This window comes from Melospiza georgiana, chromosome 20 (assembly GCF_028018845.1).
Source record: "Melospiza georgiana isolate bMelGeo1 chromosome 20, bMelGeo1.pri, whole genome shotgun sequence".
NCBI classification, from domain to species: Eukaryota; Metazoa; Chordata; class Aves; order Passeriformes; family Passerellidae; genus Melospiza; species Melospiza georgiana.
Window position 1 is genome coordinate 11440536 of NC_080449.1, and position 126357 is coordinate 11566892.

At 46.2% G+C, this 126357-nt stretch overlaps 7 protein-coding genes and 1 non-coding gene across 12 annotated transcripts; 3 read left to right on the forward strand and 5 right to left on the reverse strand.

Moving 5' to 3' along the window:
• The first annotated feature begins 9200 nt into the window (after positions 1-9200).
• PTGS1 (prostaglandin-endoperoxide synthase 1) lies at positions 9201-13920 on the forward strand. The gene is made up of 10 exons (XM_058038516.1): positions 9201-9357; positions 9479-9619; positions 10324-10467; positions 10822-11003; positions 11082-11165; positions 11479-11725; positions 11989-12275; positions 12906-13053; positions 13394-13767; positions 13845-13920. The coding sequence occupies exons 1-9, from the start codon at positions 9201-9203 to the stop codon at positions 13747-13749; spliced, it is 1746 nt and encodes a 581-aa protein (XP_057894499.1). The 3' UTR covers positions 13750-13767; positions 13845-13920.
• A 3408-nt stretch (positions 13921-17328) lies between these two features.
• Positions 17329-21613, reverse strand: PDCL (phosducin like). Of its 2 annotated transcripts, none has more exons than XM_058038118.1 (5): positions 21577-21613; positions 21037-21080; positions 20543-20717; positions 19854-20035; positions 17329-18979 (listed from the first exon to the last, which is right to left on the reverse strand). In XM_058038118.1, exons 3-5 carry the CDS (start codon positions 20709-20711, stop codon positions 18428-18430), a joined length of 903 nt encoding a protein of 300 aa, XP_057894101.1. In that variant the 5' UTR covers positions 20712-20717; positions 21037-21080; positions 21577-21613; the 3' UTR covers positions 17329-18427. The 2 variants fall into 2 exon arrangements, with proteins under 2 accessions (XP_057894101.1, XP_057894102.1); XM_058038119.1 differs by lacking the exon at positions 21577-21613 and adding an exon at positions 21341-21368.
• A 333-nt stretch (positions 21614-21946) lies between these two features.
• Positions 21947-47689, reverse strand: RC3H2 (ring finger and CCCH-type domains 2). Of its 2 annotated transcripts, none has more exons than XM_058038011.1 (21): positions 47617-47689; positions 40308-40604; positions 38829-38946; positions 38146-38379; positions 37135-37310; positions 36839-37039; positions 36327-36459; positions 35969-36087; positions 35479-35591; positions 34594-34902; positions 33643-33857; positions 32275-32702; positions 31697-31867; positions 30712-30867; positions 30228-30441; positions 29978-30062; positions 29379-29460; positions 29097-29231; positions 28457-28564; positions 27898-28046; positions 21947-27288 (listed from the first exon to the last, which is right to left on the reverse strand). In XM_058038011.1, the coding sequence occupies exons 2-21, from the start codon at positions 40536-40538 to the stop codon at positions 27090-27092; spliced, it is 3576 nt and encodes a 1191-aa protein (XP_057893994.1). In that variant the 5' UTR covers positions 40539-40604; positions 47617-47689; the 3' UTR covers positions 21947-27089. The 2 variants fall into 2 exon arrangements, with proteins under 2 accessions (XP_057893994.1, XP_057893995.1); XM_058038012.1 differs by having other exon boundaries at positions 27181-27288; positions 27917-28046.
• Positions 36547-36660, reverse strand: LOC131092057 (small nucleolar RNA SNORD90). The gene has a single exon (XR_009115459.1). It is a non-coding gene; the product is annotated as a small nucleolar RNA SNORD90 (small nucleolar RNA).
• A 665-nt stretch (positions 47690-48354) lies between the features above and the next one.
• On the reverse strand, positions 48355-51710 carry ZBTB6 (zinc finger and BTB domain containing 6). Its single transcript, XM_058038153.1, has one exon. It carries the CDS (start codon positions 51627-51629, stop codon positions 50328-50330), a length of 1302 nt encoding a protein of 433 aa, XP_057894136.1. The 5' UTR covers positions 51630-51710; the 3' UTR covers positions 48355-50327.
• Positions 51711-51886: 176 nt separating this feature from the next.
• ZBTB26 (zinc finger and BTB domain containing 26) lies at positions 51887-59253 on the reverse strand. Its single transcript, XM_058038152.1, has 2 exons — positions 59204-59253; positions 51887-57349 (listed from the first exon to the last, which is right to left on the reverse strand). The coding sequence occupies exon 2, from the start codon at positions 57337-57339 to the stop codon at positions 56023-56025; it is 1317 nt and encodes a 438-aa protein (XP_057894135.1). The 5' UTR covers positions 57340-57349; positions 59204-59253; the 3' UTR covers positions 51887-56022.
• Positions 59254-59587: 334 nt separating this feature from the next.
• Positions 59588-120278, forward strand: RABGAP1 (RAB GTPase activating protein 1). 3 transcript variants are annotated; one of them, XM_058038150.1, is made up of 26 exons: positions 59588-59644; positions 65917-66115; positions 70422-70653; positions 71099-71303; positions 71829-72003; positions 72270-72427; positions 72652-72762; positions 73380-73446; positions 74391-74493; positions 75683-75852; positions 78428-78602; positions 79217-79310; positions 82057-82207; positions 103178-103291; positions 103997-104071; positions 106059-106184; positions 106790-106933; positions 108483-108524; positions 108850-108978; positions 111555-111647; positions 112779-112889; positions 115560-115664; positions 116111-116194; positions 117004-117075; positions 117529-117726; positions 118534-120278. In XM_058038150.1, exons 2-26 carry the CDS (start codon positions 65966-65968, stop codon positions 118654-118656), a joined length of 3207 nt encoding a protein of 1068 aa, XP_057894133.1. In that variant the 5' UTR covers positions 59588-59644; positions 65917-65965; the 3' UTR covers positions 118657-120278. The 3 variants fall into 3 exon arrangements, with proteins under 3 accessions (XP_057894133.1, XP_057894132.1, XP_057894134.1); XM_058038149.1 differs by having other exon boundaries at positions 59589-59644; positions 65914-66115; XM_058038151.1 differs by lacking the exon at positions 65917-66115 and having other exon boundaries at positions 59603-59644.
• GPR21 (G protein-coupled receptor 21) lies at positions 88519-92788 on the forward strand. The gene is made up of 2 exons (XM_058038154.1): positions 88519-88607; positions 88965-92788. The coding sequence occupies exon 2, from the start codon at positions 89333-89335 to the stop codon at positions 90377-90379; it is 1047 nt and encodes a 348-aa protein (XP_057894137.1). The 5' UTR covers positions 88519-88607; positions 88965-89332; the 3' UTR covers positions 90380-92788.
• Positions 120279-126357: the final 6079 nt, after the last annotated feature.

Consider the following 126357-nt stretch of genomic DNA (forward strand, 5'->3'; position numbering starts at 1 on the left):
TGAAATCTATTGGTGTAATTGCCTGGTGGATTAGTCCCATTAACCACACAAATTACCTGTCTCCAGGCCGCCAGCCCCACCGGGGAGCTCCCTGTGCTGGACACACTGAGCAGCCCCATTCTGAAGCAATTTTGATAAAATAAACTCTCTAATCAGGTAAATAATTCCATAAGGGAAATTGCTGCCTTCCCGCAGCCCCCCTCCAGCGGGACCTGGCTACTTTCAGGGGAATGCAGCACGCCTCCAATTACAGACAAACCTCCCGCTCCGAGCCCGTTTGGGAGAAGCCCCCGGCACACGGGACCCCCTCGAGCCGCAGCGGCTCAGGAATTGGGGCATTTAAGCTGTCAGCTGGAATCGGGCCCGGCCCCTGATTACCTGGGGGGACGTGCGGCGTGTTTAGGTTCGTGTCCATTGTAATTTCCTGACCCCCAGCGTTGATCCCGAGTGACTCCCGGCCGTGTCAGGTTCCTGCCCGCAGCCCCTCCGACACGTGGCCCCGGGCCCGAGGACACCGACCTTTGGGCAATTAAGGACATCCAGGCCAGCCTGAGCCTGGGCATGTGGGAACCCTTGTGCAGCCGTCCCCAGAGCCACCTGTGCCCGATTCCCCACCGAGCCTGGCGAGGCTGCGTGGCTGGGCTGGCTGCCATCGCCCCTCGGGATGGGCACCTGGACCCTCCCCAGCCCTGTCCGGGGCTTTCCGTGCCCCATTGTGATTTTGGACCTGAATCTGACAAGAGTCCCACAGCTGTCCTTGGCTCGGGGCCCGAGGTGGGTATGAGCTGCCCCAGGGATGCCGTGGGACCCACACCCAGCAGGCACAGAGCGGTCAGGGCACCCACATGGCCATGCACAGCCCCAGCACGCTTCCCCTGCTCGGTGAGGGCTGCCCAGTGCTTGGGGCTCGGCCAGGATGGCTCCAAACCTGCTGTACCAGCCAGGGCCCTGCCAGGAGCAGGGAGGAGGGTCCCTGTGTCTGTGGGGACAGCCTGAGAGGGAGTGGCAGCAGTGACAGCTGGTGGGGACAGCCGCATGCTGAGGTGGCCTTCGGCCGTGCCCTGAAGTGCTGGGGTGATCAGTCTCTGTGCCGGCCCCGATCCGGGATGGAGGAGCCCAAAGCCCGTGGGCACGGGGCCGTTCTCCCCCTGGGGCACAAGGCTGGAGCTGTCCCCTCGGTGTCCCCATCGCTGCTGGCACCGGAGCGGGGGTGACCCCTGGGGCCGCCCCGCTCGGGAGGTGCCGGTGCCGGTGCCGGGCAGGGCCGGGCGGGAGGGCCGGGGCACAGGGGCTGCCCGGGAACTCTACACCGCGGGTAATTGGCATCAGATGCTCCCTGACCTGCCGCATCCACCGGGAAGCTGGAAGCATTTATTTGTCTGAGCCGGCGGCTCTATCTGCGTGCGGGAGGCATTGGCGGTGGCGGGGCTGGGCTCCGGAGCCTAATGAGCCCGAGCTGAAGATGATGAATATGATTGCTGAAAGCGCTTTCCTGAGTCCTCCTTTCCTGGGGCTCAGGTTACGAGTTCCCAGACAGCCTGTCCAGCCCCGGCTTTTCAATTCTGATTTGTAGCCCCCCAAACTGTCTGTCAGCTCCCCGTGTCGGAGGAAACGCTGGGTCCTCTCCTCTGCTGTGCCCGGCGGAGCTGGGGCAGGGGCCGCCAGCCCTGTGCAGCCATCGGGGAGGGTTTGTCCTCCTGAGCTGCCCCACCTGGCCCTGTGCCCACACAGCCCCCTGAGCGCTGTCCCCTGAGGGATCTCCGGCCACCAGCATCTGCTGTGCCCTTGCTTCTGTGGCTATTGGGGACCTTCCCCACGGGGCCTTGCCACTGGTCACCTCTTCACCTCACAGCAGAAAGATGTGGGGTTCAGCTCCTGTGTTCTCTGCCCATGCCCTGCAGCCCATGGCCGATGTTTCCCCACATCCCACAGAGAAGCTGCTCAGGGATGGACAAGGATGGGTCATCCCGGGGATGTTCCTCGGCCATGCAGATCAGAGGGACACGGTCCTGACAGGCCGGGGGTGGGGGAGCTGTGGGGTGCCCCTGCCTGGCTGCCCCCAGCTCTGCTCCCTGCCTGGGGCTCAGGGTGGGTGCTGTCCCTGAGCTGCTCCTCTGCCCCTTGTCTCACGGGGCACAGCACCAGGTGTCCCCATGGCTCGGGTGTCCCCATGGCTCCAGCATCCTCGGGCAGACGGGGGGAAGGATTTTATGAGGGGAAGGATGTTGGGTGCTGACCCGCCACAGGTTCTTGTGTCCCGCTCTCCTGTTCCAGTCACGTTTCGGACTCCGGGGGCAGAAACATCCCAAACACGGGAATGAGGGGCTCCGGGTACCGGAGGGGAGATGCGGGGCGGCCCAAGGCACAGCAGCAAAGGAGCGGGGATGCTTGGAGCCTCCCAGCACCTCCCAGCGGCTCCCAGCGGCTCGCAGCCCTCCCGCCGCCGCCGCCGCGCTGCCATCGGCGGAGTTCTGCTGCCTCCCTACGGAGGACGCGCCCGCAGCACCGGGGCCCCGTCGGGACAGACGCGCGGGGCCGTGACCGGGGCGGGGACCGGTGCCTCGGGCGGGGCTCTGGTGCATCCCAGCACGGCTCCGAACCTGCCTCCCTCCTGCCCTGCACCGCAGCCCAAGGGTCATTCCCGCACCAGCCCGGGGCTCTGGGGCCGGCACATCCCCGGGCAGCACCGGCACATCCCCGGGGCAGCAGCAGCACATCCCCGGGGCTCTGGGGCCGGCACATCCCCGGGCAGCACCGGCACATCCCCGGGGCAGCACCGGCAGCCCCGGAGCAGCCCCGGAGCAGCCGGGGCCCCAGTGGGGTCTGTTTGTCTCCTGCTGTCCCCCAGGACACGGCAGTGAGGCACACGTGGCATTTGGCAGCACCGCACTGGAGATCCCCTCTCTACTCCGGAGAGGTCTCAGGATATTTGCCAGATCCAGCGCCCATTTCGCCTGTGGCAAATCCCCAGATGTGCCCTCAGTGCCTCAGGTGGGCCTGGCCTTGCCCCAAGGCTGTGAGACCACACTCTCACACAGCCCCCGAGCACACCACCCTCCTCTGCCCCGGCTGGGCACAGGAACGGCTCTGGGCACCCAGGACTGGCTGCCACCCTGGCATTTGGGGTCAGACACCGCGGGCTGCAGCTCAGACAGAGCCGCGGGAGTTCTGGGGGTGGCACCAGGGAGTTCAGCGGCTGCAGCTTTAGAGCTGAGCACTGCAGCGAGGGGTCCGGCTGCTCGGGAGACACCGGGAGCGGCGGGGGCCTGCAGGGCACCCTGAGCCGGCAGCAGAGCCCCCTCCGTGCCCGGCCGAGCCGGGACAGCCCCTCCAGGGCAGCCCCGGCCAGACAGCGGCCCGGGCTGCGCGGCCGTTTCCGGCATTGTGCAATAGAGCGGTTATTATTGAAACCCGGTGACAGGGAAAGGAGGGGCGTGAGAGCGGAGCGGGACATCCCCAGGGCTGGGGGAGCGGGTCAGGCCGGGCCGGGTCACTCGTGCTGCGGTCACCAGGGTCGGCATCGGGTGCGGGACAGGAGGGGAACCCCCCGGAGCTGGGGCTGGTGGTGCTGCAAGAGGGAATGAAGGGGAAATACACAGAGCCACAGAGTGAACCGTGCCTTCCTTGGGGCTGTGACACCCTGGGGAGGCTGGCAGAGAGCAGGAGCAGCCGTGACTGCCCCGACGGCACACACACAGCAAAACCCGCCCCAATCCCCGGTGCGAGCTCGTCAGGGGAGCAGAGGCAGTGTCCCCACCCTGCGTGAGCGCATGCAGAGCCTGCTGAGCTCATGTTTATGTCATGGCCGGTGCATTTGCCTGCTGAAGTCGGATCTGAGGCCCTTGTGCATTTCTGGGCACCTGTGAAAGCCGCTTGCCCTGTGAGGACACTCCCTCCCTGCTGCTGAAACCCGCGCAGAGGAATCGAGCGGGGTCCAGGCAGGAACTGCGCTCCCCCAGCCTGCGGGGGCTTCCTGCAGCTCAGCAAACCCGCGATAATCCTCTCACCCAGCCGGGCCTGCGCTGCGGTCTCTGCCGCTGAGAGGCCCAGCAGGCTCCGAGCTCTGGGTTCCACCAGTCCGGGACATCCCAGCCAGGTGTGCAGCTCACCGTGCCCTCGCCTACCCCAGAGCCCTGCAGAGCCTCTCCCAGCCCCGCTCGATTCCTGTGCGGTGGCTGCTGCCTGCCCGGGCCGGGCTGGCCGAGTCCTGTCCGGTTCCAGCGGCTGGTGCTGGAACAAAGCATCCGGGAGGAAACACCCAGCGATGGTTGAACCGATAAACTCAGCTTTTCTGGCCGCTGGCGGCTGCGGGCAGCCGGGCTCCGGGCACAGCCGGGCAGCACTGCCCGGGCAGCCTCTTGCGGCCACTCGGAGGAGCTGAGCCAGGCCAAGGAGTTCGGGGGGCACATGGAGTCCTGGGGGACCTGGGATGTGGAATTGGGATGCAGGGGGACGTGGGAACAAGGGCGTGGGCGTGGGGGTGCAGCGGGACGTGGGAACCAGGAGCTGGGTACGGAGATGTTCGGGTAGTGGGGACGGGGAGGGAAACGGGGAACCCGGAGTTCTGGGAGAGACACGGACCGGGCACGGCTGGGGATGCAGGGGTGCCCAAGCGGGCCCGGGGAGGGGAGCGCAGCCGGGGCAGTCCCGGGCTGTCGGAGGCGGCCCCGTCCCGTCCCGTCCCGTCCCGTCGGGGGCGGGCGGCAGCGCGGCGGGGGCGGGGGCGGCGGGGCCGCGCCGGGCGCGACGCGGGACGCGGCGGAGCTGCCTCTCGCCATGGGCGGTGGGTGCCGGGCCCGGGCCCCGCCGGCCGCGGGGCTTCGGCTGCTGCTCGCCCACGCCGTGCTGCTCTGCGCCGCCGGGAGCGCCGCCGGCACCGGCTCCGGTACGCGGGGCGGGACCGCACCGGGAGGGAGGGAGGGAGGCGCGGGGGAGTCGGTACCGGTGCAGCGGCGACATCCCGAACAGGGGACATGCGGCACCGGGGGGGCGAGGGGACCTGGTCCCGCTGCGTCCGGTACCGGGAGGCCCGGGGAGCGCTGCGGGACCGGGCCGCGGTCCGGCGGGTCCCGGCGGGATCGCACTCGCCGCCCCCGGCTCGTCCTCGCCCGCCGGTGCCCCCCGTGTCCGGGGCGGAGGGCAGGCAGGGTGGGCAGGGGCGGCTGGAGGAGCCCCACGACCACCGCCCGGGTCAGGGGGCCCGCGGGTTGGGCCCGTCACGGCCGGCTGGCAGCAGAAGCGCCCGGGTGGAACAAACTTCCCCCGTCCGCCTCCCGCAGCGACCACACGCAGGGCCCGGGGGGACACCGCTGGCCCGAGGCGGCCGGGGACGCACGGCAGCGCTGGAGCCCCGCCAAGACCGCGGCACCCCGGGCCGGCCTCGCTGGGGGCCGAGGGGCAGTGCCAGCCCCTTCCTGCAGCCTCCCGAACGGGACGGGGCTCCCCCGAGGAGAGGGGACATTGCCCGTGCGTGCTGGCAGCCAGGGCCCTGCCGCTGTCCCCAAACACACACCCGGTGACGCTGCAGCTGGGAGCCAGGATGGAGGGCTGGGGGCAGCAGGAGATGGTGAGGAATAGTGCTGGCTGTGGCAGGCACCCGTGGAGCCTGTGGTTAAATGAAACCCTTTCTCAAACCCATGGCCAGCTCTGCAGGGGACTCCAGGAGCTGGGGTGTGACCCAGCCGGATGCGACAGCTCCAGCCACCAGAAACAGTGGGGCTGGGTGACCCCAATGCTGAGTGACACCAGTGTGGCTGGGGAGGTGGCAGGCACCCCACTGCAGGGCACATCAGCCCCATCTGCTGAAAGGAGAGCCCCCAGGGGATGCACCTGGCTGTCACTGGCTGGGCTGGACCACAGGTGGTGGGGACAGGCAAGGGACAGCCTCTGCTCTGCTCCTTCTCCAGCTTGGCCATCTCTTTACATGTGTTTTATCTTCCTGAGAAGTTCCTCTGGAGCTGAGGACAGCTGGGCCAGCATCTGTGTGTCCTGCTGACCACAGGACAGGGCCTGGGGACGTGCTGGGGACCCACGTGCCTGAAGCAGCTGGGACAGATACAGCCCTGGAATGGAGCAGCCCTGGAGCTGGCTGCTGCACAGCACGATCAAAGCACATTTCATTATGTGGGGAAAAATAAATACCTGCAATACATGATGTACAGGAAAAGACGGCTTTTTTCCAAGCCTTAATTAGGGAGGGAGATATCTGATTGAGAAATTAGGGAAACTGTGCTGTGCCCCGGGGTGCTGTCAGCAGAGTGTCTGGGCTCTGCTCCTCCCCAGCGTTTCACCAGGAGGACCACAGCCCTAATCTAGTCCTCGGATCTGCTCTTGAAGACCAAATAACAGGATGTTGGGCTGAGGCTGGGATCTCCCGCTCACTTGATATTTGCTGCTCAGAGCACTCTACTTGACTCCTCACTGGCTGCACCTTGGCTCTGAGCCATGGTGTTTGTTCTCTGTAGACTTTTCCTCTGGCTGTGAGCAGAGCCAGGCTGGTCCCAAGGTGTTTCTCAGTTTTCCCTGCAGATATTGCCTTTGGCTGCTAACTTGCCTTCAGGGGTGTAGTTTTGTTCAAGCGTTCTTGCAAAGTAAACCTGACTGTCCTCTGAGCAGCCATTGCACAACTCAGGCTGCCAGACAGGAGCAGTGGCAGCACCCCAACACTGCCGTGTGCCCGAGCCCCAGCCACGGGGCAGGTGGGGCACAGGCCCTGCTGTGTGGAGGCAGGGGGGCACCTCTGGCAGAGCTGCTTTGCATTCATGGCTGTTTCCATTGCCTGTGGTCTGTGCCTCCTCCCAGCACATCCCCTCTGCAGTGGGGCTCACAGAGAGCCTGCCCGGGCTGCAGAGTGAAGCCAGAGAGCCCTGGGGCTGTGTCACCCCTCCAGCCCACCCCGGGCAGGCTGCCTGCCTCAGGTGCAGGGGGAGGCTCACTGAGCCCACGTGGAGCACAGCTGTGGGCCTGGCACGCTGCTCCCGCTCATGGTGCTGCCAGAAGTGGTTGCAGATGATAATCTGGCTGTGGTGTGTGTGCTGTGAATAGTTCGTGGGCCCGAGAATCCTTCCAGGATCAGACAAACAAGTGCGTAAGCGCTCCATGGTCTCCAAAGCCTGCGGCGGCGGTGCCGTGTCCCATGGAGCGAGCCCGGCTCCGTCCTGGCCATGATTCACCCCAGGTTGCTTTGGCTGCGGTCTGTGGAACGGATGTCGTCCCCAAATGTGGCATTTTTCAGCGGTGATGGAGCGAGAGCACCGGCCCTGCCGGCACGGAGGGGCTGCAGCGCCTTTCCCGCACCTGGAGCCGTCCTGGCACGGCCAGCGCAGGATTCCTGGCCGGGGTGTGGAGAGCGCGGAGCTGCAGCGCAGGGAGGCTCCTCAGGATGTGATGGGGCTGGTGTCGCGGGCCAGGACACGCTCCAGCCCCTTCCCACCCTTTTGGCTGGAACACGCTGCTCCCACCCCGCCTCGGGGACCCGGCCCTGACACTGCAGTGAACCGTGGGAGGCACGGCCCGGCACGGCACGGCACGGCACGGCACGGCTCGCTGCCAAACCCGCCTCGGAGGAGGGCCCCGGCCGAGCGAACTTCTCCTGACTCCCCATATCAGCTGGAGACACGGGGCAGGACCCGACCGGCTGCGCTGGAGCATCCTCCCAGCCCACAAGAGCTTCCCCCGGGCTGCAGCGGGCACGGCACGGGGCTGCTCGTCGGGGCTCTCACCGGGCCTGCAGCAGAGCCAAGTGTGGAGCTACCGGCGTGGGAATAGCCCAGAGGATGCTCCAGCTGCGCTGCAACACCTCCCCCTTTCCAAAAATTCCCATCTTGCAAAAATCTGAACGGGTGGTCTGACCTTAATTTGTCTGAGATAAATAAGATCCTGCCTGCTGCCTCCCGTCTGGAGACATGAAAAGATCCAAGATGAAAGGGAGCCTAATGGAAGTGCTGGGAGCTGAGCACGTCTTTGCAAGTCGAGCCCTGTGCTGGGAGGGATTTGGGACCACAGGGCTGAGCACAGCCCGGCAGAGCTGCAGGCAGAGCCCCAGGCTCCCTGCCCTGCCCCGAGCATGTGCCTGCTGGGACACTGAGCAACCTCACAAAATTACCTTTATTTTCCTAAGATGTTAATTTTTAGCTGCAATTTCCTATGGAAAAAATGTGGTTTCTGTTCTGCATGCCCATCCCACCACCCCAGCAATGTTCCCAAATTCCAGAAGAACCTGAAGCAGGCCTGGCAGGGATCTGGTGAGCTCACGAGCCACATGGAGCAGCTGATGGGCTCAGGAGAGCTTGCTCCATCAGCTGTGGCACTGGGAACTCTGGCAGTGGCTGTCAGTCTCTGCAGCACTCGGGGTGTGCTGCCTGTCCCCCGTTCCTGCAGCCAGCAGCTCCAGAGCTGGGCACTGTGTTGGGTTGGTGGCACCTTGTCCATGAGTGCTGTGTGCCCTGGTGGGGCTGGTGGCCTCAGCACACAAAGCCAGGTGTGCAGCCAGCTCTGGGCTTTAGGCACTTCCCTCCTGGCACAAAGGCTCTGTGCAGACCTGGCTTGGTGAGTTGAGAATGTCGCTGGTGAGATTTCAGGAGGCAGCAGTGACAGAGAGCATCCCAATTTCCAGAGCACTCCTTTGGCTGATGGAGGGCAGAGGAGTCTCTGGGCACCCTGGACTGTGTTTCTCTATCCCCTGAGGTTTGCTGCTCTTGGAGGGGCTGAGGATGATGGAGTTACAAGGATCTTCCTGCTCCAGGACAGCCTGGAGAGGCTTGGAGGGGATGGAGCTGCTCAGTGTGGGAGCTGCTCTGTGCCAGGGGGTCTCCCTGTCCCACGTCACCCCACAGCCTGGGAAGGGCTGCAAGGGGCCTTATCTCGTCCCTGCAGGCTGGGCACGAAGGTGGCGGAGGAAGGGGCCGGGCGGGAGCCGGAGTGAGCCGTGAGGGGCCCTTTCCATCCGCTGGGGCGGCGGGGCCGAGGGGCCCTGCCAAAGCAAACGGCCCTGACAATGGCTGCTGTTATCAGCACGGCGGCTGTTGGCACGGCTTCAGCCCGGGCTGGGGCTCCGGGGGCACAGCAGCCCCCCAGGCACGGGGAGACACCCCAGCACAGGGCAGGGCTTGGCTCCTGCAGCTCCGCAGCTCCTCTCCTGAGCTGGGCTGGCTCCGAGGCACTGTCCCCCCTGCAGGAGCGGGCAGCCCGTGGATGCAGGGATGTGCTGGCTGGATGCTGATCTCTCTCTCTCTTCTGCAGTGAATCCCTGTTGCTATTTCCCCTGCCAGAACCAAGGGGTGTGTGTCAGGGTCGGCCTGGGAGGATACGAGTGCGACTGCACCCGCACCGGGTACTACGGGCTCAACTGCACCTCCCGTGAGTCCCTGTCCCAGCATCTGCCACCCGTGTGTGCCAGGGCAGCCCTGTGCCCACAGCACCCACTGCTCCGGGCGGGCTGGCTCCTCAGCAGGGAGAGTGACTGCTCTGTTTCCCCCAGCTGAGTTCTGGACACGTCTCCACAACCTGCTGAAGCCCAGTCCTGCCTTCTACCACTTCATCCTGACCCATTTCAAGTGGTTTTGGGACATTATCAACAGCACCTTCATCAGGGACACGCTCATGAGGCTCGTGCTGACAGGTGAGGGCTTGGAGAGGGTTTGGGGTTCAGCAGGAGCCCCTGGCATGCACAGATGTGTGGGTTGGGATAGCAGGGCTGCAGCGATGCTGAGCAGCTCCTGTGAGCAGGGTGGGCATTGTCAGAAGGTTGTCACCCTGTCCTTGCATCACCCTGTCACACTGTCACTATGCCCAGGGGAGCTGCCAGCCAGGCTGCAGTGGGGTGTAGGGGGTCCCCAGCACGGTGCCAAGCTGCCAGCTGGCTGGAAAACACGAGCAGTTCTTGGCATGCTGCACTCCCCAGGCCAAGGAGCTGTTTCACAGCTGCACAGAAAGCAGCCCATGGAAATATGGCCCTTGTTACTCATGTCCCCATATTCATCACTTTGCATAAATATTTAGGTTCCAGCTCTTGGAGCTGTAGCGACACGCTTGCGAGGCTCCGGCTGTTGGCTTCACCATTTCTGAGGGTTTGTCATCTCATCCATCATCCAAGACTCCACTTAGCACATTAGCACAAGCCCTCCTTTCCTGCAGGGAATTGCAGCCTTTAAAAGGCTCGGAGCAAAGCCCAGGACACCCACATGCCTCCGTTGCTGGTACCTTTCTGGTTTTTGGGGTGCCAGGAGCTGCTGGCTGCACAGAGCAGGTGGGCAGGGACCAGGGGCAGAGCCTGTGTGTTGCTGCCTCCATCCCCACACTGGCGATTCCCCTCTCTCCTTTCAGTTCGTGCCAATCTCATCCCCAGCCCCCCCACTTTCAACTCTGACTATGGCTACATCAGCTGGGAGGCCTATGCCAACGTCAGCTACTACACCCGCGTGCTGCCGCCCGTGCCGGACGACTGCCCCACGCCCATGGGCACCAAAGGTACGTGGCTGCTCCAGGACACCCATACCCTGAGCGTTTCCCACCCAGCCATGGCCGGGCTTTGGCTGCCATGGACACATCTGCAAAGCACCACTGGCAGTGCCACGTGCTGTCCCTGTCCTGCCCAGACTGGCTCTGCTGCAGGAGGAGATTGATGGCATCTGGATTGCTGCTGGGACAGCTCAGGCTGAGCTGCTGGGACATGTCACAGCCTGTGTGAGAGGGCTGCAAGGTCTCTGTGCAGAGGAGCCTGGGCCTGATGCTGCAGCAGACACCACCAGCAGCCCTGCACACAGCACCAGTACCCGGCGGGGTGGGCACTGGGCATCTTCCCTCAGCCTCCATCCTTTGCAGGGAAGCTGCAGCTCCCTGACCCCCAGCTCCTGGCAGAGAGGTTCCTGCTGCGACACAAGTTTGAGGCTGATCCCCGAGGCACCAACATGATGTTTGCCTTCTTCGCCCAGCATTTCACCCACCAGTTCTTCAAGACATCTGGGAAGATGGGACGTGGCTTCACCAAGGCTCTGGGACATGGGGTGAGGGTGTGAGGAGTGAGGGGGTGCTGGGGTCCCTGTGCCTCTCAGAGCAGCCTCGATGCCCTGCTCTCTCCACAGGTGGACCTGGGGCATTTGTACGGGGACAACCTGCAGCGGCAGCACCAGCTGCGTCTCTTCCGAGATGGGAAGCTGAAATTCCAGGTACCACCCAGCACAACTGAAACACATCCCAGCCCAGTGAGCCAGGGCTGTTTGAAGCCCATGTTCCTCTGGCAGCTCTTGGCAGACCCCAGCCCTGACGCCCTGCGTGGCTGCTGGCCGGGGGACAATCTTTGGGGTGCAGCTGCTCTGATGGCAGCAGGCATTTGGGGCTGTATGAGGGAGGTGTTTCCATTCACTCACCTCTTGCAGGAGAGCAATGTGGTGCTCTGAGGGAGGCAGCTCGTGGCTGGGCAGGTTTTACTGGGATGTTTTGTCCCCTCTGCCCTTTCTGCCCTGTCGCTGCTGTCCGCAGGTGGTGGATGGCGAGGTGTACCCGCCCGCGGTCAGCGAGGCCCCGGTGCACATGGTGTACCCGTCGGGCGTGCCCCAGGAGCGGCAGCTGGCCGTGGGGCAGGAGGTGTTCGGGCTGCTGCCGGGGCTCTGCGTCTACGCCACGCTCTGGCTGCGAGAGCACAACCGCGTCTGCGACCTGCTCAAGCGGGAACACCCCACCTGGGGCGACGAGCAGCTCTTCCAGACAGCACGGCTCATCCTCATCGGTGAGGAACTGCCCTGTCCCACCCCCTGGGACTCCCACGCTGGCCAGCCTCTTTTGGGGGCAATGGCCAAACTGCTTTTGAGGCAGCTCCTCTGGCATCCTTCTGAGAATCTCTTGGTTTGGTCCATATAGCAAAAAAATTGGCTTTGGTCCATCCAGAATGGTCAGGAGGAGGTGGATGGCTGCTGTGGTAGATGTGGGTGACATCTCAGGTGCAGAGCTGGTGGCTCCTGCTGCTGCCAGCTGCTTTTTTCTGCTGCCCAGGGGAGACCATTAAGATCGTCGTTGAGGACTACGTGCAGCACCTCAGTGGGTACTACCTGAGCCTCAAGTTCGACCCCGAGCTGTTGTTTGGGTCCCAGTTCCAGTACCGGAACCGCATCGCCGTGGAGTTCAACCAGCTCTACCACTGGCATGGGCTGATGCCCGACTCCTTCGTCATCCAGGGACAAGAGTACAGCTACAAGCAGTTCCTCTACAACACCTCCATGCTCATGGACTACGGCGTGGAGGCGCTGGTGGAGTCCTTTTCCAAGCAGGTAGCAGGAAGGGTAAGGTCCTGCTCTGCCCTCCCAGAAGGGACACGCGTGCAGTGGTGCCCGTGTCACACCGAGTCTGCCCAGGGCAGCCTCCATGGGCACATCAGGAGCCCTCCCCGCCCGCACCGAGGCGAGGCTGGCCCTGGCAGCCCAGCTGCTGGCTCTGGCTGCTCTGCAGTAAACATTCCGGTGGTGCCAGAGCCTGTGGAGGCCGGGATGTCCCCGCCCGGCTGAGCCGCGGGGCTGGAGCAGCGCCTGGCACTGTTCTCTGCTGCCATCGCATGGATGTTTTCTTCCAAGCGATTGCAGCTCCTTTCCTCACCCTCCTTGTGCCAAGCAGCCCAGCTGAGGCTGAGCCTGAGGCCCTTTGGGCATTTGGGTTCTCCCAGCGAGCCTGAAATCTCTCCCATCCTCCTCACTGGGTCACTGCCCATTGAGGACTTCTCCTGCCCTGTGCCCTGCCCTGGGAGCAGGGCTGGCCTGACCAAGCTGCTCCACAGCTGCTTTTTGCACTGCCCATCCTCCTCTTGCTGCTGCAGTGACGTGCTGGTGTCACAACACAAGCCCAGGGTGCTTTAGTGTGGTGGCCCTCTGGAGCTGGTGCTGCCCTGATGTGTGCCCCTCCTTGTCTGTGCCCTGCAGATCGGGGGGGGACAGACCATCAATGCCAATGTCCTGCACGTGGCTGTCGGGGTCATCAGGGAGTCCCGGCAGCTGAGGCTGCAGCCCTTCAACGAGTACCGGAAAAGGTTTGGCATGAAGCCCTACAAGTCCTTCCAGGAGCTGACAGGTAGGGCTGCACTGCTGCTCCTGGGGCTCTCCTGGGCCAGGGCAGGGGCTCGGTGCCCGTGGGTGAGTACCAGGCCATGAGCTGCCCCTCTGACACTGGGCTTGGAGCAGCTGCTCCTGCCCATGCCAGCCCGGCCTGCTATGGCCCCACAGTGGGGCAGACTGGGCTCATACAGGGGTGTCAGGGGATGCAGGGGTGTCAGGGGTCCTTCCTCCTGGGGTCCCTGGCCTGGAAGTCAGGCTTGCCTGCAAGGGAGCCAGTCTGCCTTTGCCCACTGCCAGGCCAGTCCTTGCCAGGTGTGATTCTCTTGCTAAAGCATTCTGATGTTCACTTGGTGCAGGAGAGGAAGAGAAGGCAGCAGAGCTGGAAGAGCTGTATGGAGACATTGATGCTCTGGAGTTTTACCCAGGCTTGCTGCTGGAGAAACCCCAACCCAATGGCATTTTTGGGGAAAGCATGGTGGAGATCGGAGCTCCATTTTCCCTGAAGGGGCTTTTTGGAAACCCCATCTGCTCCCCAGAGTACTGGAAACCCAGTACATTTGGTGGAGCAACCGGCTTTGAGATCGTGAAGACGGCGTCCCTGGAGAAGCTCGTGTGCCTCAACGTGAAGAAGTGCCCGTACGTGGCGTTCCACGTGCCTGACACTGCAGAGCACGGCAGTGCCCGGGCTGCTGGATCCTCTACAGAGCTCTAGCAGGGCTGACCTGCCCAGGTAGGGACTGTCCTTGCCCTGCTGCAGGCTGAGCTGAGCTCCCAGCCCAGTGCTGAGGATGCTGTTCCTTCCTACAGCGAATGGTGGGGATGCAGGAACTGCTGCCCCTGTGCCTGCCCAGCACTCGTGCACAGCTGGGACAAGGAACCAAAGCAGTCTCTCCTGGAGGAGGCCAGAGAGAAGCATGAGGTCAGATCTCCAGACCTCCTGTGTCGTGCTGGCTTGGACCCTGGCACGTGCCACTGGCTGCCACCCCGGGGCTGCTCAGAGCGAGATGCTACCTCTGTGCACACAAAGGGATGGAGTCTCTTCCATCCCAGAATCATCGCCCCGCTCTGCCCTAACAGCTCAGCAAACACATCCTCACAGCACACACAGCCTGCTTCTGTCCTCCTCCCCAAACAGAGCTCAGCCCTTGCCCAGCACAGCCATGTGGCAGCTGGCAGCCACTGTCACTGGCCTTGATCCCCATCAGATCTTGGTTAAGCTCCAGGAAAAAGGACATTTAAAATAATAAATGATTTTAAAAACTCCTCTATTTGTGGCTGTGCCCACCAGCGCTGTGCTGGGCCATTGCTGACTGCACCTGAAGCAATAAATGGAGCAACTTCTCCCTTAGGAGCTTCCATGGGGGTCTCTGAGTGTCCTGAGGCAGTTTGAACTTTGCTCCCCTCTGGCCATCCCCCAGCTGCTCAAATGCCACAATTCAGTGTTTGGCCACTGCTCTCAGGCACAGGGTGGGATTGTTGGGGTTGTCCTGGGCAGGGCCAGGGGTTGGACTGTGATGTTTGTGGGTCCCTTCCAGTTCAGGATATTCTGTAATCCCATGGTGACACTGCTTAGACCAACATTGTGTATTTCTCTCACATAAAACTATCCACACACAAATCTGGCCGCCTGGGTGTTTTGTAGACATGAAATAGCCACAGTCTGTAAGAGAGCATGCAGCTGCAGCTCCTTCCTCTGCTGTCCTGGAGGAGGGGAGCACTCCTGAGCCTCTGCTCCATCCCAGCAGCATTCCCAGGGAGGTGTTACAGGAATTCTAAACTAGGGAGGTTTAAAGGGCTGGTGCCTTGGCAGGGATGTGGTAGGAAAATGTCATAGCAAGGAGAGACTCCCAAGGCATGAGCCTTATCACTCACTCTCTCTAACCCTTCAGAAATGGGACAGCATTACCAGGACAGCATCTGGATTTCAGTTTCCATGGGGATGTGGGGAGGCAGAGAGGCCAGCCAGACCCCGAAGGCACAGCAGGCAGCTTCACCTGCTCTGTGCTGCCCTGGGCTGGCCCTGAGCAGTGCTGGCACACGGACAGCCCAGCGCTCCCAGTCGCGCCGTGCAGGAGTGCTGAGCAGCACTGCCAGAGGAGGACACGGTCGGTCCTTCCCTGGGCCAGCCGAGCACTTCCAGCTGTGCTTCCAGCTGTGCTCGTGACCGCCCTCCCCGGCTGGGAGCTGCTCCAGCCCCCAGCATCCTTCCCTGACATCTGGCGACAGGCACAAGCTCGGCTCGCTTCAGTTAAACCACAAACATCCTGCGTTTGCTCGGGGCTATCGGGGCTGCCAGCGGGGCTTTGGGACAGCTGATAACGGCACGAGAGCCGACAATGGCCTGGCTGCTCTGTGCCACCCAGCAGGAATGTTCCCCATGGCACACCGAGAGTGGCCTGGCTGCTCTGTGCCACCCAGCAGGAATGTTCCCCATGGCACACCGAGAGTGGCCTGGCTGCTCTATGCCAAGGAGGAATGTTCCACTGGGATAGCTCGGCTGAGGCACCGCTGGCAAGCCTGGCACCTCTTCCAGCCAGCCCAGGACAGCAAAGCATCTCCCTCCTGCTGGCAGGAAAAGCTTTGAAATTGTTTCTTTGAAGGACCAGCATGTACCAGCCCCAGGCACAGCACCCAACACGCTACTGAAATCTCCCCCAGGAGCCCAGGCACCCACGGCCCTGCACACAGAGCTCCCCCAGCCCAGCACTGCTGAGCTCTTCTGTTTTCTGTGCTGGTTTTCCAGCCATGGCAGTTGCAGAAATCGCTCCCAGTCACCAAGGTACAGCCACATCAAGGCAGTGTTTGCACCCACACATGGTGGTGTCTGGTGTGGCCACGAGCATCACCCACCATGGCAGGGGCTCCCTGCCATGCTCTGGAGAGGAGAGTGCTGCCAGAAGTGCCCTCTGTTTGAGCTCTTGGTAAACATAGCCCGTGGAGATGCTCTGTGTTTTCAAACATGCCTCTGGGGAGCCCAGCTGTGGCTTGCCTGCGGTGGGGATGGACAGGGACAGGAGATGGGGCTGCCTGGGCTCCTGCAGCAACAATGAAAACATGCATCTGGGGTTGTGTGGCCTCAGAGCAATGATTCATTGGGCAGGAGGAGAAAAGCAATCCCTCCTTGGAGGGAGTCTCCAGATTCTCTCAGCTCTCCCCAGCAGGCCCCCCTGCCACAGGATCAGGCCAGTGACTGCACAGGAAACCTTGTTTAGATTTTCAGCAAAGGCCTATTTTGAACATTTTACAAAGAAGAGGCAGATGGGAGGCCAGAAAAACTCAGTGTAATTTTTTCTTAGCTAAATTTTGTCCTGCATTGCCTGGCAGCCATGATGGCCCCACAATTAAATGTCCATGTTGAGCTCATCCCGGGATTTCATTCCTGCCCTTGCCAAGCAACCATCCACGCTTCCTTGTGCCCTCACATTCCGTGCCCAGGCTCTGCTGTTTGTGTCGAACACCATTAACTGTGAGCAAAGCCAGGTGAGGGCTGTAACACCCACCATTCCTGGCTGCCTCCCTGCACTGCACCGCTCCTTCCAAAACAGAACATTTCCCAGAGGCTGCACACCTACATGACAAGTGCTTTTTCAACTCCTATTTATAGAACTCCTTGAAAATTCAGCTTCAAGAAAGGGCAAAAGCAGCAGCAGCTTTTTCCCAGCTCAGCCTGTTGTCCCTGCTCACAGCTGTGCATGAGGTCTGTGCATGGAGGAGCAGCAGGGTTAGGGCACAGCTTCTCTCCCCTCACTCTCTTGTGCTTGTTGTATTCTTCCAGATCAATGATTAATTGGATTCACATCTTTTCTCTTCTCCCTTTTGCTACTGGCACTGCAAACCACCTCTCCCCTACCTGAGCACAGGAGGTTCCTCACCAGGAGTCACCTTGCTCCAGGCCACTGGACACAGAGCAGCAGGGGAGGGTTTGATCCTGTTACAGTTTTGCTGCCACAGGGGGCAAAAAAAAAAGCACTTTATAAAAATAAAAACTTCAAAGCAACTCAAGCAGACAGCTCTGCCTTGATCCCCTCTCCAAGACAGGTTTTGTGATGATGCTAAAATGCACCTTGTCTGCACAACAGACTTCACTGAAGCTCATCCTGGATATGAGTTACAGTTGCTTTGATATTTTCCTTAAATGTGCTGATATCCACACTCAATGATTTAATTCCATATAACTTACATAGGGGGTTTTTTCTGCAATTCTCAGATGCAAAGAAATAATCTCTCACCACATTTGAAAACCTGGATTTCTGCCAGTTTCCTTAAAAAGCTACAGTCTGTGCCAACTCAGTCATTTTAAACTACAGATTATTTATTTTTCTGCTCATACTACTTTTTAAAAGACAGTTCAAATAGATACAGTTAGAAATTCTTTTTTTTCTAGCCCAAGATCCATTCTTATCAAGATCCTATTAGGATCCACAGACACATTTGCAATTCTCCCTGGTGTTCCAAAGTGCTTTACATAAAAATTTCAATTAAAATTAATCATTAAACATGGCATTACATTGGGTCATGTATTTAGGTAATGATAGTCTACTTCTACTACTGAAGGCAGACAGAAAAGAACTTTACCACTGATTTAGTAATTTTAGCATAGGATGAAATTCTGAGGTTATTTAAGTCCCAATTCTGCATTTTGCCAACAAGATTCTCCTTGCTGCTGTTCAGCACATGCACTGGAGCTCTTTGTAGCAGGCAGTCTCTCTGAAGAGGCAGAGCTCATTTTCTGATCAAGTGACTACTATGAACTCCAAGGATGGGTTTTAGAACCCAAGAATGTATTAAGAGCTGTAATTGCATTTATGTCTCAGGGAAGGTTAAGGGAAGAAGAACTCTCTCCAGCTGAAAAGCAATTTTCAGGATGAAGCCAGGGGTTGTTGTTACTTGTAACTGAGAAAGGAACAAAAATTTAAGGCCATTGTTAGAACAAGATACTCCCAGGAAGGAGACTGCAAACTGTGGAATGGAACACGGGACCTCACACTTTTAAATGGTGCAGTTCAGCACCAGATTAGTAAGTCCTGAATGTTAAAATCTCTTTTATTTGCAGTCTCAGTTCTTGCCTTAGGGAGTTGGTGGCCACATCTCAATTGAAACATGCAAGGACGCTGAGACATTGCAACAGACAATTTCCTAAACTGACTGAATCATGTTAGAACTTTGTGTTGAGTAAAACACATTTGAATTGCACAGAAATGAGACTGTTTTAGTTGTAGCTATGGAATTAATTTAAGAAAATGTTAGGAATTTGTTGTTATTTTTAATGAGCAAAAGTCAAAGTGCATGAAGGGGAGGAATACATACCCACATGAAGGAGGAGAGAGAACAATCCCTAGCAAGAACATCCCACAGCACAGCTACACCTACGGGCCCTTGGCATAAAGGGCTCAGTCTATTTCCAGATCACTGTCTTCACTGTAACATGCAGATGGATTATGTATAGAAGTCAGCAGCAGTAGGTCTTTTTCTGGCAGCAAACCACACTCCTGCAGAAAAGCCTCCAGGTCTACAGCAAAAAAATCTTCTCCCAGCTGGTCGGTGATGCGCACGAAGTTGCCAATGAGCTCCCCTGCCTTGTAGACCAGCAGGGCTGGCAGGGCATTGTTAGTGAAGCGAGTGCTGGCACCAATGAGTGAACTCTTCACTCTGCAGAATTTCACTGTTGGGTACTCAGCAGCCAGGCAGATCATGCAGCCATTCAGGGACTCAGTGCCAGGGATATCATCTTCATAAATATGGATCATGATCAGTGTGCTCTTATGCTCTTTGTCCACGGTGTCCAGAAATGCTTCCCCACTGGTGATCTCAAACACCTGCTTGAATTGCTGCCCACTGTACAACTGCTGCCTCATCTCCTCCATCCGCTGCTTCCTGTAGCGCTGCAGGAACTCCTCATCGTCCTCATCATTGTGGATCATGCTGTATTCCTGTAAAGTCATCTGAAAACAGAGATTCCTGAAAAACATCTGCACCACTATACGGGTCACTTACATAATGAGAACATAAATCAAGAGGATTAATGTGGGTCACTCATCTTTAATAACAGCAAAGTGCAGCCCATGAAGGCTCAAGCACCCTGTGTATTACACTCCATTCTGATCTAATTAGAAACCATGTCCAGGGGGAACAGCGATTTCAGCCCTGGGTATTCCAGTTTCCACAAGCTGCACTAATAACACAAGTGGCTGCTCCATGCTCCCACTTTAATCCAGGTTAATGGTGGCCATGTGCTTTCACTGAGCCGGGAGCGCTGATTTGGAAACGGTGCCTGACCTCAGATGAGCTTCTTTCTCATCAGCTTTTCGTTTAGTTTTTCAGTTAAAATTTGTGGCACCACTGTCCTGTAGAATTGAAATTAACAGCATTTTATGTATTTTATACCTGTTCACTTGCCTGCATCACTCAAGATACAGGAGAGCACACACAACTTTCATCACCTGAAGGCACAGACATGTCTGCAAATTAGCAACTTCTCTGACTACAACCCAGGGCTAGTTAACAGCTCAGCTGATTATAACCATTCACTACATCCAATATCTGCAATTTCAGGAGCTCAGAGTTGAATTCTCAACACCCACTTACTAAATACTAAATTAATAAAGATTCCTAGTTTTGGGCAGGGGAGGCAGCATTCAGTTTTGCTGTACAACTCTTCATATTAATCCCCTGAAGTTCACTTGATCAACAGATGAGAAATCTGGAAAAAGCTTTTGGACCTCCTTGGTATTGCAGCTAAATCGCTTATTTGTTATCACAGGTAAGCAAAACTGCTAAATACTTAAGTGACATTTTAATTCCTTTGTGCCACCCTACCTTTCCATTGATTTTTTCCTGAAGCTCTTTCTGCTTCTGCTGCTCAGCCTCCTCATCCAGGTGAGACCTGCAGGTCATGGAGAGCTTCTTGATGAGCCTCTCCATCTCCCTGCGCTGCTCCTGCCGCTGCTCCGTCTCCAGCTGCTTAAACCTCCGCCAGTCATTGATCACTCCCTTGGGACCTGCAATCAGGTGTGGAGACATTTCGTGTAAAAAAGACAATACCATTTTACCTACCAGTTACAATCAAGGAATAATTTGTAAATCAGTAAAATGGTGACCCGGTCATAAATGTTTTTGTAACTATGCAAAACATCGATATAAGTAATTTGCCATTTGCATGTCCTTGAGTTTCTATCTACTTTTTTAACAAGAAGGATAAAATTTACTTAACTAGGCTGCTCTTGTAATTGTCCCAAAGATTAATATCTGTGCTCTTAAAATAGAACCACCAGCCCACAAGAGTTCCCCTATTGTTAGCATGGCTTTCATCAGAACAAAAATGATATATTATCATCCAAGTTGTACAAATCAGCCTTGTCTCAGCTTTCTATCCAAAACCTGATCACCCACTGACTCAAACATGCCTAAACCCAGGAATTTAATTTCAAAAAAAGAGTTTCAGAAGAATATACAAAATTTCCAATCAACAAGGGATATACAAAAGAAGTATATTGATATGATGATACCTGTGTTGATAGCGCTGCCATCGCTGCTGAGCTCCACCTCGCCCACACTTTCAGGAATGCTGCTCTCCCCTTCTTTATCCTCCTTCTCACTGTCTTCATCCTCACCCTCACTGCTGCTGTAATAATACTGCAGCTTCTCGCCAAGCAGTTTATCATCCGCAGTAGTCATTATGCTCTAAAAATAAGGTTACAAAAGAGAGGATGCATTTCTGATCAAACACACATCACGATGGTCCTTCATTTCCTCAGGGCAGTTTTTAACCCTGGGAGAACACAGCCCACTCTCAAACAGCCCTCGATGCAGTCAGTCACAATTTAAAACTCAGTTTAAAGCCTCAGAGCCGCACTGGACAGCTCCATCAGACCGATTCCCAGCTACTGAGTATCACTTGCATTATTTAACAACAATTTATTAGAGCTGAAAAACTATTTAACAACAATTTATTAGAGCTGAAAAACTATCAATGTAATTAAGCAAATTAAAGCGTTCTGACCTGTATTCCTTTCCAGTCTTTCAGAGACAAGCTTCTACCAAGACCTGGAAGAAGAAATTTTAATCACATCAGTTGCTGTGGGCTCACGCTCGATGGTGCAGTGGTCTCCCAGGCAGCCCAGGCCGTGTGTGCGTGCACAGCCCGGCTCCCGGTTCTCCTGCTCACGGACTCAGCCCGGCTCCCGGTTTTCCTGCCGGACGCCGTGGGCTCTGCAGGAGCTAACCCCGGATTCAGCCGATTACAGCGCCAGATGGCCCGGGATTACCGGGCCCGCCCCGCAGCGGGGCCGGGCCTGGGGCGGCACCTGGGGTTGGCTGGGGCCGGTGATCCCCGCGGGCCCGGAGCGAACCGGCTCTGCTCCCCGTGCCGGCCGAGCCCCCGCCCCGCGCCCTCACGGATCCCTCGGGCCGCGCCGCCGCCCCTCGCCCGCCCGGGATTCTGCGGGGCCCGGGAGCACCGGCCCGAGCCGTGCTGCCGGAACGGAGCGAAGCGAAGCGGCCCCGCCGCCCCGGCCCGGCCCCACCGCCGCCGCCGCCTCACCGCTCCCGCCGCCTTCCGGGGCCGCTGCGCGGGGCACGGCGGGAAGGAGGCGGCCGGGGGAGGAGCCGGGCCCGGCCCCGCTGCCCCCGCCCCGCGACGGGAACGGGAACGGCACCGGTACGGCGGAAGCGCCGGCCCAGGGAACGGCACCGGCACCGGTACGGCGGGACCGCCCGCCCAGGGAACGGCACCGGCACCGGCACGGCGGGACCGCCCGCCCAGGGAACGGCGCCGGCACCGGTACGGCGGGACCGCCCGCCCAGGGAACGGCGCCAGCCGGGCCCCCGGCCCCGCTCCCACAGCCCGGAGTGGCCCCGCTCCCTCCGCCCCTCCCGGAGCTCCCCAGCCCCCGCTGACGACACACAGCCCGTTAAGGTGGACAAATAATTTTTATTCGTGCATGCAAATACATGTCAATACTGCAAACTTCTTCCATCGAGTCTCTCAAACACCGAACCGGGATGCTCTATCCGTGCCCAGCCAAAGCTACAACCTCTGCACGTCAGTGCTACAGCGACACACAGGCCCCGCCGGGACCCCCCTACTCTAACACGAAGGGAAACATTACCATTGGGAATCAAAACCGAAATAAACGGAATAGAATTTACTCCCCCATATATCCCCATTTCATTTTACAGATTTTTTTTTTCTTTAAATTATAGTTTTAAATAGAAGCTGAGAATGCGCCATAAAAATGAGCATTAAATCCATCGTAGCGATGGTGCCTGCTTTATACATGATGGGTGTACACCATCTTTTATTTCATTTACATTTCAATCGAACAATAGATTTGCAAAGAAAATGTCTAATACAGACGTAAAAATATTCACACTAGAGCTTCACAATCGGTTGTACAATTGACAAACAGGCCTCTTTTCCCAAACTTTCCAGCTAAGCAAATTTATAAAATGTAATCAATGCAACAAGAAAAAAAAATTTTCTTTAAAACTTCCAGGGAAAAGAATACGCAGTAAACAGTATCAATGCGACAGCAGATGCTGCAAGCTAACCACAATACTTCGGAGTGGCTGTACAGTGGGTATGTGCAGTACAAATCAAAGCCACGTGTGTTGTATCACAACTACTGTATAATGTACTTGTTTGCCCAGCTAAGAAAATGCATGCATTCCCATGCCTTGGGTAACGGAGATCTACTCTGGAGAAATCCATGGGCTATGTGCAAATGACCTTGGCTTTTGGCAGTAAGAAACGCAGCCAGGCTCTGCTTTATTTCAGCTTTTACAGCAGAATCTTGAGTGATTAAAAGCTTCCATAAGTATCCTTAAATAAATGGGGTGTGGAATTATGTTTGGGCATTGGGCACTTAGATTATTCAGATTTGTTTCATTTCATCAGTGACAGTTTTGGGGTTTTTTCCCACCCTTGTCCTGCTCCCTTGCCAGCAAAGAGATGCAGGGGGGTGACTACTGCCAAAGTCAGCTGTTCATTTATACTGGGAAATTGGGTCATTTAAAAAAGCACATTTATTGTGTTCTGCTTGCAGAAGAGGTCCCTCAATGAGAGGGAACTTCCTAACAAAGGGATTAAACTACAACATAAAAATGGACTTTTACATCCTATAGATCATCTGATCATTTCTCATTTTGTTACACTCTCAAATTCAACACCTTCCTTTAATACCAGTCTAATAATGAAAAGTCTGTTCACAAATATGATCAAGGAGCTGCTGGCATACAGTGTTTATGTACAGCAACAGGTACAACTTGACAACTTGTGCTTTAAAAAAGCAAACAAAACCAATGTTTGGAACTATTCTGAGTTTAGATTGAGTTATTTTAAGCGTTCTTTCCTCAGCTGTTTCTGACCACTGTGCATTATTTTGTACCTCATCCAGCCTAGTACACTATTATACAAGAACAGCATTCAGCTCTTGAGTACAGGAGAAATTAAAATTTCAATTGAGTTATCAAAACACTAAAACCTTCCAAATTAGACTTCTACAAAGAGCTTAATTAAGAGGTTATTTAACATAATCAGCTGTGTGCAACTGTTTTCTTTTTCCTAAATCAAATGCCAAACTTTAGTGTCCCTGTACTAGACTACCAAGAACCAACGCCAGTTTGCTTTGCAAAGAGTCTAACCTTGCCTTTGAAGGGTCCAGTATACATTCTACAATGCAAAATCTGCATAAACACTGAGATTCATTTCTTGTCACCTGTTTACAGGAACAAAATATCAGTAGCAGGGCAATCACTCTGCTCTAAGTATATGTTAAGAATGTACAGATAGTTACTTTCTCACACAAGCATTCTCCCAGCACAAGCATTAGTCTGTTTAAGACCTATGTGGGAAATGAGGCAAACCAAGGAATGAATCCAGGTAGTGAGGCAACACAATTAACTTAGATACTAATAATTCCTGTCTCTCTTGCATGTGAAATCCCTGCTGTACCCCTAATGGGGAAAAAAAAAAATTAACCAAACCAAACCAACCAAAATGCTTGTCCAAGCAAAGCAAAAGAGCCAATCTCTCCCCGATCTGCTCCGGGCCTTCTTTTCTGACAGCACAGTAAATTAGGCCAAAACCTAAATGGGCATCACTGCTATTGACACACAAAGGTAAGTCACTCTCTCAGTGTCAGAAAATAAGCCCTTCCATAGCCCAAAGGCACCTGATTTACAATTAACAAATGAATACATACTTGTTTGTAAAGGGTCATGGGCTGAAATTTCAACAAAGAAGGAAGCCAGAGCCAGGTGCTCCCACCTGCAGCTTCTTCTCCCTGTCAGGGCACTGGAGGGCATCAGTTTGGTGGCAAAAACCACACAGTCAGTGTTAAAACCCTAAGAAAAGCTGACATGCTGTTAAACCCTCAAATAATTATTTTGCCTGTCATTATAGGTTAAAAATTCAACTAGAAAACTCTAGCCTCAGCTGAAAGCCAACTTTCCACATGAAGTGTATGGCCATCCTAGAAAACTGCTCTATCACGGGACCCCCTGCTGCGGACAAGAGTCTAGAGATACACTTGTTCTTAAATATGCCAAGACATTGGCAGGAATATGTCAGGCTTATTTCACTGGACAAACAGGCAAATGTGTGTAAGCAGCTTATCCCAACCCCCTCCAGCAGAGCACAACCAAGTTTTTAAAATTGCCATTTTAAAATTAAAAAGTTAAGGTAAATACACAATCAATTTATGTAGTATATATTCACCCTCAGATCATGCTGAAGATGTTCTGTGGAGTTCTGGTGCACAGAGGGCTCTTTCCCTGAGGGCAAATAAGGACTTCTCAAACCTTTATATTTTCTCTATTTTTGTAACAAAATAGCAATTTAAAATTTAAAAATCTTTTAAAAAAATTACATCACCTTCAACATGGAAGATCTCACTGTTTAAATATCCATGAAAGAGACATACTTGTTTGCATATCTGTTTTGGAATTACATTGTACAGCAAATAATAGTATCTCAGAAGCATTTCAAAAGTAATATAAATTCATATTTACAGAATGGTCTTGGTATAAAATATACAACAATCATATTTATGTCTAACATTCTAAGTTAAAGTTAACGTCAATAGGAAATAAGTTAAGGTGACAAAGGTGGTCTGGTTCTTGTATCCATTCACTTCACGTAGCGAGTGAAAGAAGCGTCAGTCTAACCCTAGAGTGAGGTGGCACTGGCTGGAGAAGGTACAGCAACAGCCAAAGGAAACTAAGAAAAGACTACTTGACTGCTCTTCTACATACATTCCTTGACATTGGAGTATTAAATAGATGTGTAAGATCTTCCATACTGACACCAGAATATCAAAACTAACCCTTGGATTTGCAGGTATATTTACAACATAATTATTTCATGGACAGGTTCGTTAGGAGAGATATCAAACACCAATATTTACTTAGTCTAATCAGTAACCCTCAGGGAAATGCCAACCCCCACCCCCCAGAAGCGTGCACAAAACAGTTATCAAAATCTTACCCGACCACATAGCTGTGATTTTGTAAAATAACAACTCAGACGACCAGTAACATGATCCTCTTTAAGCATTTTGCTAGCAGGAAAAGCCCTTACATGCAGTACACCTGGTGAAAGATCAGCTTGGCTTAAAATATTCCAGTACAATTTTCAGAGTAAACAACTTCACAGAAGTTAATAAAAACATAAAAAAATGTAAAACTTGTCACAAAGAAAAGTAAGAGGACAAACAAGAAGATAGTAATCATCAGGAAGGAGAGTCCTGCTTTCTTAAAAGGAAAAAAAAGTGGATTTTTAAGCTTTTTAAAAAAAATATGCCCAGGGCTCTAGTTCATGTGTATTTATGAAAACCAATTTTCAGTTGACATGTCTAACATGATTCTCAGTCACCTCTTAACAGGGCATAAATTCATACAGTTTTCAGCACTCTGAAGGTCAGACAATGCTATCTCATTGTGTTTTCAAGGTCTTTGAAAATAAGTTGCCACTGAATAAACAAAAATTAAACCTGAATACAAGATTATGATTAACAACATTTAACAAAGGTAATTACAACCACCTTAAATTCCCAATATTTAGTTTAAATTAAAACAAAACAGTACAAAAAACAGCAATACCATCTTGTTAGTCAGTGCAAACACTAGATACAGGGTTTTCAAAGGAAAGCCAAGAGCACCTGAAACTTTTTGCCAAGTCATCTGGATCCTATAATCTCCAAGTTGAGAACTATTAATGAAAAAAAGAAAAATAAGAAAAAAACCCAAAATTGCTGTTACATTAGTGCATAACCTCTCAAAATCATTGAAAATCGTTTAATGTGTAGCTTGGGGAAACCAATACCTAGTACATTAGCTGGAGGACTTAGGCACTTGATTTACTTCTGATAACTTTACTTGGACAAGTAGCCTGTGTATGTGTATCTACAGTACTAAAGCATAAACTGGGGGAATGGAAACCAAAAGCTGCAGCAAAGCACTGCCCCACAGACCTGCAAATAACACAGCAGTGCAAAGCTAATGGTGTGTTAACCCTGTAAAAGCCTCAAGTCCAAATCTCCACCTCTCAGTCTTCCAACAGGAAACAAGACTCCATGCAAAGTTCCACAACTAAAGAAAAAGCAGCTGCAACAAGACAAAAGTTCTTCTCTTGTGAAACAAAATAGAGACAAATAAGTTAGTCTTCCTTTCACTAGATGTATCATTGTAGGATCCTGCTAGTTTAAATAACTGAGTTGTTAGTTTTCTACAGAAGCCATTTTCAACAAGAATGGCTCAGATACCGCACCGGATTGCTACAAACTCATAAAAAGCTGCTTTAAGCTTAAGTAAAACAATGTCCAAATTCCATTCATTTGTGGAAAGTGAACGCCTTACCCTACTAAAGTAAGTTTTTTTTTCTTCAGAATGCTAATGCGAGAGGGGCTTGAAGTATCAAAGAGTCCACAGGAAATGCATGACCCCAATATTATTTTTTTTAAAAAAAATATACATTATATAATATATATTATATATATAAAAAGCTAGTGTAAATGCTTCCATGGTGTGGTCACAAGCTGGAAAGATGAATGCCTTTCAGCTGTTAACCATCCTGCCATTTGCAACAGGCTTTAAAAAGTCATTTTTATCCTCAGACATAATGTGAGCAGTTTTCAAAATGAGGCTGCCAACACTGACTGATGTGCTGATGGGCAGGCAGCTTGCATTGCTAACAGATGTTGTGATCGGCTGACTGAAGCAAGAAGTTACGGGCAGGATTGTTTTCTGCTCCTCCCTGAGGAGAAAAATAAGTTACACAAATATTAAACAAGGACATGCACAAGTATCCGGAACTGAATTGTGTGCATTAAATAAATACTGACAAATTCCTTTTTAGCAACAGGCTAAACATCTTCCTCTGGAATGGTACGCTCGAGATGTTAAAGTAGTCTGCCTCATTTTCAAAGGCTGCTTTACTCCTTAAAGACTACAGAACATAGAAACCTAAAATAGTGTATTTCAAAATCTACCTCTCCGTGGAGATTTGTGCAAACAGTCCGCCATTTAACCTTTTGAAGTTTTTCTTAATTTCTGTTAACTATAAAAATATTCTGCATTTTTTGCTTACTGACTGTGAAAGGTATTTTGAACAGCTGTGACACGGTTCAGTGTGTACGATTACAACGATGCATACGAACAATGGTACCAGCCTGGGACATTCAGCTTTGTGGCCTAATTCTATTTCTTAACAGGTTCTTCTCACTCCACCATGTACAAACAATGCAGATGTCTAATCCAAGTCTGAGCAGGTACGTGGTTCATCCTTACACAACCATGCTTCCACTATTCTGATGCTTCTGTTTGTCTAACACTGGCAGACACTGCTGTTTTGTCTAACACTCACAGAATCACAAGGTCTTCACCTAAACTTTGTCTCTTCTGTTCCATAGATTCTTTCTGGTGCTGCTTTAGCAGATGCCCATTCTCTACAGTTGTTCCATTGAGCAGCTGATCCTCTTGGGAGCTAATCCCTAGCTGTATGTCCAGAATCTCCTACAAGAGAGAAGGAGAAATGCCCATCAACCCTGTCCCTACCAGCTTTACATTTTCCTATTAAGTTCCACTACATTATGCTAATAGAAACAGGAGTCTGGTCCTAAAACTCCTTCATTTCATGTCATGCTATTAGAATGTCTACCACATTTCACTAAAGGAAAAGCCAGTTGTTCAAAGATGGCTGTGAATGACAAGAGCAGTATAAACTGTGAGCTGTTTTTAACTTCACTAAGATTAACTGCCAGGTACGTGAGTGATAAGTACAAGACCCCAAGTGCTAAATAAGGGAAATGCTGGATGTCATTATTAGGACTGAAACCAAAAGGCTTTGCTATCAACATACTAATCTATAAGGCCTAATGAAAAGACCCAGTGATCTCTTTAGGCACACAGATTTTTGTACTCACTTCTATCTGTTCCCCTTGCCCATCAGGTTCATCTGTATCAAGGGCTGACAGCTCCAATTCAATGTCTCGGTCTGGCTTTGTGTCTGCACAGTCTTCAGGATAATCAGTCTAAAAAAGAATGAATATGTTCTCTAAATACCAGGTTGGCTTTTCACTGGCTTCACACAACACTGGAGAACTAAAGTGAAAATAGAAGATGCGTTTCTAGCACACAACATTTCTACAGTACAAGAGAGCTAGTCAGACAAAAATGAACTTCAGGCATGGACAATATAGGATACAAGGCTAAATCAAATCACAATAAAGTACTGAAACAGATAAAATGAATACTAAAGAAATTTGAGTCCATTGACAAAATGTTTAGATTTATAACATGTACAAATAGACAAAAACTAATGATTGCATGAAAATGATTGTCACATTCTTCCCACTTTGTAAATGCATGTTTGGAACAGCAGCATAGCAGGTGCACCTGCCTAATCTCAGGGAAATAACTGAGTGCAACAGCGACTTAGCTTGCAAACAATGTGCTATAAACATTTCAAGTTTCAACTCTTAGTTAAAATTAATGCAATTCTATACATATATATATATAAACACCCTCCAAGATTTGTTTCATCCCAATTACCCCATTCTTTACCTCACCATTCCTCAAATCAATTTCCTTGCTTAAAAGGTTTAAGGTAAGACGACTGCCTTCATCTAGAGAATTCCACTTCTGCTGCATGGCAAGTGCATTTGCCTCTCTCTGAAGAAGTAAGGAGTTGCTTTTGGCCTATGGAAAGAAACAGCTCCGTTACCAAACACTACACCTAAACCATGTGCAGTCAGACAGCTACACTAAGAAAAATGTATTTAAAACACTTTACTAAACAATTTCTTTTAAATTAAAAAACCCTCATGGTATAATAAGTGGTCTTACCTGCTGTAATTCAATACTCAGTAGATCTCCAGTGCTGGAATGCTTTCTGTGACCAGACAAATCTGTAACTATGAACCTGTCCCTTTAAAAGAAAAAAGGCAAAACTAGGACTTAAAAGAAGTTCTCTAAATCAAACACCCCATAACTTCATTAGTCTATCAATGTTAGATTTTTGGACAGAAACTAGATGTGATTTAGATAATGTGTTCTTCATCTTCACTGTGGCTCATAATACTTCAAGGCATTGTATGAAGCATATATCCTTATTTTACACAGCTAAGATGTGGCAAGAAAACCTGAAACTACTCAAGATTTTGACATGACAACTTGGCAGTACCTGACTCCAGTTCTTTGACAGATCTCTCAAGGGATACATTGCTAGTAATTGTGCACTATTAACTGCATTAAGTATTAAAAACTACACAAGCTTTAACCTACTTTTTTCCAAGGCTTTATGCTGGATAGGTAAAAAAGTCTTTTACTTTAAAATTAAGAATGTCTATTAATAGACATTCCAGATTCCCCACACACACAGAGGGCTCTGAAGAACTGCAAGCTAGAGGAAAAGCTGTGAACAGAGCTCGGGAAGGAGTCCGTACCGTTCCGCATAACGTGCTGAGGAGGCAGAATCCGAGCCATAGGCACTCCATCTCGAGTCTACAGCATTGACATAAGGGACATAATCTGCAAAAGAATTAAGACAGCATTCACTATCTTCTCTGCTCTTCAGTGGGACATACAGGTTCTTCAGCTCTTTGCATTTCATAGCTGCAGCAAGCACAGAGAGGATGAAATGCTCATGGTGTGCATAAATGATGAATTCTTGTCCCACAAAGCCTGAAGCTGTACCTGACACACTGATGGGCTTAGTAGCACTTCCTTGGGAAGCAGTGGCCTGGATTGGATCTGTTGTGTGATAGCCTGTGCGGGATGACCTGGAGATTGCACCCCACTTGGAGATGATGGGTCCATCGCTGAACGGGATTATAGGATCTTCCTCCTTTGCCCTTCTCTGTGTTTCAAATAAATGCACTCTCCTTTTAACGTCCCCACTGTCCAAATCCTACATATTCAGGAGACAGGAGACACATGGACTCATTTGAGGTTATGCACACTCTTCAGGTGGCCAGTAACTTCTCATTATAGTTACCTATTTACAAAACTGGGAAAGGATATTCCAAACAACTTCAAATGAGCAGAACTACTTCAAAATACTACTAATGGAAGCTATGACCTTTTTTTTTTTTTTTTAAAGGCTGGTTTAACCAAAGAGAAGACACTTCAGCATGTAAGGATCATCACACTAATGAGAGAACATGCAGAAAACCCCTACCATTAACACGGCATTGGAATTGGCAATCACATCCTTGGGCTCTGAGTCGATAGCATTTATACAAGAGCCAATAGTGCCACAAGACCACGGTGAATAGTGAGAGAGATGGTCTTCCTCAAATTTAGTTCCACTCAAATCACTGACACTCTCTGAGAACTACAGAAAAGGGAATAAATAAGCAGTGAATAATAAAAACAGGGAATTCAGTTTTAAAATGAGAAGATAATTTAATTAAATAGCAGTAAATGTATCTCAAAAGTCAATCAAGGAGTTCCAGCCATATTCAAGACTTGACTTGGGGACAACATAAGCTGTTTTGTCGAATTTTAAAACAGTGCCCCTGGCAGCTGTCAGAGGGCAAACTCTGCCATACAAATAACTGCCTGGCCCACCAAATGAGAGACTGGAATCTGTGTTAGTGTCAGGTTTGTTTAGGCAAATATCTACAGTAACTTAACTGAGAGGAAGCCGTGCATTTTCCTTAATGTATTAGCCAGTGCTAATGTGAGTTCCCCTTCTTTTTTATAGGACTTATCACAGAAGTACACGATGTCCTGCCAGTGCTTTTTGCCACTTTTAAGGGAATCCATTCTTTGGGACTTGATAAGGACTTGAAGTTTGATTCAGGCTAGTCATCAAGTCAAGTCATTTGGGCTATCAAAGGCAATGTACTTTTTAACGGAAAACATAACTGCTGTTCCCTACACAAAAACCTGGAGGTTCACAGAGTTCAATAAAATTATATTTCATTTAGTGAAGCTGAATTGCATCACTTCACTTCTTGACCCTTTTTTCTGCACTCATGTTACACATCACCTTAATACCAAATTGAATTGCATCATTATTGGATATCACTTTCCTTTTGCTAGAAAATTAACTTAATTTTATGAACAATAAATGGCAGGTAGAAAACATTTCCCAGAAATATTAAATGGCATCTTACAGAAACAGGGAGGGAAAATAAAGAGGTTCTTTGGCTTCCCACCTCTGTGCTGAAATCTACACTGAAGAGAGGAGAAGGTGGTGTTGGAGATGGTGTTGCCATAGGAAGGGTTGATGATACCAGAGGAGTTTTCTGTGTGTGGTACTGTGCCCATTGCTCTGGCTTCCGTCTCAGCTGCTCATCATAACCAGTCTTCAAATGACCACAAGGCTCCTAGAAAGAATAAATACAGGACTGGATATCCCGTCATACTCTAATCAGAAGGCAAATACTTGCATGGGACACACTTGGGTCCCCAAATTTCCTTGGGTCTGTAACCCTCCGCTGATAACACTTGAAGAATTTCACAAGAATTTGTAGGCCTGTGTATGGCAAGTCAAATCTTAGATATGCAATTAATTCAAGCAACAAAGAGGCAAAGGGGCTCTGGTCCTGATGCAGATGACAGTGGTCTGTTTTGCAAGTCCATTTTAAGGTTAAAAACAAAACAAGAACTTTGTCCAAGTCACATGTCTCGATCACTGTAATAAACAGGTCTATGCTAATTATTTACCAATTTTCCAGTAATGACCTTCAGAACCAAGTCTGCATAGAGCCCTCCCTTCCTGGCCCTCACTTACCCTTGGTAAAGGCACAGTCCTCTGCTCGCTGGGAGGCTGACAAGCCACAGAGTAATACCCATCCAGAGAGTTGTACCTCTCCCTCAGAGATGTCTGATAGACAGATGAGTGCATCACATCCATGGGAGGTAAGGAATTGCTCCTGATGATGTCATCTCGGGGGTACATCTGCGGGCGCCAGATGCGCCGGCTGTCGTAGACCGGAGCGTACATTCCAGAGGGGACGGGAGGGACGGGGCCGTAGGGCTGCGGAGGAGGAGGCTGGTACGGAGAATTGAGGCGGTCTCGAGGGGGAAATGTGCTGTAATGGTCGGCATATGGCACGGAAGCAGGTGGGAGGGAGGACTCTGGAACGTTATTGGACCTCACAAAGCGAGGAACGCAGGGAGCCACACCAGCTGGTACTGTTGGAGGTGCTGGATAATACCCTTAAAAATTGGAAAAAGGCATTTTTAATGCAACCACAAATGACCCAAAATTTTACACCTTCTAAAACCATAAATAGCACTGGTAAGTACCTTTAGAGAATGAGGAGTCACACTTTACAAACCTCTTACTGACCCTACCATGTTTCTGTTAAATATCATTTCATGTAAGACAACCATTTGCAGTTGCAGTGCTGGCCCTTCACCAACTGGACCCAGTTTGGAAAACATTGCTCCTATGTACTGTGGTGTAACTAAGTAACTGAAAACACAGCATCTTCAGCAAGTCTTTATATAGGAAGCTAAAATGGTTCCCTCTAAAATAAAAATCGATATTACTAAAAAATAAAAAGTCTATAAATAACCATTTCACACTTGATTTATTGCTCTTTCTTTGGAGAGGACTGCCAGAACATCTCTACCTTTTGAGAGCTTGTGAATGACTCGGTGCTAAAAACCACAACTGTTTGCCTGAATATAAACATGCACAGTGCAACCTAAAAAGATAACTGGAACCTTTCAAAAACATTCCAGCAAGCACAAAGACATGTAAGCCTCCCAGCAGAAGTGTGCTATGCCTCTGAATCCTGCCTCATGGATGGGCCATGACAAGAGCAAGCCTAAATAAAAACAATTAAATGCTAACAAAGGAAAAAGTAGATGAAAGATCTTGAGGTTCAAGTTCTGGAGGCTGAAGTATAAGCTGTACAACATACAGCACACAAAGGCAAGAACCACCAACACTGGGAGCAAACTGCAAGTCCCTTACATACCCAGCAATTAACAAGATTAGTATCCCATTAAGAGAACACTCAGCTGATATTTAATAAAAATAAAATAAAGTAGACATTGACAAAACAGACATAAAAGTTATTTCTCATAAAAGACATTTTTCCAGAGAAAAGTTCAGAGCTACTTCTTAATCAGTGCTGATCTCGCTCACCTGTCTGTGGGTACTGTGGAACTTCATATGACAGCTGAGTCCTGGGGTCTTGGAAATATTGAACATTATCAGAATGTGGAGGGTAGACAGGTACTCTGGGAACAAATGGGCTGGATTTTGGAGGCACAGAATTAACTTCTGTTCCAATATTAGGAGGACCAGCTGAGGTAGCTGCTGCCTGGCTTACAGGAGTCTTGGGTGGAGAACCGATTTTACTGAAAAGGATTACCAAGAAATCATTAAGCAGATCCTCAATTACTTCAGTCAGTCACCTCTTCATGTACACTCTCACACAACATGGTAATTTGGGCCTTGACATTTCCTCTAGAATTTTCCCTGAACTGATGATACATTTTAGACTTTCTCCTAGGAGAACTCAAAAGTGGGCATAAATGTTTTGATACCCTTTGTAAGTGTATTCTGTGAAAGACAAAGGTTTAGAGACTCAGTGCTTCCTGCAGAATTATCTAAAAGAAGTGAAAATCCCAGAATTGGAAGGTTTCAAGGAAGTACACACTCTGCACTTGTTGGTTTTAGGAAATGTCAAATTCTGTACACAATTTATCACATGTAGTAACATACTTGTATGTAATAACCCAATAGTATGCAATTTGTATATAATTTATTTGTATGCCTTAACTTTTTATTTTTATGTAATAACCTAATTAGATAATTAAGCCTGGTAATTAAGATACCAGGCTGAGAACAACTGAGTAAGAGATAAAGGGAGAGATTTACCATTTTGTCTAGTTTGCACATGAGTACTGAACAGCTGAAACAATGCACTGCAGTGCAAGACCTTACACAGCTCTGCAGCCACTGAGCACCAGCAATTACTGCAAGCCAGGACCACACTTCAGTATCTGCTGGCCACCCACCACCCCCATTTATTACTTTAGATGATCTAACAGCAGAATGTTCTGTTGAATTGATGTTAAAAAAGCCACCTACTTTTCAGGAAGTGATTCTGTGGGGGACCCAGAAGCATTCTGGCCATTGGCTCCAGCCTTCCCTCCCTTCTTGGCGTTGTCCAGAGCTCTGAGGGAGGTGTCTGCACAGCGGGGGATCAGCTGGGGAACCCCAGTTTCCAGATTAGCTATTCCATTAGTACTTGGCACCATCTTGCCCGTTGCCTCAGGGCTTCCTATGACAGAGATCACGTTTCCCGTGGTGGTTGAGACGGTGCTGTTTACGCCAACTTTGTTTAGAAGGGGGAATGTTCTCACTGTTGCGCTGATTTTTTTGTTCCTCAAGCGATATCTACAAATAAACATGCGCAAACACACAAAAGACAAGATGGTATAGAAAGTGCTTATTATGAAGCTTAATAGATTTGCAAAAGTAGCAAAAAGAAGGGATTGACATGGAACACAACATCAAAAATTACAAACTTATTTTCAACAACTGGAACCCAAAATTATCTCTCCTCTTATATAACCCATTCTGCAGTTCTTTGAAAATGCATTTGGGTGAAAACAACTTCAAGAATGCAGAGCTGCATATTGTTCAATAATGCAGTTCACTCCTTAAATAATTAAAATGTAATTAACATTCTCTCTTGTATGTAATATAACCAATCCTTGAAAGACACTGAGCTTGCACTCAATTGTAGGAAAGGAAATTTTACCTCATATGGGGTAAAATAAAAAATAGAACTGGAATTAGTCTGTAGATATTGCTCTGCTGTATCTTCAATTTCATATAAAGAACTGTCATGTCAAGAGGCCCTCCAAATGAATGAATATATGGAAGAGAATGTTTTCAGAAATCTCTGTAGATTGCTTGGATTTAAATTAAAAGGAGGAAGAAAAAAAGGAAAAAGTCTCTCACACTCACTTTTCAAGCTCTTCCTGAGAATGAGCAAATGTACAGTTTGTTCCTCTTGGACACCCTCCTTGCTGTCGAAGGTCTCGGCACATACTTGTTTTGTATTTGCTATTTGGTTGTGGCTTAAAAAAGAACAACAAAAACCACAAGACATTCCTCTTACCATCTATCAGACATTCACATAAAAGTAGGCTTAAAATATAGAAAATATATACATGGCATCTTTTTACATTTTGCATTTTTAATCAGAAAAACAAGGACACTCCTTGTTGAGGGGCTAAGTTGTCCTTGTATCGATTTCTCTACGGCCAGCTCTGCTGCATTCCGTATTCACAAATGTTAGGTTCTCAAAATCTGAATGCAGTAAATAACAGTATCATCAATTATCCCACAAGAAAGGCCATAAATATTTCATATCAACAGTAATTCTTCAAAGTTGCATCTCCCAGTAAATGGGAGAGGAAGCTGAAGACATGATGCAATGATCAAGTCTGGTTACCTGTGGAGTTTCATGGCCTTTTCTACTGTAATTCTGAATGAAATCCACCAGCCCATGGACCACAGTCTTCACAGCCACCATGGCATTTTCCAGCTGCTCCCATGTTGGAGATGCTGCATCTAAAATGATGAAAAGCAGGGTTGTCACTCTGCCAGTAATTCCAGTATCATAAATAAGAGGCACAGCTTGTATCACTTTACACCACCAAGTAGTAGGACCCAACTCAGAGAGCCCTGAAGAAGAGTTTATGATGTTCATCAATGGGCATTTCAAAACCAGGAATGGAGGTTATCATCTTAATTTACTTTGCTAGATATGAAGAATACCAAGAAAAGTTTAAAAAGCTTGATTTGCATACCTGGATTTGGATCTATGTTTGCCAGGAGCTCTAAATGAGGCCTCAGCCTGTTTAAGTTTGCAGGATCCCCTGTGCGCTGCAAGACAATTGTCAATTCTTGTACACTCTTAGCAAAAGATTCTGGAGATTGGAGCTGAAAATAAAGGGAGCATTAGTGTGCTGCATCTTACAACTGTCAATTGCTGATCTTAAAAAATATTAATGACATTGGTTCCTAAATGCAATACAAAGTGTCTTCAGATGGCATATAGAGAGGATCAGTGGAGAGAAATTTTATTTCTCAACTCAGAATCTGCCCTATGAAGCTTCATCATAAGACACCAAAAAGTTAATTAAAGTACTTCATATGATGAATATGCTACATCAGGGGAAAAAATTTCAATCTAGTTTTAATTAATATTTTATAGGATTACGAACAAAAAGTTAATTCATGGAGTTCTTTGATTTTTCTTGTAACATTTAATAGTCAAAACTAATCTTACAAAGATACTAAAATCATCCCTTTGACAAACCTTGTCAATAATGGATTGCATGTGTGATTTATGTGCCAGGTCTCCATAAAGAAGGGAAGACCACTGTTCTGGTGATATTCTGAGTCCTGCTTCCATGGCAATGTGAACAATTTGGGCATCGTGCTCTCTCCGCAAAGCCTCGTAACTCCGGAACTCTTCTTTCAGTTGCATCAGAGAAGAATCTTCATCCCTTTTAGTGACCTAATAAACAGTAACAGTTAAACATTCCTTCTTTGACCAAAAATCTCCATGTTTATCATAAAAAACAGCTGCACAGCACAATAGTGGTGTTTTACCTTAAAGCATGATGCTCTATACAGTAGCTGCACAACATGACCAATGCTTGTTTTAGAGGCCTGAGGAAATCTTGGTTCCAGCCTTTGCACAACAAAAAGTACCAGAACTTTTCTTGAGAGTGCAGAGCCATCTTCCAGTGCCAGTAACACAAGTTTCAGTGCCTCCTCTTGCATAGCTTTAACACACAAAAATGAAAGTTAAATATATTCCAGAAAACAGCAAGGGCTGCTGTATTTGAACAGGTAAGCAGCAACATCTAAATCATCTTGAATGTAATTCCTTATTGCTTTTTATTTTACTTAAAAACTTTTAAAGAAAGCTGCCAGTTTAGAAGAAATATTTAGGACCACTCTAAGCACAGCAAACTTAGAACTAAGACTAACTTCCAGTGATAAACACATCAGTAGTGCAGTTTTTATACTTTTCTCCACTGGGCAGTCTTGTAGCCATTGTTCTTTTGGATACCTCTTCAACGCCACACCATAAATCAAAAAACAAATATGGGAACAGTACTGGAATGCTATCAACAGTAACAGGAGTCAAGAGATGAAACTTCTACTTTAAAGAGAATTTTCTTGCTTCTGGGTTTGCTTTAGTGGCATTCTTAACAATTAATTTGTCTTCTATCAGAGATATAAATCATTATAAATTTCAAAAGTATGCTGCAGCTGAGGTTAGGCTGATTGTATTGACAGCTATTCAATCCCAATAACAGCAGTACAGCCAGCCTGCTACACTCCATGACAAATTGCACAGCCTGTGCTTATTGACTCCTCTTTGCCAGGATATTTGAAATACTTCCTCCCAATTTCAAAGAACATTTAATGGACCTGCAGGGGAAACAACCAAAAACTTTATGTCAGAAGATTTTACTATTATTTGGGGCTTTTTTTCCCTTCTCCTTTCTTTCTGGCAGAACATCTTCAACTGAACAGAAGAAATTTCAAAACATTTTTGTAAAGTAAAGGTGCAGCTAAAAATATTCTGCTGCAGATGTACAGGACCCTTACCTGGTCCTAGAAACTGGCACCCTCGTGCCCTGACAGCAGCCCAAAGATTGGCAGAAAGCTGCTGAGGATTTTGGTGCTGCAGGATGAGTTCTGTGACAGTTCTCTCTCCCAGCGACCGAGCTGCTCTCATGGCTCTGACCCGACCCTCCTCCTCCACCAGCTGACAATTCACCAGTGTCACAAGCTTCCTCTGCATGGGACGGCTCAGTGCACTCTGATTCAAGCTTGCAACACCTTCAGACAAAGGGAGAAAAGGCAGAGCAGTGCTTCTCATCAAATTCATCTGAGTGAGACAAAAAATGTCTAACAGTGTGTGTCTCTCTCTAGGACTTGGATACCAGTCACAGGTACCTTCCCTTCTCTTAGGCAACTCTGTGTAAATTCTTTACCAAAAAGAACTTCAATTAAAATCTTAAACTGACATCAAAGCCATCCTTTGGGGAACATTCAGTTTCAGTAGAAAGTTAGCCCCAAGGCAGTATTATTAAACAGAGTATTTTGTAAACTTAAAAATAAGAAAACCACAAACAAGTGTCACAAGTGTGAATAAGCTTTTAAAGACACAAGGCAATTTTATTAGAAAAATGAGACTATTATCTCACTGACATTTACAATCAGTGCTGAAAACACAATGCTGCTCAAAGCAAGCTACATCAAAATTCCACTGCTCAGCAGAGACTCACCTTTTCCTCCACTTAATGGCTTTAAGTAGAGTGCCAAATCCTCAACGCATTTCTTTGCTACTTCATAATGTTTGTTCTCTCCTACATTACTCAACTTTACTGTCTGATGATCAGGTACCTAAAAAAATGCAAGGGGGAGGAAGGGGGAGCAGAATTACATACACCTGGCTGACCTCCCTGATGGTACCCACATCACCATGAATTACATAACACTGCAGATGTGCACTGCTCTGAGAGCAGGGAAACACAGGACCCACCCAGGGCATGTACACAGCATAAGGAACAACAAAAAGGGCCCAAGATGAAGATTAGCGTGATGAAAGATGGTTTTTGTTATTACTCAACACCTTAAAAACAGAAGCAGGGTAGAAAACAATAACCAATGTCTAAAAGATGAAGAACACCAGATCTGAGAAGGTGATCAGTATACCAGATCAGCATGATTTATTACAAAAAAAGCTACAGGACAAAATGAACTAGCAAGAATATAATAAAGCAAAGTTTGGAAATTATTTAAGCATCATTTGGGCATGCTGAAATCTTCCAAGAGAAGAAGCAGGAAACTTAACTCAGTGGAAAAAAACTTGAAATAGAATAACAAGGTCAGATAAGGAAAACAGAGGGAGTGTTAGTCATAATAAATTAATTGTTTGGAATACATTGCAAGAAGTTAGGAGACCATGAAAATAAATGTTGTAAGATCACAACAATGATCTGACACATAAAAAAAAGAAAGGATCACGTGAACCTGAGAAACAAAAACACTCTGACATAATGTCATTACCAATAGCTGAGGCAAGGCGTGTGATAGGACATTAAAAAGCCACGTAAATAACATCATCTTACTGCCTCACCAAGGTGTTACAGAGAGAGTAACATGGAAAAGCACATGAATCAGCATAAGGGGAACAGACTTATTTAGTCTCCATAAAGTGCAGTACTGATTATATAATCACTGTTTTGCCACTGCTACGCGACAGCGCAGGGAACATTCCTGGCCTGATTAGCCAGTGTCTGCAAACGCAACTGAAAAGCCATCATCAAGCATATTTAAAAAAAATTATACACACACACTTCTGGAACTTGGTTAAACAGCCACTTCCAAACATGTGGCATTTAGGAACAAGATTTCTCACACGGCTGAGATGAACGAGTGCAGCCTGCAGGTTCACTCATTCTACTGACAACTGGAACAGACAATTGTCTGCTTCCCAATGGGAATTCTTCTCCAGTCACAGTTCAAGAGCCTTTTTAAATCAGAATTCAGGTTACAATTAGAACGCGCTTTCATTTTATGAGAAGATGGCCCTGAAATGGTGAAGTTGCTTTTAGAGTAGGTATGGACTCCTAGAGAGTCCAAAGTCAACCCTTACCATTTATTTGGGCTAAAACGAGGAAGAAGGAGCAGCACATATATTGCAGCTGGCACGACAAGGCAACAACACCAAGGGGCAGAACAAAGAGCTGCTTCAGCCATACCTGGGCTCCAACCAGCTGGAGGAGCGCAAAGTTCACGGGGAGCACGTCGATGTCGGTGTTGATGGCGGTCTGGTCGAAGGGACACGCCTTGCGATGGAGCTTGTTCAGGCAGGTCTTGCACACGGTGTGAGAGCAACCTAAGCTGATGGGCTTGTGCACATTCTCATCAAACTCATTGTAGCAGATTGGGCAGGACAGAAATTCTGTCCACTGAGCTGCCTGCACAGGCATTGTGGAAGCTGGACACTTGTTTAGCAGGCTAGCAGACCATTATTTCACTGTACTATGTTTTGGCAGCTGTAAGTGAATAACAGCGTATTTAAAACATGCTTTCTGGCAATTTAGAATAACTTTTAATTAAAAAACAGACCACAATTTCAATATTACCAAGAACAAAACCAAATCTTTATGCTGAAGTACTCAAAAACCCCAAATCTGGGTTAGTTTAACAACTGTACCAAAACAGGCTCATGAACTAAATTAATGCAGACCACCCTAAGTTTAACACATTCACAGTAAATGGCATTAATTTTTTTGGGGGGGGAAGGGGTGTGGTTTAGAATGTTCTTTTCATTTGAAATTAAGTAAAACAATGCCTTCCTTCTGCAGATCTTATTCAGACTTAATCAGACACCAAACTAAACCGAGCTTTGCTTTTTTAAAAACACATTTTCTCTTTCTGTAAAATACAAATCAACTAACAAATATCAAGAGCCATAAGAAAACACTAAGAGTGAGAGACCAGTTTTCAGTTTTATGATTCTCGTGTTATTTCCGCCTTTTCTTGCAAGAACTGGAGCACTCAAGGGCAGAGATTGCTGTGTGCAATTTTGCTTTTCATGTTTCTACCTTACATATAACTATGTCCATGAACTCACAGCAAGAAAATCTTTGATGTATGTAAAATCCAGCTATTAAGGACCTATGATAAGGCAAGCAATAACTTCAGATGGCTTCCTTGTCTCTTGAACCATTTCACTCTGTGCAGTAACACCAAAGAAATTGTTTACATAAGTGTATTTCAAAGAAAAGATGGTTTTATGGAGATTGTTGTTGTATCTTACATAAGTCACATTCTTGAAAAAGGTACCAGGCCTAAGAAGTTCATTGAAACCCTTCTCATGCAAGCTTCCATCATCAGGATTTACATTCAGAGCTCCACCCCGGAGGGAGCAGCCCCACCCTGGGCTGTGATGCACTACTGTGTTTGCTCTCTAGGCAACCTACAGACCAGTTGGGTCACTTCAAGGCTATGAACAAGCTTGTTGCAAATGCAAATTCACAAATGTTTTAATTACATGTTTAGCATTCTATTTTTTTTTTACTCTGATGACAGAAAAAAGGTAATTGTTCTGAGGAAGCTGAGATCTCCCCTCTGTGTTCAAATTCAGAAACTCCTTACTGCAGCTCCATTGTTGGCTGTACTATGGTTTAATTAATGCTAAAGTACCCGACCATTGAAAGAATTACTAGAAGACCAAATAGACTCTTATCTGTGGATGCATTTTATGTTAATTATGACCATCTGTTTAGCAATCCTATTTAGTACTATGAACATTCAGTGCCCTTTAAGTAACAGGATACTTGTACAAGATGTCCTTATCTCAGCGAGCTTTTCAATGTTATGCAGCAATTTTTGCCTCAAATGAATTCCCATAGTAAAACACACCAAACTGGAAGTTGAACCTCTCAAAACCAAACTGCTGAGGTTACACTTCCAACATAAGCCAGAAAATTCCCATGTACTGGACAAATCAGATTTTCCTCCAGCTTCTATGAAAGCACAGTCAAAGCTCTAGCCAGGGATGAACAAACCCAGTCATCTTTAACATGCTACTGCCACATGTGTCTTTTAACCAAGGAAATTTAAAAGCAAAACAAACAAGAATAAAGCCAAACACTGAGCCAACAGGCCCAGAAAGATTTCTGATTCCTCTGTTAAGAATCCCATTTCCTTTAGCACATCTGCTTCCCTTCCGAAAGAGCCGGACAGGAGATGCAGCAAAGCCAGCCTGTGAACACCCCTTAAAGCTGTCCGCAGCACCAGCAGAAACATTAAAACACCAACACAACCTCACTGCTGACCTAGGGCTGACAGTGCTGCTCTTTCACTGCAAGACACAGGAACAGCACAGAGCAGACCACTCCGAAGTGTGTGACTGCCATGACTCACACGGGGAAAAGTTTAGGAGGCTGGCACACAGAGAGCTCCACTGCCGGTATGTCACTAACGAGCTCCTGATAAACAGTCCCCGTGTCCACACTGCTCATTAATTATCTCACACACAGGGATCTCTGCTCTGAGACAATACCCACGTTTGGTTTCCACAGGTGCTTCAGAGACTTGCAAGAAACCACCTCTCTGTTTACGAGCTTTTAAAATACAGTTGTTTTCCTGACCAGCATAGAAATGAACACAGCAGATTCTTCAAGTGTGCACCACTGGTTTTTAAAGATCTATCTCTGGGTGTTTAATCATCCCAAATGACAGACTCTACTAAGCATGTGTTGACCTTCAGATTGCTTGACAGGAAAAAAAAAATCTAATTAAGCCAGCAAACAGCTGGGAAAAGCTCTCGACTCCCAAAACTTCAAGCAGCCATACAGGGAGGAATCTCCATACTTTATTGAGCCTGCCAGCTCTCCTGCCACTCTTACACCCCAGTGTGTAGGAAAACAATCTCACATCTCCTAATTACCATGTCAACTCCTACAAAAAACATAAGCCAAATGTTTAATAGATTCTTGCTCCTTGTCAGAAACAATGTATTTCAGGGATGTCCTCTTGAAGAACAAATTGCTCCAGCACTCTAAACTGAGCAAACACAAGGAGGAGAGAAAAAAAAAAATCCTTTGGATTCTGTTTTTAACAGGCAGCACACTCCATTAGAACAGCTATCCTTGGTCTGTCTGTTCATTCTGGCAGATGGATTATCTACCTCTACACTACACAGGGCTCCTCTTCCCCATCAAAGTAGAAGCACCCTGCAAAAAAACAAATCCCAAAGAAATGGCTGATACAGAAACTGGCCAGACATACAAGGAAGTAGTCTGAAAACTCATGGCAGTTCCTCTGTAAAAGATCATTACATAGTGAAGTTACAATTAGTTTTGTAGTATTACTACCAGAAGCACTACTTCAGATGACAAACTGAGAAACGTACAAGCCTAAGTTCAGAAATTATGTAATAATAAAAACCAGTACAGCTGAGTAATGTTGTGTTTTTAAAACAGTAGTATTTTCCTATTGCAGTAATGGCTGCAATGGATCAGAGTAACAATAACTGACTGATTTTCTCCTTTTAGACTAGAATATCTGATTAAGTTGGAATGAGAGATGGAAAGGGATATAAGTGAAAACTCAAGACCTTCCTCAAACAGCTGTAGCACTTACAAATGATGGAAGTTGTAAGACTTAGATGTCTTCACTAATTTTATATTAACTTTTAGCTACCTAATCCCAAGACATTCTCTACAACTAATCTAAATCATCATACCTAATAACTTCTGGACATGATAAACAGAATTCAATTCTGATTTCCTGAAGAAAGCAAGCTTAGGTGATCATGCTGTTCTGTTAGTCTGCTCCTCTCCCACACTGCTCAGTCAGGGCATTTGCTCAAATGCAGACAGGCAAGTTTCACCCCTTATCACAGAAAGGGCTCAAGGCTTAACTCGGTTCCCCCACGGCGTCAGCTCTGCTGGGCTCAGGCTGCCTCCATCAGGTCCCTTGTGCGCCGTGGCAAAGACAAATAAGCAGAGCTTGGGTGAAAATGAGACATGGAACAATTCTGTCAGTGCTCAACAAAGGGAAGTCTTCTCCACAGATGAAGGAAACGCTTGGAAAACTTGAAATTATATGGCATTTTCACAACTGAGGCTCAATTACAATCCTACTGTGTAGATTTAAGCCTAAAACTTAGAATTGAATTGATTTTGAATCACTAAATTAAAGAGTCCTTGATATTGACTTGCTCTTAATGCTGACTGCAGAGATCATGGTATTGTCTTTTCTTTTTTAAAGTGATCTCCATTAAAACTTTTCATTTATGCAGATGAATGGTTGGTTTGCACTACAAGGAGGCAGCTTTTTCCACCTTTCCTTCTTAAGTTACATAGTTCCTGAAAGCATTCTGACTGGGTCAAAAACTCACATATCACATAATATAATCATCAGTATTAATGTATTCCCTGGAATACGTTATTAATTTCTTTTATTGATTTCTCTTCAACAGCCATCATCCACTGATCTAAAAAACTGCCTTCATTAAAGGCTTAGGGAAGGGCCATCCCTGTAACAGCTTTGCATCATTCAGCTACGATGGCTTGAAATTGAAATAAATCCTCTTTACTGAGGTGCCTTGCTTATTTCTACACTCCATAATATCTGTCACATGCAAATCTCTTTACATCATGTGAAAATTCTACATGTAAAGTCTTTAATGACCATTAAATATAGTATTTCAATGCAATTATTTCACTGAACAATAATGCTCTCGTGAGTATCGGCAGCCCAACTCAAGTCCCAGAAAAGTCACCAACAGAAATCCTGCTGGGAAGGGACCCATCATGTCCAACTCTGCTTCTTGCAGGAGTGCCTGACACTACAGCACGTGTCCAGGGGCATCACCACACACTCCTGCAGCTCTGGCACACTCGGTGCCACAAGCGCTTCCCTGGGGAGCTGTTCCAGTGCCTGGCCACCCTCTGGGGGAAGAGCCTTTCACCAATGTCCAGCCTGAGCTGCCCTGAGAGCTTCACTCCATTTCCTCGTGCCCCAAATACAGAGCTCAACATTGACACATACCCAGACTACGTTTTGCAGAAACACCTACGGGATTCTCTTGTTAACTGGTTAGAAAATCAAAGCTTGAATCCCCTCTGCCTCCTCAAAACGTGTGGCTGAAGAGTAATTCCTATCCACACAGGGGTACAATATAAATCTGCACTGGTGGTTGCTCAGTGACTGCCAAAGTTGACCCAATTCAGGGTTAACTGCCCCCAAACCAACACCAGAGCCAGGGCACCCTCAGCAGCTCCCACCTGCTCCTCCCTGCTCAACCCTTCCACCACAAACCACGTCAGGAGATTTTAAAAGTTCCCTAAACACTTATGTAACACCACTGTGGGTTTTTCCTTGCGTTTCCTAGGTGTCCCTGAAAGGAGAGCCTGTCCTTGCCACCAGCCTGATACCAACTCAGCTTCTCTAACAGTATTGACTGTTCAGGACGGACTGAAGGGCAAATAAATGAAATTTTTTCTGCCACCCAAATCAGTTGAACTCAGAATGTAGAGAAAGGGAATCCATTTCTAAGCAGATCTACTTGACACAGTTACTCCAAGAGGAGATACAGTGTAGAACTCCTAACTTTTCAGTAGTATTTTCAGTGAATAAGGACTCCCATGTATGGTTTAGTTCTCCAAGCTTTTCTTTTTACATGACCTCCATATTTAAACTACAATTTTTTTAGATGAGAAATTCTGTATTTTAGTATTTTTTAAACCATTTCAATGAAATACCATTTCTATTCTGAGATGTAGGCAAGAAAACACAGGGCTCCACAGGAGCTGGAAAGGCTTTTTAAAGGTTGTACAGAAAGGCTTTAGATGCCTGTGGACAAATAATTTTTTCCTTTCCTTAGCGTTGTCCACTCAGCAAAGAGACCCTGAGCATTCATCCCATTAAGGGTACACAAAATATCACCAAATGCCATCAGCTATTACTATTTGGGTATTGTAAATATTTTATCTATTTTAAAGCAACAAAGCCTTAAATAAATGAGATCAAGATCAGGATTTCACTTTGGGATACCTAAAGCGGTGACACTAAAATTTGTTACAATTGAGTATTTTTTGAGAGAAATGGCTGCAACCTCAAACAAGACAGAAAAACAAGTTAATAAAAACACCTTTTCTTGGGGAAAGCTTTGCCTACAGGGCAGAAACAAGAAAAACTTCACAAAAAAGACATGAAGGTCTTGGGAAAATTATTCACTACAAAAATTAAGACTTCAGTGTTTCACGGAATAATACTTATACCAGCCACATAAGTTTCAATTTCTAGTGTTTCCACAGATGTTTAGGAAAGACCAAAGGTCAAAGAATAGTATTATTTTAGATTCAGAAGATTTACAGCTGTACTGGTTGCTTCTCATTTAAAATTAGATATTTTCTGCCACAATTGCAAATTTACACCCTTGTAATCCAAAGGACTGTTTTTAATTTCAGTTTCATTATTATGACATCGCTATAATGGCCATGAGAGAACAACCACAAGAGAAACGACAGGAACTACAATTAAATCCAAACAAAATTCTAAGTTTGCATGGAAATTGAACAGGCCTAGATCAGAAAATCTCCTGGTTGCCTGTCCAAACTTTGCCATTATTTTCCCTCGTTACAGATCCATGCCATTCTCCTCTGAACCCTGGATGAACTGAACACTCATCACTCTCCCACCACTCTGCTGCCCTTCTGTGCTTTGTGCTGACTCCTACACTCTCCTGGAAACCCTCCGTGCACCTCGAGCATCAGCAGAACCGGGACACGCTTTTCCTGCTCAGCCGTTGAGTGTTTTTGCGTTTAAGACACTTCCAACACGGCACGGTGGGTGCAGTGCCAGGGCCCGTCTCCCACCACGGCTCTGCTCCACCATTACCCTAACGCACAGCTCCATGAGCGTTCCACACTGGGAATATTCATGGCTCCGCTGCGACTCTCCCCGGTGCCGGGGGCACCCCCGCGCGGACTGCCCGGTGCTGCGGCTGCCAGGGAGGGCACCGGGAGCTGCTGCCTCCGTTCGCCGGTGCCGGGATCGCCGGGCGGCCCCGCCAGTGCCCCCGCGGCTTGGCCCGGTCCGCAGGCCGCTGTCAGCCGCACCCGAGCCCGGCCCCGCTCCCGCACCAGGCCCGGCTGCCGCTCCAGGGCCCGGGCCCGGCTCCTGTTCCTGGGCCCGGTTCCCGTTCCTGGGCCCGGGCCTGGCTTCCCGCTCCCGCCGCCCGGCCCTGCTCCCGCCGTCATTTCGGAGCCGCCACCAAATGGCTGCCCGGGTCCCCGGGCCGGCCCCGCGGCCTGGCGGGGCCCGCCGGGCGCCGACACCCCAGCGGCCCCCGACGGGCTGCACCGGGCGGGCTCAGCCCGACGCCGCTCCCGCCCGGCTCCCGCAGCGCCGGGAGGCAGAGGAAGGGCCGGGGTGGGTGATGGGGGGGGTTGGGGGGGGCGGGCGGGGCCCCGGCGGGTCAGCGCGTCCCCCGCGGCGGCCGCCCCCGCGCAGCTCGGTCCGACCCGTGCGGTGCGGTGCGGTCCGTACCTGCTGGGCGGGGGCGGCGGCCGGAGCGCGGTCGGGCGGTGCCGGCCTCACGCGCCATGGGGCGGGCGCGCGGCCCGGCGGAGGCAGCGGCGGGAGCCCCGGCGGCGCCGCCTCATCGCGCTGACAGCGGCACCGCCGCCACGCCCCGCGACGCCGCTCTCGCGAGACCCGCGCGCCGCCCGCCGCACGTGACCGCGCGGAGGGCGGGAGGGAGTTACCATAGAGACGGAGGCGCAGATGCGCCCGCCGCACGGGCCGCGCCGCCAGGGGCAAGCGGGGGTCATAGAGACGGCGTGACAGAGCGGCGGCCGGCGCCGCCAGCGCCCCCTGGTGGCGCGCCCCGGGCAGAGCCGTCTCGGCCGTTCCTCGGTGCGCAACGTCCGCCTCTGGCGTCGATTATTTATTGTCCTTTTAAAATTTAATCGGTAACTTTCGCCGCCAGCGTCGATTATTAATTGTCGTTCTAAATTGCAATTGATGACTTTATTTTTGCTGGCGCTGAGAGGAAGAAGGGACTTGAGGCGCCCTCTGGCCCACTCGGTTGTCCCCGAGCCGCCTCAGGCCGGCGGGGCCCGCTGAGGGGCGGGAGCGCTGCCCCGGCACGGCGGCCCCAGCACGGCACCCCTGGAGCCAGTCCCAGCACGGCGGCCCCAGCACGGCACCCCCGGAACCACAGCCGGGAGCTGCAGCTGCTTCTCCGGTCACTCAGAGATAACACGGCCTTAGCCGAGGTCACGGTGGTGCAGAGCTGTGACTCCTGAGGGGGAAGAATTCATGGCACAAGTGGGTCAGACAGACCCCTCTGAAGGACAGAAAAACGCGTTACTAAATGACCGCCACTGGAACACCGTGTTTTGTTTACTACATCTTGTTTACTCAACACAGCAGGCCAAAATTAAGGTATGCACAGAATTATTAACTGTGATCAGAAAAATTGAGATGTATTCTGACACAACGCCTTGTTTGCATTTCATTTATTATGTTATGACGAGACATGGTTACATGTAGGGACAGGGGAGAGCAAACTCCTCTAACGTGAACATGTGCACAAGACCAGGGTTTGTCCACAAAGCTTACTGAGACACTGCAGCCACTGAAGAGAACATGCTGGTGGCCTGTCACACAACACAGCTCCCTCTCATGTTTACATGCATGACCAAAACAACTCGGAACCTGCTCCCACAGAAAATACACTTCAAAAGATCAGTCTGTTTCCCCTTTGGCACACAGGGAAGTGCTCATGAGGGAAATACCCAGGCATACACCTGACCATGCCCGTAACAAGTAGTAACAGGAAAGTGCAGGGTAGACATTGTACACACCCAACCCCTCACGTAGCTGATCAATAAAACCCCAAACAGGCTGGTGCACTCATAGACACAGGGAAGGAAAGTGAAGTGACATTAAAAACTATTGTCTTATATTTTAGAGCCTGCCAGATTCTGAAGCACTGGGGCCAGACTTCTGGACTCTCAGCAAGAACTTGGAACAGCACTTCTGAAACTTGAAGGAAAGCGTGGTGCAGACAGGAAGGAGTAAGAACTATTGCTTTTTGCTAGTTGTAAGTACCATTATCTCATATTAACAACTGAAATAACTCTTTATTTATATTACATTAAGTAGAAGAAACATGTACCAGCCAGAGACACAGACTGCATCACCGGGTGCTCGATGCTCATGATGAAACTAAAATGACCTTTGAGAAAGCACAAACACACTTCTGCAAACACACATCATGACTGTGTTACTGTGTCACAGAATCAGGGTATGAGACCTCTATGGCTAAGCCATTGCTAGTCAGACAGAAATGCCTGTTTTACAAAATTAGCATTGAAACTATGATTACCCAACAGCACACAGCTGAATTTCACACAAGTGCATATAGCTAAGATCTGTAAAAAAATGAAGGCAGATGTTATGATGCAACAAACAGGACTAAACTTATCAAATACAGGTGCAAAACATTGGTATGACAGAAAAACCCCCACTATTAGAAGAAAGAAGTTTATAAAAATTCAGAACTTGATAAAACTAAAAGCAAGTCCTTTTCATGGGACTGTCCAGTTACAAATAAACTGCAAGGCAATACTGTTTGTTTCTTTCTCTTTTACAAATTCTCTGTTTGCAAGAGACAAATTGAAAGGTCCCTTGATTAGTTTTTCTTTGTTGTGTGTCTTTAAACGTCACAGACTTGAGTATGAAAACACACCTTCTTTCTGGAAGATCTACCAAAGTTTGGGCAGGGAAGGAGATGATTTCACCATGAATGATCCAGGAACTGGATGGGAACAACTGACTTGCTGAACAAACACAAACACCCCCTTCCCTCAGCTGTTGTCACCAACACCATGGCTCAGGCTTCAGCTTATTGCAGTATCAGTAATAGTCTGAAAGTCAGCAGTGCCTGTCCTTGAAACAAGGGATATAAAACATCATTGGGGTACCAGGATATGCTCAGTATAATGGAAGAGAAGCATGAAATAATTTCCCATATTTTGCAGTTAACTTTCAACTAGGAAACACCTTTTTTCACTGACAGCAATAGCAGCCTTAAGGGAGCAGGCAGGTTTCCTGCTCCAAGGCCTGTCTTGGATCACCAGCCACCTGTTTGTGCTTCTCTCCCTTAGCAGGGGATCTGGAACTGCAATTGCATCTAGAATTTCACTAGCCAGGAGCTTTTTGTGGAGTCTGACTCCACAATTGCCCAGCTATCAATCATAGTCTATTTTAACTTTTGTAATAGTGTTCAGGTTTGGCTTTTCGCTGCTGCTCCTTCCATGAACAGAAGTCAAGTGCTTTTTAAGAGCAGACTTGTGTTTGAAGTCCATGTCGCAGCAGTGGCACTTGTAGGGCCGGTCCCCGCTGTGGATGTTGAGGTGATCCTGCAGCGTGCTCTTGGCCGTGAAGGTCTTCAAGCACACCATGCACTGGAAGGGCCGGATCCCCATGTGCCCCCGGATGTGCCTGTTGAGATTCTTTTTCTGCGTGAATGTTTTGCCACATTGCAAGCACAGGAAGAGTTTGTGCATTTTCAGATGTCTGAGATAGTTCTCCAGGTGCAGAAAGCCCCTGGGACACTTTGGACACTGGTGCCGCCATGAGCTGCCAGAATCCTCCAGGCTCTGGAACCCATTTGCCCCACTGGAAGTTCCTTCTGGATTGTCACCAACAAAAGCCTGAAAGTGATTTCCTGGCATTTCTGTATTCCTGCTTTCAACTGTAGAGTTTATCAAGGAGTGCTGGGTTTCTGGGAAATACAGATTTGTTTTAGAGGAAGTACAAGGCTGAGGAAAATGATCATTCTCTACATTTGCCACACCCATGGAATCCATTCTGAAGATACAGATTTCATCATCCTTATAGCCGATTTCCACTGTTGATATTTCTGGGGATTTTGTGTCCTTCCTTTCTGACACCAAGCTCTGCGCTGCAGGGTGTGGGCCATCCCCATCCCCATCTCCATCTCCATCCTCCTGTTTCACGGGGTATTCTTCGTTCTCTGGGCTGTCTTCAGAGATCTCGATTATTTCACAATCTTTATCTAAAACCTCATCCCCGCTCCTTAGTTCAGCATCCGAGGAGTGGCACCCCTCAGCAGCCTGGGTACCGCTCTCCATGGAAGCGTCGATCTCCAAGTACTTGGACAAAGCCTCGGTGCACTTCTCCACGATGTGAACCATCTGCAGGTAACTCGCGGCCGTCAGGTACTTGAGCAGCTCCTTCCTCTTGACTTCCAGCGCGCCCGTGTAGCAGGAGAGCAGCAGCTTCCTGCCCACCTCGGCGCTCTGCAGGATGGTGATCCGCACCTGCCTGGACTGGTTGAGCAGGAACTGATCGCGCATGAAGGTGGAGCAGGCGGCGAAGATCACCTTGTGCCCCTGGAACTCGGTGTCGTTGATGTAGATGGACACGTCGCAGAAGAGGTTCTGCTGCCGCAGGAGGTTCATCTTTTGCAGCACGGCATCGCCCTGCTGCTCGAACTGGAAGTGCAGCACCTCCGAGTCCGCCGCCATGGCGGGGCCCGCGGGCACGGCCGGAGCGTCTGGCCGGGCTCAGCCCACTCCCGCCTCGGGCAGGACCCGCTGTCCCGGGGCTCCCGGGCCGCCCGCCGCCGGCCGCGATCCCGCTCCCCCCGCTCCCCGCCGCTGCCCGCAGCCGGTGCCGCTCCGCCGCCGGTGCCGCAGCGCCCCGGAACAGCTTCCCCGCCCGCCCCTTCCGCCCGCCCGCCCCCGGTGCGCCGTGACCGCGGTGGAAATGAGAGGCGGCGGCAGACAGAGTTAGCAGCACGTTTATTAGAAGACTTGGCACTGCTACAGCGGCTGCCGCTGGGGGAAACCGCACCGGCACCGGGGCGCGCCTCGCCCACCGTTCGGTAGAGGTAGCGACGTGTCCGCCCCCGTAAGGCATCCCGGGGAGCGGCTACCGGGGCTCCTCCTCGCCATCAGCCGGGACGCGCCGGGGGAACGGCGAAGCACCGGCCCGAACGCCGCCGGGACGAGCTGCTGGCTTCTTCACGGCCACGGGACAACGCCCGGCAGCCGCCGACCCGCCTGCTTTGGTTATCACACGTAGTGTAAGACTTTTGCCCAGTCAGTGAAGAGGTAGCTAATGCTCAGTCCATCGATTATACAATCTCAAAGGAAAGGCGTCCGTCCTGCCTTCTCACCCCTTACCAAGTCGGGAGGCACCACTATGTCTCCCTCTTTGTTTATAAAAATTAACATTTAACGTGACTTTAGTTATCCGAACAGTTTCAGTTTGTATCACATTTTGATTCTCCCTCCTCACTTTTATTCTTCCCAGTGACTCCAAAACCATAATCAGCCCCACACAAATAATTTCTACGTTATTTCAACAAAAGTTCAGCGGCAGCTAAGTTTTGCCAAAAAGCTAGGGGAGAGAAAGACTGACACTTCAAATTCATCAGTTACTAACCTGCAAAACATGTCTTCTAAGAGAAAAATAAATTAAGGAAAGACTCATCCCTGATCTATGCAGGAGGCTGTGCAGTTGCAGCACATGCTGCAGGAACACATGCTACACAAGCTACCATCACTCAGAGAAGTGGTGAGCCCAAACCTCTGGCAAATCTAAATTCTAAAAATTCCTTCTTCTATATAATATAAATAAATAAAATGCCAACTTAAAAAAATCCTAATATACTGAGGAGTTATTAAAATACTTTTGTAATAGACTTCAGTTATTTTTAGGATATGCAGGAAGTTGTACAGCACATTAAGTTGTGAGACTATCCACTTACCAGCAAATGGTATTCTACACAGTAACACACAGATTATGATAACTGCCATAGTCCTCATCTGAATATGCAGCATCAGTAGCAACAACCAACAGATCTAATCTTTCACTACTCGGGACATTGCAATGAAGACAACATTTTACATACATGGACAATTAAGTTCATCTTACTCTATAATTGAGCTGCCTCTGCATATTCCATTTATCATAATTCTCACTCCATCTTAATCTGTAATTCAGAGAAGCAGCATTAGCCAGATTTTGCTTTTCTATTACCTCTTCTATACTCTTCACTTGCCTTTCCATATAGGGGCAAATTCTCGATGAACTCTACCACTGGTGCACTCTGCATCGGCGTAGTGCCCTCAGAGCTCCAGTGTTTCTGGAGCCACACAGCATCTCCTGCACAAATCTTTTGGTCTGCACCCTTCTGCCAGGCCAAAAGCAGACATTAGTAAAAGTCACTTTTCATCCAACAGATGTGTCCATTTTCAGTGAAGAACATCTTCTGCATTTCTGCTTTTTCCTATTTATTTATGCCATGCTCTTGCCAAACACCACAGCAGCCTTTAATTGAGCAGCCCAGCAGTCTTGGCCTTCTCAGCCGTCCAAATCACCACAGCACAGGGTAGACTGAACACCTGTGCATCTTGACCAAATGACTTCTTTTGTTTCTTAGGAAACTCCTTGCCTCTTCGTATCAGCTTCAAGTCACCCACAGCTACTTCAATAAGCTGTATTCTCCTTACAGTAACATTACAGCTTCATAATTTCACAAAAACCAAAACTTTCCAGATAGACAAAACTTTCAATACTGTCCATTTTGCTGCCACGTTTTCCAGCATTTGTGCAGTTGTATTCCTTTCTGTGGCAGAAAACCATTTTCTTTTTTGTGTCCATATTCATATTGCCTTGGATTGTTCACTAGTACCTTACAGCACGTTGACCTGGCTCTGCAAGCTCTTGTTCTCCACGTCTATCTTCATTTTGACATAGCACTATAACTTATTTCCATTTAGTGAATAATAGATTATCAAAATGTTTGGACAATACAGAAGATTTTGCCTAAAGACAGAATGCAAGCGTCAGATGCAACTGTCACGGTCAAATTTAGTTCAAAAAACTCTGAAAGTGGGTGGCTTCAAGAGGAAAACAGTTCTTCCCATGCAAACCTATCTTCTACTCCAGCAACCTGAACAATAATTTAAAAAGTCTCAAATAGTTAGACTTTAGGCCTAAATATATTTGCTACAACTTGAAAGATGAATGCCCTGATGTAATTTCCTTTGCTTACTTCATAGCTGTCCATGTAAGAGTTCGTGTAACAGTCAAGTGCAGTAGTTCAAGAACTCAATTGCAAAAACTGATTCACAGAATCACCTTCTTTTTCTGCTTCAAAGTATGTGGATTTCTGAAAACGTTCTGCAACATTAACTTGTTTTAACGTCCATCAGTGTAATATCTGCGTAAGGAAATCCTGACTTCTACACACACAGAACTGAAGAGCAAGACCAACTTTTGATAATGACATACACAACACTTTTTGCTCTACACACCTTTGGTCATACCTGTTTACATTTTTAACCATACAATAGCAGCCTTTCACCCCCACCCCTCATTCAAACACACCAACAGTACTATGTTTAGGTAGGAAGCATAATCTCAGCCTCACGGCAAACCTTGTGGAAAAGAGCTGCACTGGAAGAAATCCTTATTCCTAACACAAACAGCAGTTCTCTGCCGAGGATCAGCCATTTGATTATTAGTCTATGCTACACTTCAGTACTAACAGTGCTGTTCTACTGGGAATGGTGTGCCTCAGATAAATTAAGCTTCTTTCAGCCTGCCTGGGATACTGATAATTCCATAGCACTTCTGAGAAGCAGCATGGTGTAATCCCAGAATCCCAATTAACATGCCATTCCCGCTACATTTGATGTTTAAGGCGGTATACAAGAGGTATTGCTGAGTACAGTCAATAGCTGATATATTAACCTATAGAAATTGTGCTACCTATACCTCATCCTAGGATCTGTAAAACACTAACGGTCACTTCAAAAAAGTTCAAGAAATCAAAAAAATTTATGTTAAGTTCTTATAGCAGGTATTTTTGTTTAAAGTTAAGTGACACGTGGCCCTTATTAGACATCAAGGAGAGACATACAAGAACTAAGGAAGGAAAAAAGCAAAAAAAAGTCGTGGAGTTGTTACACATTGCAGCTTTAAAAAGATTATTTTCACAGTGTCAAAAAGCAGTATTTCTCCACTCCAGCTTTGCTCTAAACCCAACAGCTGTTGTGGTTTGTGATGCAAAACTTACGGAAGATGGAGGATAACTTTTAGCTTTGAAGTGTTTAGCTTGTCTCAGTACATGCACTGGCGAGTGCCCTTTAAAAATCCCAGGGATGCCAGCATAAGAACAGGTCACATTTGCACTCCAGGCACCAGCCTCTCACATTCCAGAGCTGCAATTTATCCTCAGTTTGAACAGCTCTATGCAATGATCAGCTAACCCTGCCAAATCATTTAGGGTTTCATCTTTTCATAATGCATGTTGAGGTTAAAAACCCTGAGAGTTTTTAAGAGAGCATTGATTGGCAGCAGAAGTTTCTTGAAATAGGTTTAGAAAGGGCAAAAAAGTGACACAAAAATACTTCATTTCAACTGCAGGAGTCTAGGGGTAAGATCAGAGAAAGGTAATTTTAAGAGGTAAGTTTAAATTTGAGTATATGGAGTGTTTTCAGTTATCCAGTGCCTTTAAAAAAAATATTGGGTTATCTCACACACTTGTCCTCTTTGCTTTCCTCCATCTGCCCAGCCACAGAGAGGCCTCTAACTGCACAGCAGATGGTTTACTTGCAGCCCACAGCAACAGTCTTTCAAAAGGTGTTAGTCTTGAGTCTCCTAATCAGAGAGAAATGAAACAATTAACCCCTTAATCCACAGTAGAGACATAGACAGAAACCTGAAGGAGGATTGCTATTCACAGAAAATATCAAGTAAGACTAAGAGCGATGGCTGAAGACCTGCCAGGTTTTGCAATCCAACCATCTGTAGCCTTTCAGGGCACACCACTAGTTTAGGGAAGAAGCCAAACCAACGGTTGGCTCCTCTCAGTCACGATCCCTACACAGGGCGAGTTTTAATTGCTTAATTGACGCAGGTACTATCATTTCTTAAACCGAGCACGGCCTGAGGCAGCTTCCCTGCATCCAGTACCTGGCTGGCATCAGCCTGCTGGCAGACCTTACTGTCTGTAGCAGCGCTACACGTGAACGAATCGAAGTCCACCGTTATGTCTTGCACGTTTCTTTCATTGGCATTGTCAAAGCTGTTTTTACCATGCAGCTGTTTGAGGTGTTTCCTCAGAACGGGCTTATGCGCAAAGACCATGTCACAGTAGTTACACTTGTGGGGCTTGTCCCCACTGTGCAGGTTGAGGTGGTCCTGTAAGGAACACTTCTGAGAGAACGTTTTCCCACAGATCTTACATTGGAATGGTTTGATGCCTGCGTGCACTCTCATGTGCCGGTGGAGATTGCCCTTCTGAGTGAACGTCTTGCCACAGAGCAGACACATGAATAGTTTATGCATCTTTAAGTGGTTAGCATAGTTTTCCAGATGCCGAAATACTCTTGTGCACTTTGGACACTGATGGTGCCACTGGAGGCCTTTGTCTATCCCTCGGTTGTTAGGCCCAAACATATCTTTAGAGGCCAGGATGATGTTATCGCTGCCGGCGTACGAAAGGGCATAGTTGTGGAGGTGGTTTTGCTCTATTTCACTTGCTCTGTTCTCAACAGTGGAGTTGATAAGAAAGTGTTGAGGCTCTGAGGAATGCAGCGCAGTTTGTTCAGAAGAAATAAACTGATTCTGATCCTTCTTATTCCTAACTTCTGATACCTCCCCAATGGACTCCACCTTGATGATCTGGATATCGCCATCCTCCATGTCCATGCTGTCTTCTGAAGGCTGAATACAAGGCGAGTCCTGCTGCAGAGAGTCATCGTCTCCCTGATGCTCCTTCAGCTCAGAAGAGTCGCTTTGCTGTTCGCACTCTTTGCTCTCCAGCGGCTGCTTGGGTTTGATGAACTTCCACAGGGCCTGGGTGCACCGCTCCACGATGTGGCTCATCTGCAGAAAGCTCGCAGCAGTCAGGTAGTTCACCAGTTCCATTTCAGGGAACTCCAGAGTGCCACTGTAGCAAGAGAGAAGCAGCTGCCTCCCCACTTCTGAACTCTGCAGGATGGAGATTTTTACATCTCTGGAGTCGTTCAGTAAGAACTGATCTCTTAAAAAAGGAGAGCCAGCAGCAAAGACAATTTTATGCCCGTGAACTTCAACATCATCTATATGGACCACGACATCACAAAACTTGTTTTCTTCCCTCAGTTTGTTCATTTTCTGTAACATTGAATCTCCATAGTTGTCAAACTTGAAATGAAGAATATCTGATCTTTCTGACATTTTGGCACACCTAAGGAAAAGCAGCAGAGAAAAATCCAAACAATGAGTACTTTTTGTTTTCTAAAAGGTAGGTTAGAAAGATTTAAAGTAATAATATAAAGTGGCTGTTTATCAGCCATTATGTTTTTTTATCCTAGGTACACAATGAAGTCCATTACAAGTAAGAAAAAATTCAAGTTTATATCTCATATTACAACAACTTTTGCATTTTTTTAATGTAATGAAGCCTGAATATTAAGTGGAGGTGCTATGACGAAAATTCTACTGAAGCAATACTCCTAAAGAGTTAGGATGTAAAGGGAAACTCTATTTTCAGCAAGCTTTGGGTTTTGCAGCACTGGGTTGAACACATTAGATTGTCTTTTGAATTCTCCTGCAGGAGCTGGTTTTTTTTTGTGTTGTTTTGGCTTTTCCTAAGATTACAGTAAAAAATCTTCACAATGGCCTCCACTAGGCTCCCTGTTTTGAATACCTGGGGAATAAAGGAAGCCTTGTGTCTAGTCCTGTTCCTTGGAAGATCACTTCTCTAGGAAGTTTGTTCTTGTTTTGATAGGACTTGGAATGAAGAACAGCAGATCTTCCATAAACCAAATACCGTTCTTTTGTCTTTCAACAGTTGCTTAACAATTTATAAGACTACACTGATTCTGGATGCAATACTGCTCACACAATCCTGCCAAAGCACTAGGATTGCAGGAAGTGAAGAAATAACAGGAGACTAAATGATGCAAGATTTGGTCAGATAAAATTACAAAACAAAGCAAAACTTACACCTCCCAACTATTACAAATACCACATAAAGCTCAAAAGGAAGCTTTGAAGTTTATAGATAAAAGCAGATACTGCTCTCTTGGGGCATGAAGTGTCAGCTGAGTGTACACACAAGAATGGCATTGTGCCCACACGAGACAACTATTCAAAGAATATTTTTGGAAGCATCTGTCAATAATCAGGGCTTTTTCAGTTTGCAGCTCATACAGCATTTGGAGACACGATCTCCTCATTGATCACCCCCATCAAGCATATCTTCCAGTGTATGGCATGCAAAAATTAGGATTTCAGAAGACTTCAAAAACCAGGAACCAGGGAAAGTTTGGAAGCAGGGGGGGCATCGTTCTGCACTACAACCAGTTCCGCTGAACCTGCAGAACCCAGTCTCTCAGTCACCTTCAGCACTGCCTGACCGACCCCATATCTAGGGCTGAAAGCTTAATTTTAAGAGGCAACAGCCTTTGGCAAATATAAACGACAGGAACAGATCATCCTGATAGACCTTCAGTGAATTTTACACATTATCAAACTGGTTCTTTTTGTGTTTTCTCTGGACAGTGATGAGGGAAATCCAATTGTGGGTCTGTTTTTTCCACCTTGGAAATTCATACAATACGAATGCAGTTAAAGCACCCACACTAAAGTTACACTGTGCTGTTAACCACAGCTATTCCAGCCATTCAGCCCATCTTTGGCAGATTGCAAGAGCCACATCGTGAGAAACTGTGCATCGAAAAGTTGTGACTTGCCTTAGCACACGTTCAGTTTCAACTACTACTGATCTCCAAGAGAAAAGAGCATTAAATGAATCCCAAACCCGTTATCTCGGGGGGGTGGCAGACCAAGGCAAGCTCCCGTCGGACGCGCAGGGCTCCCCGTTGGAAGCACGTGCTTCCTCGGCCTTTACCGACCGCGGATCGGCCCGGCCCCCGCATCCCGGGGCCCGGGAAAAGAATATTCCAGCCCAGCTCAGCCGGGAGCCCGCGCAGCATCCCCTAACAATGTGAACGCGGTGCCCTTTGCGAGAGCGGGAGAAGCCGCTGTCCGCGCCAGGCCCGGCCCCGCGGGAGGAACGGAGGGAAGGGGCAGGTACCTGTAGCGTCGGGCCGCGTCCCCGCGCTGGCACCCGCGGCCGCTCCTGCCTCCGGCTACGGACCTAGAGAGGGGAGGAGACCCGCCGTGAGCCGCCGCCCCAGCGCCGGGCCGGGCCCGGCCGCCCGCCGCGCCCCCCGGGCGGCCCCGCGCCCCGCCGCGCCCCCGGCCGGGCCGGGCCGCCCTCCGAGCGCGGCCTGCGGGGGCAGCGGGAGCCGCGGGCCGCTCCGCGCCGCGCTCCGGGGCCGCCGCCCGCGCCCCGCCGGCCCGCCGGGACCTACAGGCGCCACCGCAGCCCAGCACCGCGACTCGGAACCGCATTGTCCGCCCGCCGGAAGAGCCGCGCCCGGAAGGACCGGCGGGGCCGCCCCTCCGCCCGGTCACGTGGGGCGGCGGCGGCCCAGGCCCGGCACCGGGAGCGGCGGCGGCGGCGGCGGCCGGGGTAGGTGCGGTTCGCGCTGTCCGCCCCGTCCCTGCCGCGCTCCCGCGGCGCTGCCCCGCCGCCGCTCCCTCCCGGTGTGCGGGAGCCGGGGGCCGTCCTGCGCTCCGCTGCCGCCGGGTCCCTCCCTCGCCCCCGGGGCCGCGTCCCTCGCCCGGCGCGGTGCCTCCCCGTCCCCTCTGCCCGCAAGGGCCGCGGCCTCGGCGGCAGCGGGGCCGTGACACCGCCCCGGGTCCCGCAGGGCCGGGCCGAGTCCTGGGGCAGGCGGGGGCGCCGGGCCCGGCCCGTCCTCCCCAGCCGCGGGTGTTGGGGACAGGGACCCCCCGCCTCGGAGCGCGTCCCGGGGCCGCCGGCTTCCCCCGCATCCCACCCCGGGCGGCGCGGGGCTGACACCGACGGACCGGCCGGGCACCGCTTTCCCTCTCCGTGTCGCGGGGTGTCGGTTGTTGCCTGTCGCTTCCAGGTGGATCCCAAAATGTGGCATTTCGTTGCGTGCAGGAATCTTTATTTGGTTCATGTACCATAAGTTCTGTGTTTTTTGCGGGTTTTATCCTTCTTGTTGTCAAGGAAGTGCTTCTTTCAGTTAAAATGTCCCCAGTAGATAATTTTTAAGGACTGGTTGTGTCTGTTTGGAGTGAAAATTAAGTACAAACAGATTGTGCGAAGTTGGATTAAAAACACTTATCAGCAAAAATTAAGTGGAAATGGAATTGCTGGAAGTAAAGTTGGTGGTTTATCTCTGTATAGATTTGCCTGATCGTTTTGGGGGAGAGAAGGAGAAGTAGATAAAGTATTCAGGAGAGGTTTGGAGAGAAGGAAAAAATCATGTGAGAGGTTGGCAGAGGAAAAAGGTTGTGTTTATTTCTTGAATACAGAGTGGAGAACAGGTAGGGCATAGAGGTATGGCTTGATCTGCGTTTCAGATTTTGTTTTACTTACAGGTTCTGTTAAAGCCCAACTCGATAGGATTTCTGAGACTTTTGGCTGCTTAGAAAACATGTTATTACAGGAGTTGCCCGCTGCTGTTTGACTTGCAGAAATGCTGTATTCTTTTTAAAGGCCTCTACTTAAAAGGTCAAGGACCTGAGCAAACTTATTTTTGTGTACACAGTAAACAAATTAACCAGTGGAGCTTGGCATAGGGGTTTCCTTCCAATTTCCAGCCCTAAGTGCAGGCAGTGTTAGTAGCACACACGAAATGTAACTCCTTTTTTCTTGCTTCTTCCACTGCGTATTTTTAAAGCGCTCTGGTTGTCTGGTGAGCGTAGCTCCCTGTTAGTGTTTGTATCCTAATGAGAGCAGCTCCAGCAGTACATGGAGCATCTCCCCAGAGTTTGTTTAGCTGCTGGCTACCCTGGCTCCCTCCCAGCCTGCAGCCCTGCTGGGTCCTGGCTGCACGCTCTGAGATGGGGCTGGTGCTGGGGAGCGGCAGCTGCGGCGCGTGGATGAACCGACTGCTCACGGTTAATTCATTCCAGCAGCATTCCTGTGCTGGGCTGGCTGAGGCCGTGTCAGCATTTCTTTTATAAACTGCAGTTTCCCAGGACGGGCTGCTTGTTTCTGGGATGGGGAATTTACTGATTACAAGAGCCTAAAATTAGGGTTTTGTTCTCTGCCAGATAGTTCAAATTCGGATTGAAAGAAAAATCATGTTGGCAATAGCTATCAACCTGTTAAAGATTGTTAACAGAGATTGCATTAGCTTAACTCTTGTGTTTTATCTGATGCCTGGTTTTGCATACAGTGTCTAGTGATTCACTCTTCTTCCTGAGATCTGTGAGGAGAGGGGTGGAATTAGAGACACCATTATCTCCCAATAACAATATCTTTTTTCTTTCTGGCTCTTGAAATTAGTGGAAACATCTGTGCCTGTCAGTGTGTTGTAAAATGAAAGGAAAAGTTAGACTTGTAGTTGTTATTTTTTATTGATTACTCTTTAGTCATCCTAAATCTGTATTTTCACATGCAGTATTCCTCTGGCTTTCCTGCTTCATTTTGAGTGCCAAGGGCTTCTTGTTGCATTTGAGGGTATGTGTTGCACAGGGAAGGTGGGTAAAGGTCTGACATGATTAAGCAGACTAATCATGTGATATGTGAGAAGAAAAAAGATTGCTACTGATTGCTTCTATACTGCTTGGGGTTTTTTTTTTTCCCAGAGCTGTGATAAAACACAGGCATTGACCTGGAGTGTTTCCAGGCTTTTTTCAGGACTTGCAATGTATTTTAAAACAACAGGTGTGCACCAGGTGAATTGTACGGGTAGAAAAACCCACAGCTGTGCAAGGCTGTAGGAGCTCAGTCTTACAGCATGCTGGGTTCTCTGTTACAGCACAGCTCTGCAAAGTGCTCTGTAAAAGCCTCTGAACTCTGCCACAAATTCCACTGTTCACCCACACTAAGATGCTAATGATGAACACTTGCAAAGCAGAACTTTGTATCTTTAAACTGAACCATACTGGATTTGTTGTTAAACTGAGCATAGAGCCAGAGGAATAGAAACAGAAAATACATTATATTGAGGTATTTCAGCCACCTCAGTGTCTTTTCAGCATGTCACCTTCTCATTTTCCATGATTTTTAACACTATTCTTGGTGGTTTCATGTTTTGGAGGATAGAGGATATAAGTTTGTTTTGCATGCCAAGCTTTCTGACTTTGCTTTTTATGGCAAATGAATTACTGCTCTTCAGTAATTTAGTTAATATTGCTGTAGTGTTCTTTATCTAGTGCATTCTGCATCAGATATATTGGAACTTTGTGGAATCACTTTAGGAACTGCAGCTGAGGTAAAAAGCTGAGAAAGATATGAATGGGGAAAAAAACCTTTTCCTCTCTGGTTTGCATACCTGTTCTCATGCTTATTCTCTTTTCTGCCCTGGGAACCGAGAACTTATTTTTGTGTTGCATTTCCCTGTAAATTCCGTGCTAAGGATGCTACATCTGCTGTTGACTCTCAGGTTGAAGAAGTTCATGCCTGAAATATTGATTTTTCCACTCACCCTCTGTCTTTTTGTGTGGCCATGGCTGTTCTAAGCACCAGAAATTATTATGGGTATTCCTTGGAACTGCAGTGAGCCTAGCTGTAGTTACAAGTGCTGTGCTTCACTTGTTGCACCTGTCCCAGGGTGGCATTCAAGCCCCAGCCTCTTCCAGTGATGTAAAATTGAAGGTTTTCTGGTTTTCCTTTTTGCTATATGCTGTTTGCTCTAAGCTCTTTTAAATTCATTCTGGCAGAACTTTGAAGGAAAACTTTGATCACAAATCAAAGTCAGGTGTCAAATATTTGGGAAAGGGAGGGAAAGTAAAAGATAAATGTTTTATAAATGTGTGTAACTAATCTGAACTTTTGATAGGCTTGCTTTCCAGTTGTTCAAGATTTTAATCGTGGTGAATGGGGTCTCTGCTCTTCCTCTGCACATTATCTTGAGTAGAGAGTGAGGTGTAACAGCAGTGAAGGGGAATTTCACAGAGAACCAGAATTTTAAGTAAAATTGAAAGCAGTGACCCAAGAGCCAATCATGCTGACTCTCATTTTGCAACTTCTCCAACAGTTTGTTGTGTGAGGAGAGGCCAGAACACCCATTTAATTACACAGATGAGCAAGGAAAGAGGGTGGTAGAAGTTTGCCTCTCTGTTCATGTTTTACCCAGACACTGTCTCCTGTGGAGCTTAAAGACACCTTCAGGCAAACACTGCCTTATTGTGGTGTAGTTTTGTGTCAGGAGCTAAACTGTGCTGAATTCAAAAGCTCCTATTTTATTTATGCTTAAACAGACCAAAGTCTCTTTCCATGATAGGGATGAGACACTGGCTTTCTGAGGGACATCAAACCTTGAGCTCTGTGCTTGGCTGAGGTTTTTGGTGCTGAGCTGTGAGCAGAAAGCTTTGGGTCTCAGACCAATTGCAGGCATTGCTGAAGAGCACTGTCACTGCTGCTGTGTGTTCTTGGGGTTTGATTCCTGAGCCACATGTAATTGCTCTGCTGGTCTTTGATGTGTGCCCTTCTAGGCTGGCCCTTATTTTAATGGGCTTGGAGGCTCTGGTGGGGATTCTGCCATTGTGAGCTTTCTGACTCAGGGAAAATGATCCATGTAGGAGCCTCTATGGAACAAAGTGATAGCCAGGAACGGAGGAAATTAAATCCATGCAAAGCAAAGTGTGAGGATATAGAAATTTTGGTTAACTTCAGGCAATATTTTAATATTTGAAGATTACTTTTGCACCTCGAGTGTTTGAGCATTAATGCAATGAACCCCTGTGGCTGATTCCAGCACAGCTGGGTGTCTGAGCTTTGCTTGCTGCTACATCAAAAGCTTCTCTTGGTTGCCTGCTCCACTGTCCCCTTTCCTGTGCTCTCCTATCTTGTGTAATTTCATGAGACTTCACTGTAAGGCTGGCAGAGTTGGGCTGGTTGGGACTTCGTCCTGGTGTTGCAATTGTGTTGTGACACTGCTGTGGGGTTGGCTGGGCTGGCTGTGGCCCAGGATCCACGTGGGGTTTGTTTACACCTCCCTATGCCAGACAGGAGCTGGTAAAGCACAGGAAGCTTTTTATTGAGCTGAAGGTGATGTTGGGGAGAGGTGTCACATTGAAACACTTGGGAAATAGGAGAAATTAGCACTTCAAGACAGACAGACTATACCAAAATAAAGTGCTAAAGTGAACCTTGCCTGGATGATCTTTACAGCTGGTTGTGATCAAAGTCTGCTCCTCTACTCCTGCTGTCAGTGTGGAAGATGAGTTTGCTCTGTTTGAATGAAAACAGTAAAGCCAAAGGGGTATATAGTGTTTGATGCTTATTTTTAGTCTGTGTTTCAAGATCTTTGATTTAGGTATTTTCAGAGATCTGTGTCTATATAGATGGTGCAATATGGAACTTCTATAGAAATGTTTTAAAGTGAATTCTTAAAACAAAGGCATCTTTAACAGTAAGAATTCTCCCCTACCTTTGAGATACTTGTGAGTAATACCAGTGTGTAGAACTTCTCAAAATGCCTACATTTACCAGCCAGTAATTCCCACTGGAAGTCAGTGGATCCTAAAATGGTTTTGAAAAGGATATCTAAGTACCACACACGATTTTGAAAATAAATCAAATAATCACAGGTGTGTTGTCATTCATGAACAAACCATATCCATTCTTCCTCTTACACTCTGCTTCAGTTCTCTGAAACATGTTGCAGGATCACTAAGTGATGAGATTGATAATTGGTTAGAAGTTGTCCTCCTGGCAGACTTCATGTTGTATTGGTGGTAGTGGGGAGGGCATTGATAGGAATAAAAGCAGGCTTTGCTATTTCTGGTGCATTGTTCTGGTTCAGGCAGGAATGCTGTGGGCTGTGCCAGGTCTCTGTTGTTTGGCTGTGCTGTTGGAAGCCAGGTTGGGATGGTGCTTCCAGGTTGGAAGGCAAAACTGGAGGCTGAAAAAGCATTTGAGTTTGATTATGTTTGGGAGTTTGTAAAGACCCAGGCCTTTGAGATAACGGTATATTTGGGTTTCTGAGAAATTTAATCCCCCATTTTTATCACAGCAGTCTGTTTTGAGCCATGGATTCTGGGAATCTGTGCTGTAGAGTTCAAGGTGTGCAGCTGAACTTCACCTTTTGTTCTTTTCTTCAAATGCCTCTCAGTGCCAGTTCCAGCTTTTTAAAATCCTCTGTTGGCTCTGCTTCTCAGTACTGAGCCAGCCTACGCTGTTCTTCCTGCTTCTTGGAAGTCTTTGCTTTTATTGCTCCTTATAGTACAGAAAATTCAGTGTAGATTCATAAACTGCTCCATGTCCCAAGGTTTCAGAGCAAAATATCAGGAGTTAGGTCAAACTCTTGCTTGGGGGAAAAGAACATGACTGCAGCATACAGTGAGCTCTGATAAATAAAAGTAATTTTTGTGTGAACATAGGTGAAGGCAGGTATTAATTGAAGGAAGTAAATGGACTTTATTTTGCTGGCCTTAATTGTCAGCAAGTGGAGTGTATGTATGGAGGGCCCTATTTTGTGTGATGTGTAGAAAGTGGTGACTGACATAACCATGAAATACTGCAGAGAGTTTTGTTAACTTCCCTTTTGTGAGCTGTGGAAAGCAGTGCTGTGCTAGCATGTGCTGCTTAGCAAGATGAGGGCAGGACTTTGAGTGTGCACTGAGAGAGGAGTTGGAGCTTGGTTGTGCTGTCAGATGAGTTAGTTTTTATAATTAGTCAGCAGGTTTCTGAAAAGAAACATTTGAGCATTTAGCATGGAGTTTTATATAAGTATTTTTATGATTTTTGTTTTTCAGGAGTTTATAACATATTTAATCTCATTCATGAATCGAACTTCCTTTTTAAGTCATGGATGACAAGGCTTCTGTTGGAAAAATCAGTGTCTCTTCAGACTCGGTATCCACTCTTAACAGTGAAGATTTTGTCTTGGTTTCCAGGCAAGGGGATGAAACACCATCTACAAATAATGGTAGTGATGATGAAAAAACAGGACTGAAGGTAAGAACCAATAACCTGAGTTTGTTCCCTGTTCTTCTAAATCAAACTAACCATAGAGAGTTTAAAGAGGGACTTCTTTGTTGTGGAAAACTTGACAGAAGGGAGAACGTTTTCAAGAACCAGTTTTGTCAGTAATTTCTTCACTGCTGATGTCAGAAGTGGTAATTAGGTTTTGAGTAAGAGCTCTCTCCATCACTAGCTGTGGGTTTTTTCCCACTTTGCAGAATTCTTCCTAAAGTGCTTAGGAGGAAACAGGCTGATTGTCAAGAACGTGGAACTGTGATTTTTTCATAGCTTTCAGGTGGAAAGCAATATTAGCATACATGGATTTGACTGTATCTGTTAATTCAAAGATACACTGAAGTTTTCCCCAATGTGAAATGTTCTCTTTAAGAAACGTAGAAGAGTGCTTATAACTAACAACTTGGCATGAATCAGAGAACACAAGCTCTCTGTGAAAGGCTTGTGAGAGCTGGAAGGGCACTGGCATCTTCTCACTTGTAAAAGTGCTGTTCTGAAAAGAGACCCTTGACACCCTCTACGTTTTTTTTTGCTACTTAGAGCAACATTCATTCCAATTTGTATTTCAGCAGTTTTTAAGAAAAGTGGCACAAGTAAGGTAATCACTCCAAATTCCATCACTTTAATATGTTGAAAACTGGATCTTCCCTAGAGTGAGTTGAGTTAATGTGTTCTTTTGGGAGATGGAGATATTCCACTATGGGAAGAAACTGATGTCTGTCTGCAGCTGCATCTCTGTCTTTAAAGATGATAAGAAGTCCTGTGTTCTGCCTGTTGGACCGGGTGCTCCTCTTTTCCCTTGCAGTAGTTGTAACAGAGACTTTATCGAACATTTCTTCATGCTTTTGCTCTTCTTGCTTTTACCTCCCAACTGCTTTGTTTGTTTTTCTTGTGTTCCTTTGAGTCTGGGGCAAGACATTCTGTTATAGTGGCTCTTTTCTCTTGCTTAAGACTTCAAATAAATTCTATCAGTTAAGAGTCTCAAAACTGATCTTTTGCTTAATCTGGTAAAAAAGTTCATGTACGTTTTACGGTGGTTGTGGAAGGTCACTTTGCATCATAGAATAGTCTAAAAAACATAAACATTTCTTGAGCATGGAGCCTGGTGATCTGTGAAACCTGCTGTAAGGCTGTGGCCTCATGCTTGTCTTTCTTAATGCTGCAAATACCAGCAGCATCAAGATCAGGATCAGCATCAATACTTAGGAATTCAGAGTAGTCTCACAGTGGTACTTACCTTGAGAATACTTCTGTGGCAGTGTCTGTAATCAGCTCCTGAAGCATCGTTTGAGAGCCCAGAAGACTTAAGTCAACCAGCTTCTCTGTTCCATCCTGTTATCCCCAACGAAAATTTGGAGGCATGAAATGTCATAGTCTGCAACAGTTCTTGCTCCACATGGGAGCTATTTGTATCACTGTTTGCTTCCAAAGTGGTTTATGAAATGCTGGCTGCAGGTGTGCTGTTTCTCTTGATGAGGAAGGAAGAACATGAGCTCTGCTGCCTCCTGATCATCAGTTGTAAAATTAAATTATGCTGTTCTCTAGTTTGGCACTGAATGCCACAGAGCTTTGCAGGTCTTAAACTTCTTTATGAATTTGGAGCCTGGACTGAGCACAAGCCTTGAACAAAGTGATTCACCTTGAACCTTTCAGTATTCCAGTGTGGAGAGCACGTGCTGTTGGTTATTGTCTGCAATCTGAGTGATTAATGGCAATTTTCTGTCTTAAACAAGAAATACAGTTTGCCTGCTGTCTCTGCTTTCTAGTGTTGTTCCTGTGTCTGCTCATGCCCACTGGCAGTGGGACTGGGCTGGGTTTAGGAAAGCTTTGCTGCTGGAGCACAGTGTGGAGCAGGAGTTCTGAGTTCCCTGGCACAGCGAGACCTCTCCCAGCAGAGGTGGCAGCACATGCGTCAGGAGAGGGGAATAAATCACAGTTCTGATAAATCCCCTGGTGTGCTAAGGGAAGTTTCCTACCTCCAAGTAGCAAATTTCTACTTCTACTTAAGTAGAAATCCCTCCTACTTAACCTTAGTTAAAGATGAAGTAAAATCAGTTTTGAGTTCAGTGAGAAATGGACAGAGCCATGATCAGGGTAGCGGTTTCTTTGTTCAGCCTCAAGCCCTGCTCAGGTGCAGCTGTTACTGTTCCCTCCTGCCCTTGGTTCTGCCAGGCTGGCTCTGGTTTTGGGGCTGTAGTTGGGGTTGGGTTTCAGGCACATTTACACCTTTGTGTGCCCTGTTCCCCTGATGTGGGGAATCCAAATGGGTGCATAAGAACCTTTAGTTGATGTGAAGTTAACCTTGGTTTGTGTTTTAGGCCTCGGTGTGCAGGCAGCTGGTTTGTTGCACTTAATTTTTGGGGCTATGAGAACAGCAGGGCTCTTCTAGTCCAGAAGTGTGGTTACTGTGCCTTTTAAAATTCTTTTTGAGGGTAGTCTGGGCTAAGAAGGAAAGCTTTCTTGGAGAAATTAGTTAAAATTGCTTTTTAAATGGGGTTTTGATGATGATGTTTTAGAATATCTATGAGATGGGTTTTTTATTTTTACATGCCTATTTTCTGTAAACAACTTGAATTTGTGTTTTACCTGTCACTACTATTTTTGGGAAATTTTATTTTCAAGATCATGTTTTATAGATGTAACATCTAGATATGTTATTCATACTGATTATTTTACCAAATAGAGTAGATTGCAGTTCAGATTTTTTGGCTTTTAATCTTGATAGAACAGAACATTTTTCATGTGCATGTTATATTAATACCAATACAACATGTAGTTCTCACTGGATATGAATTTTTCATCTTCCTTTCCCAAACCAAAGTCTGTTGACTGTGAGGAAAGCTGTATCAGATGCAGTTTTTTACCAGAATGAATTTTAACTTCAGGTTTCATAGAGAACAGGCTCTGTAAACTAGAAGTTACTCTAGGTTTTTTGATATATAGCCTTTGAAGGGACTGACAGGACACTATAATTAATTAATTCTATTTTGTTGCAAAACATATAAACTCCATACAGTAAAGGAACGTGGTGCATCTTCCATCATCATCATCATCCATCATCATCTTTCTGATGATTGTATGCAAAGACTTGAATAATAAACATGATGCTTGAAAGCCTTCTGCCTTTGATGACCCCATGCTTGTGCAAGATTTTTCCACAATGAATCACGGAAATTAATACTAAAATTGTTGGGAGGAAAATGGCAATATGTGGATTTCTGTGTCTAGTTGCAGGTTACAGCTGCCTCCCCCTGTGGGTGTACAGCTGAGCAAGGCAGTTACGCTGTCCTGCTCCTGGCAGGTGACCACAGCACAGGAGTGTATTTTAATCTGTACAAAAAGTGACATTCTGTTTGTGGCAATTTCAAGAGCATAAATGTCTCTTATTGTTTAGATTCTGTGGTAAAAACAGTCACTAGATTATTATTTTTTGGGCTAGTTGAATAGTTTGGTTTTTAGTAGCTGGTCAGTGAGTTTACAGAGAGGTGAGAATATGGAAGTGCTCCTAGGTTGAGTTTTGGTGTCAGCAGGAATAACCAGCAGCAGCTGCAGAAGTGTTAGAAGCAAGTGTCATTTGCTGATGGCATCTGGTAAATACTCTGCAAATTCAGTCATTTCCCTATTAACTGCAGAGAAATGGACAGAGTTTCCTTAGAACCAGTATCTGAGAGCTTCCTGAAATGAATGCCTTCATTCCCTTTCCACTTCAGGACCTTATTTCACACTGTTGAGGGGGCTTCATGCTTTCATGTTGACTTCAATGAGCTCAAAGTCAGACTGCAGCTGAGCGTTGGGAAACAAAGCAAAGCTGTTGCTTCTCCTCAGCATGATGGCATAATCTTGTTCCAGATGCTTCTCTTCCTGTGAAACCTTTCTATCTTGCCCATAAAGCACATAACATATTTAATTACATTTATCCCTTTCTGGTGTTAATCTGAGAATTGTTATAGCCCATACTGTGGACATCTGTAAGTTTCTCTGTCAAAGGTAGTCTTTGTAGTTAGTGATTAAAGACTGGTTTAAAAGTAATCTCCCCGTTATTTCTAGTGCTAGAAAATTCCTGCTTTGAGCTTGTAGATTTGTTAGAGCAGGGAGGATATAATCCATGCTGGTGAGCGCTTGCACCCTGCAGTTTGTGTTTATGGTTGTAACTGTGTTAAATTTGTTGACTGCTGCTTTGACTGGTAAATAAAAAGCAATATGAATGACCCGGTGCCTGAGGGGTGTTTTTTGTTGTTTGAACAGTCTTTTCTTCTTTTTTGTGTCCCAACTCTGTGACTCTCAGATTGTGGGGAATGGAAGTGAGCAGCAGCTGCAGCGGGAGCTGGAAGACGTGCTGATGGATCCACCCATGGAGGATCAGGGCAGTGACCGGGACCTTGGAGAAGTCAGAACTGGTGGAGATGGGGAAGAACCTGTTGTCCTTGAAGCGTCAGCATCCTCTACCATTAACCCAGTGTCGGTGGCAGGACTCCAGAAACCAGAAATGAGCTTGCCAGTGAAACCATCCCAAGGAGGTTAGAAAAAAAAAAGGGGAGGAATGCCCGGTAGTATCTTATGAACTTGTTTTTCGTGGGGAAAGTAAAGAGAATTTAGGTACACATGTGGCCAGTAGCCTTTCCCCATGTCTCACATTATAATCACTTAGTGCAGTAAATTCCAGGTTATGTATGTGATGCAGGAGTTAATATCTGCTGAACTGTCCTGTATTCTGAAAACACTGCTATACCAGCCCTGAGATGTGTGCACAAATATTGAACTTACTTGCCTGGCTGTATAAAATACAAGTACAGGGCTTTCCTATAGTGTTTTGACCTGGCCTGGCTTTTCTGTTCTCAGCCTCTCTTGTCTCCTATTCAGTGGGCAGCCAGTGTCTGACAGTCAGTGTCAGCAGCAGTGTCTGACCCTTCCCTTGCCGTGCCCTGCCTTGTTTCTGACGTTCCCTCTGCTGTGCTGCCCTAGACTGTGAGGATTTGAGCCCCTTCACTCCTGTGACAGACGAGGACAGCGTGGTGTTCAGCAAGCTGACCTACCTGGGCTGTGCCTCGGTGAACGCGCCGCGCAGCGAGGTGGAGGCGCTGCGCATGATGTCCATCCTGCGGGGCCAGTGCCAGATCTCCCTGGATGTCACCCTGTCTGTGCCCAACGTCTCCGAAGGGACCGTGAGGTACGGGGCTCGCTGCTCTGGGGCTCTGCCTTCAGCTTGGCTCCTTTGGAAAGCAAGCAAGCTGATGGTTTACCTGCAGGAGACTTGAGCAGCTTGGATTTTCTTTAGTGGGAGAAGTGGGTTTTACAGACATCTGTGTAAAGGAGTCCTTTGAATTTGTTTACCAAACATTCTACCAAAATGTACTGTGATCATCCAAGCTATCACCAAAGCCATAGTGGGATTGGTTATTGACGAACACTTTGGAAATAGCCTGGAAAGTAGTTTGGAAAATGTCTGATACATGAGGCCTGACAGAGGTGGGGAAATTATTGGTGGAAACATTTGTGGCATTGTATGTTTTTGTGTTGTTCAATTTAAACATCATTATGGTGGTCATGCTTTGCAGTAAATGACAGGATCTAGCTTTTGTGGTGTACTTCTCTAGGAGGTATGAAATTGTTAAAGCTTGCAAGTTATGTCTGGCTGAAATAATTCTTCTAAAGGTGCAAGCTCGCTTTTTTTCCCCTCTCTCTATTTTAACAGACTTTTAGATCCTCAGACAAACACAGAAATAGCAAATTATCCAATCTATAAAATCCTTTTCTGTGTACGAGGGCATGATGGGACCCCTGAAAGTGATTGCTTTGCTTTCACTGAAAGCCACTACAATGCAGAACTCTTCAGGATTCATGTCTTCCGATGTGAAATCCAAGAGGCTGTAAGTGCAAGCTTTTTGTCAAATGATATTACGTACATGTAAATGTTATTATGAAATTTAAAGGAAGTTTTTCAGGCACTTTAAGTAATGTAATTCATCCATCAGCAAACCTTAGTTATGGGATAAGAATGCACAGTTAACAGTTTATCCTAAGAAGTGCAGAAAAAGTTAATTAGATGCTAAAATGGAATTATTTTCATACACTTTGTGGTGAATCAGTGAAAATGCGGGGTGGTTTCAGCTGCTGTTTGTCACTCTGGCTGCAGGTGAGCCGAATCCTGTACAGCTTTGCCACTGCCTTCCGGCGCTCTGCCAAACAGACCCCGCTCTCAGCCACTGCCACCCCCCAGACTCCTGACAGCGACATCTTCACCTTCTCCGTGTCTCTGGAAATCAAAGAGGATGATGGGAAAGGTTATTTCAGGTAGAGATTCTTTTTTTGTGCAGTGTATGATTCTGTTGGAAAGTGAGTGAATAGAGAGTGTGAGGCTGAGGTGGTCCCTGAATTCCCTTTTTGAGAGTTTCCTGTTCTAGTTTAAATGAATCCCAGGTGTAAGGAGCTGCAGCAGTGTCTGATGCTGGGTTTGCTATATGCAAGGAATGCAGCTAAATTGAGAATACTTTTTTTTCTTTCCTGATGAATAACAGTGCAGTTCCCAAAGACAAGGACAGGCAATGCTTCAAGCTCCGCCAAGGGATTGATAAGAAGATTGTGATTTATGTGCAACAGACAACGAATAAAGAACTTGCTATTGAAAGGTAATGTCATCAACTTTTAAAAGACTCTTTATCTGTATTTTGCCTCATTGAGGGAGAAGGTTAGTAATTATTCTGTGATTTAGTGCCATACTTCTCTTGAGGATGAAGTGGAACATACCTGTGTGGGCCCAAAATATCTGTGAAAAGGCCAAAATGAAATCATAAAAGAGGTCCTTGTGTTTCATCTGATCCTTGTCCCTACTGAAGGGTAAATTCTATGCAAATATGTCTAAAAAACCCAAAAAAAACCCACCAAAGGAAGGGCAGAAGACTGCAGGCCAAGTGTTGTTGTGGTATAAGGAACCCTTGTTAGCAGTGACTTTATTAGACTGTTCTGTAAAACAAAGGTAATGGAACAATTTCCAGGCTATAAACTGGGTAAAATCATCTTATAAATATGATCCTGAAATCTTGCTCGACATTTTTGATGTTGGCTTGACATTGTTTTGCTGCATGTGCTTGATGCTGCATTCAAATGTCAAGGTTTGTTGATGTTTATCAGTGGATTCATGGGCTGTTTGTGATGTATGACAGCAGATACTTAGATAAGAAATGTTAATGGTTTGTTGATGAGCATGTCCAAGTTTTGCAGTTACATTTTTTTCCTGGCTTTGCAGATGTTTTGGCCTTCTCCTTAGCCGTGGGAAAGACGTTCGGAGTGGCGACATGCACCTTCTGGATTTGGTAAGGATCTTTTTAACAAAACTCAGTAAGAACTTGGGTTATGATTGTGCATGATGTCAGGATGGACAGGGAACGCTTCTGCAGTTGTTGATGGGAGTTGATGGTGTAGGTTCCACTGCTGAGGGTGAGGCTCTGGGCAGTTGAGTTCAATCCCTGCCTCTGCTGCTCAGTTAGACGTGACCTGGTGCTTGGTCAGGGGACTTGCCCAGTTTTACAGTCAGTCATGACTGTTGTCATTCAGGGGCCAGAAATAAGAAACATGGAACCTTATTTTTAGATATCCTGAATATTAAAGTGCTGTGCTTTGAACATGGAAAGTTTTACAGCTTAGTTATCAGTGTGAGAATCGAGGCCTGAGAGGCTTCCAGTGTAACACAGAACTAGTGGGTGCTTGTGACTCACTTTTCTCTATAGAGTAATGATAGGGATCATTTGACTTCACAAGGCTGAAGTGACAACAAATTTGCTAGTATTTATGCAGTACAGAGTGACTACTCAAAAAGGTTTAATACTACATGAATAATTTTGTTTTCTGCCAGGCTTTGGATTGCCCAGAAAATAAGGTTGTTGGGAAGACAGACAAGCTGAGCATTAGATAAAATATTGGTTTGGTTCTTAGTGACTGAATAACATGTATTGTGTTCTCATCCACACCTCTGTAAACTGAAAGCTGCTGTTCAATGGCCACCTCCAAAATGACTGATCATGCTGTGTACTAATAGAATAATTATTATTAATTGGCCTTTCAGTGTTATCAGCATGGACACCAAGGATTGTAGGGGAACTCTGTTATTTCCTTCAGAGATGATCTCTGCTGCAGACTCTGTCACATGGACTTGCCCTTTCCTTGCCAGTACAGTAGCTCTTTCACAGGGCTGGTGCTACATAATGTAGAAACTTCTTTATTAAAAAAATAACAAAACATAAACTTACCTTGTTTCCAGGAGTCCATGGGTAAAAGTTCTGATGGGAAATCATACGTGATCACTGGGAGCTGGAATCAAAAGTCTCCACACTTCCAGTTTGTAAATGAAGAAACACCAAAAGGTATGAATGTTGCCAGGTGTTATCCCTAGGCAGGGAAATCACTTCCATAGTGGGCATTGGATGAATTATCTTTTCAGAAGAATCCCACAAAAGACTTTCACAGAATAGTTCTCAGAAAGTAGAGTGCTAAATGCCACGTGAAATTAAAAAAAAAATCCAAAAAGACAAATAAAGGCAAGCAATGTTCAGTAATATGTTGTAGGAGCTGTGTCCTTGTAGGAGACTCTGCAGGTGTGGGGCAGGATGCAGGTGCTCTGTGCACCACTGGACCTTTTCAAGAATCCCATTGAGAATTGCACTAAATGAGTTTTGCAGGCACTTGCTTTGCTCAGTGTCTTGTGGTCAGTTCAAATTTTTCCAAACCCAAGTTTTTAATTAAACAGAAGGATTCCCATACCTGTGAAAATGAAAGCAAACCACTCCAAGTGTCTTCCAAAAATAGCTGATGTTGCACTCCTCTCTCGAGTCCTGGAAGAGAATGTCATTACTTCTTTGAAGATGTCAGCTGAATTATCATCTTTTCAATCTCCTGTCACTGTTGTGTGCCAGAGGTTGGGAAGTTAATGGGAATTGACTGGGCAAAGTCATGAAGTCAGCTGCTGGGCACAGTCTGGTGCTGGAGTGGATGCCATCCTGCCTGAAGGACACAATTTATCATTCCCTGCCAGAGACATCTCCTGGGTCACTGAGCCCTGTTGCCTCCTGTTGGAGCATCAGAGTGTGTAGGCAATTTTTAGAACTTCACAGCTGACATGGTCTTAAATGCCTTTAATATCATGGTATTAAACACTTAAATAACTTCTAAAACCAAAAAAGAATTGAAGTGTAATTAGGCTGGATGGCAAGAGGTGTGCACTATGCAGTTAAATGCACAGATCCTCTATAATGTTTAAAGAAGGTTTTGGATACAATTTCAGTGGGATTTGAAAAAGCAGAATTTTTATTCTCTTTAACAAGATCATTTTCTTGGCTTGAAGGCTGCAGTTTCCTTACTCTCTGGTGAATAGTGCATAGTGATCCAATTTTCCTATTTTGAAACTTGTAGGGTTTTGAGATGTTAAATATTGGTGGAAAATCGATTCTGAAAAGGAAAGTTTCCTTTGTTCTTCCATATTGCTGGGAAAGGGGTTATGGAATATTTTATTTGAAACGTTTCTTTTCACATTGTGGCTTCATTCTCTCTCTCTAGATAAAGTGTTGTTCATGACCACTGCTGTGGATTTGGTCATAACTGAGGTGCAGGAGCCCGTTCGATTCATTCTGGAGACAAAAGTCAGAGTTTGCTCCCCTAATGAGAGGCTGTTCTGGCCCTTCAGCAAACGGAGCTCAACTGAAAATTTCTTCTTAAAATTGAAACAGGTAATTGTGTTAAAAAATAAAGAAATAAAATTGACAATTAATAGGCTGTTTCTCCCTATGATTGCTAAAACCTTTACTGATATAATGTTCATAATGCAACATTTTCCTCCTGATTCAAAGAGGTAAAATAAATGAACTTCACTTTGAGAAAAGCTACCCTTTATTGTGCTGGTTGTTGCTGGCTATCTGCAGTTCCCATAAAGAGCCTGAAATAGCTTTTTTGATAGCTTTGATGAGTCTGTGAGGTTACAGAGAGGATTATGGATTTTCCAGCCAAACCACAGAAAGGAAGGGAGGATTGATCTGCAAACTGGGGCTATGCTGAGACTTGCTGCCATAAGGGTATGGAGGAATAATTGTGTAAAATTAAGGGTTAAGAGAAAAGAAAAGTCCTTGCTGTAATCCTGGTGACATGGCATCTGATAGATCACTAAACTTATTTTATCATGCAAATTGAACATTTCTTTTTTAGATGAGCGAACATCCACATGAAATTCCAAAGGAAATTCTTTTTTGTCAAAGTCTATTTTCCCCTTCTGCATGGTTGGAAACAGAGATTTCACACATACCCCAAGTTTGCCCTGGGGAAAAAAATCCAAGCAACCACAAAAAAATCCCTAGAACTTGTTAAAAAAATTTTACTGTTTTTTCCAACTTACTTTTTTACCCATCTCCTAAAAATGGAAGGATTATTTCTGTCCAGGATATTCCTAATAACAGTACAAGACAATAACTTAGTCTCAAAATAAGGCTGGTAAGTTGAAGGTCCAAGTCGCTGAAGAGATCATGTACTTGAAATAGCTGCTATTCTTCTGCTCTAGAAACTATTGTTCTGAAATGAAAGTCCTGTTTAAAGAACTGGAAATGTATAAAAGCAAATAACAATGTGGATGTACGTGCTCTCTCAAGGCATAGCAATTCTGGGTGCAGCCCAAAAAGAAAGCAGTGTTGGAGTCCTAATTTCATGATAAGTATTCTTATTTAAAGAGGTTTTGAGTTAAGCAAGAGGCTTTTCTTCATTCTTTTTACACTTGCCTTTAAGTGCTCACAAAGAATGCATCTGGGTAGTAACAAAGATGAAGTTCACCAAGGATTCTTTTTCTATGTAAAGAAAAACCCCTATCCTTCAAAGTTTAAGGTGGAAAAATTCTTAATGGATGAGCTCAGCCTTTTTATTTAGAATATTTTTGAGGTGGAGCATGTAGAGGCTGTTGGGCTATAAATATTCTACAGCCTCCAAAAGGTGCCTTTTCTGTTTGGCAGTTTAGAGGAAGCTTATCTTACTGAGCTAATTCTGGATCTTTTGTCTTACCAAATTCACAGACATTGTGACTTATCTTGGCCAATTCTCTTTTTCCACAGACACTGTCAGGTTATCCAACTTGCAGTGTTTACTAATGGAAGATTATCAAAACTCGTAGTGGAAGCAACAAATATAGAATGTACTGCCTGATAAGCCTGGAAGGGAAACCTGTTTCTGTGGAGTCATGATTAGCCTATTAAAAGTACAGCTGTGTAGAGTTGGCTTATCTTGCTTTGGCAGTGTTTCTTTATTCGGAAATGGTGAAAGCAGAGGGATTTTATTTGTTCTGATTGCATTTAGTGATTTAGTAATTTTTAGTTTTGATGTATTTCTCTTCATTTTTAATGCTCCAAAGAATAAAGTTGAGCACTGGGAGCTTAGTGTGGAATATAATTATGAATCTTATTTCACTCTTTTCTTCACCTTCTCTTCTCTGCTTTCTATTTTTACTCATTTAGGAAAAAAAAATTCTAAGTCCTTAAAATGTATTAAAATTTTAGAACTGCTTCACAAAGAAAAATTGTTCTTTGAAGGAAAGGAAGGTACCAAAGCATTGAAAATTATGGAGAAACAGGGTCACAGAGTAGGCTTTGGAACTAAGCAATTTGTGTTCCTGCAGCAATGTATGCACAGAGTTGGAAGCTTTGCTAAAGACCATTACTGTGGGAAAGTCATGGAATCCCAGACTGGTTTGGTTTGGAAGAGACCTTAAAGCTCATCTCATCTTGTTCAAATAAAAATGAACAAAGTTTTAAGACTACTTTTTCACCATCCGTATTCCCAGAAACCTTTTCTATTTTAACTCATTTTATAAATTCTCTTTGAAGAAGAATTTGACATAATTTTTAAGTTTTTAGTTTCAATTTTCCACTACTGTTTGAATAAAGGCAAAGTTGCTGCATATTTCATATAGTTGCTGAGGAACCTTCATCTCTTAGACCACAGATGCATTTATAACTTTAAACGTTTAGTGCATTTGTGTCAGTTCATTGATGGTTGGAAAGATGAGCTCCCTGTGGATGGCAGATCCAAGTGCCCGTTGTGCCTGTGGCAGACACTGTGCCTGTGGGTGCAGCATGCTCCCAGCAGGTTTCAGGGAGCACTAAGAGCCTGCCCCTGGCATTAAGTGTGTCCCAGGTGTGAACATTCCTCACTGTAGAACGGGATGGAAGTTCTTCCTCAGCTCTCCTGGTCTGGAAAGAGAAGGCAGAGCCTTAGGAAGTGATGTGGCATTTGTGTGTCTTCCTCAGTGGAATGAACCTTGTTTCCTAGATAAAGCAGAAGGACAGGAAGAACAACTCTGACACTCTGTATGAGGTTGTGTGCCTGGAGAGTGAATCTGAGAGGGAGAGGAGGAAAACCACAGCCAGCCCCTCCCTGCGGCTGCCCCAGTCGGGCTCGCAGGGCTCCATGATCCCATCGCCTCCAGAGGATGATGAGGAGGAAGGTAAGAAGCTCCTGTGCTTTGTGGACTTTGAGAAAGGGCAGTTGGTGAATAATGTGGTTATAAAAGATGTAGAATCCCTTCCAGTCAGAATCTGCCTGATTGAGGGGTTCTTTATTGCTGGAATACTGCAAGATCCCATAGTCAGTGTCCTGGCATTCCTGGTCAGCCTCTCCCTCCTCTGGCACTTCAGTGTCCCTGCTTTTCTCAGCCCAGACCTCCTGTATCCTGTATTTGGGACAATGTGAAAAAGGGCTCCTAAAAACTGGGGATTATCATGTGGCTTCTGCCCCTCCCTGAGCAGCTGTGAGCAGGTTTGAGAGCAGAAGGAGAAGCTGGTGTTATTTGGAAGTGTCAGCAGACAGTGTTTTAATGGAGAGTCAGACATCTGGGAGAGATGAAACTGTACCAGGACCTGCCCAGCTTGGAACTTAATGCATTTTCAAGAACTTCTACTTTAAAAAAAATTTTTTAAGCAAACCACAACCACTTGTGAGTATAGAAACATCTGGCATTACAAAGATGAAATGGAGATAACTTGGGTTTCTGCTTTTCCACTTTTCCTGCTGGCCTTCCATGTGGCCTTGGCTGAAGTGTCCCTTCTGTTCTCTTGGCAGACAATGATGAACCACTCTTAAGTGGTTCTGGAGATGTTTCCAAAGAGTGTGCAGAAAAAATTCTTGAAACGTGGGGAGAGCTGCTGTCCAAGTGGTAAGTGGCAAAATCACATTCTGAAAATTACAGTTCTGAATCTTCTCATTCTGATTGCTCCTTCTGCTTGGAGCTTTTATTTCCAGAGGCTGTTTGATGTAAGATTAGTTTGGGTTTAGTTCTCTGTCCCTTATTCTCTGCCTTGATGTTTTCTGATTTCTTTAGAGGTGGTATAAATATTTTAATTTTTGAGTGCATGCTTAATGTACAGAAATTCACTTATGCTGTGTCTTTAGTTGTTTCTGCCTTAAAACTCTACTTCTCTTCAGGTTCCTTGGGATTTTATTAAAGGAAAACCTAAACTAAGTAGGGTAGAGAAAATGCAGCTCTTGCTTTGTCTGTTCTGCACAGATCACTTCCATTCCTCTTTGTAATTCTGACTGAGTTCACAGCCAGTTTTTCCTGCAGCTGTCATATTTTAGTGACTGTAGCTTAAGAAATGGGAGGTTTGGACTTGGATAGAGAAGATGTTTTTCCTCCCTTATCTAAAGGAAGGCTCCAGAGCCTGCCAAGAAGGAAGTACATGAGCTCTGCTATTTTTCCCTGGAAAATGTCAGTGTACAAGAAGAGTGTTTCTTGACAGTCCAATTGCTAATGCAACACAATCCTCCTTTGGTGAGGGATTGTTTTATTCATCTTGAAGTAGCCTGAGCAGTTCCAAAGAAATGCTGACTGTTGTAAAATTCAGGGGTTTTGTTAGGTTTTATTTTTTCCCCACAAAGGGGGTGATGGGCAGCATGAGACTGAGCTCAAACAGGCTTCATTTTCACTCTTTAATTGCAGATTTAATTGTGGCCTTTTGTTTCCTGAAGTCAATGAGAGCAGGGCAGGGGCTGGACAGCAAGTCAAACTCCTGGATCTAAGGAGTGGGACAGCAGAGATTGGAGTCAGTCATGCAGCTTAGATGAGAAAAAGTATTGATGTGACCACTTAGACAGGAATCTCTTTAAATTAAGATTATAACTGTTTAGTATTTTTTGCAGTTATTGCTTATTTGAACAAGTTGTTTTCCTTCCTCTTTGGTTTTGCACTAAGTGGACACATTTGTAGCAGAGGAAGACTGTGGTAAAATGATGTATGATCCCTTTTCCCTCTCCTAGATTTGGAGAAACATCTTTCCCACATGAGCTCTCTGCATCTGCTGCTGTGAGAAAGTTTCTTTCAACTTGAATTTTTTTGTAATTCTTCCAAGGGCTCGGAGATAATTAAGCCACCTGACTCCCATTGGAAATGTTTTGGCAGCTCTAAGAGGATATGAAATGCTTCTGTGCTAATGCTGGCAACAGCTTTAATATGTGTTAAAGGGCTTTCCTTCTTAACTAAAAACGTGTATTTGGAAGCAATGATCCCCCAGCTTTTAACATAAGAGGATTGAAAACCATAAAAATCAGACTTCAGGTAGTTTCATGCTAGTTTTTTAGAATTGTGTAATTAGATTTGTATAGTAATTAAATATTTGGTATTTTGTGATACCAAAGAATATTTGGCTGATGTTTCATAACTGCTGAGTCACACAATTTTCTCATTTCAAACATAGCTGGGAAGAATCCAGTACAGCCTTCATGACTGTGTTCATTGGAACTACTGCTGTACTTGCTCTGATCTGAGAGTAAGGCAAATCAGTTTTATAGGCCTTTACAGAAATATTTTGTATATAGGAAGTATTTTATATAAATATACTTACATATTATAAAGGCATAATAAATGCTCTATAAAGATATGTCTATAGTGACATTGATATAAATGTAACTACTTTATAAATATTATTTTTATTTCCGTTAATTTCTTTTAGAGAAAGCATGGTGAAGGAGGACATGATGGTCCTGAGTTCTGTGCAATAAATAGTGATTTAAATGTCTGCCTTGTTAGTCTCTAGATTATTGTGTCAGAACACTGTAGACTGGAGAAAGGCCATAGGGAATCCCAGTCTGTGTGAAATTATTATCCATGTATCTGTTAGACTGTTACAAACATTAATAAATGCCAGTTTATTAAGAACATAATGCAGTTGATGTGACACGAGTTCATCTTTCTGCCTGGCTTTGTCTGTCAGTTCTCTTGATCATTTTATCCAGAAGTTTGTTTTTTAGTAACTGCTGAAAAATAGTAATTTCTGTGATTTAAAGACGTGTGTCTTTTGGGGATTTTTATATATAAGCCACAAATGAGCTGTTCAGCTTGACGTGCTGTAAGTGCATAAATTATAAGTAGGTTTAGTTTTTACAGCTCGCAGTGCTGTAATTTATGAGCTGTCAGTGGTCTCGCTGGAAGGAGCTGTTCAGCTGGGGCTGGCTGGTGCAGTGAGGCTGCCCTAATGCAGGGGGGCAGTTGGAGAACCACGAGAGGCGATTCCCAGAGCTCTGACTCCTCTGTCCCTCCCTCCCTGAGAGGGTCACCTCCTGCTAGGAGCCTCATGCACACTGCTCATTTTGGGGTGGTTTGAACTTGGAATTTACAGGCTGTAACCTCTGTCCTGTAGCATTTAATGGAGTGCTCTGGTTTGTTGAATGCTGTATGTATATAAATTTAATGAGAGTCAAGAAAATAGTTTGGGAAGTGGTGCTCCAAATGAACTTGAATTTCACATGGAGATCTGGAGTGCGTGGCAGGGTGCTGTGAGTGCTGTTCCTGGGTGTGCTGTGTGTGCTGAATTTCACACAGAGATCTGGAGTGCGTGGCAGGGTGCTGTGAGTGCTGTTCCAGCCGGTTTCTGTGGCTGTGGGCAGTAACCGAGCCCTCCCTGCAGGCACCTGAACCTGAGCGTGCGGCCCAAGACGCTGTCGGCGCTGGTGCGGAGCGGCGTCCCCGAGGCGCTGCGGGGCGAGGTGTGGCAGCTGCTGGCAGGGTGTCACAACAACGACCACCTGGTGGAGAAGTACAGGATCCTCATCACAAAGGTACCGTGCCTTTTTTTTCAGCTCTTTTCCTCCCATTTCTCAGAGAGTGGGAATGCAGTGGCTTCAGGCATACTCTTGCCTCAGGGTCCCTGAGTGTACCTGGATGTACCAACGAGTGACTGTGATTCAGTCCTCCAACAAAAACCCTACAGAGCTCCTGGTGGCATTACACTGCTTTCCTTTTATAGCTCTGTTTTTGTAAAAAAGAAATATCCAATTAATTGCTTTCATAATGGACAGATTAATTTTCTTTGCTTGTTTGGCTTTTCTGAATGGAAGCTGAATTTTGTTGTGTTGTCTCAGTGTTTATGCTAAAAATCCAACACTAGTAGAAATTGCAGCCTTTTTTGGTAGAAAGAAAACAGAACAATGTGGATGTTTTTGCATTGGACAGCAGTTTTGTGACTTCTCATCTTGAATGCTGACTCCAGTAAGGTAGGAAAAGGATATAAGAATCGTTTGTAAAGACATCACTCAGTGGTTCTCAAGGTTCGAGCAACGAATGGGTCACAAAATGAAATGTCACCTTCTTATCCAGAAAACTGATGTGTTAATTTGGATTTGACCATTATCTGTATAGCTACATTGGATTTTATTGCTTTCATCAAACATTCAAGTCTAGTAGGACTGTATTAGAAATTATTAATGATACAGCTTAAGTACAAATATTACAGAAATTAATTATTCACCAGTTAAAAAGCAAAACAAGTGAATCAGCCTTTGTATCTCTATATTTTGATGGCACGGATTCACAAGGAGCAATTAAAGACCTTAGTCTGAGGGCAGGAGGGCTTCTGAAATTAAACTCAGTTTCTGCTGGAGTCATCCAGGAGGGATCCTACATAATGTGAATGAATAATGTTAAATCAGCTAAAAATGTTCTGTATATGAAAATAAGTATTTTCATATAATTGATGAATATAGAAAAAAATTGATCCAAATTCCTTAATGCTGGTTTATGCATTGTAGAGCTGTAACATGGATTTTATGGTGAATAAATCATATAAGTAATGTGGAGGTTGAGTTCTCTGGCAAGGAGTGATCACAGCTATCCTGTTGTGTTATTTTAATTGCCTGGTGAGTAGTTGTCAGCCTCACTTGTTTCTCTGTTTCAGTGCTTTGGTATCAGAATGCAAAAGATGATGTCTTTGTGGCACAGTTGGTGACACGTTTGCTACTATCTTTGTCAGCTGGAAGGGGATGGTGTAACATTTCATTTTTAAACCTGTGAAACCTTTCCACTCCTTGTCATTTGGCTGAGACAAAGAAAGTAACCTGCATCTCGTGTTGGAAGCATCTCTGGAGTGCAAGTGTAAGGGAGAGTGGGCTGGCCCTGCCCTGTGTTCTGCTGAGGAGCACTGGCTATGCCTGCAGTGCTTGTTCAGCACAGAAGCTAATTAAGGAATTAGAGAGAATGGGTCCTGGGTGACCATTTTCAGGCCCTGCTGTGGTCTCATGAGGTCTGTGCTAAATCAGCAGCACACCAGCTCCAGCAAATGAAAATTTTGTTGACCTCCCTAATCTGGAGGTGCCATATTAGCCCAGTGCCGTCCATGGCTGTTTGTTTTGTTGTGACTTAAATACGGAAACAGGCTGGGACTGTTCCTGTGGAAGGGACAGATGTTGGTGTTTGAGCACAGAAATGTGTGCTTGGTTCACAGGGGAATTGGGATTTCTTCAGTCTGCAGGCAGTGGAAGGGGAGTGCAAGGTTTTAAGCAGGGTTATCTTTCAGTGCCTGTGTGGAGGTACTGAAGAGAACAGGCAAAAAATGCAAGGGTTGTTTGGGAGGCTGAGGAAAACATGAATTCAGGGTCCAGCAATACAATGTTTGCAGACCCTTTGGACATAGTCTATGTCAAGTATTATAGCCAAGAATATAATAAAGCTGGGCTGCACTTTGGCCTTAAATTTTTTTCATGCTTTTCTTAGGCATGAAATGTGATAATTTTGGAGTTCCAATGTGACTAATTCTTACTGCTCTTAAAATAGCAGCTCAGTTACAGTCAGTATGCAGCAATATATAGGAGTAAATGTTCCTGGGAAAAAAATTGCTAATTATATGAAGACAAGGGTCCATTATATTACATTGCTTTCCCATCTTTGTAATGCTTTGCCATGTTTTGCATGTCACTAATGCCAATTCTTCTCTGGCAAGCCTGCAGTTATTTGCATTACCATGCCTTGAAGGGGGTTTATGTGAGAATAACTGCTGTGGTGTAGTGCAGGAGCACAGGGAGTCCATGTAAAACCCGTGCCCTGGAATGTGAGTAGGAGATGCAGGAAACCTGTGCTCATAATGCAGTGCCCCTTCTCTCTTCATGTTGCTCTCTGTTCCTGTAGCTGCATTTGATTTCTGCCAGGCTTTTCCTGACCCCATGCAGCAGCACAGTCCCAAATTAATAAGGATCTGTGTTGACAGCTGCTTCATAACCTTCTGGCCTGTTTCAGGGATTTTCTCCCCTTGTGCACAGGATGTGGGATGCAGCACCCCAGTATTTCTTCTGGTGGTTGCTTTCCTGGGCAGGCTCAGGTAATCTCTGTTTTTTTTCTTTCCTTTGCAAATTAATTCCTGAAAGAGCAGTTTTTTTGTTCACTGTTGAGTAGTGGCTACTGAAGGATTGAAAAGGAAATGTCTCCTGTTGTGTTCTACCATTCATGAGAGCTGTGTCTAGCTCTCTTCTTGAATATGACTTAAAAATAGCATTGAAATTGTGTTTCAAGGTGTGTTCTTTGTGTTCCAGTCATCATGACAGCATATATTAATTATTTGCTCTGGTTTTCTTTGCCACACACTGGCTGGGGTTTGTTCTCTGCGCTTTTGTTATTGCGGGAAGGTTGAAGTTTCACCATCATGGCGCTTCCACAAATTACTTTTGAGAATTTGCACACCATCTGTGTGCAATAATAAAGCTTTTAGCAGCTCCAGATTGCCATGCCGGTGGTGGGGAGTGTGGATGAAAGCCAGCCCAGTGAATTAAGGTCATGTCCCTACTGGGGACAGAAAGCAAGCTCTAGGTGAAACGATCTAGACAATCCCTGGAAGAGGCATCTGGTCCTGGTAGCACTTTGGCAATCACAGTTAGGGCTGTTAATCTTCAGCCTTCCAGCCACTGAAAGGTAGCAGAAGACACATAGGGACTCACTCCAGGTGTTCACAGACACCTGCAGGAACAATATTCCATGTTCTGGACAGGCATAGGTGGATGGAAAGTGTTGTTGAGTGGAAAACATGTAAAGAGAGCCAGACAGGCTAAAAAAGAGAAATAAACATGATACAAAGTGAAGGAGACAACAGCCACAACAGACAAGTTTTAGAAAGAATTAATACAACTACTGAATCTGTCAGTAGAGAAGTTCTTCATATTATCAACATTAAAAACCTGACATTTACAATATGGAGGAGAAAATAAAAAGCTTTGGATATAGGTCTGTGTGGGAGGAAGTAATGTTGAAAGGAAAAAGCCATGAACTGTTGTGCCAGATAAATACACTATATTAAGAAAATTACAACATGAGAGGGACATCTTGTGGCACAAATAAAATAAAAAGTAATAGTCCAGTGTCAGGAGGTGTATCCTGCAATGTTACTCCAGGGTCACCATTTCTGGGAGAAATCCCAGGCCTGGGAGGAGATTAATTTGTTCCAGTCTTTCTTATAGCAGAACTCCTGCTACCCACTTTCTCATCTTCCCACCTTTTTGTCTCCATGAGACGAGGATTATAGAACACAGACATTCTACCAAATATACTTGTCTGTCTTGCTGCAAATGATGCTGGTTTTTAATGAAGAAATAGATGAAAATGTCACTACTGTTGTTTGACTGAGTGTGTTGTCAGCAGCAGCATAAAATGTGACAGAACCTTAGCTGTGGGTGGCTAACGCTTATTTTCTACTTATATCACAGTCATATTTCCATATGTTCCTATAAATTAAAAAGAATACATTGAATTTTCAGGAGGACAGAGGGCCATGACTGTGTACAATCAGCTGAAATGGAACCTACCATGCCTCTGTGCATCACACTGCACGATGACGTATCCTTGTCACTGTGCCTGAACCTTGAGATTCCTTCTTTGATTAATTTTGATCACATGGTGATAAAAGTTTAATTATCTTTTACAAGCAGCAGTTTTCCCAGGAGTTGTCATTGTAACTTTGAATAATTTCTGGAGTCCTTTTCATTGCCTTAGACGAGGTGGGAGAAGTCTGTACACCACAAGAGTATTTTCAGTCTCACTGACCTCAGCCACACAAGTGGGTGTCTTTAGGAGAGGTTCTGGTGCTGGGCTGGAGGTGCACCCAGCCAGAGAGCTGGGGAGCAGGCCCTGTACCCCAGTTACCCTCCAGCTGCAGCTTGCCTCACCTGCCCAGCTGGCTGCAGGGGCAGGAGGACGTGGAGCTGTTGCTGGTTTGGGTGTTGAAAGCAAGCAGGAGTGAGCTGGCAAGAGCACTGAGTGGAGTCCTTGCTCTCAGCTTTGGAGAAACAATAGAATGTCAGCTAAAGGAAAAAACAGACTTGGCTCTTCTACAGAATACCTCAGCTCTAAGGGCGTTGAGCTTTTCATAAAAACCTGAACACTGGGGAGTTTTTGATTTCATGGTGCATTTTCTGTGGAGAAATTTCATCAACCAGAGGTGGTTTTGGTTGGGCTCAGTATTTCCATTGCTACCTTGTTTTTATGTATCTGACATAGGAAGTTCAATGTATCAATGTACATTTTCTTGGAGCTGTTTAGAATGTGTCTACTCATGCCCAAGGATCCAGAAGTACTATTTGAATCAATTGGTATGTAAATCATTCTCTGCTTTGGAAAGATAGGAGATCATTTCTCCAGCAGTAATTCAATCATAGCTTGTTTTTTGTAAATCCACAATACCCTGGCCTAAATTTAATTCAAAGTTTATGTTTCCTAGCTACAGTTCTAGTACTTCAGTTGCCATGAGTAGAAACATCATAAATTTAAAAAAAAAAAAAAGGTGGACAATAGTAAAGAGAACTTTTTCAGGTTAAAGATAGGGCAGAACCCCCAAATTTTTGTTTTCAGACATTTGCATGAGACTAACCAAAAATCTGCCAAGTCATGCTGTTGCCCAGCACAGATCTTTGGCCAACACAAGTGTATCATAAAATGCTTTTTGTACTTACTGGTCAGCTGAAAACCCGAGAGTTGTGGCTCAATTGCTTTGACATCTATTCCTTTGGCCACAATTAATTTCCCGCTAGGTCTTCCGCAGAATGACCAATGTTTAGCTTAGGTTAACCAAACCCTTGGGTTTGTTGGTATTGGTTGAATTCAGAGTGCGCACTTAAGCTTGTAAGGATGCCAATTGCACAGTTTGATGTCTGACTAAATGATTTTGGTTGTCGAAGAACTTCACTCCAGTTTTTTACTGGTTTGATCCATTCAAATACAAATTCCTGTGGCAAGGGCTTGCCCTAAGCGGTGGCAGTGGAGCAGTCTGGTGTCGCGGTCAGAGAATGAGCTCCCACATACCTGGGAACGTGTTTTCCAGCCTGTCAGTTGAAGCTCTTGACAAACAATAAACAAGGGCTATACCTTGTTATGCCTCTCTGCCTTCAAAGAGGTTTTTCTGGTTAAATAGTGAGATGGTATTAACTTAGGGTGTGAATACAAGTTTAAGTGCTGTGCTGTGAATCTCTCTGGTGTTTGCTGGCTGGAATGTCGCTGGGTTTTCTGCTTTGGTGTCCGATGTCAGGGACAGCGGTGCCTTTGCGTTCTGTGTGTGTCTGTGTGTATGGAGGGAGATTCCTGCTTACCTGGAGCAGCATCTGGATTAATGGTGGGACATCGTTCTCAGCTTTGCCCTTGGGTTCAGGTGTCTCCTGTGAGAGGCACACACTACACCTGGGAAAGGCGCGTTTATTCCAGAATAGGTATTTCGCCCAAAGGACTGGGATGGAAAAGCCTTTAAGTGACGACGAAGCGCGTGAATTCAGGGCGGTGATGGACGGCTGGCGCTCGCCGTGCGGGGTGCGGGAGGAGGAGCGGGCTGCGCTGGGTGTGCGTCCCTGCGGCACCGGCGGCGCGGGCACGCCAGGGCCGGGACCCGCGTGCGCTGCGGGGTCGCGCCGGGTGAGGCTCCCTCCGCCACCGGCCGCGCGTGGATCCGCCCCGCCGAGCGCCCCCGGAGCGCCAGCCCGCCTTGCCGGGGCTGCGGCCGGCGCTGCCCGGCTCCCTGCGCGCCGGGCCGGGCGGGTGGGGGCCGGGGCTGCGGCCCCGCTCCCCGCCGGGTCCCCGCCGCGCCGCGCCCTCCCCCGCGCTCCCGCCGCCTCCCTCCCCTTCCTCCCGCCTCCCCGCCCCCGGCTCCGCATCGCCGCGGCCGGAGCGCACGCCGCCCGCCCGAGGATGCTCCGCGCTTTTGTTCCCCCGCCGCAGGTAGGGCCGGGGCGGCGAGGTCGGGCTGGCCCCGGGCCGGGCGGGGGGCGGCGGCGGGGCCGGGGCGGCGGCGGCGGGGCCGGGAGAGGCGGCGAACAAAAGCGCCGTGCAAAATGGAGCCAGCGGAGAAGGGCTGGACCCCCGCCCTCCCCGCCGCGCATCCCCCCGCCCGGCTGCCGGGGCTCCGGGGAGGCGGCATCGCCTCCGCTGCCGCCGGCGGGGCGTGGGGAGGGAGCGGGGCTGGAGCCGGGGCCGACGGGGAGCGCTGAGCAGGGCGTGGGGAAGGAGGGGAGCGGCGGAGGTGGCAGCGCGGGGGAGAGGCGGTTCTGTAAAGCACTTTCCCCTTCTCTCTGTCAGCCTTTGGGAGGACTCTCGTCCTGACTCGGTGGAGGTTCCTCTCCCTCTTCCCCCAGCCCCTCATCCCTCCTCGGCGCGGCAGCCCACCCAGGAGGGCATCGGTATCAGCCCTCTCCGGTGCGCCGGGGAAGTTGCTGACATGCCTGCCGCTGGGTCCCGGTGCGGCGGCAGCGGCGGGGAGCCGGATTTAAAGGGGAATTGTGCTGCAGACAATGCACAGCAGCAGCATCTGGAGCAGCCCTGGGGACTGGAGCTCCGGTTTTGACATTGCTGCACACACAGCACCAGCCGCAATGACAGCAGCTGCCTGGAGTGGCTGCAGGCAGCAGGCAGGAGCATGAAGTAGAGAGATCACTGCAGTGCTCAAGATGAACTCCTCTTTGGTTGGCAACCAGAGTGGCCGGCCCTTCTGTCTCCTGGCCATTAGCTATTTGGAGACCATCAATTTTTGCCTCCTGGAAGTGGTTATTATTGTGTTCCTCATGGTGCTGATTATTTCGGGCAACATTATTGTGATATTTGTCTTTCACTGTGCACCTCTGCTGAACCACCACACCACCAGCTACTTCATCCAGACTATGGCGTATGCTGACCTCCTGGTGGGCGTGAGCTGTCTGGTGCCTTCTTTGTCTCTGCTGCACTATCCTATTGTTTTAAGTGAGTCCTTGGTTTGCCAAATCTTTGGTTATGTGGTATCAGTGCTGAAGAGCGTCTCCATGGCCTCCCTGGCCTGCATCAGCATTGACAGATACATCGCCATCACGAAGCCCCTGACCTACAACACGCTGGTTACCCCCTGGAGGCTGCGGATCTGCATCTTGACCATTTGGCTCTACTCCTGCCTGGTCTTCTTGCCCTCCTTTCACTGGGGAAAGCCTGGATATCACGGGGACGTGTTCCAGTGGTGCGCCAACTCCTGGAACACCGATCCCTATTTCACCCTCTTCATTGTGGTGATGCTCTACGCCCCGGCCGCTTTCATCGTCTGCTTCACCTACTTCAACATCTTCCGCATCTGCCAGCAGCACACCAAGGAGATCAACGAGCGGCGCGTGCGCTTCAGCTCGCAGGACGGGGAGGCTGGCGAGGCCCAGCCCTGCCCGGACAAGCGCTATGCCATGGTCCTCTTCCGCATCACCAGTGTCTTCTACATCCTCTGGCTGCCCTACATCATCTATTTCCTGCTGGAGAGCTCCAACGTCTACAGTAACCGCGTCGCGTCCTTCTTGACCACTTGGCTTGCCATTAGCAACAGTTTCTGCAACTGTGTCATTTACAGTCTCTCCAACAGTGTCTTTCAGAAGGGGCTGAAGCGTCTCTCGGGGGCCATCTGTGCCTCGTGTGCTAGACAGAGGGTAGCTAAGGACTCCTCTACCTCTAGGAGCAAAAGATCTTCCAATGGATGTCATGTCTAGGACGCCCGTCAGCTGGACTGGGAAGTGCAGGGACGATTGCGTAGATTGCAAAATAACTTAGATACGATTTTAAGATACCCAGATTTGCAAAAAGGTTTCTGAGAAATGCTGCTGACATAGAAGGATCAGGAGCACACAGCGTTGTGGTTTCACTTTAAAAAATGATTGCTGTGGAGGAGGCTGTGGAGTTTCACCTCCACATTCATTTTAAAGAATAAAGCTGTATCTTGACACTTACCTCTCCAGCTGGTGTGACTGAATGGAGTGGGTGTCTGAGAGCTTCGGCAAAATGTAGTCTTTCTTACAGCTTTACTGGATTCTTTGGAGATTCGTGCTTCACATGTAAATGATAGATCTGAAGTGGAAATGTCACAGTCTATGGTATATTACAGGGATTTTTTTAATATATGCCAAAGTATATTGACACAATGTTCCAGCGTCAGAACAGAAGGGGCCAAACAATTTGTTTTTCAGTGCTACCTAGACAGGACTTGTAGAACAGGAGTGAACAATGTGAACATTTCAGTGTGAACTCTGTTAATGAGCCGTGAGTGCAGCGCTGTGGTCTGGGCAGGCTCACTCCTAGGGCTGGTCTGGCTCCCGTGCCCCGTTTCCCTGGTAGGATGCATGTTTGGATCTGAGTGCGGCATCTGCGTTTTCCTGTTTGTTGTGAAGTAAGAAGAAAAACTTGGATCAGACCAAATTTAGCAGTTAAATAAAATGTGATTTGATAAGCTAAGAGAAAATACGTGTTGCTTTATGATACCAGAGTTGTGGCAGCCACTCAAGGATGATGCCAACATGTGAAAATTGTTCTCAAACCAGTGGAGAAATGCCGCGGGTTTGTATGTGGAAATTTTCTCAAGAACAACTTTAAAAATAACATGTCCCCTTTTTTTTTTTTTTTTTAATCTAAATTCTTCTGATATTTTACATACTGGAACTTAAGGGGAAAGGAAAGAAAACAATTGTCTTCTAAACAGCTAAGGGAACTATGTTGTAAATTTAACTGTAGTATTTGAGTTATTCATAAGTGCACAGAGCTAAATCAGAGACATTTTTCTTTAGCCTTCATGGGATTAAAGATGGTTCAAATATAGCAGGAGCTAAATCCTGCTGGCAAAAGCATATCTAACTGGTCAGACAAAGGCAATATCTGAGGAACCAAATCTCATTGACCACAGCTTGTTCAAGCTAGCCTAGATGAAATGTTTTGAGTACTGTCATGCTGTTAAGAAGGCAGAATGGCCCTCAAGTTGTTGAGTTTTTCCTAAAGAATATCCAGGTCTTTTTACTATGCCATTTTGGAAATGAAAGTGAACCAAGTATTCCTGTAGTGGTGGATTGCAGTGTCGCCCTGTCCCTGGTGCAGGGCTGTCCCTCTGTCTCTCCTGCTCTGAGAGGAGGTTGTGCCCCCAGCCATCTGCCCTCTGTGCCCCTCCTTGTGCTTCCCGTCACTGCCTTGGGCTGCTGAGTGGGGAATTCCCTGAGCTCCTCTGCTACAGCTGGTGTGCTCTTAGTCACAGTGGGAATGAAAAAAAAGATAGGGAAAATAATGTGATATTTTTGGAATTGGGGTAATTCTCTTGGCCAAAGGGAAGGCTTTGTTTTTGTTAAATCGTTTCAAGTCTGTGTTGTTCTAGATCAAGATTGTATTTTTAATACTCTGCCCTGTCCCTCCTGCAGACTCCCCCTCCTCTCTGGCGTGCTGTGAGCCCTGGCCTCTCCTCTCTGCCTTGCCCTGGAGGATAGCAGCTTCTCTCTGCCCCATCACATGCCACGATTGCCACAGCCCAGCCCTGCTGCCCATCCACATTTGCTCCAGTGCAGTCTCAAGGGGCTGCCAGTGAGGAAATGGGGAAGGAGCGAGAGAGCAGCAGGATGAAGCATTCCTGGCATGGCTTGCATTTGTCAGCACTCAGGGCTGGTACACTTGAGTTCCTCTCCTGGATGTGAGTGTACCTGTTCAGGGGGGAATGGGGCAGAGCCTCCTGCTACTGCTGCCTCCTTCTGTTGGAGGGCCCTGGGGCAAAGCATTTAAGTGGCATCTTGATCAGCTTCCAGCTATTTCATCCACAGTCAGTCCAAAGCTCTCAAGATAAACATCCTCTTTGGTTCATCTGAAATTTTAAGAGCACAGGTTGTCTAAACCCTGCTGCCTTCACACCACCCTTTCTTGCAGTCTGCAGCGAGGAGCAGAGGGGCTGTGCTGGCTCCTGGCAGACAGCCTGGGGCTTTGCTGGGCAGAGCCCTGCAGGGGGAATTTGGGTCAGACACAGCCATGGTGGGGAGCACAGGCCTGCAGTGACTCACTGGGGAAAGAAGTGGGATAATAAGCTCCTGCACCTCCTGGCTGATTGTCTCGAGTGCTCTGTGGGTGTGATGGCAAAGGTGGGCTTTGGGGAACAATTCAAGTCACTAATATATTTAGTCACTAATATCAAAGTGTGTGTGTGTGGTATTTTTGGAACAGCCTCTCAGGTAAACTCCCCGTAGCCTTTCTCTGACTCTTCACCTTATCTAACATTTCCAAGTCTTTGAAATGATGCAGTGTATCACTGAAATAGCATTTGATTGAACTTAATAGAAGAGAAGAATCTGCTCTGGCCTAAAACCCTAGAAATGGCAGTTTCAGGTTTAAGGGGAAGCTGCAAAGCAAAGATTGTTTCTTTTAGGGTTTTTTATGGCTAAATAGAGGGTTTAAATAGGAGCATTGTGTGCTAGTTTTTTAAAATTTTGAAAGTTTTTGAAACTGGTAAGGGGTCTAAATCATGGCATAGAGATTGAACTGGAGCTGAAGCAGTTGCTCCTTCAGCCCTGAGCCTGGAATTGCACTTGGAGCACGGTGGCTGATCCAGATGCAGATGCATTCTTGCAGCTGTTGCTGCTTTGCAGCAAAGGTTCAGTTCTAACATTCCTGACAGCCAGGCTGTTTTCAGTTGCCTTACTCATCTCCAAGTCTTCCTCAGCTCAGACATTTCCTGTAAGAGGTGAAAATCAGAATCTGGAAGTCTCCAAGAGATAAGGATGGAGAGGAGTTGCAGCCAATTGATGCATTCAAGTTTCATCTACTGTACAGACACTTTTAGTGTTGCTTCATTACCTTGGTTTTAGTGTCAAATATTTCTCTTTTTGTCTCTGTTAATTTATTGATATTTTAAAAATTTAAATTACTTTGTTTCCCCTCTAATTTAACGTTGATGTAGTATGTATAGTATGTGTTTAGGTGTTTTAAATATTTATAGCATGTGAGTCTGTTGTCTTCAGTGAAATTGTGGGGGGTGAATTCTGTTCACTGTGCCAGTGGTGGGAAAAATAATTTTGACAAACATGACTTTGTTTCTCAGCAGAGCACTGAACACCTTTGGTCATGCACCCAACACAGGCACAGGAGTCCTTGCTAGGAATGGTCAGGCAGCAGATTTTCCAGCTGGATTATTTTCATCCTCCACATCTGAAATGAATCCACTTCTGGCTCTGTTTGTGTCTGGGTGCTTTGGAAATGAGTGGTGAGAGCATTGCACAGATGAATGTCACGCTGAGGAGAGGACAGAAATCAAATTGCATCTTCATAAAAATGGGGCTGTGAGATGATTAAATGAACTAATTTTGAAGTTCCATCTCAGACTATAAATTTATTTTTTATTAGAGTTATCTGCCTCACTTTCAAATTAAGCTGCTGGAAGGTTCAATTTGCAAGATGCAATTCAGTGGCTTTTTTTAGTGCCATGGGAAGGATTTCTATACTCACAGCTTCTCAGAAGATGCTAATTTGCTTCATGTAGAAGTCCTTTTTTATTTAATTTTTTTTAAAGATTACTGGAAGTTTAGGTTGTGATTATGTTGTCATTTTCCAAATATACTGGGAAAATAGCTGTGAAATATTATTTTTTTTATTATCTCAATCAAGGGATAGTATTTTTAAATTCAGCAGAAATCTTCTGTGGCAAACAAAAGTTTTGCTATTATCTACTGTTAATTTTTTTATTAAATGTTACCAGTTTCTACAGTCTTTATTTGTTTTTGGGGAGTTTGTTTTTAGGCTTTTTATCACTCAGAAATATGTTTCTACTACTTGGAATTCTGACATGGCTCAGAGTCAGAGTGCCAAGGGGCAGTTCTGGATATTTGTCACAAGTCTTTGACAGGAAGAAGGGTACAGAGTATTGAGGCACAGAGAATTGCAGGAGACAGAGAATTCCCAGTGGCATTGTTCCCTCCCTCTCATGTGGACACTTTATGTGTGAGAACCCTAAATTTCAGTTTATCTCTTCTGAAAAAAGACACTTCCAAGGCCTGGATGTGATATGAGATGGAAACATTCATTGTGCAAATTCAACATGGAGATTTTTTGCTATTTATCATGGTGGTGTTCCCAAGTGCTGTGATTATCAAGGCAGTAACTCCAGGAGTCAGGAAGTCTGAAATTTCAGTCTGATCTTACTTCACATCAGGGTCTGAAGTTGACAGAACTTCTAAGTGAGGTTGGTGCTTTAAAAAATATTTCTTATGAAGCAGTATGTGAGCACAGGTATCTGCCTTCAGACTTCACAAAAAAAAAGACCCTTCTAAAAATTTTCCAATTCATCTGTTTTAGATCCTTTAATAAGAGGAGGTGGAGGTTTTGGAAGGCTTTTTTGTTGTTGTTTTAGCACATGTTTGGTTCTGTTTTTTTGAAGCACCTGCTGAAACTTTTGCCTGACTTGGCCCTTATTTTATTGTTTGGTTTAGAAAAGTTTCTTCTTCCCTTCCATAGCTTTGCAGAATACAGCACATCCTTCCCCTGGTGTCATTCAAGATAAAAGTCAGATTTTAATCCAAGTTTATCCAAATGTTATCTTTAGTATTCCCTATACAGTGAGTGCTGTTGTATGTATGGGGCTGTGGTCAGGCCAGAGCTGGGGAGGCTGCAGCTGCTCAGGTTTTACTGATGTCTCCATCAAAGCAAACAGCCCTCTTTTGGGGTGGTGGGGGAGTGTCCCATTTCCACTGCAGAGAAATGTGTTCTCCTGCCTTCTGAGCTGATGGAAATGTGTTCTCCTGCCTTCTGAGCTGATGTCTTACTTCCAGTTGGTATTTCCATTATTGCCTGTGCTTTGCAGAGGTTCTGCTTCTAAAGATGTTTCTGCACATAAGCAAAGACATTTAATACTGAAGTTATGGTTTTGGAAGGGGATAGGTCTTCAGAATTAAAATTTAGTAAGTGTAGGACCAGGTGCTGTTGTGTTCAGAGAAAGAAACTAAAAGTCTGAAAGTTGTGGTCGATGGGAACAAAGAGAGGAAACCTGCTGGAGATGGGTCAGAACAATGGAGTATTTAATGCTAGTAATTCTCTTTACAATGCACACTTTTAAATACGGAGTGTAACCTTCTTGCTTTGGCTTTGCTGCTCCCTGGAGGCCGCTCCTCTGAGCCTGAGGTCCCCCACACCCAGCCCAAAGGGGTTCTCTGCAGACCTGGGGCCATGATCAGCCCTCCTCTGAGTTCAGGTCATGTCAGTCTGTGTCACTGTTGTCTGTCTGAGGTGTTCCAGCCACAGGGAGTTAATCTGATGGGATATACTTTGTTTGCTCAGCTTTTCAGTTGTTTTCCCTGTGACATTGTTTTCTAGACAGGTGAAATGTTTGTTTGTGGATGCAGCTTCCCTGAGCTGATCACAGGATGGGCAGGCTCTGCTCCAGGAGGGCCCAGGAGGCTCCCTGTGGACAGACCTGTAGGTGGGTTGGTAACCAGCAGCTTTATTGTCTGAGAGCTTGTGGGAAGTGCTGAGTGGATGCACGTTGCATTAGATGATGTTTAGAGTAGGGGTTCAGAGAGACACCCATGTTTGGAAGGAGGGGATTGGGGAAGGCTCCAGCTGCCTGTGTGTGAGGCCTGAGCTGCAGCCCAGGGGGCTGGGACAGAGCAGTCCTGACTCTCTGTTCTGACTTCCATTTGTGAATTTGTAAGATGAGGATAGCAATTTTGTAATTCAAAGCTTTGGCTTCTTTCTGATGGTCATTACTGGAGATCCTTCCATGAAAAGGTGAAATAAATTCAAGTGGCTCCTCATAAAGATGAACTCAAATCTTGCTGTGCATATGCCAGTCATTCTCAGTGTTACACAGACCACGTGAACCAAGCAATCAAATGCTTAATAAACCAAGTCATTACTTTTATGGTAAATTGAAAAAAGTTCTTCTGGGATTTCAACTGTAAATGAATCCTTGAAAATCAATAATTAGATTAGTAAAGGATGACGTTTTAATATGCTGGCAGGAATATAGAGGGATTTGTCAGGGGAAGCAAAACCAGACTTTGCACTAAAGTGGCTTAAGTATATTTATAGTGCTAGTGATTCTGTGTGTGTGTGGGATCTTTGGACTATTTTAATATAATGTAAGACTTTGAGCTTTAGCAAACTCAAGTTGCTCGTTTTATGAAGTTACATTAGTACCACACTGTGAAATATTTTTACATATTAGCATTACTGAGTATGAGAAGTATTTCATAAAAACATTTTTTAAAACGTTTCCTGTAGATGCTGTTGAATGAATTGATGTTTAGTGTACAAAGAAATAAAACCTGAGGGCTGTAAGGTACCTGTATGTTTCTGATCACCTCGCTTTTTGAGGGGTTAGGTATTTCTTGAGGTTAAATTGTCATTAAAACCTACTAAAAATACTGGTGCATTTAATCCTTTCAGAGAACAGAAAGCAGCATTACCTCCAGCCACGCTTTTGAACTGTCTGAAAGGATTTGCAATCGTTGTATTGTCTTGACAGACTCATGTCTTTGGAAATGCTGTACAGCACAGTCTTTTGCAAGTTCTTATGCTGATACATTTTTCTCCATATGTAACCTTTGAAATCTAGTTTCTATCGTAATTCTAGCATGTAAACACTAGATTCAATTTTGTATTCCTCTAATGAATGCAACAGGATGGAAACACGTTTGCAATTGCTAATGATGAGCTTTTTTACTGTTCTTAATACTCGTGGGTATGTCTTTTCTTCAGGGATTTCAGAATTGTATTCGTACCTTTTTAAATTGTTTTTTCACATGCTGTTTACAATGAAACCACGAGCATGGGAGGCTGTGCGTGCATGTGCTTTTAGGTTGCTTTGCTGAATGAAATGCAGTGGAGTGATCTTACTTTAAAGCCTCTCTGTTGTCCAGAGAGGCTGTGGCTGCCCCTGGTTCCCTGGCAGTGCCCAGGGCCAGGCTGGACAGGGCTTGGAGCAGCCTGGGAGAGTGGGAGGTGTCCCTGCCATGGCAGGGGTGGCACTGGATGGGCTTTCAGGTCCATTCCAACCCAAACCATTCCATGGCTCTGTGATGCTCGTTTTTCCTTGTGTCCCCCTGTCTCCTTGCACCTTTCACAGTAGCTGGTACAGCAGAAGCCACCAGTGGGGTTTTTCTGGTGTGTCCTGTGGAGATCTGACATTGTCAGAGGTTGTTTTAAGGAGTTTTGTTTGGGAGACAATCCAGCTCCTTACACAAGCAGTGTTCCAACTGATAGTTTTTTCCTGAATGTCAGTGGAAAGGCCAAGAGTAGATGAAATCACAGTGAGAATGTGTATGTGTGTGTTCGTAAGAACTTTGTGCACCTTTTAATGCTGGAAATCGTTTTGTATTAAAAGACGAGGAAGAGCTGTGAGTGTGGAGCCCCTGGCAGGCAGAGCTGTGGGGAACCCTGCCCCAAAGCAGATTAGAAAAGCAGACAGGTGAGTCAGAGGCAGGCTGGCCCTCGAGACTCTGCTTCTGCTTTAGTTCTGCCACAGTGGGACTGTCTGGGAGGTTCCTCGATGCTCCTGGGCTCTGCTCTGCCTCACACAGGGGAAGGGTTCTCATGCACCAGGCAGCTGAGGGACAGCTGTGCTGGGGCTCCAGAATTGCCTGTTTTGTGCCAACTCAGAGCTGTTGTTGAAGTACAGGGGAGAGGGGTTCTTCCACCCCGTGGTTTGAATAGACATTTCTGTAGCTAATTTTTCAACTAAGACTAATAATAAGAAAAACTACAGTTGAGCCAAAAATGACAGATGTTACTGACTTAAAATGATACTTGCATATTTTTAATTATTAAATGGAATTAGATAAATCGGAAGCATGTAAATATCTGATTCTAAATCTTTGCATAATTATTTCCAAGAGGTAATTTTGCTAAGAGCTGTTAAAACTCCAGGAAATGTATTATTCCCTTTTGAGATGGTGTGTACCCCAGCTGTGTCATACATCTCTTGGCTTGTTTCCTTTTTGCTGTAGATGTACATACATATATATATTGGTGTGCTGTGCAGTTGTACAGTCACTGCCATGCTAAATTGATTGCTTTCCAATGAGTATATCTGTGTGTTTTACATGTGTGTGTATGTATCCCCAAACAAGCAGTTTAACAGGGCAGTGGTTGTACGCTCACAGAGTTTAGGGCTTTGTACAATATGTAATTTTAAGAATGTCAATGTGGTTCTTAGCGGATTTTATAAACACTTTTCTGAATCTGTTATCAGCACTTCCCATCCTACCAGAAACTGCACATTTTTCAGTGATTGTTCCACTGGTTACATTTTTGTCTGCCATTTGTTCTGGATTGATGTAATCTTGATACTACTAAAATTTCAAGGGCTGTTGACGCATTTCACATAGCCTGGGATTGCCTGTTCTCCAAATATATGGATCATGCATCAACAGTACTAAGTAGCCTTACTGTTTTGCCTAAAAGCCTAGCTAATTTATTTAAAATTCTCTCTTTAAAGAGAGGTCTCTGGAAGGGGTGGCATATTTTAGGATGCTCCTTCTCTTTAAAGGGAAACTGGGAATTGACTAGCAGTACTTGTTGATCAGTGATATTATTGTAGCCAAAGGATGCATGGGTGGTTTAATAGGAAGTTTTTGCTTCAAGTTTCTTGATGAAATGTAGTGTTCTACAGAGCTGTGTGAAGAGTGTAGTTTTTTATTCTGAAATGCACTTGTACACTTTATTTGAAAGGTCTGAATGGATCATAAATACATTTAAGAAATAAATGATAATGTCACATGTTTTCACGGCTTGTCTCGGATGCCTTTTCTGTTCCTGTGCTGCTAAGGTGTGGTCCTTGGCTCTGGGTGGGGCTTTTCCCCTTATCTGCGTTGCTCTAAACAGTCTTGGAGGGATGCAGGGCAGGAGCAGCTCCAGCCTGCCCGCTGTTTGTGCTGTATCCATACATGCTGCAGGGCACTGCAGGCAAACTCCTCGCTTTGATTTTCCTGTGGGAAACTGGAGCCCTAAAAGGAAACGAACAGAGCGAAAGGGCTGCATATCACAAGGGATTCACTTTTATTTTTAGAATTGCACTATATTGCCATATTTGGCCTGAAACTATGCTGTATCAATGCACTATTGTATCCAATTGCAGTGTCTTACCAGTCCAAATTTGTCTAAATTATTCAGGTTTTTTCTACAAATACTTTTTATCTGTGAATGTTCTGGACGAGTGCTGACTCCAGGTAACACCTCCTGCAGGCAGCATTCCTTGTGGGAAGTTAACAAGTACATTGCTCTGGAACTGTGGTTTGTGTCACTTCCTTGAGGTCTCAGTAACAGGTGTAATTCCTCCTACCAAAGCCTTCTCCAGTGGTTTGGACAAAGACAAATGCAGGAAGTGCAGTCTGTGTAAAAATGAATGTAAATATTGCTTAATAAAAGTAATTATGGGAATGCCATCAGACTGCAAAATAGACCTGATGGCACAGGATCCTGCTAACACTAAAAATAGCTGTCAAAAGATCATTTAATGTATTTGAATGTACTTAAAATGTACAGATCTGCTCAAAATAACTTCTCCCCATCGTGTAATACTACCCCTGCTGCTGCCCTGAAAGCTGCACAGAATTTTGGCTCTCTCTGCGTGTTGGATCTGCTGGAATCTGTCCCTGGCTTGGTGCACTCCAGGGTGGCTTGTCCATGCCTTGCAGCAACACACCACGTGCTGCTCCCACCCTGGCAGAGCAAGGAAAATTCCAGTGTGGCCTGAGACTCCAGACCCTTCCCACAGTAATCTCTGACCATGTGGCAGAATTCCTGCAGTCACTGGGACCCTCCCAAGGAGTAACTGGAATGTGGAAATGGATGTGGCAAGAGTGAGAGTCAGGCACAGTTTGGGCTGGTGGTGGGTGTGTCAGATAACTCAGCAGTGAGCAAAATTCCACAGTTGGAATCATTCTGGGCTTGGGGCAGGGGGAATTTAAAGTTTGGTCCCCTTGAATTTCTCCATTTTGGTGGTGGTTCTGAAGCCAGCCTGGGTCCATGTCAGGGCTGTTTTATACCCCAGGGGATTTTCTCCAGGAGCTGATCTTTGGGTGATGAGCCATTTCCAGCAGGCAGCTTTCTCCCTTCTCTGGAGGTTTCTTGTTTCATTTTTTTCATCACAAATCTTGTCCTTTAGCAATTCTTTGCTGCAGCTTCTTCGTCCTCTTGGGTTTATGTAGTGGATTAGGAGGAATAAACCTGAGCTGCTGAAAACTGCAAGTAGATCAGCCCCAGGAAGAGAGAACTCCAGCTTTTCCATGTCTTTAATTGTGCCTTAAGCTACAGAAAAAGCTCCTAAAGTAACACAGTCTCAGTCTGAATATGTTGATCAAGGCTGTAACTGCATGACACGGTTTGCAGATCCTAGGGTGCTCCCTGCAAGATCATGAAAATGCATGGAAAATATCTTTTAAATATATCAGGTTTAAGAGATGGGAACCAATATGCTTTTATATGCAGCCTGACAGGATAAATGGGCTTTTCCCAGCTGGACTGCATCCTGGTTTCCATAATTACTCACGTAGTTTCTGTTTAAATCAACTGGAGAGGAAGGTTTCAATATAAGTCCCTTAATATTTTAAAGTGTATAAAAGAGGGGAGGAAGGGCATATTCTGAGTCTGAGCATCTACATTTTCCTGCTTTCCTTCAGAGCAGCAAACTGTTATGAGAATTTTAATCTTCACTACACTTGCCTCAGTTCTCATGGCTGGTTTCCACTCTGTTTTCTTTATTACTTTCTTTTTCTTCCTGTCATTCTTAGCTTTCTATTTTTCAATCCCAGTTTGTGAAGGGTGTGGGTTCAGAAGGGTTTCCTTCAGTTCCCAGTCCCCTGAAAGCATGAGAAATTGCCCATTGAGCCAATTCTCACAGCAAGGTATAAAAATAGGAGTAAAGAAAAGGTTACACAATGCTTGGATTGCAGCAGTTTGTACTAATGGGGAGATTTCAAAGCCATGGTTTGAAAAACATTTTTTAAACCTTATCATTTCCGTTGATTTTTCTCTTCCCAAGCTGTGTTTCAGCTGCAGGAACTCACGTTGGATTGCTGGAGGAATTGTGCTGAGGCACAGGAGTCAAGAGCTGAGCAAGTCACGCAAAGCCAGAGGGGCCACTAATTAGTTCTCTTTAGCCATAATGAGTGATTCCTTTGAGAATCCTCTCCTAAGAGTTTCCAACCAGATGCTTTTGTCTCTGCTGTTAAATACGTGGATTAGAAGGCAAGTGGATTTGAGATGATTTTGCCATTGCAGCAGAGCAGGTGACTCTCAGGAAAGGCACTTGTGTAGGACCACAGATGCTGCTGGCAGTGGCCACAGCCTGTGCTCCTGTCTTGCAAACTTGTGAGAAACTAAAAGTTATCACCAAGTCTGTATTCACATGTTGAAAGTTTGCAGAATGGTTTCTGAGCTTTGTCTTTCCCTGCTTGCAAACAGCCAGCCATTAGCATAATTGTCTTTGACTTAAAAGGTGTTTATTTATATGAAATTTATTAAGCATTGGATTTTGTTTGTTTCTAATTTCCTTATAATGAGATAGACCTCTTTACCAGTTAATTATTATCAAATTGGAATGCTGAACAGTACTTTTGATATAATTTCCAAAACAATCTGCTCTTGATTTTAATAGCAGCATAATGCTTTCTTTCCTAATGAAATGTCTGTGTTAAGCCCCAGAGAGGAGCATTAACCTTGGATTAAAATCAGAAGAGAAATGAAGCACACTGAAAATGAAGCACACTGTGGTAATTTTGTTGTTGTTGTTTGAAAAATAATTTTGGGAAGAAAAAGAACTACAAGCTGTATTGAATGTTCCTTGCATTGATTACATTGTGTGCTTTTTTTACCATCTTTTACTTCTAACCTTTTTCCATTTGCCAAGCAGAAACATGAGTTTTTGGACAGAGTAAACCCCTTTATTTACTGTTCAGCTTTCCAAATGTCTAAGGCATCTGAAACTGATGGTGTCAGGGTGATGTAGAGAACAAAGTTCCATCTTCCTCATGCTGAAATCCCAGCTCGTGCAGGACCTGTCCCTGCAGTCCCTCGTGTTTTCCTGTGTGACGCTCCCCAGGGCTCATACTCATCTGCTTTCTCTAATTGAGTTCTGGGGGGATGAGTGGTTCCTCAAGCTGAACCTCAGGGACAGCATTTGGGACAGCTGCTGCTTACTCCTGCAGTGGTGAGATTGCAGGAGTGTGCCTGGGCAGTGCTGGCATCCAGGGATCTCTGAGGGATGGCTGCATCTGCACTGCCCTGGCCTGGAGCACAAATGGGGTGTGTGGGTGTGTGTTTGTGTGGGTGTGTGTGAGCTCCTTCTGCCACTCCCTGACCTCCCCAGATGTGCTGAGGTACCCAGATCTATCCCAGCTCTGATCTGCAGCTGCCAGCTCTGCTGGGGCACACTGGGTCTTGTTAAATTTAGAGCAGTGCACAGAACCCAGTGCTAATCTCCCAAGTCTCAATCCTAGCATATTGTAGTTCATGTTCTTTTGATGTGGTTTAATTTGCATGTTATTTTCTTTTTCTGATAGGAGTCTCCACAAGACAGTGCCATCACCCGGGACATCAATCGAACGTTCCCTGCCCATGATTATTTCAAAGACACTGGGGGAGATGGCCAGGACTCCCTGTACAAAATATGCAAGGTATTCTTTCAGCTCTTCTGGGCTGATTTGGTAACTTGGATACAGCATCCCCAGCAGTGTGACTGCTGGCTGAGAAGAAGGGGCTGTGTTAGCATTGTCTGTCATGCAGACAGCCTCTGGCATCAGGCTCAGGCTCCTCTCCATGGGCTGGCTCTGGTTATTCACACAGGAGCCCTGAAGCTCTCCCAGATTTCTCTGCACTGAAGTGTTTGGTGCAAAGACTTGACATCATTCCTGACCTGTCAGCCTGGATCAAGCTGGACAAATTATGTAACTGGAGATGACTGTGTACCTCCAGAGAGGTTATAAAGCCATAGGCATGCACTGAAGCTGATTATTAAAAGGTGGAAATCAGCAAAAATGGACAGCTCCGTGCATTCAGGTATCTCAGCTGGAATGGTTTAAGCTTCCAGCACTTTCTTTGAATTCCTAGGGCTTCTCCCTCTTCCTAACATCCCTGTGGGACCTGTTTAGAGATAAAAGCACTCAGATAAGTGCTTGCAGCAACGTTGGTGCATCACTGGAACCAGCCACTGCCTCTGTGTATCCCAGTTTGGTTGTCATACAGATTTTCCCTTTGTTGGAATGACAATGGCTGCACTCCGTCCATGGGAATTGTATGAGCTGTGTTCAATGCATTGTTCTGTTTTAATTGTGTTTGTTACCTTGAGACAGGTACCAGTAAAGTCTTGATTCCTCTTTTAGGCCTACTCTGTGTATGATGAGGAGATTGGCTATTGCCAAGGCCAGTCCTTCCTGGCTGCTGTGCTGCTGTTACATGTGAGTGCTGCCTTTACCCTCAGCTACGTTAGAATTAAGAATAAATACTGCTCCACGTGTCTAGAACAGACTTCTGAGCTAATGGGGTTGCAGAGCACACATCCCTTCTACGTTGGTCAGTAATAAAGTGGTTTTACACAGGGAGGAGTACATTGTTTCAGACTTGCTGTGGTGTTTGTAAGGACTCAGTGTCCATGCCCTTGTGTTCCTGCGCTGGGACCCCTTCCATTCAGGCTTGCACTCATGAGCAGTAGTAGGCATGGAATTTGTGTGTAAGACAACACTGTAAATGTTTTTGTTACATGGTTTCAAGGTCAGATTTTAGCTTTTTATAAGATGTTTCTGTTGGAATCAGTCAGAAATACAGATGGTGTTTGCCTTGTCCTGTATACACAGAGCAGGATTTAGGACCTTGAAGGGGTGTCAGTTCTCTGGGGCTCAGGGCAGGCTGTGCTGCCTGTGGGCTCTTGTCCTGGAGGTCTTTGTGCTTCTTGGTTTGAGAGGTTAGGGAAGGATACAATAATACCTTCATATTTTTAAAAGAAACTGTATTATGCTTTTTTAAACTTAATTGCTGTTGATAGAAGTGATCTCATCAGTGTAATATCCTTTAATTGCTGGTGTGTTCAGAAGCTAGAGAGAGATTTATGGTTCTCAGGAGCAAAAGTTTTCGATTCACTCACGCTTGGGAAATACAAGAGCATTACAAATCTGTATTTGTGTGTTTATAGACTGCTCTGTTTCAAAGTAATGTCTGCTTTTTGTCAGTGTTTCTGTTGCAAGGGTGGTTGGAACTGCAGAGTTCCTGAGCCCAGCAGTGCTTTGGGGTTTCTTTTCCCCAGCTGTTGCTGCCATCGAGGGCTGAGCATGAAGAGTTCTCTGCAGTTTTTGGTGGAAGAGGAAGTCTGGCCTTCAGGGGAGGATTTTCCACACTGTTGTAAAGTCAGGGGAGGATACAGAGGAGATTGTAAACTCCATTCTTGTGAAACAAAAGCCAAGTGATTAATGATAACAACCTTTTAGTTCTATGTAACTGTAATCTGAAATATTTCCTAGATGAGCAATTAATTCTTTATTTCCTCACTGAATGAGATAGGGAAGGGCAACTCTTCCTGCTATGAGAACTGAACCCTTTCACTGGAACAGATGTGCTTGCTTGTAGATCCTCATTGTCACGGCTCCCTTGCCCTAGAGAGATTCACTCTCATGACTGAGCCCTGTGTTATTCCAGAGTTCTCTCTTTCACAGTGCTTGTGGCTTCTGGGAATAATGTATGCATGTAAGGAAAAGCTAAATTTCAAATAAGTTTCTTTTCTTCTCAAAGATTCTCTTTGAAGTCAGCCTTTGGAGTGTGGCTGCTAGGAAAAATAAATAATAAAAACAAATGTTGCAGAAAAGGAAATTAAGTTTCTGTGAGTCCTTCACTACCAGTTTGGAATGTTTCAGCAAAGTTTTCTGTTTTAATAAACTCCATCTGCAGATTAATAATAGAATACTTGAGATGGATGTTCTGTTCTTTATAGAAACCAGCAATTGACCTGAAGTCAGACTTTTCTACAGAAATATTAAAACTGAATTTTAAGGGCAGGGAAAAATGTCAAAACACTGATGAGCTTTGAGTTTTCCTTCAGTTTTTGGCAGAAAAGGGAGATTGAACCTTCCCAAACTGGTGCTGAGTTGTGAGGTGTGGAACTTCTGTTAGCAATTACTGGTCTCTCTTAATCATGTCATCTAATAAACATCAAATGTAATAATGTCATTGAAAAAGGGAAATATATATAGTTAAGAGTAAGGGAAAGATCCTGTTTAATATCCTTCAGTAATACTGCTTCTGCCTTTTTTTATGTGGGTGACAAAGGGTTAGGCTGCTCAGAATCTGTAAGATTCAGATTTTGATGAGTTCTGGAGCCTGAACCTTTCACCTGACTTTTCACCTGATGTGAAAGGTTTTAATGCTGGCTGCTAAATCCACTTTCCTGTCTCACAGATGCCTGAGGAGCAAGCTTTCAGTGTTCTGGTCAAAATCATGTTTGATTATGGACTCAGGGAACTTTTCAAACAGAACTTTGAAGATTTGCACTGCAAGTTCTATCAGCTGGAGCGCCTCATGCAGGTGGGGCTCACTGGGGGTGAACAGACCCGAGCCTGCAGTTCTGCCCTGGCTCTTCCTGTGGCATGAAGGGTGTTTGTGAGCTGTGAGTAAGCTGTGAGGAGGGTGAATGGTGTTTGTGAGCTGAGAGCAAGGGTGAATGGTGTTTGTGAGCTGTGAGCAAGGGTGAATGGTGTTGGTGAGCTGTGAGTAAGGGTGAATGGTGTTTGTGAGCTGTGAGCAAGGGTGAATGGTGTTGGTGAGCTGTGAGTAAGGGTGAATGGTGTTGGTGAGCTGTGAGGACCATGCCAGGTGTTGTAGCAGGGGTCTCAGGAGCAGGGTGGTGCTGCTGAAGGCAGATGTTCCTGGCAGCTGGAGTGGCTCTGGTGGCAGCACAGCCACTGCTGGGCCCTGCTGAGGCAATCCCAGGCTCCTGCTGGGCATCCAGCCCAGGACAAGCCTTTGGCATCCTTAGGAGGCCCCAAGGCCCATTCCTGTCCCACCTGGTGCATGCAGGGCCCTGCACTGATGGTCACTCTGCCCAGCTTCCTTCTCTAGCCTGGGGCTTCAGCTACAGTTCCAAAATAGCCTAAATTAACTTCCAGTGCTTCTGTGTGTTTTACCTTTAGGAATACATTCCTGATCTGTATAACCACTTTCTGGACATCAGCCTTGAAGCACACATGTATGCTTCCCAGTGGTTCCTGACCCTGTTCACTGCAAAATTCCCTCTCTACATGGTCTTCCACATTATTGACTTACTCCTATGTGAGGTATGTGTTAGAACTGGAGACTTGCACAGCTCCCAGCTTTTGACAGTTTGTCACTATCTTGGTTCATGTCCTCGTTACTATCTGTTCTCTCAGAGCAAGACGTGTGATATTTTTATGTGGAAGTGTTACATTTCTGCAATGATAAAGATTCTCATCATTTTAAAGAAACAAATTAAGAATCAATAGCTATATAAAAGGTTATTATCTCCTATTCCCTATGGCACTGGTGAATCTGTGTAAGAAGATTCTGTACAGCCTGATGAGAGCTGATTTACAGATATGTGGGCTCCTCTCTTCTGAAGTCATGTAATACACAATGATGACTTTTTATTTTCCTATAATATTATTGCATGGAGGCCATTGTGTATAAAATGGCCCAACTGACTCTCATGCTGGTAATCTAACAAGCTTGAAGATCTTTCTCCTGGAAAACTTGAAGTCTCTCTATATTTCACAACTTATATTTAGAGAGCAAAATTCTTTGTATTGAGACATTGTCTGTAATCCGGTATAGAACAGTGGGTAAGCAGTGTAATTACAGTCAGCACTTGTTGCCATCAGTGAGCAAATCCCATTTTGTACTGAAGCATCCTTGAGTTATTTAATGATTTGCTGGGTAACTTTATGCATCCATTCATGTTGGATCTGCACTTGTTCCTGTGAAGTGGCTGATTTCCTGCCTTTCCCTTACTGAAGGCTTTCAGCATTCACAAACCTCCTGGTCAATGTTTTTGCCCTTTCCCTGTGTCTGCTACTTGCTTTGTCCATGTGCCAGTGGAATAGAAAGCAGCAGATGGTATGGAGAAAATCAATTCTGTTTGTTTAGAAACACATTTTCATTTTAATAAACAGTAAATGTGCTCATAGAGAAGTTTTAAGGGGTTTTTCATCATTTTAAAGTAATGGTGAAAGAATAACTCGGTGGGAAGAAGAAAAGAAGGATCTTGAAATAAGATGAGCAATGTGTCATGATTATGAGTGGGACCCCTGAAGAAGGTGTGAGCTACTCCTGAGTACAGAACTGTTTGTATTTTATTTAATTGGATAGTATGAATAGAACTCTTCTGAGGAGTAGAGGCAGAATAGATGCCATGGGACTCTGTCACAAAGTGAGTCACTTTCTTTTCATTGCATGAATTATCCCAGTTTGTGAAGACCAGAATTTAATACATTGGTGTATAAATTACTGCATTTGAATCAGTGATTTTAGAAGTCACTGTATGAAAATTAAATTATCTTGAGCTGACCAACTCCTCATTAAGAAATGAAATGAAGTGCACAACATAATTTTGTTTCAGACTGCTAAGGAGACAGTAAAACCAGTGTTGATTGTTTTGCTCTCTATTATGACTCTCCAGTAAAGATATTTTGCCAGTTGTTTGCAAAGTTGTTCTTGTGCCTTTGATTTACATAGCACCTGGTTACACATGTATCCTGGTTCTCCTTTTCACAGAAACTAGGCAAACAACAAACCCCACCAAATAAATTCCTATCCAAGCTTGTAAATACCGAGAAATTAAATTATTTTGTCATTATTTTTTCTTTCCAGGGAATAAGTGTTATCTTCAACGTTGCACTGGGATTGTTAAAAGTGAGTATACAATGTTACACTGTGGTTTGTCCATCTTCATGCCCCATATTAAAATTAGATGCCTGTTACAAAAATATGCTGTTTTTTTGAGAAGCTAACAACGGCCTGTGGCACACGTGCTGTAATCTGGCATGTCCTGTGCAGCACAGTGCTTTTTTGGGGGGTGGAATAGAAGGTTGCAGAAATAGAAACAAACACTCTTTGCTGAAGGTTAGGGAGCAGCAATGTTACTGCAGCTTCCCAAAGCTGTTGTGGCTTTGTTGTTCCTGGGTTTCAATAACTGTAAAAAATTGGCATTTCCTGGTGTTTCTTGCCTTGTCTCCAGACGACCAAGGATGATTTGCTGCTGACTGACTTTGAGGGGGCTCTGAAGTTCTTCCGAGTGCAGCTGCCCAAGCGGTACCGCTCCGAGGAGAACGCCAAGAAGCTGATGGAGCTGGCCTGCAACATGAAGGTGAGCTGGGAGGGGCTGGGAGGGGCCCCTGCAGCAGCTCCTGCCTCCAGATCCAAGGGCAAGTGCTGCTTCATTGGCTGTGGTCATGGAGAGTAATTTTGAGCCAAATACACTGACATGGTTCAAAGTGTCCCTAGAGGAATTCTCTGTACTGTCAGTGTGGAAATACCCAGCTTCCCTGGTGTGTTAACATTCCAGGCATTTTGTGATCAGGTGTAGGAGCAGTGTTGATACCAGTATTCTACACAGAATTCAAGCTCCTCTTGTGTGAAACTAATGTAGCAATTACAGAATAATCAAGAATAAAGCTATTTTATCTCTCTAATCATTTAGCATTAGCCACAGATTAAATGTTCCACATGCATCTGGTTCACATCATCCTAATGAGTGCATTTGTGCATTTGCCTTTTATGTTTTCAAATGACAACTTGTTCCTCTTCCCACTCTGCCAGAATTCCCAGTGTTCCCAGGGCTGTGTGGAGTGGCACAAGCAGGCTCTGAGGGGACATGGCAGGGCTGCCCCTGCTGTCCTGGGGTGCTTTGGGGCAATAAAGGGGAGCTTGTGAAGGAAACACTGCTGGGCTCGGCTCAGAACACTTCTGTGTCACCTCCTTGATGCGGGTGCTGCACATAATTGCTTTCCTTGACCTAAAATACAAGTCCTTTGCTGTCAGTAGAGATCGCCAGCTCTGAATTTGGAAGTGTTTCTCTGAGCAGAAAAGGGCCTGATATCAAAATAAATAATGTATAGGAAGGGAGAAGTAGCCTGGCTAAGGCATTGTGATGAGAACAGCATTCTGCTGGAAAGGAGGTCAGGAAGTCATCAGCTGGAGACAGCACCAGATTCTTAAAGTCACTCCTCAGTGTTGCCATCAAGGCATAGAATCACAGAAAGGTTTGGGCTGGAAGGGACCTCAAAGCCCATCTCATTTACCCCTGCCATGGGCAGGAACACCTTCCACATCCCAGGCTGCTCCAAGCCACATCCAGCCTGGCCTTGGGCACTGCCAGGGATGGGGAGTTCACCTCTCTGGGCAACAGATGTTAACAGAGCTGCTGCTGTCTCCTGAAAAAATGTGGTGGGACATCAGTGTTCATTTCTGCAAACCCAGAATCCTTGCTGACTTCCCCAGGCCTCCTGTGCCCAGAATTTATGACAATGACAGATCTGCTCGAGATCACCTAAAAAAGACAAAACTGGCTTAATGCACTTGAAAAGTAGAAGATGAAAACACAGTGGTAGTGGTGTGCCTGCCTTCCTTTCCTGTGGCAGGGTGGATGCCTCATTTGTCAGGATCTAACTTTACATTGCAGGAGGTTTGGGGGGTGAAACCCCCAAATTTGGGCAGTTGGAGCAGGGGCAGAGCAGTGAAATAATCTCCTCAAGTTACAGGCTCCATTGTCAGTGAAGGGTTAATTCTCTAGGTGGGTGTCTGGGGTGCAGCCATACCTCCTGCAGTTGTGGTGTGAGCCCAGGTAATGTTGGCATCTCCGGGGAAATGTTCCCGAGTGCAGAGAGGCGTTTCTGGCTGCTCTCACTAGAGGGAGCTTGGCCACCGCGTTCTGCAGCTCCTGCCCAGGGAGGTTTCAGTGAGGAAAGCAGACTGCAGGGAAACCAAACACGTTTTCCATTCTGCCTGTCATGTATGCATGTAAAATTCAACCTGTTTCTCAGAAGGGGTTTTTTAAAGAGGAAATCCTAGCTATAGCTTTTAAATATATTTGGTTTACTGAGATAAAAATAAATGTTTGGGCGCAACTTTAATGCTAGAGATTTTATTTAGATGCATAATACCTTACATGTGAAATGCTCACAGTGATCTTGGTGTGGTGTTGCTAAACCATTCTGGCACAGGTGACACCAGGAAAATGCTGGTCAGGATCTGTTACAGCTTCCCTTGTGTTCCCTGTCCCTGCAGCACTTGAACTCTGGGCCCATCATACTGAATCCAGCATCACCTGTGTGTCCCTTTCCACAGAAGGGCAGTCTGGGGCCCTGTGAGAGGGCTCTGCTGGTGCTGTGGGTCAGAGCAGGGACACAGCCCTTGTGCTCTGAGGTGCACCTGCTGGCCCAGACACCGCGGCACCTCGGGCAGGGCTTGAGTGACACTGGCAGAAATGTCAGCTGAGCCTGCACTTGCCCTTTCAGCATTTACAGTCTCATGTAAAGTAAACCCAATGCTTCTGTGTGATTATAAATGTTACAGCTGAGAAAGCAGCTGAAGAAGGCTCAGCATCAGGCCAGTCCCAAAATGAACCACATCTCCTGGGGTTCTGTTGTGCAGAAGCTGTGCAGTGTGTGGAGCACCAGGGAGCTGTGCAGCACCAAGGGGGAGCTCGGGCAGGATGCTCTGGGTGCCTTTTGAAACTTTCCCTGCATCCCACAGGAAGAGGCTGCTGTCATTCTATTGAGTGGAACTGGTTTTGGCCACACCTGAGGCCCTCAGAACTGGTGAAGCCAGGAGCTGTGCTTTGGGGGAGGCAGGAGTTCCCTGAAGCTTGTTCCATAACCCTGTGTGTGTGTTGTGTTCTTTTACGATGTTCTGGGCAGGAACTAATGGGCTGCTTTAATTTAGATTAGCCAGAAGAAGCTGAAGAAATATGAAAAGGAATATCATACCATGAGAGAGCAGCAGGCTCAACAGGAGGATCCTATAGAAAGATTTGAGGTAATGCTTTACGTTCTCCAGTCTGGTTTAACAAACAGGAAGTTGCTACTTTTGACTCCTTTTTGAGCTGGTTTTGTTTTCTGACCAATTTGGATGCAACAGCTCCATGAACGTGAAGGGGATGTCTCTATTGGCAATGCTGATCAGGATGGGGTTGTTGTGAGCCCAGCTGTGCAAGAAAAGGAATAGGATGAATTTTTATTTGGGCTTATAGAACTGGTTCAGTAGAGCCTGTTTAACATGCTGATTGCACCACAAGCCATGAACAGAAAGGAAATACCTGACTGATTCTAACTCTGCCTTCCATGTTTATCCTCCCCCTTTTACTCCTCTTCCTAATTTCAAATGATGTATACTGCACTAAGCATATAATCTTATAAATAGTTTATTTATCAAATAAACATAATACAGGGATAAATGACATTCAAGTTATGCATGCATACACAAAGCACAATAATGCACACAGAGACATAGAAACAATAAATTCATGTATTTTAATCAGAGAAGTAAACTTTCCTTAGTATCCATCTGTGTGCTGGGAGTTGTAACAGGAGAGAGAAAATAGAGTATTTTTTCTAGGATTCTCCTCTCTTACCTGTTCCTAGCATGCAAATTTCAATTTGAACCAAGAAAAGCAGTACTTGTAGGAGAGTCCTGGCAAGGCATTGATGGCACAATGATACCCCTACTACTACATCAGTGTGTGGGCACAGGGGCTGTGTGTGGGCACAGGGGGCTGTGTGTGGGCACAGGGGCTGTGTGTGAGTGTGTGGGCACAGGGGGCTGTGTGCGAGTCCATCCCAGTGTGAGTGTGTGGGCACAGGGGCTGTGTATGAGTGTGTGGGCACAGGGGCTGTGTGTGGGCACAGGGGCTGTGTGTGGGCACAGGGGCTGTGTGTGAGTGTGTGGGCACAGGGGGCTGTGTGTGGGCACAGGGGCTGTGTATGAGTGTGTGGGCACAGGGGCTGTGTGTGAGTGTGTGGGCACAGGGGCTGTGTGTGAGTGTGTGGGCACAGGGGCTGTGTGTGGGCACAGGGGCTGTGTGTGGGCACAGGGGCTGTGTGTGGGCACAGGGGGCTGTGTGTGTGACACCCCTGCAGCCCTGTCCCTCACAGCCCCTCTGTTCCCCAGCGCGAGAACCGGCGCCTGCAGGAGGCCAACATGAGACTGGAGCAGGAGAACGACGACCTGGCCCACGAGCTGGTCACCAGCAAGATTGCACTGAGGAAGGACTTGGACAATGTAAGTCATGTCCTGGGCTGTCTACAGGGGCTAACTCCTTGTTCCTTCTCTCCCTGGAGAGGAGAGACATGGAGTGCTTTTTTTGTGTGGGACAGGATTCCTTCCTCCACATCCCCATTGCACCCTGCCAATGTGTAGGCCTGTGACAGAGGTCCATGGGAAACAGGAGTGCTGGCTGAAATATTCATTATTCTAAAAGCATTCAGACTGCAGGGAAAGGAGAGCCTGTACTTGAGTAGTTGCTTTCTTTTCTCTAAGGAAGTCTAGCAGGAGCTGTGGCAAGTCTTTGAACCATCACAGAAATCATAACATGGATGCTAGCTTGTGTTTTCCTGGGATTTTTATGAATACAATTTCACAGCAGACAGGCTTTGCAAAGGGCCTGATAAACTTGAAAGTCTGAGTCTGTCTGGCTCTGCCTGGATCAGGTTCTCAGGTACCTCAGGCAACTCTGAAAATGTTGTGGTTTCCATTTGGCTTCTTGGAATCTGCCTGTGTGAACTCCTCATCCTGGGCTGTTTCCAGATCACTAGAGCTCTCAGGAGGAAGATTCAGGTTTGCTTTGTGTTACAGCAGTTTTTTTCAGCTTGCTGTCCCACTCCCTTCTTTGCATATTCAATTGTGGGAGATTTTATTAGGATATGCTTTTTCTTTTTTTCCAGGACATGCAGAGACAGAAAGGTGCTGGCATTTCTAGCACAGGGGAGGCTACACCACATTTAGTCTGTCTGCTTGGGGAGGTGAGGGGAAGAGTTCAAGTGCTCATGTTTTGCCATTCTTGTTCTGTACCGAGAGAAGTGCATTTCTGAAATCTCAAAGGAAAATGGCTTCTGCAAGTTGCCCAGTGCAGGAGCTGACAGGCTTTCAAATGTTTCATTGGATCTGCCTCAGACAATTTAAGGTTTCCCACGGTCTCCTGGAAACTTGCTCTCAGAAAACTATTCATAGTAAATGTTGATGCCACTGGGTGAATGTTGCTTTAATGAGGTTTGGTTCAGGACTTTTGGGTTTATTACATCTCCTGTTCTTAGGTGGTAAAATGGAGATCATAGAAGAATGTTCTAGAAGCAGGGTTTCCCCACACATTGGTACATTCACTTCCTCTTACTTGGGCTTTTTCCCTTCATTAGTGAAGCTTCCAGAAGCTTCACACTGGCGATAGCCCAGCAGTGGCACTCAGGAGGTGGACTTCAGCAAAAATTGTCCTGAAGAAGCTTTTTCTATCAGTTTTTAACTGTCGTTTGTGGCTGCTTGAGACGCTGTTATATTTTTACATTGTTTTTTTAAATGGAGAGCTGGGAGAGGAACAAAATTAGGCAAAATTTATATGTTTAATTTGATATATAATAGTCTTGTACTCAAAGATGGCAAATGATGTTGGCAGCATTTTGGGTTATCCCCTGGGAGGAGATAGTTGGGTTTGATCCTACTTCAGGACATGATTAATTCTTCTAATTGGATCCTGAAGTGATAAGTTTCATTCTGCCAGCCTGAGGTCCTGAAAGGAAAGTACCAAAGGACATTGTTTAACACACCTTTTCTATACCTACATGGCATGTCTGAAATCTGCAACCCAAAAGATCAAAACAAAGCATTTGGAAATACAAGAATTTCCTTAATATCCTTTCACTAGGCCAGAAAATAGGCTTCATTTTTCTACTGTTGTTGGGCTCCTACATCCCAGTGTTCTTTAACTTTCAAACAGCTGAAACCCCATCTGTAATGAAAAGATGTTCTCTTTGCCTTTGCCGTCTGTTTTAAAGAATCAGCAGGACTTTAAGGGACTAAAATTCACTTTTTGATTTTCTTCCTTTGAAGGGAATTGGTACAGCTACTTTCTGAAGATTTTATATATCAGTTGAGTTATTGATCTATTTTTATGTAGAATCCATACACCTATTGGGAAGGGCTGTGTTGTGTGTATGAGACAGGAAAAGATGTCTTAACTTTGCAGAGTTTTAGTGGTTTATAAAGAGCTTGAAATTTTTCAGCAATATATTTTTATGCTTTAAAAACTGCAGTAAAAAGGGGTTGTTGGTTTCTGGTGGGACATTTCTTTCCCTTAAGGAGGAAGGAGAGAGGAGCCTGACTTATGTTTGCTTTGGTAGCTCCGTTTTCTCCTGCAGTATTTTCTGGGATGGTATTACATCCATTGAGATGTTTCATAGAGTTCTGGGGGCTTTTTAAACGTTCTAGAGGCATTTTTCATTAATTCTGTTTTCATTGCAAGGTTGAATGTTTGCAAATTAAACTTAGGTCTGAGCTGGTTATAGTCTTTTATTGATCTTGCACATTGTGAGCTGTTCTGTGCCTTTGGTTGTCTTCAGAATGTATTGGTCAACTTTCAGACTGGACAAGAAAATGAAACTTATTTCTGGTATTGGGTTTCTTTGGAGCAATCCCTACTCCAGTTTTGCTAAAATTAATCACTGAATTCACGAAGCATTTTAGAGGGCTGGAGTATAGTGGTACATGCCATTAATTTTGATGTTTTGCTGCTTTGCTATTGCAGATGGGAAGTTTTAGAAAAATAATTTTCAGAATAAAGTTTTATTGTTTTTAATAGCAATGAACCAAACCTTAATAAGACTGGAATGGCTGCACTCTTGGCTCTGTCCTGGTGGAGGCACAGCAGGGAAGCCTCTGCTCAGGCTCCACTCTGTGTTTCAGGCAGAGGAGAAGGCAGATGCCCTCAACAAGGAGCTGCTAATGACCAAACAGAAGCTGATTGATGCAGAAGAAGAAAAGAGGCGCCTGGAGGAAGAATCTGCTCAGGTTGGGGCATTTCTGTCATTCTTGCTGTTCTCTGCAGTACAGAAATGATAAAAATAAAAAGTGACAAGTGTGGGAAGGGCTTAATGTTCTAAGTCATGTTTGTCCCTCCTCTGTGCTGTAAAGGACGTCAGCAAAGCAGAATTTGGCATTTTCCTGCCAGGTGCTTCATAGGGTGGGGAATTTTTAACTTGAAATCACTGTCACAGCCTGTGCCAGATGCTGCACAGAGAGGCAGTGCAGGACTTCAGCTGTCAGCACTTTCTGAATCCCTCCTTTCCTTGGCTAGCCCACGGCTCTGGCAGTGATGGCCACCAAAGCCTGGCTTTACTCTGGGTCCCTGGGTAGAGCACAGCAGTGAGGTTAAGGAGAAGGAAGAAATAGCACCTGGGTATTTTTCAGACTACACCTATATAAACCCTTTATTTTCTTTTTTTCCCCCCCTACAGCTGAAGGAAATGTGTCGTAGGGAACTAGATAAGGCAGAGTCAGAGATCAAAAAGAACAGCTCTATTATTGGTGACTACAAACAGGTAAGTACAACTTCATGATCATGTGGTTTGTTACCAAAGTACAAGACTTTGGGGTAATTTAGGAGATTTCTGGAAACCAATGTGATCTGTGCCATGCATTTGAGGACACAATTTAGCTGTTCTAAATGGGAAGCCTGTGGCTGGTTTTGCATTTTCTTTGGCCAAGATCCTGAAGTGGTCAGTCCTGTTTGCTCCTGATGTGGGGATTTGCAGATCAGCAGTCACCACAGCCTCAGGTACAGACAAACCTTGTTCAGATGGGCTCTCAGATATCAAAGGTTCACTTCATGCCAAGAACAGCTTCTCTCTCATCTTTGCTTTGTCAATCAAATGCACCTCAGAAATAAAAAAAAAAGATGCCTTTTTCCTTTCAAGGCTTTGCTTTGGCATTCAAGCTCCTGATCAGAAAGGTATCAAGGGAGAAAATTCATGAGTCTCTTTAGTAGGCCCATATCAGGTCTCAGGGAATGAATTAGGGCTTTTTTACTACTCTGTCTTGCCTGTTCTTTTTTCCCAAAGGCAACAAAAGGGTCATGCTATTCCTAACCTTTTCTGGCTCCTTTAGCAAGGCCAAACTGTTAATAACTTTTGTTGGAACTGCACCTTTTCCTGTGGGGATAGAAGAATATGTAGAGAATAGGAAAATGTGCAATGAGGCAGCTTAATGCAGCATCCCAATTTTTCTAGCTTTCTAAGGGTCCTTAGACTATCCATGTTAATATTGCAGCAGCATTTATTTGTGCTTCAGCATTCATTTGGGAGAGAATTTACATTTATAAATGGTTTGGTAACATAATTTTGCTTGTCAGATTTGTTCCCAGCTGAGTGAGCGACTGGAAAAGCAGCAAACAGCAAATAAAGCTGAAATTGAGAAAATACGGGTAAGAGACCAGATAGATCCACAGTCTACAATGTTTCAATCTCTTAGCAAAACCATAGCAGCAAACACACAATTTATTTCATTACTAAAATGATGGCTGAGAGTCCCCATAGATGACAGAGAAGATTGTAAGGGGGAGGTCTGGGAGAAAAGGTGAGTCTTCTCATGCCATAGTGGTTACATGCTAATGTTGATGCTGGGGCGGGTTTTGAGGGTCTTTTTTTTTTTTTCTGGAAGAGATTCTCTGACTGTCTTTTACCTTAAAGTAACAGTGGGAGGGACAGAGCCCATTATTGTAGCAAAGCAGCACAGCAGTGAGTGTGGGGCTGGCAGCAGCTCCTGCCTGGCTGTGCCTCCCCACAAGTTCCCATCAGTGAGTGGTTCCTGTGGTGCTGAGCTGCTCTCCCCGAGCACAGGCAGGACAGGCTTTGCTCACAGCCAGGTGTTTGCTTAGCAAAAGGTGGATGACTGCGAGCACTGCCGCGAGTTCTTCAATAAGGAAGGCCGTGTGAAGGTGGCCAGCACTGCCAAGGATGGTTCAGACGAGGACACGGATGAGGAGAAGGAAACTCTGAAGAACCAGCTAAGGGAAATGGAGCTTGAGCTGGCCCAGACCAAGCTGCAGCTTGTGGAGGCGGAATGTAAAATACAGGTAATGCTCTGGGAGTTTGTTTTGTAGTCTGTACAGCGTGTCTGCATTCCTAGAAAAATGTGTGTGTGAGCTGTAGAGGGATTGGAACAGATCCTGTTGGTTGAAACCATAACCTGCTATTTCCTGCACGGTTATTTAACCAAACACTGCGTCTGAAACTTGCTGTATGCAGACCATATAATTGAAATTGCATGAACTGTATTTAGCAGCCACTACAGCTTCCAGACATCTGCCTGTCTGCAGTGCAGTGCTGGCTGCCTGATCTCCTGCAACTGCTTGGAAGGAGCCCAAGCTCTGACAGAGTACTGAATCATGCATGTCTTTATCTCACAATCAGTGCTAAATGAAGAAGTAACATTGACAAATGTTAGACATGTTTCTTAAAACACGATTGCAAAGCACTCCAGGTACCTGAAGTATTTCTGTAAAATATGACAACATTGTGCTTTTAGCCTAAAACTGATATGTCAGTGTGGCTTGCTCACAGAAAGGTAAAAATTAGTTTGTAGAAAGTCCACTTCCTGTGGGAATAGCTCCTCCTCAGATGGAAAACAATTAAAGAGTTTGGATGTACTGGAGAAAGCGGAATGTTTCACTAAGGGCAATGACACAAGTCTTGTTTTGCTTTTCAAAGCTTTTTTTTTCCTCTTTGTCAGCTTATTGTGCTGCTTTTAATTTATGTAAGACTTGTTTAACTTCTGAAGTGGCCAAGAGTTTGTAGATGTTCTAGAGCCTTCTAGCTTTAACTCCTATAACCTTGTGCTGGGAATATGTAACAAATTAAGGAAATTACTCTTCTGTTTGCAGGATTTGGAGCACCATTTGGGTCTGGCCCTTAATGAAGTACAAGCTGCAAAGAAAACGTGGTTCAACAGAACAATAAGCTCTATAAAAACAGTGACTGGAGTCCAAGGAAAAGAGACTTGTTGAAAAGCAGTTCTGTCAAACACACCTTCTTAACACCTTTTGTTGCCTTCCTTGGCCAGATGTTTAATTCTGTGACATGAGAGGACCAGAATGTAAATATAATAGAAACACAGCATGTCAGGATTTCAATAGGTCAGTGATAAAGAGGATGGAAACACAAGAGAGGTTTTATTGCTAGACATGGGATGTTCATACTACTGATATTTAACAGGTGATGTAGCTAGATTGAAGCTCTTCCGAGAAACACTCCATTCTGCGTCTGGCTGGAGGCTTTTCACAGACTAGGTACGAGAACTTACCAAACCCTAATTGTTAAGTTTACATATGATAGGTTTTTTTACAGTTATAACCTTTTTTAATATTTTATTTGAAAGGAAAAGTGTCACTAACAAAGTTTAAAAAGAAAAAAAAAAAAAACGGAAAAAATGCAACAAAAAAATATGAGTTTATCAAGAACTACATCAGTGCCAGAAAGCAGTCCCCAGAGGTAGGAAATGGAGAGTAGGAGGTGACATGTTTTGCTTTATGAATGGGGATGATTTCAGCATTCCTGTCGAGCAACCCCACTTTGTTTTAGTAGATGCAGCATCAATCTCTCTGTGTTTGGCATTTCTTTCTGTTACTAATCAATTCTATGCAACTCTGGGCTTTTTTGGCATGGGCTGCCAAACCAATTTGCCACCGGAGGCTGGGAGACTTGTCCAAGTGCTAGGCAAGAACAATCGGAATTGTGGGCAAATTCCCGTTTCACTTGTGTCATATTGTTTGATCCACATATCAACAGCACCAGGACTGCTGATAATATGAATTATGTGGATGGTCTGACATTCAATGGAGTCTGTCTGGGTTTTGTCAGGTTTCTGTTTTGTTTTTGTTTGTTTGTTTTTACCCGGCTGTAGCAGGCCTTCTGCGGAGCTCCGACAGAGCTCGCAGGTTTTAGTTTTGCACATAGGTATGACTGGGACAAAGAAACAATAAACTGAGATATATCTGAGGCAGAAATCACAGCGTGAGTGTAGCTGCGAGCATCTCTCGCTGTAACTGGCTTCCTGGTGGCGTTCTGAGGTGGTGTAGGTCATTGTTCACGCTCGATGCAGTTGCACTGGTAGGTGCTAAACGTGCTTGGAGTTCTCATTCCTTGGATTGTATTGAGTTCTCACCAGAAAGCTGTAGAATGGAGTTTTGCACCTTGTAATTTTTTTAATTTATAATGGTTTGTGTTATGCTGAAGTATCTATTGCATCAGTGGATAAATTTTGTGTGCAGTGTGAGTATAAGCTGGTAACAATATGAGGCACTGGTTTGTATATAAAGATATTTGGTTTATTTTGTATTTCTAACTTTTTCTTGTTTACTGTACTAATGCTAGCTAATGTACTCTGTAACTACAGGATAGAACATGCTATGTCCAAGCTTTTTTCCTTAACTGCATACATTATCTCTATTGTTTAATACCAAAAAAAAAAATACTGTAACTCCATCAATATTAGATGCGTGGACATTGTGGTAGCATAGTTGCAGTGTGTATACTTTATGAATTGAAATATAAACTAGTAAAATTGTATAACTATTTTGTTGTTTCATTTCATTTGAACTGAAAATTATTAAATATTTTGCAATATGAAGCTAATTCTCTTCTTAAAGTAGAAACAGCAGCATCTGCAGGCTTCTCCAAGACTGAAACCACAGTCATGCTGCAAAGGGCTTTGCTAAAAAAGACTGCATGTTCTGAGTGCTGCCAACACTGGTTTTATATAATAAAATCTAGGGTTTGCTTTGAAAAAAGAAACTGCAAAAGTGACCTTGTGCAGCTTGAAACTTGTGACTCAGTATTTCTCAAACATGTCCAATTTAGAACATTTTTTTTTTTCCCATGGCCCTCCAAATTCTGCTTGAATCTGCAAAATAAATGTAGGCTATCTCTGCTTATCACCATCAGTAACAAATTCTGTGGGGTCAAGCGTGGTTCATGTCATGTTCAGCAGGGTTTTGTAGCCATGGCTGAGCCCGCATGACTTCAGGGCTGCAGCAGTTGGGTCACAGCAGCTCTGCTCCCCAGCCCTGTGCTCTGCAGAGATAACCAGGAGAACAAATGGATTCTTGTCTCCAAAACCACCAGAGGTGACTCGGAAAGCAGCCCTGCTCTAGGAGGCTGCTGTGATGTCACTTTCCCAGCCATATTTTGCTTTAAGAGAATGGCATCATGTGGCTGTGTGTGGTCTCTGCTGTTTGGTCCTCCCGGAGGTGCATCCCTTGGTAAGGTCAGCTCTGCAGTTTCTCGATAATTGCAACCTTTAGAGAAAGTTTAAAGGTAAGTAGGGGACAGGAGGAAGCAACTCAAGAACCCTTCATCCACTTGTCTTTCTCAAAGGCACTGGGAAATAGTGTATTAGTGCATTTTCCTCCAAAAATGAGGTACTTAAAGGAAGAGAAAAAGCTGCTTTATTGTTCAGATGTCTTCCACTCTCTAAATAAACATTATCTTCAAATTGCATGCAGTATATACTCCTCTTTTAGTATGGATGCAGAACATGCATAATTGTTTCACAGCATTTCATCCTAAACATTTTATAGTCAGTTTCCAGTCATGGATTATTTTGGATGCCTACCTGAAGGTTTTTGGTGCTCAGAAATAAATATTAACAATGTATTCCACATACAACTCCATCTAAAATATCCACAGCTAACTAAGAAAAATGGATCCAGTGCTGAGGTGTGCATCTTTGGAAGCATAATTACATGTGAAAGACAAGGAAGCAGGTCAGTTTAAGGATGAGGAAACAGAATTATAAGATGTTCAAAACTATGAATAAGGAAGGTACAAAACCACATAGAGTGAACATAAGTATTTTACAGCCCTGTAAGAGAAAAGGAATTAGTGTGTTTGGTAGCATTTGGGGCATTAATGAGATGGTTATTTTCTGGTAGTCCATCACCTTTCTGTTCACATGTGCCTCAGCTGGGTTTGAGTCCTGAACTCCAGCTCAGTGCCAGTCTGTTGATGCTGGGATTAATCTCCTGTGCCCCAGGCTCCAGCTTCCAAATGCTTTGCGTGTTTGTGCTGTATCATTACGTTCCAATGGTCTCAGTGTGGGAGCTCGAGTGTCACAATCTCATTTGTGTTGCAGAACTTCTTGGCAGCTCAGGGTCTGCAGCTGGAAGTGGATATTCAGGATCTATCGGAAAGTTTTACCTTTAAGCATTGCTGGTAAGCTGTCTTGAAATTTATGTAACTACCTCCCTGACTTTTTTTAGCTGCCCTTCTTATCTGTGGCAGTGATATAAAGTTCCTGTTATCTAGAGGAGGATTTCACTCCATCTGTTCAACAGCTTGGCTCACATTCATCCAGCCTAACTTTAGACACGTCGGAGGTGCCTACCATAAGAGTTTAATCCAGGGAGGTTTTCCAGCCCTCGGCACTGCGGGGGCAGCGCTGCAGGCAGGCGGCTCACCCAGCCTCGTGCCCGGAGCCCTGATGGATCTGGGGAGCTCCTGTGAGCCCTCAGACTGAACTGAGAGTCCTCCTAAATTAAAAAAAAAATACTGGAAATGGGCCATCAGTGGACACTCAGTGGGTTGCTTTCTGTTTTAATTTTTCCTCCTTTTCCCATCACTTTATTGTGCAATATTTTTCCTTCTGTATTGCCAAAGAGCATCAAGGTCTCTTCATACAGAGATTTTGCTAGAATTTACCACTGCACTTGAGCAACAAGGTTTGGTTTTGCTGCATTTTCTGTATACCAACGAGCACACCACTGTAATCTGGGACTGAGAGCTTTTGCTCGGGATAATCTGGCCACAGGCACGGTAGGAAACTCGGGCTGTGAGGTGAGGAGGGCTTTGCTCGGAGCCATGTTTGTTGAGTTTAACATTGAAGTCAAGTGTTTCCTCATGGTGTAAATTCCTGCTGAATGGGGATGAGTGGAACCGAGCTACCTGAAGTACAACCAGGCTGTTTTGAGGTGGATTTAGCCGAGGAGGGGCTCGAAGACCATCCCACACCCTCGGGCTCCTCAAGCCCCGCCGGGCGCCTCCTCAGCACCCTCACGGTTTCCCGCGCTTTTCGCGGGAGCGGGGCCCGCAGGGAGCTCTGATTGGCTGGCGGGTGATTGGCAGCTGGAGCTGCCTTGAGCGGCGCCATTTTGTTTGCCGTGTGGGCAGGAAAGCTGAGGCGGAGTGCCGGGGGAAGGAGCCTTGGAGCGGGGCCCGAGCAGCGGCTGTCCGGCGTGAAGAAGGTGCGGAGCGCGGGCACACCGCTGAGCTGCTGGGCTGGAGGGGAGGAGCGGCCTTCGGGCGGGGCGGTTCTTCCTGAGGGAACCATGCAGATCCTCCCAGAGCTCTTCCAGTGTCTGTGGGTGTTAGAAGAGCGCCAGGGCAGCGGAGGACAGCAGAGCTTTAGATCCAAACAATAACCACTGGAGATGAGTGATACTTTGGGGAAAACCTGTACAGAACTTGTAGTGCATTAAGGGCCCTTGTGGAGGTGTAAAATTTTCGCCTTAATTGTTTTCCCCTTGCGGACACGCTCCAGGCCCCTCAGGCTGAGGCAGGCAATGAGTTCTTCCCAGGCAGCAGTAGCAGCCTTTCAGCAGGAGGTGGGTGATGTTCATGGCAGCCTGTGACAGGCAAGTCTGAGCTGAGGCCTCCTGAGGTGGAAACCTTTGAAATAGTCTGTGAGAGCTAATAAAGTGGAGCTGTTTGATCTCTAATGTGATGAGTGGCTGCCGTGGGCAGTTCTCCCCGTAGAGAATCTGCATGAGAAGTCAGTCACACCACTGACTGCTGGTTAAGTAATTCATGGGTTCCTCCTACAAATCTGATCAGAAAGTTGTATTATGTCCTTGTACAAAAATTATCTCCTAGGAGGAAGTGTAGTAAAATTGAAGTGTCTTGGAAGTAAGTCTATGGGATGTGTTTCTAATACACCTTGAATTTATGGGTAAATAATTCTAATCCTCTGTTTATGGTTGAGATAGGAGATGTAGCAAACTTTATAGCAAAAGTTTATCTCAGAAGTTTTTCAGAATACAAAAAACATTACATGTTGGTTAAAATGTTGAGCCACTTTTTAATCAGCTTTAGTGGCTTGAGTTACAGCTGAAGGTGACATGAGTTGGTCTCTCAAGAGCTCACCTTATGGGCCCTTGATGTGTGGCTTAACGTGGTCACTGGAGGGGATCAGGAGTCCAAGTGCAGGTTGTTTTATGACAGTGAGCGGGCTGGTTCAGTTATGGAGTTGCAGAGGTCCATCTTAATCAGCAGCTTGTGTGGCAAAAGTGATGATTTCGAGGAAAGTGCTGCAGTGTTTAGGATGGAATCGCAGCCGCACTGGGCTCTGAGGCTCCAGAAGGTGCAGAAGAGATGAGCCTTGCAGGCTGCCAGCTCTGAGCAGAAGCCCTCCTCGTGCTGAGCACAGTTAGCGTGTGCCATGAAAACATCCAAGCTGTGTGTTTAAACTCCCTGCTGCGAGCGTCTGTTCATGCACAGAGCTGGTGGTGTGATGGGGAAAGGGGGCCTTGGAGCCACATTCGTAAATGGCATTTGGGAGGGGACACTGGAGTGACTCCTGCTGGAGTTTTCTGATGTGGCCGGTCAGTTTATGCCACACAGGGAAAAGAAAACTGCTGTGCAGATTTTATTCAGTTGCTGTGCCTGAGAAAGGCTAGTAAAGGACTCAGTGAGATGGCAGTGCTGTGTCACTGTCAGCTGTCACGGTGCAAGTGAAAGGGGTTTATCAGTTCTTTTAAGAACACCACAGCAAACCACTGTGGTTTTGGCACAAGTCTTGGCTGCTGTGTCCTGGAGGCTTGGCTAGCTTACAGAAATGGTTTGGTGGTAATTAATACTGGTGCACCAGACAGAATGGGTGGGAAAGAGGAGGAGGATGAAGGCTGGTTGCCTGCAGAGCAATGTATATCAGCTTGCCACCTACTCAGGGCATGGCAGAACTGCTGCATAATACCACAGGGAAACACTTGAGGAGCACGATCTCATCGGGAAGGGAGGGGAAGGTGTTTTGCACGAGGGTGATTGTGAATCTCCCTGAGGTGGTTTATGTCCCACAGAGGGGCTGTGGGAGCCTGTGCCAGACTGCTGTGAATTGTAGGTGACATGGCTGCTGCTTGTAGACACAAACAGCAGACTAGAGCTCCTGAGTGCCCCCAGCTTCAGCGTTACAGGAGTAGCCTGAACTCTGAATGTCTTTAGAAGTTACAGGTGCTGCACATTCCCATAGTTAGGACAGAGTGAGACCAGTAATGACTGTAACTGGAAAGTTCTAAATTTCATTCAAGTTTTTATTCATTTGATCTCAGAGAGAATAGTTTAATGTACAGACAGAAGTTACATGTCTTCTGCATGTAACAGCATCTTTCTCAAAACTGCATAGGTGTTTAAACCCAGGATAAGTGACCTGAGCAGCTCAAACCCTGTCCTTGTGCTGCTTTGTGCTGGATGCAGGAGTCCTGTGGCTACCTCAGGACTTGCAGTATTGGCAGTGTAGCAGTTTGTGTGGAACTGCTTTGCAGGGCAACATAATTGGATTTAGTGAGCAGTATTTTGTCATCCTGCCCTGGTTTAGCCTTCCCCCTTCTACTGTAATCCAAAGGTACCCAGATATTAAAAAAAGAAAAAAAGTCCCTTTGAATGAATCAGAAGCAGCAGTGCTGAGCCTGCCTTTACTGCAGGCAGGAAATCCCACCTTTGGTGTGTGCCAGCACCTAAGCAAAGGACAAGAGGGAAGTGTTATTTGTGCAGGGTATTGGCCCTTTTTGGGGATCTAAAGGTGTTTTTTAGGATTTTGCCTCATGTTCATGCCTGGAGCAAGAAAGGGCCTTTTGTTGTAACTTTAACAAGAGTACACACAGGCTTTTTACAGCATTGCAAATAAACGTGCTGGAATGCATAGCCCAAAGTGAAGATGAATTCAGGGCCCTGAAAGCAGTGGCAGCTCCAGTTTCTTTCAGTTGGTTCTACCAAGGATTGGGGTCACAAAAGAGAAGGATAATTTTCAGCTTACCAAATGGGAAAAACTCTTTATAGCTGACTTGCTGGAACTCAGCCCTGCAGCAAACCACCAAAGTCAGCATTATGTCATGAGCAATTAAGTGAGGTGACACTTCTTGCAGAAAGAGGGGTGCTGTTTTGGGCAGGTTTATAGATGCAGCAGTTCTTTGCACATGAAAGTTACAGGCTGGCTTGTTAGTTGCTTAACATCAAACTTGGACATCAGTCAATCAGTATTTTTTTCCTGCTTCCTCTGCAATCAAATACACTTTTCCAAGGTGATGCTGATTGCAGCAAGGTAAACTGGACATCTTGCTTGTTAAGCAGATGGCTCCTTCTGCATGGATCCCTCCGGTACTGTGCCAGCAGGGGATGGGGCAGTCAAGCAGTGTTGGGGAGGGCCTGAAATGAAAGAGCTTTCTGCACAGATTTCACTGTTGGCATTCAGCTGCAGATGCATAGTGAGAGGCACTGCAGGTTGCCGAGGAAAAGTGGATGGACTTGCTATTTCTTGGTTTGCAGGAGATGGGGGGAGGATAGGGGCCACAAATCACAGCTTCAAGCAAGATACTGTGTAACTGCCTGGGCAAAGTTAGCTTAGCTACAGCAGGGCAGGAGTAAAACCGAGTAGGAGATGCCAGGCATTTTGTCAGTGAGGAAAGAAGGATGTGCCAGCCTCCTTTGCCAGTGCAGGCCCA

Excerpts from the sequence above, each read along its gene's own strand:
- ZBTB26 (XM_058038152.1), bottom strand. The coding sequence starts at position 57,339 with ATGTCAGAAAGATCAGATATTCTTCATTTCAAGTTTGACAACTATGGA.
- RABGAP1 (XM_058038150.1), top strand. The coding sequence starts at position 65,966 with ATGGATGACAAGGCTTCTGTTGGAAAAATCAGTGTCTCTTCAGACTCG. Across the intron at positions 66,116-70,421 it reads ATGAAAAAACAGGACTGAAG|ATTGTGGGGAATGGAAGTGA; the intron begins GTAAGAACCAAT and ends TGTGACTCTCAG. Across the intron at positions 104,072-106,058 it reads CTGCTGTGCTGCTGTTACAT|ATGCCTGAGGAGCAAGCTTT; the intron begins GTGAGTGCTGCC and ends CCTGTCTCACAG.
- ZBTB6 (XM_058038153.1), bottom strand. The coding sequence starts at position 51,629 with ATGGCGGCGGACTCGGAGGTGCTGCACTTCCAGTTCGAGCAGCAGGGC.
- PDCL (XM_058038118.1), bottom strand. The coding sequence starts at position 20,711 with ATGACTACTGCGGATGATAAACTGCTTGGCGAGAAGCTGCAGTATTAT. Across the intron at positions 20,036-20,542 it reads TGGCAGCGCTATCAACACAG|GTCCCAAGGGAGTGATCAAT; the intron begins GTATCATCATAT and ends ACCTGATTGCAG. Across the intron at positions 18,980-19,853 it reads AGGAAAAAATCAATGGAAAG|ATGACTTTACAGGAATACAG; the intron begins GTAGGGTGGCAC and ends CTCTGTTTTCAG.
- GPR21 (XM_058038154.1), top strand. The coding sequence starts at position 89,333 with ATGAACTCCTCTTTGGTTGGCAACCAGAGTGGCCGGCCCTTCTGTCTC.
- RC3H2 (XM_058038011.1), bottom strand. The coding sequence starts at position 40,538 with ATGCCTGTGCAGGCAGCTCAGTGGACAGAATTTCTGTCCTGCCCAATC. Across the intron at positions 35,592-35,968 it reads AAGGCCATGAAACTCCACAG|CCACAACCAAATAGCAAATA; the intron begins GTAACCAGACTT and ends TTCTTTTTTAAG. Across the intron at positions 28,565-29,096 it reads TTGATTTGAGGAATGGTGAG|ACTGATTATCCTGAAGACTG; the intron begins GTAAAGAATGGG and ends ATTCTTTTTTAG.
- PTGS1 (XM_058038516.1), top strand. The coding sequence starts at position 9,201 with ATGTGCTGGCTGGATGCTGATCTCTCTCTCTCTTCTGCAGTGAATCCC. Across the intron at positions 10,468-10,821 it reads CACGCCCATGGGCACCAAAG|GGAAGCTGCAGCTCCCTGAC; the intron begins GTACGTGGCTGC and ends CATCCTTTGCAG. Across the intron at positions 13,054-13,393 it reads GTCCTTCCAGGAGCTGACAG|GAGAGGAAGAGAAGGCAGCA; the intron begins GTAGGGCTGCAC and ends CACTTGGTGCAG.